The sequence below is a fragment of the Armigeres subalbatus genome, chromosome 2 (genome assembly GCF_024139115.2).
Source record: "Armigeres subalbatus isolate Guangzhou_Male chromosome 2, GZ_Asu_2, whole genome shotgun sequence".
NCBI classification, from domain to species: Eukaryota; Metazoa; Arthropoda; class Insecta; order Diptera; family Culicidae; genus Armigeres; species Armigeres subalbatus.
In genome coordinates this window covers 460,425,381-460,544,626 of record NC_085140.1, presented here as the reverse complement: position 1 = coordinate 460,544,626, position 119,246 = coordinate 460,425,381, and the positions used below count along the sequence as shown (strand labels likewise).

At 40.2% G+C, this 119,246-nt stretch overlaps 1 protein-coding gene across 5 annotated transcripts; it reads left to right on the top strand.

Annotated features, from left to right (window-relative positions):
- Positions 1-6,083: 6,083 nt before the first annotated feature.
- LOC134213865 (E3 ubiquitin-protein ligase Ufd4) lies at positions 6,084-111,530 on the top strand. 5 transcript variants are annotated; one of them, XM_062693284.1, is made up of 12 exons: positions 6,084-6,359; positions 38,135-38,869; positions 79,425-79,564; positions 79,629-81,175; positions 81,476-81,612; positions 81,829-82,191; positions 102,918-103,392; positions 103,697-103,732; positions 103,953-104,293; positions 104,392-108,852; positions 109,027-110,084; positions 110,301-111,530. In XM_062693284.1, exons 3-12 carry the CDS (start codon positions 79,425-79,427, stop codon positions 110,581-110,583), a joined length of 8,841 nt encoding a protein of 2,946 aa, XP_062549268.1. In that variant the 5' UTR covers positions 6,084-6,359; positions 38,135-38,869; the 3' UTR covers positions 110,584-111,530. The 5 variants fall into 5 exon arrangements, with proteins under 5 accessions (XP_062549268.1, XP_062549271.1, XP_062549270.1 ...); XM_062693287.1 differs by lacking the exon at positions 81,829-82,191; XM_062693286.1 differs by lacking the exon at positions 103,697-103,732.
- The last annotated feature ends 7,716 nt before the right edge of the window (positions 111,531-119,246 follow it).

Genomic DNA, 119,246 nt, shown 5'->3' with positions numbered 1-119,246 from the left:
AGAAAAAAATTCCTGCAACAGTTCTTATTACATCCCGTTGGTAAGATTGGCCAATGATAGCCGCTGAACAATCTTGAATCAGTGAAGGCAGCGAGCAGCAGTATTTCATCAAGCTTCATTTCTAAAAAGGAACAAGGATACATGTTACCAAAAATGTTCCGAATTGCTTCGACAATTGAGATTTAAGGACTTTAAAGATTCCCCCGCATCATTTGCGATGTTCAAGTTGAAATGCTTCTTCTTCTTCTTCTTCTTCTTCTTCTTCTTCTTCTTCTTCTTCTTCTTCTTCTTCTTCTTCTTCTTCTTCTTCTTCTTCTTCTTCTTCTTCTTCTTCTTCTTCTTCTTATTGGCATTACATCCCCACATTGGGACAGAGCCGCCTCGCAGCATAGTGTTCATTAAGCACTTCCACAGTTATTAACTGCGAGGTTTCTAAGCCAGGTTACCATTTTTGCATCCGTATATCATGGGGCCCTCCTTAGCCGTGCGGTAAGACGCGCGGCTACAAAGCAAGACCATGCTGAGGGTGGCTGGGTTCGATTCCCGGTGCCGGTCTAGACAATTTTCGGATTGGAAATTGTCTCGACTTCCCTGGGCATGAAAGTATCATCGTGCTAGCCTAGATTCTACTATCTATAGTTCCTACTGTTGAGAAAACCCGCGTTATACTAAAGACACACTGGTGGTACAAGTACCACGGTACGAATACCACCAGTGTGTCATTAGTATTAGATGTCTTTCGCCATACAAACTTCATTTGGTTAACTCATATAGAATTTAACCGTGGCCCTCATTCAAGAGCCATGGGTCAATAAATCCAGAATACAAGGTATTCCACAACACTCATGTAAGTTGGTATATGATGACAGCCAGCTTTCTCCTAGAGCGGCTATTTTATTACATAACAACTGTAAATACTTTCCTATTTCAGAATTCATAAAAAGGGACATCGTAGCGGTCAGGATGGAGGTACCTTCCGCCAGAGGGAGTAGAGAGATCTTGGTGGTCTCGGCATACTTCCCAGGTGACGTGGACGAAATCCTCCTCCAGAAATAGCTGCGCTCGTAGCCTACAGCCACCGACACAACATCCCTTCGTCATAGGATGCGACGCAAATGCACATCACACCGTATGGGGAAGTACCAATATAAACACCAGAGGTGAGTACCTGTTACAGTTTCTCTCTTCCAAGAACATTGACATTTGTAATGTTGGTGACAAGCCCACGTTTGAAAACTCCATTCGTCAGGAAGTTTTGGACTTGACTCTATGTAGTCGGTCTATCTCTGATAAAATAAAAAACTGGCATGTTTCTGAAGAAATATCAATGTCAGACCATAAACACATCATCTTCGAATGGGAAGGGGGTCTAACGATGGAAAAAACGTTTAAAGTACAGTGACTATAATAACAGTGTCGTCAAGTGTCAGAATTGGAACAGAATCGTCTGTCAGTTCCATACAAATGCGCGTTCCAAACGAGCAGGAGACCTGTCAAACGTGGCACATGACGTTACTCTTCTTGTAGGACTCTAGTTTAAAGATCCTAAGAAAACTGATTGGGAATCCTACTCAGCTATCCTACACTCAAAAATATTCCAACGTTAAATGTACGTGAATCTGCACTTAGATTGGAAAATTATTTGTTTTCCTCTAGTTCATGTGCGTCAGATCTAAATCGTAGCACACCATATACCATCTATGTAATATTTTAATGCATTCTACCTAAATGTCATATTAATACTACGTGAACATGCACGCATCACAGCAGTTGTCAAAAGTACGTGATTTTCCTGTGTGAAAACGTATAGTGAAACGGCAACATGGCTGAACTAATTCTCTTTGGATTCTTCAACCATTCTCGATTTTTTTTAAGGTTTTCAAGCGTAAGATACAATCTACCAACTTGTTGAACTTTATTAAATGTGATTTTTGTTATTTCGTAATAGGTATGTTTGCCGTGCTAATACAGCAGCTGAAATCCAATCACCAGAAGTCGATAACGCAGCAGGCTTACCATTTTGCGTGACAACAGGCAATTACAGAAAGCGACAGAAGACATGTTACATTTGGGAGCGACCTCCATCGCAAAGTAGGAAACAGATCCTGGGAGTAACGAATCAAATCAGTCACAGCTATATTCATTCCTTCCAAATCCACCTCAACCACAGCCACGGTAGCGACCCCTAACAAGTCATTCTAAGCCCTGTCTTATCCGCATCAATACAATCAGCGGAGTACAATCTTTGCCACTCAGATCAGATCAGGTCGACCCGTACCACCCACAGCCATGCATACTCTGCCAATCCGTTGTAAAACAATTTTTCAATAAATATGTTTGTAAATTCTTTTGTATATTTTCTTTTGAACAAACATTATCGTGAATTTTCTGTATTTGGCACATATAAATCTACCATGTATCCTAAAGTATTTTACATCATATAGTGAAATAAAATACAATGAATTACATAATGATATCTATGCAAAAATCCATTATCCTTTACTTGGAAATATAGTCGATTGAAGGGGACTTTCACGTAAAATGTATGTAATCATACCATGTACCATGAAATGAGTTGACGTTTGACATATTTTGCTTTATGTTAACATCCTGTAGCATTTACGTGAAAACTGGTGTGGAAAAAATCCATGCATGTTTTCACGTAAACCTTACGATGATTATTTTTTGGGTGTACGATCCGAAGAGTACATCATAGAAAGTCACATCAAGTCCATAACACAATTGGAAGATGCGTCCAAATCCATTAAAAATAAAATCCTTAACGCCTGAAAATGGCCGATTTTTGCGTTACGTAATTAATGGATCTTCCCTTATTGTCATAAAATGAAGAGCAAAACCACTCAACAAGGACATTAAAGTGTGGGAACCCAACGTTGAGTAGCCTCATGTTTTCAAAAATTGAGTGAAAGTTACCTAACTTTTGGTTAGTTTCTATTATAGATAGTAGAATCTATAGACGAGCGAAAGCAAGGCTGAGTCGATTTTTTTGCCCGTGCACACGCGCATATGACGTCACAGCCCTTAACGTTTCCATTGAAATCGTGACGCCATGCTCGTTTGGAGACACGTTTGACAGTTCGTTTGGAGACAGAGGATTTATCTCCGCTCATCTATATATTCCACTATCTATAGTTTCTATTTAAAATTAAGTGTATTTTATGTTGAAACAATTTGACCCCGGGAGAAGTTGCTCGGTCCCAGAAGGGAACCCGCCTAAGCCCCAAGCAGCTGGTCTTGAGCCAACGGCCGCTTCAGGGTGGGCACCAAAGACCTTCTTTTTCTCCCGGGTCCCAGGGCGGTATAAGTAGGGAGAGTTTCGGATGTGGGGTCCCAACACAAATAATATTGAATTTTCACTTACTGTTTTATTTATCGATTTTCGGGTGGCAGGGGGTAGGATGGGTCCCTGGACGGATCGTCACTGGATTTGAGCCGTGGCGAGGTTGCGGAAAAAACGCTGGATGGATTCCTTGTGGGCGACCGCCGACAGTACTGGCCGAAAGTCGTTGAGCCGGCGGGGCGACCACGAATGGGATTCTGGTGGCCCGGAAACTCCGGACGTGATGATATTGGGTGGTATTCACCGCGACGTCGATGCTTTTTCTTTAGACGGCCCCACCGACAGGGTGGGCAACCAAGGATGGTGATAATTTCCGATGTGACCCGCAAGGTGGGCTTAACGCCACGGTTGAAAGGGTGGCGGTATTGGTGGAGGATTTGACAATTTTACCGTCGAAGGCGGCCTGGAACGGGTTTTTGGTGGCGTGGTCACCCCGGACAAGATGGCGGTTCCACACGATGACAGCAATTCGGGAAGGTCGTTTTACTGGCCGAATGGGCTACTCACTGAGGGCTTTAGCCGGAAATGTGGCGATAGTCGCCACAATATCGATGGGTTTACTGGCGAAGGCGGCACAGAGACGTTTTTCCGGCGGCACGGATACCCGGACGGAAAGATGGCGGTTTTATCTAACAAAACTTTACAAAACTTGCGCCACGCACATCTTGTTCACTCAAGCATCCAACTTCTTATCCCCTCTTCCCAAGCTCCAAGCCCTTTTTTTTATTCCGCTTTACTCATCCTCGGCGCGTTATCTGGTCAGGTGTATTTACACCGGCCCCAACGCTGTTAAATGCGTTTGATGCGTTAGCCCCCCCAGCCGCCCTCAGTTTTCAAATTGATCGTTAACTATCTATTACAATATAATTCACCCTACCGTTCCACATCGAAATAGTAAGCAATGTTACCGTACGGTAACAATGTAATATTTAGTGAGTTTTACTCATTGGCGTAACTAATGAAAAATTCTAGGGGGGCTAACTTTTTTTAAACTTTTTTCTATTTTAACACTCATAACACAGAAAGTTTACCATTTTCGCTCGATTCAACTACCAGATACCAATGCAATGGACGACTTGAATATTTCAAATGATGTTCATCGACGCTCAGCCCTGTTACAAAAATCTTGAAATCTCGTAGGATTCCTAAGATCCTTGATAGGTTCAGAAAACCATACACTACTAAAAATCCACACATATTTATTGGCAAAAATCCATAGATTTAACTTATGATGTATATCAGTGCACACATAAACATTCTCCACGCGAACTACTTATAAAATATATATCCAAATAAACCTTATGTGTGGTCTCAAATTAGCAATTATTTAATTTATGTGTGGTTCTATATCGATTGTATTAGGGTGGAGCTATTGCAAAAATCTATAACGGCGACACATATATCTTATACAGATATTTTTGGCAGTGTAGGTGTTGGGCTCGCCGTAAATAGAATGTGAAGCACGATCCTGATTTTTAAAGGATTTTTTGATTTGCTTCGAACCTAGAATACATTATTAATTAAATATTGAATAAATTAGTTAGTTAAACTCTTTTCGTCAGCTTTCCATTCAGTGACCTGACAATTCCTACGAGCTTTCAAACGGCGATCTGACCACAACAAACTAACCTTCTTTTCTGTTAGAATAACTTCTAGGACGATTTAAAAAAAAAATCAGTTTTACATCCCAATACAACTTATTGGTCGTTAATTTTCAATTTAGTTAAAAAATTGCAACAAATTAACAAGTTAACACATCTTTTCTCTCAGTAGGTCTGTTTCACGCCTACTGAGACAATTTCACTGGTTTCATTGCTGCAGCGACAATAGGTAGGAGTTTAGAGAATTAAATAGTATGCGGAGTTTTTAAAATCCATCCGAAAGAATACAAAGTTCTTTCTTATTCAACTTTTTGTTACTTCTACTTGAAATCTAAGAGTTTTACCGAGCCTTTCTCAAGAAGCCTACAGTGATAATTAAAATGCGCTGCAGCTTTTAGGATTGGTATTAGTTAGGAAGGGTAAGATCATATGCTCGATTTAGATAACAATTACTCACAAAACCCTGGAAAAACTTGAAAATCTCAAGGAATTGTCCATTTAGTACTTGTAATACTTATAAATAATATATTTTTTAATTTACTTGTTGATGAGGTATTTCCTTTGATATTTCATAAGTTATAACATGTTTTGAGAGGTCCAGATTGTGTCGTGAGCAAGCCTTATAACAATTGCTCGAAGTTCAAAAATTTGAGCGAATAGATTCAACTTGCTGTAGTGTTTCGAAGAGAGGGATTTGATAATGAAGACAATCCTTTCTCTGCATTTACCCCCGTATATAATCAGTGGACTAGATATGCGCAATACTTATACAAAGTAACAAATTTTCTAGGGGGGGCTAGCCAAATCCTAGGTGGGGCTATAGCCCCCCCTAGCCCCCCTGTAGTTACGCCAATGGTTTTACTTATTGAATTTTTTTAATTTTTTGTTTAATCCCCCGATTTGAGTGAAAAGTACCTAATATTAGGTACTTTTTTCTAACCATGTAGGTACTTTTTTCTAACCGTGTAATCAGAAACGAATCAGCTGAGCGTGTACACAACTGTCAATTGACACTCAAATGACAATCCATTTGGCGGATTTGCGGTGTCAAAATAAATCCTTCTGATTGGTCGACAATCTTCTCACTTTGTGTCTCCGTCGCGTGTGTTTTCGCATCGAACGGTTCAGTTTGTGAGTGGATTTCGTTCGGTTCGGTCGTGTTCTGTCTGTGCGGTGCGTCGTATCCAAACAGCTAGTGTGGTGTTGTCTCTTTCTGGCTAACGGGCGACAGTGCAGTGCAGGGGGCAGGAAAATATTTTCAAATCAGTGACTGGGCGAAAAAGAAGAAAATCTTGCATAAGTTTCTACGGCTCTGGAAAGCCCGTTCTCCGGGTGGATTTCATATCGATTGCAAAGGATTGTGTGCGAAGAGTCAGCGAACATCAAAATTGTTGACGGTAGGTTGTGCTGCGTTGTGGGAAATGTCGAACAAAAAAAATGAAATTTTCATGATTGGCAGAAAAAAGTTGCACCACCGAAAAGAAAAAGCAAGTAAAAAGGTTATGAATGAGTCGTGAGAAAAGTTAATCAGGATGGGTTGGTGAGAAGTGATGCGTCAAAATGGTTGTCGAGTGCACAGTGAGGAGGGAGGCAGTCCACTTCGACAACAAACTTTGTTTTTCTCAGGTTTGTTTTTCGTCGACGAGCTGGTTGCTTCTCAACATCCGTCTCAGGAAAAAAAAACTATCATGGACTCATTGGGACCCCTCCCTCAATTTCAGTATGGAAGATTATTTTAAATGCTACCAATTTCAACCATTGGAAAATTTTGTTGAATCAATAAAATTTAAGCGCAGTGCGTCACTGACCCATTACAAAAACAATATTCATGCCGTTATAATGGACTTTAGCACATTCGATTCTATTAGAAGAACCAACCCAGGGCTGAAAGTCATAATAAAGATGTTTATGATTTTGTGATGTGTAGTTTAGAAAAAAAAATTGAAAAGGTCATTCAATTCTCTTATTTCTTAGTACTAAAATATTTCATCCTATAGTAGCTGACACCACTTCTTACTCTCTTGAGCAGTTGTCACTTCCAATGAAGTTACTACTTACTAGGCATTTTGTCGAATTTAATCAATAGATTAGAAACTTTGTCTAGCCTACGTTAGTTCGTTCTTCAATGGTAACCATTTTTATGGAATCAAAATCCTTGGTCAAGAAAATGGTAATTGAAGGAGTGTATGCTATTTTTTAGTTATTCTAGGTATTTGGAATGTTTATTTTGTGTTCACTTAAAAGGTAATTGGCACAGTTTTTAATTTGCCAAACGAGGGTTCTTTACAATCAAGCACAGGCGGAAATGGTCACTCGTGCACCAGTTCTAACTTTAGAAAGTTTCAAACCTTTTTTTCTCACTTCAACTCATACTAGTTATGCACCTTGAATAATAGCAAATTTGCACAGCTTAATACTAATATGAAATAATTGAATAATAAATAATTAATATGAAAATTGATATCAAAAGTGTATTTTTTTACATATTGTAATATGTAACGTGTTCTTTTAGAAAGTTTGTCTAAAAGTAATGTCATATTAGAGATAAAGTTCTCCCTGTTAGACTTCTAATATAGGGATTTGTTTGGCATAATTGGCGAAGATTGATATCTATTTTATGTTCATAATTCTAATGTCGGCAACAATAAATACAATTCGTAACCAGTAGAAATTAGAATATGGTTGCTTGGAGTACAATGATTTAAGGTGCTAAACCATAATAAAATAAATTTGGCAAAGGGTGTTTGGCATAAAAATTCAAGGAATTCTATGAGCTTTTTTCAAATGGGTGTAATTGATGTTTACCTTGAGTTTTGCATCCCCACTTGTGCGCTTCATTCAAACTACTTTGGTCAACTAATGTACTTAAGATTAAAAATAGACATTATAGCTGTTTCAAGTACGCGGATGACGAAATTAGCTTTTTTACGGATATGTACCCAATAAATTGTATTCTAAAATCTAGAGAACATTTTTTCACCAAGAACTGCGTAAAAAACTCATCTAGAAAATTTTCAGGAACTCGTCCTAGAATTCCTCATGAGAGGGGGCTTGGTTGACTTGTGCCACTACTTCTGCCTCATAAGCAGGAGATCAAGGGTTCCATCCCTGGTCATTGCATATTACATAATGTTGTTGTATTAGACTGGTTTAAGAATCCAATAGCATTCGAAATATAATTGTAAAAAAATAATCCCATTAGAATCCATTGTAATACTTACCCATCTGATAGACCACATCACTTACCAAAGTGAATCCAGATAATATATGCCTTCTTATCAACACAACATCCTATCCTGAGACGATCGTGGAGATACAGAGGTATACTCGGTCTCTAGTGACATCGAGAGTCGAACTAATAATCACTCCTTTCCTTGATGACCGTAAGGACCAAAATCCTCCTGGATTTATTAAGAAAAAAATTCGGAGAATCCTCAAAACTCCTCCTGAAAATCTTTCATAAATGTATCTTGGAAATCCTTCAACAGATCTGAAATTTCTGTGGAAACCCTCCAAGAGTACAAAAAGAAAAAATTAAAAAAGTTTCACCTAAAAATATATTAGGAGTTCCTCTCGAATATACTTCAATTTTTTTCCTGGAAATCCTTCAGAAGTTCCCCATACATGATAAGAAAATTATTTTGAGCTTTTTAGTGGAATGTTTTCACCTGTCATAAGACGAGTTTATACAATCCCATTGAATTCCACCACTTAATTGTATCTTGACAGACACGTATTTCGACCTCAAAAGCAAGGCCGTCTTCAGTGTCTCGTACTTGACTCGACCTCGAGTCGAGTCAAGTACGAGACACTGAAGACGGCCTTACTTTTGAGGTCGAAATACGTATCTGTCAAGATACAATTAAGTGGTGGAATTCAATGGGATTGTATAAACTCGTCTTATGACAGTTTCCCCATACAGTTACTTCAGTTCTGCATAAAAACTCCTACATAAATGCCTTCGAATAATTCTTTATAATTAAAACCAGCCAACTCTTCCAAAGTTCTTCTAGTATTTTTTGCGATTTTTCCAGGATTTTCTCCTCCAAATCCTCGGATATTCCATCAGAAACTCTTCCGGTTTTACCTTGAAAATTCTTGCTGGATTTCTTTTAGAAATTCCTCAAAGAAATCACCTGGACATTTTTACAGTAGTCTCCTTACAAGGAAGGAAATTTAGGGTAGGGTTAGGCGGGGCAAGATGGGTCACGGGGTAAGATGGGTCAGGGTCGTTTTTGAGCATCGTGTACATTTTAATGTGGATATTATGACTTTGTAGGAGGAATAATTTGGTTCTACTTCATTGTCACTCGATTTGATGATAAAAATTTATTTTGGTAGGGTATGGCAAGGTAAAATATTTTTCAGCATTGTTTCTTATGCGAAACACACTTTCTATAAAACGTGTAATCTCGTCGAGCAATGTAAAATTTAAACTTTTTTAGTAACTTAGTGAAAGTATTATAAGTAATGTAGGTGATGTTGTACTAACTGCGTTGAAATAAATAAATTTGATTGAAAATTAGACATTCTAACATGAACTTAAAAATGGGGCAAGATGGGTCAGCACACACTGAAGGACATAGTTCGTATTCAAGACACATCTTAAATGGCTGGTTTAATTATTTTAAGGCTATTTTTGACATAATGATGTTAATTTGTTTATTGAAAATGTCTATTTTTGTCTTTAAGAAAGCAATACCCAGACGGTTTGTTTTCATAAGAATTTGCAGACATTTTTTAATGTAGAGCCATTTCTTCATCCAAGGCTTAAACATTCCTTTCTATTCAATAAAATCATTGGCAATAAAGCCATCTATCTGTGTGTAATTCAATATTGGGAATAAAAACAATATTAATTGCAAAATATAAAGGTGACCCATCTTGCCCCGCTGTTTGACCCATCTTACCCCGTCATTTTTAAATTGACAAAAAATTAGACTTCTACTTTAATGACTCAAAATGAAATAAAAAGTGGATTTTTTGTTATTTCATACCCCTGGCTTACAGATTATGAGCTATTTTTATAGATCCATGTTGAAAAGTTGAATTGAAATGTTTCTGTTTTGAGACATTCAGGGTTCGCCTTAGGCGACCCATCTTGCCCCATCCTACCCTATGCTTCCATTCTTGTATAATCTTGCGGAAAAATTCTTGGAGAAGCTGTCGAAGGAATTCCTGAAGGAACTTCGGGAAACATTCCTGGAGGAACTTCCAGATGGAATTCATAAGAATCCAAAATTCCTGTAGGAACTGCCTGAGGAATTTCTGGAGGAACTTCAGAAAGAATTCCAGAGGAATTCCTTGATAAAATCTTGGAAGTGTGCCTGGCAAATGTGTACACAAATTCAACAAAGAATTCCCGGAAGAATTACTGAAGACGAAGGAATTTCTGGCAGAATTAGCGAAGGAAATGCTGGATAAATTCACGGAGGATTTATTTGAATATGATATTTTGAAAGATTTTTCTTATGAATTTTCGGACGAATAAATTACATTGGGCGTCATAGTAGTGCTGTCCAATGAGCAGCTCGAAGTAGCCCGAAGTTGCTCCCTTCCTGATCGTTAGAAGTAGTAAAATTCTTCTTTATTTAAAACATTTTTTGTTCTACAATTATTTTTAACATGTACAGTGATCGGCCGGCTTGGCCCTCCAACTTCAATTTCAATTATTATTATTATTATTATTCTGTTTTTACTTAATTTTTAAAATATAATGTATCATGACGGCCTTCAGGAGGCGCTAGTGTGCTCCTGATCGTTATTTTTTGTCAACAAATGGGCATGAGAAGGATTGGAATAACTTCGAGTTACTTCGAGCTGCTCATTGGACAGCATTAGTCATACGGTTAGTGGCATCTGTTATCTAAGTGTATTTGTGAACCATGGTGTGTGGATTGGATTCCCGCCCTGGTAAGGAGCGTGAAGCGCAAAATAATCCACTGCTCCACTGGGTGTTGCGTTGCGAGCGAGCAGTTAGATCAGCCAACAAGTTCTGTGTTGTCTATAAGCCAACGCTTCTTGGCCCGGCTGATTCCAATGGCCGAGAATTTATCATGGATTCGGCTTCGTACAAAATGGTTTCAAGAGTCTCCTCGCCATTCGGCTGCCAATATCATCTCTGAAAGTGGAATCATCGCCGATGGTCTTTGGATGGCTTTCATTACGCGTCAACAAGTACAGCTTTTTGAGACATTCTTCACCGGAGGTTGACAAGTTCGTAAACAATGGTTCGCAATACTTCATTTTTGACGATATTTGTTTTGTAGCTGAAAGTGGATTTGTTAATCTCGACTGGGAATGACTTATCGGCCTCATTCGTAACAGTGCACCTTTGACTCGTTGTAATCATCCTGATTAAGTTCGCCGAGTTCCAACTGCTAGACGTTGCTTCTGTATCGATGTAGAATGCAAATGTAGGCTGTTTCACGATGTAATCTCGTCCGCGAAACGATGAACCTTATGAAATCGATGTTCGGAGCGTAATGACCCAAATGAAATAGTAGAGCTGAATTTATTATTTGGTTTTCAGGTCTACGGGCCTTAAGCGACTGCTAAACCTTTGTTCTTGAAACCACAAACTACTCATTGAGAGTTACGGCCCCAACTTACATTTCATTACTTCATCCGCCAGGTGTAGTTTGGACGAGACGCGTCCTCAGTCACTTAACTCTGTAGGAACTCTCTAACTCATACTGCGACGAGTTGATGATATCGTCGATAGTATTTCGATTTTATCCACGCTAGACTCACCATCGGATCAGTCCACATGAACTGTCTAATGAACTAGAATGAGTAATGCTCATTGATCTTCTCCAGCTTCCGGCCTAATTTGCCATGAATGCCACCCGAAACTAGTTTCTGTTTCAGTACACCTCTTGCAGTATCTGATTTGCTCGTTTGCAGTCATCTACTTGCAGCTTCGCATTCGAAGCAAAAATGACAGCATCCTCGTAAGGGGCCTTTCACAAGGCCGAGTGAAAACGATCTATAGAAAAAAATAAACCTTTCATACTAAAAGTGTTACGAGGGAGAGGGTGGGGGTCCAAAATCGTCAAATTTAGCGTTACGTCATTCGTGAAAGAATCCTAACTGCTGGTTCATTTCTCGATACACATCGGTTGAATCATAGGGACGTAACTGTATTGATCGATTTCTTTTCGTCGATTTTATATTTCGTTAATAACTCACTGTTTCAAAAGCTACAACCGTGATTAGGGCTTCTGATGCAAGATGCAATCATTCTTTATCACACCAAACCATTAAATCTTCGGCAAACTATCGCCAATGACTACGTCGATAAAAAGAAAACCTCGACGAAGAGATATCGGTCAATGCAGTTACGCCCCTATGATTATCTATCTCGCACTATATATAACTATCTCGCACAGCATAACTATTTGCATCTTGCATTTGATTTACAGAATGCGAAGATGGACTTTTGACTTTGAAGTGTTGAAAAGACAGGAGAACCGTCATCGCCCAGAAGGCCCAGAAGACTTAATACTTAACACCTAGCAGGACACAACAGAAAGAACAGATAATACCCAGTGGATCAGTGGAGAATTTTTCGATCACGAAAGATTTCCTCTTACCGTAACGCAGGCCTGGTAGCGAGTCACTTTTTAGTGACTTGGTCACTTTTTTCGGGCTGGTCACTAAAAAGTCTCTTTTTTCGACCTCAAGTCACTAAAGTCACTTTTTCTCGCAAAAAGTCACTATTTTCAACTATTTTGAAACTATTGAGCAAGTTTTATGTATCCTTCGGATGATGCTTTGTTCATGGCGGAAATGAAATTACGGATCTTGGAAAAATGATCGCTCTAAAACTTCGCCAGCCATTTAACTCGCTGCTCTTATTGGCATTTCACCAGTAGCTAATTGAAGGTGTTTTACGTCACAATTTATAAATTGGTATACAATCATGCAAGCAGGAGACCGTCGATTTCAAGTTTTTTTTTTAAACTCAATCTTTATACAGTAGGGGAAGGTGGGGAGACTTGACCCCTTGGGAGACATGATTGGTTTTATAATAGATCCTCTAGACAAATGATCGTTATGTGGCGAGTTATTTTTTTTTTTATTGACAGCCTTTCCAAGTAACCAAAAGTTCCTTTAAGAGTACGTTTTTCGCTTAAGCAGCTCAGTGAAGCTGATTGAGCGAAACACGTATTCTTAAAGAAACTTTTGGTTACTTGGGTTATTTACTCTATTATTTACTGTGTTTTGTTCCTCCTCTTCCAATGCTTCTCCAAGTGCTATATTTTTTTCACAGCACAAATCCATAAAATTTAATATTTCATATGCTTAATGATCTTCATTGATAAAAATGCCAACATTCTACCTCAATTTCAGGATTTTTGGATTTTGAGTTGTTGCCTCAATTTGAGGAGGCTTGATTCCTCATTAGTCATTCAAATAAAAATTTGACTAGAAAATTCAAGAAAATATAATTTGTTCTCAATTTTTTGTAGTTGGACAGATGTAATGGTTTGCTCTGAAAAAATATTTAATGAGTAGATATCATAGAAAGGAGAACAAGTCTCTCCAATTTTGAAGATTTACATGCGCTGTCGAATTCCATAGCAAAAATCGTTCATTAATACGCACAGCAAGTCGGAAAATCTGCGTATTTTGGAGGAAAAATATTTAAAAGTTCAGAGAGCATCGATCCTCGGCTCGTTGTACATGAATCTTCATATTTTTTCGAGCGCTCAATCCTCGGCTCGTTGTACATGAATCTTCATAATTTTTGTTTTGTTTTCTACCAAAACGATCCGTACTGTTGTTTCTGGCGCACTAAAAATACCAAAACCTTCCGTGGCACCAGTGACAAATCGTATAATTCTCTGCATCTTTTTAAAGTAGGTAGTATTCACGCAGATCACCCAAAATTTACCCAAAAACGCTTGATTTCGTCTCATCGAACTTGCATGGAATTGGAAGTCACTATTTGGTCACTTTTTCTGCAACTGAAAGTCACTATTTGGTCCCTTTTTTCGTCAGCTTTGGTCACTAAAGTCACTATTTTGAGTGGCTTCGGTCGCTACCAGCCCTGCTCTTACCGTGGCGCGGGAATCGAACTCACGCTGTGTGACTCTCTATAAAAATTTGATTTGAACGGAAATAAAGGAGTTCTTCCAAACAATCTTTCTAGTATTCTTCCAAAAAAATCGTTTGTGAGTTCTTTCAGGATTTCCTTCGGGAATCCTGCCAAAAAATCCTTCCGTAATTCTTCCAGGAATTCTTTCTTGAATTCTTGTATGCATTCCTTGGCGATATCTTCCAGGAATTCCTTATTGAAATCTTCCAGATTTTTCTCCATTAACTCTTTCAAGGAATTCCTTCGGGATGAATTTCTATTATATTATATCCAAATCCATGGTACTTATGAGAGTGTCGCTGAGTCGGGGACCTCTCGTTAAGTAAGTTATACATCAACACTTCCTTCCTCTCCCAAGTTACGGTGAAGATGGACATGGCCAGGAGTAGTAATCCTTATGCTTTTGTGATTTTTATCCTAGATTTTATTTAATTCATTTGGTTATGGCTCCAGGAGTTCCTCTGGCCCCAGGAGTTCCTTCAAAAATTTATCCCAGTATTCCACTAGAGATTCAATCAGGAGTTCCTTCTAAGTTTCTCCGTAAGTTTCTCCAAGAGTTCTCCCGGAAGTTCTTCCAGAAGCTGCTCCGGAAGTTCCTCCAAGAATTCCTCCGGAAGTTCCACCGCATGTTCCTCCAGAAATTCCTCTACAAGTTCCTTCAAGAATTCTTCCATAAGTTCCCCCAGCAATTCCTACGTAAGTTCCTCCAGGAATTCCGCCGGAAATTCCTCTAGGAGTACCTCCGGAAGTTCCTCGAGGTGTTCCTCCGGAAGTTCTTCCAGGAATTCCTCCGTTAGTTCCTCCAGGAATTTCTCCGGAAGTTCCTCCAGGAATTCCGCCGGATATTCCTGTAGGAGTACCTCCGGAAGTTCCTCCATGAGAATACCTTCGGAAGTTCCTCCGGAAGTTTCTCCTCTGGAAGCTCTTCCTGAAAATCTCCCGAAAATTCTTCCAGAAATTCCTCCGGTAATTCTTCCAAGAAATTCTCCGAAAGTTTCTCCAAAAATTCCTCCAGAAGTTCCACCAGGAATTCCTTCGGAAGTTGCTTCAGAAATTCTCCCGGAAGTTCCCCCAGAAATTCCTCTGGAAGTTCTTCCTAAATTTTTACAATGACTTATAGGAGTGCGCTAGTAAAATTTCACCAGTCTTCCCAAACGAACATCAAACACGCTGAGTATCGGATTATCTGTCAAACAGAGTTTGTTATCACAAACTACATCGCAATGCATAACGAATAAATTCGCATAAAAATCGTGCACATCGTATATACTAGCGTGCAACGTCGGATAAGAAATACACATATATCGCCTCCACTTTTGTACGTAAAAAGCGTTTTCGCGACAGGTAAGCGATGAAATTTGTGCGCATTTTCATCGCATAAGAGAAAAACAATTCTATTATGCATGCATTCTGGTTGTCCGGGTAAGTACGGTATTTATTGCGAACTTATCAAATTGCGATTATTTGTATACACTGGATTTTGTTTTTACACGATTTATATTTTCTCAATTTTGCACTCATCCTAAATGTTTAACGCATATTAATAACCATATGATTTTTCTTTGAATTATTTAGGATTTTTTGAAACATGTTGCAAAGACTTTGGTGGCAAATTGAAGTCACACGATCAAAATTGCGATCGGAAAAAAATCCTGTGTATTTCAAAAGCAAAACAGATGGCGACAACACCGTCAAAAGCCAATCACTTCACTAGATGCGCGGAAAACAATCATGTTTGCAATCATGAAAACAATCTATTTTGTTGCATTTTCTACATTCGGGGCCGTACACTAATTACGTAAGTAATTTTTCCGGGTTTTTGAATACCCCCTCCCCCCATGTAAGATTTTTCCCATACAAATATTTTTGACAATACAATGCGGTCATGCGGTGCATCCATGAGGGGTGTTTACGATTTACGTGACGCTATAGGGGGATGAAGGTGATAGCGTCAAGCGTTATGATCCAGACAAAAGATTTAAATTGTCCATACACAATGTGCTATAAAGGAGGGTCTGCATTCACCCAACTTTATGTTACGTCATTTGTGAGCGGCTCCATAGCGCAACGCGAAATGCTTTCTCCCGATGGACAATGCACAATTTGGTTTCATTACGAAAACATTAACGGAGAGTCGAGAAATTGTTCCGCTGTTCTATAAGTATGATTAGTATTTATAATTATGCGCTTTCTATTCCTTCTCTGTGGAGTGTACACGCTCAACTAAAGTTGTATAATGGCATGTGAATCGAAGTCAAATTTATCAACATCTTCTGTTCTCTCAATTATTCTTACGTGATGTTGAAAACCCATATCAGTTGGTCATTAACGTCAGGAACAAGTTCTGCATCATTAGAAAATTATTCGCAAAAAAACCTTTCAGATCCACCCATCACTGCACATCTTCATTTCAACGTGTATAGTTTCCGAATTCCATTTTGTTCTTTCTCTTTGTATCGACTCTCGGACCGCTCAGAACTGAAAGCAAGTTTGTACATGTGTTTTGTACTCGAGTACAAGTTTGTTTAGGCAGGTACTGGGTATCCCGTTGTACTCGAGTACGTCAATAATTTACGTTCTGTGTTCAACACGAGTTGATGAAAATGTACTTGTGTTGAACATCACACATGTTCGTGGGAAGACTGAATTTCACCAGATTTTTTTCCGTGAATTCTTTCAAAAATTCCAAGTATTTGTTCGTAAATTCTTTCAAATATACCCAACAATTTCCCTACTAACTTGGTGACTTCTTCAACAATCACTTAGGAATTCCCTTAAAATTATTTACGTCTCCTCTCCCAGAACTTCCCCCAGAAAATCATTCAGAAATTCCACCAAGCTTTCTTCATTAATTACTTTACTTTGAATTTCTTCAGTGGCTAACGGAAAGCTTTCGATGGGTGCCTCCTACTCACGCTCCGGAAACTTTTTCGAAAAATTCTCCTAGAACTCTCCCGGAAAATTGTTCAGGGATTTTTTCTTCGCGAATTCTTCCGGAAATTTCTTGAGAAATTCGTCTGCAAATTCATCTGTCTATTTCTCCAGATATTCTTCCTGAAATTTTGTCAAAACTCTTACGGAGTTACCTCCAAAAATTCCCCTTGAAATTTCTCTGGAAATTATTTAAGGAATTCTCCCCGAAGATCCTGCGGAAATTCTCAAGGTTTCTGCGGATACTTCGCCTAAATTTCTAAATTTCCTAAATCATCTAAAAAGCCCTTCAAGATTTCCCGAGAATTACTTCCAGGAATTTGCAGCAATATCTTAAAACAATAACCCTGGAAATTCTTCTAGAAATTCTCCCTCTTTTTCTTCCAGTTATTCCTGCATGGATTCCCCCAAAAATTCCGTCAAGAATTTCTCGGGAAATTATGTCAAGAACTCCTCCAGAAACCCATTCATAAGTTCCCCCGAAAGTTTCTTCAAGAATTTTCCGGTAATTTGTTTCAAAATTCCCACAGAAATTTCTCAAGATATTCTGCAGAAAATTCCTTAAAGAATTACTTCGGGAAGTTCCTTTTTCAGGAAGAACTTCGGAACGAATTTTCGGAGGATTATTCGAAGGAGTTCCCAAAGAATTTCCTAAAGTAATTCTTAAATAAAATTTCGATGGAATTCCTGGTTTGAGTACCAGGAGGATTTTTTGGATAAATTCTTGATAGGTTTTCCGATGAATTTCCTGGAGAAATGCTCAGAGGGACTATTAGAAGAGTATCTGAAACAAATCTACGAGAAATTCTAAAATGAGAAGTTTTTTTCAAAGAAAATATTTTTGAATTTCCAAACAAATTTCAAATAAAGTTATAAAATAATTTCAGACTGAAATACGAAAGAAAATGTAGTATCAATTTCAAGGGCCGTTCTTGAAGCTTTTCTTTAGTTTCCTGAAGAACAATTTCCATCTTTAGAAAAAAAGCCATGTTGCCAAAGATATTTTTCCACGTCGCACGTTTTGGTCAGAGATCAGCTCCAGCTAGTTGCAGTTGTGATTAGATTGCCATCCAATGATTCAGATTTAAAGACTTTATCGACAGACATTGCATCAATTCGTCTAGCTAAGGTGTATATGAAAGTTAGCCCTCCGAGCCTCCGAGTGCTTAAAGCCTTTTCGGACATAGGGGTAACGGCTCAAACCTTGGCCCATTATGCTACGGTTGAGCACATTTATCGCTATAAATCTTCATATATTGCATTTCCAATCCAAATTATTCCACCAGCCGGCTTGCTTACATTTGGTTTTTATGCCAAATAGCAAAAAACGACGATGAATGTCCGCAATATCTCGTTTAAACCAGCGAAAGTCTCGAGAGAAATGGACAAAATGTCGGCATCCTTGTCCCTATCATGTGGATAATTTTTCAGTCCACATGGGACGAGTGATTGTTGATTTCGAACATACGAAAGATAAAGATGGGTTGCTGTTTATAGTACCAGTCATTTTGCTTGCGTTGAATAAAGGCAGCATGCAAACAAATAGAGAAAATCGAATCATCTTATTGAGCGTGCATTCTAATTGGTTGCATGTAAATACTACCACACTGATTGTGAGAGTGCGTTTCAGATTCCCCCAATAGCACCAAGGACCAAGGACATGCTAACGAAAATACTATTATATGTATCATTTATTTCCCAAATATTTACCATATTTGCAAGTGAAGAAGTTTAGAAAAATGAAAACTGTATTAAAAACTGCAATTGCAAAAAGGCTACATGTTCTAGTCCTCATGTTGTGCCTTCAAACAAATTACATACGTTAATTATTGGCTGCCGCATAATTTTGAGATTTACTGCTAGTTGAAACCATGGCAGTTGTGTTGCTCTCGCTCTCGCGATACTCTCAAAGAAACTTTTTTCCAAAACGTAAACAATGCTTTAGGTGGGAATGATGCATAACGCACTACTGAAGAAAGTAAATTGTAAAACTTATTCTAGGCAATTCCTTGCTTTGTACTGTGCATAAACAGTTATAACTGTGCCAACTACCTGATATTATTACATATCTATCTTCTATCTTCTTCTTCTTCTATCTATATATATAAAAACCAATCTATGTATGTATGTTCGCTAACTACTTCTGAACCACTTGGCCGATTTCAACCAAATTTGGTACAGACATTCTCTATCCTCAGAGGAAGTTAACAAAGGGGTGGGATGGTCGTGTAGAAAAGGGGGAGGGGTGGTGGGAGGGGTTTTGTTCAGAAAACGAACAATTCTGTGTAACTTTCAACTCCCAGGACCGATTTCAACCAAATTTTGTACACATATTCACTACGAGGAGGTAATCATATGGGAGGGGATTTGGGAAAGGGGGAGGGGGCTGGAGGGAGGGGTTTTGTTTAGAAAACGGGCAATTCAAAGTAAATCATGAACCCCTGTACCGATTTCAACCAAATTTGGTACACACATTCTACATCATAAGGAAACGATAACAAAGGGGATGGGATGGTCTTTGGAAAAAGGGGAGGGTATAGGGGAGGTGTTGTCTTTGGAAAACGAGCAACTCAGTGTAACTCCCAACCCCAGGACCGATTTCAATCAAATTTTGTACACATATTCACTATGAGGAGCCGATCGTACGGGAGGAAATTTGGATAAGGGGTAGGGGTCTGAAGGGAGGGTATTGTTCAGAAAACGGGCAATTTAGTGTAACTTCTGAACCCCTGTACCGATTTCAACCAAATTTGGTACACACATTTTCTATCCCTAGGAGAAGATAACAAAGGGGTGAAATGGCCGTTGAGAAAAGAGGAAGGGTAAAGGGAAAGCGGTTGTCTTTAGAAAACGGGCAATTCAGTGTAACTCCTGACCCCCAGGACCAATTCTAAGCAGATTAAATGATTAAATCATTCAACTCTATGATTAAAGATTATGATTAATGAATTATAATTTTTGAAAATGATGACTGATAATGATTAATGATTAAATTCATTTGTGACAATAATTAACGATTATGAATAATGAAAAAAACCGTTGGATTATGATTAACGATTACCGATCGTGATTAAATGTTGACACACTATGTGTATGGTTAATGATTAACGATCGATATGATTAATGATTGATGATTATGAATGATCAAATTGCATAGTGATCCATAATCGAGTAACCTTTATTCCAAATTTTAAAAGGTATGATAATTATATGATAATGATTCAAGATTAATAAATAAAAGCAAGGTATGCAATGATCCAATGTTCCAGCATAACTTCTGTACCCCTTGCCCGATTTCAACCAAATTTGGAACAAACATTCTTTTCTTAAGAAGGCGAAGATGACAGGGATCGATCAACTCAACACTTCATCGAAATCATGGTTTGCCCAGAGAAAAGCAATGATTAAAGTGTTTCCTTCTGGACGGTAAATGTGATCATTTCTTTAAAAATAGACGTTTTTCCGGAATAAGGCATCGGTGTATGTTTTTCCTTCTTTAGAAATAGACGTTTGCCCGGAATAAAGCGATTTTGGGTTTGATCCCATTTTCAAAATCAGTCAATGTTTTCAAATGTAATCTACCTTCTTTTAATCAAATGATGAAATATCAATAAGAAAACACAATTATCCTTTTGACCTATTCCAATTCCGATGGTGAAAAAAACTGCGAATTAAACTGGCAACTCCGAGCAAGGCCGGGTACATAAAGCTAGTTATTCATAAATACAATTATTGGATGCTTGTTTTTAACTCTGCCTGCATTGAAGTTTCATGATTGGTACGTGCGTTTGATTCCACTCCTCTCTATATCGATCAGCTGTTGTGAATCCTCTCAAAACTCTCACGTGTTTCAACTTCCCGAGTTGAAAGAATACTTTTTCGGTATCATTTTACAGATCAAAATACTTTTTGCAAGCAATAATAGATCTAAATTATGATGAAGGTATTTGTCAAGTAATTTGACTTGAAATTATTCACATGAAATTGTTGAACGTTGACAGTTTATCTAATGAAACATACGATCCATTGTATCTTTCTATTATTAAGTGAGAAAATGTTTGTAGGATTCGTGCGAAAGATGATAAAACTAAATATTCATACACTAATTTAATTATTTATTTGCGAAATTATGAAGAAAATGGTGTTTTGAACCTCGAAAGGTTGATGCTTGAATCGTGTTTGGAAGCCGTAAGGTAGGCAATTATTTTTGGTATGTTCTGCGAATGAAAGCGATTATATCGTGATTCGAGAAAAGCATCATGAGGGCCCAATCACAAACTACATGACGTTTTAGGTTGTGGGAGGGTACTTGTCTGAGCGTTAAGGACTTTATAAATTTTAGAACTCTATCATACATAAAGCGTTACTAGGGGCTGGGTGTGGGTTGACAATAATTTAGCGTTATGTAATTTGCGAAAGAAACTTAACCGTTGAGTGGATTAACCTGTTTTTACAAAAAATCTCAGCAACCTTATCGCAAGCATCGGATATTCTATCTGCAGCTTTCGGTTATTTTCTCCAGTACGGGTTATTGATGAGAATGTTTTGATTTTAGTTTCACCTATACTAACGTAGTGCTACAAAACGAAAGCGCATGCCACCATTTGGCTACGGGTGCCCCCAGTATTGTCCAAAAAAGTTTTGGTTAATTATGTCGCTATACTAATGGAAATTGTGAAATAAAAATGATAGCTGACATAGTGTGGTTGTTATCCATTCATCTGATGTGCGAAAGCAGGTATGTTCATTCAGTAAACTTTTTTATTTGGCAAATGAAAAACTCTAGCACAGCCAGCCTGCATAAGTCATCGAAACATGGCTGCTAAAAAACCGAATCAAAGTGATTTTTCACGCAAGATAATTGCTTTCAATAGTTTAAGAAGTGTATAAATCTAGAGTTATAAAGCAGATATATGTTTGATACACTTTTCTAAAGAAGAAGTGATTAATATCTCCCTACAAATCGACGTATTATCGCTGAAATATTAATTTATTTGCGTGATGAGCCAATGTTACATCCAGGGCCAACATTACCGCCGGTTACCCTATACGAGAAAGGTAGAAACGGTTCTAAAGACGAGAGAAAAAAACTTACAAAAATCCTTTTTCACATCTTCTAAATCAGTTTTATTGTTATCTTTATACTCGTTTTAGAGTTATGTATTCATATAACTACGAATCAACGCGACGGAACAGTTGCTATAGATGACAGTTTGTCACTTTCGTAAGGAAGAGCCAATAGAGTCACAACGCCAGTGAAACTTCAGGGCTACCTTGAAGCTTTTCATTCCCATAAAATCTATAGGGGAAATCCATGAAATATGTTTCGTAAAATGTAGTGAACTATCAACCATCCCCAATCGTCGCGTTATGTAGGTACATGCATAATTATGTTACTCATTAAAATGTTACTCCTAAAAATGTCACGTAGTTTATGGATGTTCCGAAGCATTAAAATACTATATTTCGAAAAAAGGGCCTCTCATTAACAAAGACGATGATTTTGTTCAATTCTATTTCTATATGTAGGCACCATTTCAAGAAAAATCTGGGTCATGTTGGTCCGTTGTGTACTACATCAAATACAAATATGCCTAGAGTACAAAGCCTTCTATCGAAATTTTGGCTTCCGGGTGGTTTTATAAACATTCTTCTACTCTTAAGTGAACAAAAAAGGCAAAGAAAAATGTTTTGTTCGGATTTTTTTTTGCTTCGATAGTACGTACACTAAAATAACGCAGGTGTACGTACTATCGAGGTATGCCTGTACCTTTATCTATCAGATTTAACTTGCTATAAGAAAGTGCTTTGGAATATATCAGAATCCGATTTTTATTTATATGCCTTTTTCTAAAGTGAAGCGAAAAATGAAAAACCGATGTGCATACCCCATGCTTAAAAATCGTTTCTCAATCGACCTTTCTTTCACTATGAATAGAACACCGAACCACTCGACATATTGAAGTAGTACCCCTTTGAAAACTAAAACGGTACTGGTGCATCGCAGTGCTGCTTCATTTCGATGTAATAATTTAATTTATGGCCGAACACGCAATGCTTTGGACATCAGTCTCGGAATAACACGCAGTTACGTATGGACTTCACTTTTAGATTGCCATTCCGGTTTGCACGGTTCGGACCGAAATCCAACCCAAGAAACAGAAGAAAATCACTGAAAACCTCCGAAAGTTCAATGAGTTCAAAAATCGAATTTATTACGCTACTTGCTGCCACGGCATGGCCGCCCGTTCATCATTACCACCGGGCCGTAAAGAATCGCTGAATTACCACACAAAAGTCGCATTTCATTAAGACCATTGCGCAGCACCAAGGAAATTGGACAGAGAAAAAAAATGAGCAATGCAAGCAAAAGCTATTGGCTTGATGAATCCGATACAACAGTGATAGTAGGGCTGGTAAAGGATTACTTCTTGAGCTTAATTTATTTGTATTAGCTGTTAAGGTATTTATGAGAATGAGGAATGCACATATTGATTTTGATAAACGGGTTTCAAACTACTTGTTATCTCAAATTTAAAACAATAATAGATTAAATTTGAAACGCAATCAATAACATTTGTTATAAATGAACATTAATTAGTTTCGATAAATGATCCTTTCTGAAGTTAGAAATGTGCAAAATCGTAGTTCTTCCCTACAATTACACAATTTCGGATATCTTATCTAATTGATATTCAAAGTTTTCTGTTATTATTAAATTATACTTTAAAACAACCCTGCGGCAGATAATTTCATTCGCCTGCAAATGATTCACCCGATCGCTGAAACTAAAAGCGAAAGGAAGCAACCGTCTTTACCGGACACGGGCGGATCTGTGTGCCCCTGCGAATGACCATCGGCAGCCGGGGCCTCGATTGTGCGGTGCGCTCTCTTCCGGAACATGGAGAAATCATGGCACTCTCCTCGCACACATGGCCGCGGCCACAAAGCCAGTACTCCATTCGGAATCACTTTACCTACTTATTAGCTTCTTCGTTCATTCTATTATAGCCACTCCAGTAGTGGAGGCTTACCAAAGAAGAAGATGGATAGTTGGATGGTTGGTGGTGCATCGGTTTTTTTTTGCTCGCTGGTTTTTCTTTGGAATTGGTCTGATGGATGGAACAGCTGAACGGTTGCGCAACAACTGCTGCTAGCTACCAACGTGCGGCCAGATGAGTTGCAGCATGTGCAATAATTCATTACCCACATATCACCTATATGGCGGTTACGGTCGACGAAGGAAACCGGCCTCTCCAGCAGACGGCATATTTTTGTTTCATTGTACAAGCCGGACTTAGCCTTAGCTTTAGTCGTTGTTAAACAATATGAACGTAAATAGAGGTAACATTGGCTGAGCAATTTGTTAATTGGCTTGAGATTTTAACAGTTTTGATTAGTATTGAATAATATTAGCAGTTGCTTTTTAGATAACACTTCCGTTGATGGTTCAATAATAGTCGTCTTCATGAACAGACATATAAATTAAGAAAATTATTTTGAGCTTTGAAACTTATTGCAATAAATTTTAGGATTTCTTCTGGATGAATCGACTTTTGTTCTGAGACTTACAACGATTATCGTCATGATTTGCTTATCATAATTTAACATAATATAATGAAAGCCATATTTGAAACAAATTATCGAATTCTATGTTCAGTGAATGCTTCAAAAGATTTTATATCACGCTCCAAAAACCAAGGTCATTACTTTACCAATCTCAATAGAATGGCTATGCATTTTTTGATTCTCAGATTCCATTTCTCCATCGACAAGTCTGCTGCGTTTATCAATTAGACATTCCTTATAAACTACTATTTCCTGTACTCGTCGAAAAGTGATGCCGGTATGTTATGCGAACAGGGTCAGCAGAAGTTTTCCAATAACAATAATAACCATACGCCACCTTTCGTTTCCCTTTCCAACCAACAGCAAGGACTTGACGTCATCGATTAATAATACGAGACATACGCAAACAAGCAATTCAAATGAGTATTACCCGTCCTACATATGTCCCGACTTTTATTCAATATGGTCAAAGTTCTCAGGTCAAAGTACCGAAAGATCCTTGACCGATATTGGACCGAAAGCAGTGGATTTTCCGTTATTGTCAATTTTCTGTCTTTCTTGTAGAACATAAATAACAAAGTTACCCACAACAACGGTAACTCAGGGTTATCAGCGCTGCACTGTGCTCTAAAGAAAAGGAAAACGCGAAGGAAATTGATCAATTTTCGGTGGATGTTGTGAATAGTTGCCACTGGTGGTTGCCATTGGCAACAAAAGCCCTCTCATTTGTCAGTGGTGGTGGTGCCATGGCACACTTTTTTGTGGAGTAGAAGAACGTATGATTGCTGACGATGGCATAGACCAGACAGCAGATTTATTGACTCCACAACTCGGCGGACACGCACTTGAGAGCGAATGTTGCCGCTTCAAGTCTCGTAGAGCAATTGACCCCTTTCAATGCTGTTCGATGCCTTTCTGGCCAATTATACGATTCGTCCGAAAAACTTACCGAGCGTCAGCGAGAAGAAGCCTTTCAATGAGATTGATTTTTCGTGATTGGCCATCGGATCCCTGTTGACTGTTTGTGTAATTGCAATACTCATGAATGGATGCATGAGAGTGCACAAAAAAAACATTAGCTGATTGCTCTTTCGCAGTATATGCGACTGCCAAACGAATCAAATGCGCAACATTAACATCGGCAAGCTCATTGTTGACTGAAAACTTCCATTGTCTGCGGTTTTGCGGCGTTAAAATAACCTCAGATAAGACGTATTTCCAAATTACCAACAACGCATAAACAAGGGGCAATTCGCAACGAATATACTTACCGCAAGCTTTTGTTTTGCGTGATTGGTTGACACAAATTTCACCTCTGAGGAGGTGGCATCCACTCCGCAGAGCATATGAAAAATGAAGAATGCTCTGCTCGGTTTCGCGACGAGACGACACCGACGAGCAGTTTGCTTAAGTAGATTCTAAAAATACCGATTGCCATCTGTTCTCATCATTGTACTCGGCTGATGGTGGCGATAGACGACGCAGATTATCTAACATACGACCGGCTGGTACTAGTTGCATGCGACAGGTACATACTTATCTACAATAAATACGATGTAATGCGAGTCGAACATTTGTGAATGTTGACAATTCTCAGTTATCATATTTGATGTTGCAAATGACGAGAGAAAAAAACTCAATCAATTCAATCAGTGGCAATCTAGTTCAATATGCTTCTCGGTTGAATACTGACTTTTTCTATCAGCACTGCCAAACTACCTCAAAATATATTTTAACTCGAGTTTATTCGTCTTAATGTATAAGGTTGGCGTGTGCCTTGGAGTACGGAACCGGCATCCCGATGGCAGTTAGAGGTTTTTTTTACAAAAAATATCTCAAATATTTATTTTATCGATCGAATTCAGGATGTTCGTAGCTTTTGTACCGAGCGAACAAATTTGTTTGTAATTCATGAAAAAATAAAACTAACTTTTCTACTATTTATGAAGCACTCAAACCCCATTTTAAATAAATAACAATAAAAACACGTGAATTCATGTACAAAATAGAACTAAATCGTCAAAAATGTATTCAAAAATTTGAATTTCTGCTTGAAAATCCAAGTACAACTTAGAATTTTAAATACTAAAACATGCTTGCTCTGCCCTATTTCGTTTCGTTAAAAATGCTTTGCTCTTTGGGATATAGACTCGAACAGGCTGTTAAAAGGTAACCATTTCATCACCGATAAGTTTTCATCCCGACCTAACTGTCTTTCTATTTTTTTAGCGGTATGTTGCGGCTGGAAATTCTGTCTTAATGAAATGTTCCTTTAAATTATATTTCAGTATTTGGGTTCACATGTGTCGCAGTTATTATGTATATCAATTATTTCCATCGGATCTATTTGAACAGATGTTATTTCTACAGTGTGTTCTAATAAATCTACCCAACATAGACTTTGAAATTTCCTCTTATATTCTGAAGATTCTTCCACCGGCCACTGAACTGGAAGAACCGGAAGAACCGGAATCTAATCGAGAATTCAAAGAAACCGGTGAATTCGATTGAAACTAAATATTTTTACGTTTTATGTTTTAATTTTTTCTTTCTTATCAGGTCTTTATTTTCCCCCAACTTATCTTGTCTATCCAAAGCTGAAACATGGTATTCAAGCACACTAAGGGGCTGTCCATTTACCACGTGGACAGCTTAGAGGGAGGGAAGAGTATGACGAATGTCCACGACTTATACAAATTTTCGAAATTTTATATGAGCAATTGTCCACGCTGGGGAAAAGGGGTATCTAAAACTGATCAAAACATGTTCACGTGGTATTTGGACAGCCCCTAAGAGTCATTTATTGAACGCCCATTTCTTACTTTATAAAAATCCAAATCCATTTTACTTCTGAAGGTTCTACCTCAAAGTCAGTTAAATATTATGAAAAGTCATTCTAGAAATGATTGCCCAAACATTCTTCGTGAATCCGAAAATTCTCGTTTCGATTCTTAACTAAGTAATAAGGCTTGTTAAAAATCTGATAAAATATTCTTTAAACCAAACGAAGCATTTAAAGGTTTTAAGCATTCCTGGAAAATGCATGAGAAGTTTTAGATTTTGGTATAAATAAGTAATTACTGGGTATGGGAAAAATATCAGTGATGAGCTCGGTGGTCTTGTGGCTACCCCTTCTGCCTAATAACCTGGAGGTCGAGGGTTTAATTCTAGGTTCTTCCCTTTTCTATTTTGTATTTTTCTATCTCACAGAGATAAAAATATGTTGTGATTTTAAATGTCATGAATTGTCATAAATTGAGAGTCAAACGCAAGACTGTTAAAAACAATTTCTTTTGCCAAATTCTTCGACAGAATTAAAAACAAAGCGATTCCTAGTGTTATTCCTTTCATATTAATTCCATGATGAACCTAATATTACTATTGAAAAATCACGTCAATTTGGTCTCAAACAAACAACAAAACTTCCATATTAATAATTCTGAAACCTCCCATGGTACCTATGAAATGTCGTACAGTTCACTGCATCTTTCATAAGTAGTTGTCCAACTACCCATCCTTCATCTTCATCAGCAAGGACATGGTTAGTACAGATGGGAGAGTGCTTTGCCTTCATCTAAGACAGCGGTTCTCAACCTGGGGTACATGTACCCCTAGGGGTACCTTCGCTGGCCCCAAATGCCAAAAATGCGTAATGGCGGATGTATTACAATTCCAATGAAAACTTATAAAAAAAATCTTATTCCAAAACTTTGTATTATACATAATATGCATAGCGGTCAGTAGTTCAAAGACTGTTGAATCCTGTCTTCCCCAAGCAGTGGCTGTGGGACAAAAAATCGTAAGGACAAAACGTCAAATGAACAAATTTTTAAAAATCTTCAATATAATCTACCTGATCGAGACAAAATATTGAATAATATGCTTCCGAACTAAAATCAAAAATCTAAAGGTTCTAAGGTAGCTTCGTTGCAAAAAGCTTGGAAGCCTCCTTTCAAAAGGCTTCTTCCGAAGCAACTCGTAAGCATTCTTTCTAAAAAGCTCCTAAGGCTACTGCCAATAAGCTGCTCGGAAGCCTCATTTCAATAATACTTTGGAATACATCTTTCCAGGGGCTTGGAAGCTTCTTTTTAAGAGGCTCAGAAGGCTAGTTTAAAATAAGCTCGGAAACCTCCTTTCAAGAGACTCGAAAGCCTCCTTTTATGAAGCTCGGTAGCTTCCTTGCAAGAGTCGCGGAAGCTTCCTTGCAAGAGTCTCGGAAGCCTCCTTGCAAGAGTCTCGGAAGCCTCCTTGCAAGAGGCTCGGGAGCCTCCTTGCAAGCGGCTCGGTAGCCTACTTGCAAGAGACTCGGAAGCCTCCTTGCAAGAGGCTCGGAAGCCTCCTGGCAAGAGGCTCGGAAGCCTCCTGGCAAGAGGCACGGAAGCCTCCTTCCAAGAAGCTCGGAAACCTCCTTCCAAGAGGCTCAGAAGCATCCTTCCAAGAGGCTCAGAAGCCTCCTTCCAAGAGGCTCGGAAGCCTCCTTCCAAGAGGCTCGGAAGCCTCCTTCCAAGAGGCTCGGAAGCCTCCTTCCAAGAGGCTCGGAAGCCTCCTTCCAAGAGGCTCGGAAACCTCCTTTCAAGATGCTCGGAAGCCTCCTTCCAAGAGACTCGGAAGCCTCCTTCCAAGAGGCTCGGAAGCTTTCTTCCAAAAGGCTCGGAAGCCTCCTTCCAAGAGGCTCGGAAGCCTCCTTCCAAGAGGTTCGGAAGCCTCCTTCCAAAAGGCTCGGAGGCCTCCTTCCAAGAGGCTCGGAGGCCTCCTTCCAAGAGGTTCGGAAGCCTCCTTCCAAGAGGCTCTGAAGCCTTATTTCAAGATGCTCGGAAGCCTCCTTTCAAGATGCTCGGAAGCCTCCTTCCAAGAGGCTCGGAAGCCTCCTTCCAAGAGGCTCGGAAGCCTTCTTCCAAAAGGCTCGGAAGCCTCCTTCCAAGAGGCTCGGAAGCCTCCTTCCAAGAGGCTCGGAAGCCTCCTTCCAAGAGGCTCGGAAGCCTCCTTCCAAGAGGCTCGGAAGCCTCCTTCCTAGAGGTTTGGAAGCCTCTTTCTTAGAGGCTCGGAAGCCTCCTTCCAAGAGGCTCGGAAGCCTCCTTCCAAGAGGCTCGGAAGCCTCCTTCCAAGAGGCTCGGAAGCCTCCTTCCAAGAGGCTCGGAAGCCTCCTTTCAAGAGGCTCGGAAGCCTCCTTCCAAGAGGTTCGGAAGCCTCCTTCCAAGAGGCTCGGAAGCCTCCTTCCAAGAGGCTCAGAAGCATCCTTCCAAGAGGCTCGGAAGCCTCCTTCCAAGAGGCTCGGAAGCTTCCTTCCAAGAGGGTCGGAAGCCTTCTTCCAAGAGCAGGGTGTCTACTACCTGGAAAACCTGGAATTATCAGGGAATTTCTCCCCACCTGGAAAAAACCTGGAATTATCAGGGAATTCCTGACATAATCAGGGAAATACCCGGTGATCAATTCTCTCAAAAGATGAAAAAAATCCTTTCCAATATTTGAATTAATATAATAATCAAATCTATTAAAAATGTATTGAACATCAATAGATCGTTGTTCCGCAAAAAACGTTTTGCCATCTTCAAAAGAAAACCTTGAGAATTTCCGAAGCTATTCTTGGTGAAATCAAGGAATTTATTCGGGAAATCAATTAGGGATTGCTTTTGAGTATTCCCTCGGAGATTATTTAGGAATACACCCAGGTTTTTTTTTACATGGTTTGGTTTTCGTCGTTTAAGACCTTCAGCGTCACTGAAACATGGAGTTAACCACACGAAAAAAAATCACAGAAAATCAAAGAAAATTCAGGTGGTATTTAAAAAGTTGTGAAAGTTTGGGTTAACCGAGAAATTAATGAATTCCAACCGCGCAAAAAAACCTGTGTGTATATTAAAAAAATACTGAATTAGTTATGATTTTTCAAAGCAATTCCTGTAGGAACTTCCGAAGGAATTTCGGGATCAGTTTTTCAAGGAATATCCGGAGGATTTTTCAAAGAAATCACTTGAAGGGATTTTTGAAAAAAAAAGTGTAAGTGATTTGTGAAGAATTTTTGCTAAAAAATCTTTTAAAGAATAGCCAAAGGAATCCCGAATGGATTTTTCAAAGGAGTTTCTGCTGGTATTCTAGCCGAATTTCCAAAGAATTCTTAAAAGCAAAATATCCGGAAAACTCCTCCAGGTGTTTTCTAAAATTTTCCTCAAGATACTTCTGCATGAGTTCCCAAAAAATTTCAAAAGAATAGCCGAAGCATTTTTCGAGGGTTTTTACAGTAAAGTCATAAGTAATGTAACCAATAAAATTATTCTGCCAAAATATACTTCAATAAGCTAAATAACCTACTCAGATTACGAGTAGATTATTTATCGTAATAAACATCGTGTTAAAGTGGAAAAAGAGAATTGAATGTGTGAGGATAGCATCAGGTTGTTGTATATCATGATATTTTTGATCATAAATGGTGTTATCTGAATAGGCTATTGACCGCTTGACACGTATAGTACCGGTACCTTGGCTGCTATGTCTATACAAACTAGATGTTGGTCACGCGAACAAGAGCAACAATAGTAATCTCGGGTATACCCTATGTCAGATATAAGGACGTTAGGCATGAGTACGTTATGCATAAAGCATGTTAAGCATAAATGCCCAAAAAAAAGCCCACGACATAAAAGGTAGTATTACCACCACCACTTTTATATGGGGCTCTCACAGGTGGATCTCGCAAACAGTTGAAAAGCGTCAATTCGACAGTGTCCTGCAAGATAAAATCGTTCAAGGAGAGACCAAGTGGTGAGCTTTCAGCAAACGGAAATCGAAGACAACTGAGACCGTAAACGCAAGGAAGGTGAGGGATTACTTCAAGAATCCATTCGAATCGCATCTTGGCAAAAAAGGTCGTTTCTTCCGTCTGGTTCGTCCAGTAGACAATAAAGCGGGCCGGATTTCTTCAAGGTACGAAAAGTGCAGTCCAAATGCACCGTAATGGACGTCGAAACATATGTACATTGAAGCGGATGTCAAGTAATGAAGTTTCTTCGGCATACCCCTCGATGTATCGGAGAAGAATAAAGTAAACAAATTTGTCAAGAAGTGGCAGGCGATTTGCGGGTGCGGAAAATTCAGCAAGTCGGACATAACGGATAAATATATAGAGAAAACTTCCTCCAGAAGCGCCTGCTGCCCTTCTATCGGCTAACGAAGGTGATACTCTGTTTTGACCTGGTGAGGCCATACCATGCCACTTCGATAAACCAGTTCGTGATGGAGTTTCGTACTACAATGATGTTATTTTTATGAAGAAGGAGGCAAATCTGCCAAACTCGCTAGATCTTCGCCCGATAAAGCTTGAGTCATTTAAAAAATGTTAGGTACTGAAAATGAAGGTTATTTATTGATCTGTAAAGGAAAAATGGCGAAAAAATTATTCCGATTTTGTTTTTATGAAATCTCGAACTTTTCTTCTAACACTACTCATCATATTTTGGGCACTCGTTGGATTACCTGGGCAGCCATTTTGTTCCACCATCTCTTCATCTCTGTCGCATCCTTAGTCACCTTCTTCAACTTCTTTAAGGGCAGTTGGGTGGATTGACGTCCTTTTCGAAGAAATCCACCCCGTTATCTCGATATCACTGCAGCACTTCTCTGCTGGAATGACAGCTTGCCAAATCATGCCAAAACTTTACAGGGCTTGAGTGGGCTTTAATGTACGGAAGACTGTGCGTTTTTAGACACCCGTGCTTGTATAGTTGGGAACTCATAGTCTTGTTTGTCACGAAAACCTAGGTTTTTTTTGTCCGCAGCAGCAAATACTTTGCCAGATCATTAGTTTTCTTGCGAGTTTATCGACAAATACTTGCTCGGGACGTCAGCTCGTCCAGTAGCTTTATAAAACTTTTGTCCGGGAAGCTGCCCAAAATCCAATTTCACCGATTTTGCGATTTTTTAACCTGAAAACGTCGGATATCCAAAGTGGGTGTCCAAAATTAGCTTTCGATTCTGACCCATAGTGGTATATCATGTTGTCAAGACATTCCAGTTACGACCACTAGGAGCGCTACAGTAAAATAAACAGTGCGTCCCAATATTAAATGACTCAAGCTTTAGATAAATTCCAGGCGATTATGCAGAAATAGTGGATAAAAGTAGTATGAAATAGTGGATGAAAGTGTGGCGAGTACAATCTTTACTGCAAGATTTTGTGATGACCCATAAAAAACATGACAAAGTTGTACCGAAAGGCTGAATGAACTTTTCATAGAAGGCCCGGAGACCCATAGTGGTATATACCGATCGACTCAGCTCGACGAACTGAAGTGTTCGAATGTTCGTATATGTACAAATTTTGTAGACACACTTTTTGGAACTTAGCTTTACTTGATTTACCAGCAACAAGTTTCATTCGATGGGGAAAGCGGTCCCATTGTTTTCTATTGAAAATTTGCCCCATCGGACATTGCATTTTGGAATTATTGAGAAATCATCGGAAAAAAATCGAAAAATCGATCGCTTCGCTATGTGATAGCATTTGAATTTGAAATCGCAGTAGGCGACGACTTTCATTGAACGCCTGAAACACGTGTTGAGAAGAACAAAATCTTTAGTATTAAGGCTTTGGCTCGATTCGCGAATTAAAATCAAATTAAACTTAAAAATGATAAGAAAATTATTTTGAGCTTTTTAGTGGAATGTTTTCACCTGTCATAAGACGAGTTTATACAATCCCATTGAATTCCACCACTTAATTGTATCTTGACAGATACGTATTTCGACCTCAAAAGTAAGGCCGTCTTCAGTGTCTCGTACTTGACTCGACTTGAAGAAAATGATCGCAGCTTACATTATTTATACTATGCGTAGGTATAATAATTTATCTAGGTACTTATCTTACTACGGTGCTCATTTCTAATCGCTCGAGGAAGTCACGCCGATGAGAAGCCATTTTGTGGTGTTCGACGAGCTGGCGCGGTTGTCTGCTTGCTCGAGTCTGCGGTTGCAAAGCTGGAGGAAAACGGTTTGGTTTCCCAATTGTCCTTAACGCTACCAGACAGTTTCGATCCCCTTGTAAGTGCTCTGGAGAATATCGACGATGATGAGCTCGGCAGTTAGCATGGACATCGTTAAACAAAAATATAGTTAGATGAGAAGTCGGAACGTGCAGATCAAGCGGACTACTCGATGGAAGAAAAATCAGCAGCTTTTGTTGGCGGTAGTGGCAAGAAGTAGAAATAGTTCAACGGAAAATGTCACCGTTGAGGAAAAACTGGTCATATGAAGAAGGATTGTCGGGTCAAGAAAGTGGAAGCCGACGCAAACACTGTTGTGGGAGGTAAAGCCGTTACCTTCATGGTCAATCAAGTTTTCATGATCGATTCCGGGTGTAGCGATGACCTAGTGAATAAGAAGAGCTTTTTGCAGGAAGTACGCAAGCTGAAACAGCCATTTGTTGTCGACGTTGCCAAAGACAGAATTTCACTTATCGGTGAGTACGAAGGCGTCGTGATGGGTACCACTAAAGAATGTATGCTGTTTGGAATGAAAAATCTGGTGGAAAAGCTGGCATCGATATGCTCTTCACGCGACAAAGTGGTACGGAGATGGCGATGTGATTGCCGTTGCCCAATCACGACGAAATCTCTATGAGTTGGAGCTAGAGCTAGAAACGGTTGGAAACTTAGCACATTTGTGCAAATCCGAGGTGGGTACATTGTGGCACCGTCGTCTGGGACATGCCAGTCAACAAGCTTTGGATACGTTGGTTAGACATGGTATGGTAACAACAGGTCTCGAGCCATAGCCAAACAGCGGTGATTTCTACGACATGCGACGGCTCCAGATATTTTGTGACGTTTATCGACGACTTGACGCTCTTCGCCGTTATTTATCCGATCAAGAAAATGTCAGACGTAATAGATCGCTTCAAGAGTATGAGGCGATGGCGACGACCCATTTCGGGAGTAAAATCAGCAATCTAGGTGTGGACCAAGTCGGGTGTACTGTTCAAACCTATGCCTATTCTCCGCAACAAAACGGTGTCGCGGAACATGTAAATGCATTAAATAAGTAGATTCTGATTAGCTTTATCGAATCTGACAATTTTGTTTCCTTTCTGGACTGTCGAAATATTGAAATGTTCCATTTTTGTATCGTTGAACAGGTAAAAAGTGAGGTTACGCGAGTGGATTCTAACCACTTTGCTGTATGTGTGTGTTTAGCCTACCCTCAAAATATCTTGATCGTCGAATAAATCTTTAGTCTGTAGTTAAACGTCAAAGCAGCTACTCGTCAACAAATCATCCTTGATCACCTCGATTGCTGCTAATTTGTGTAAGTAGAACAATCACTTGATGAATATACTACTCGGACCATGTGAACCACCGACAGGGGGTTTATCGACTTGTGTTGAACAGCTTAGTAGAACTTAAATTGAAGAACCATTCATGTCATGCGCCTTTAAAATCCGTCGAATGATTCTTGTTATTCCTATGCTATGGTAAGCTTTCCGTTTTTGGTTTATGTTTATTTTACAGTTCCTGACCCGTGGACATTTGTTAATACTTCTCACGTAACCCAGCCAAGCATTATACGGAATGAACTAAATAATGTTTGTTTACAAAATGAACTCAAATCGCAAAGTAGGCCCTTCCTCAGATATAGAGAATGTGCATTTGTGTGTTGATATTTGTTTGTCTCCACTATTATGGGAGCATTCGGCTATTTCCACTTCTTTTGATTAATCTCACGTCGCAACTCGTAGAATCGGCCTCAGTGGTGGAATGTAGTATTACACTTGTCTCTGTCACCTATGTTTTTTTTAAGTGATCGCGTGATAATCCCATAAGAAAAACAAGTTTCCTGGAAACGCTATTTTGATATTTTAAATATATTCAACACGTGGTGTGTCGATGCGGTGCGATGTGATGGGATGATCTATGTTATTTGTTCTGCGTGGAAATTTTGCACAGTTATAAAAAACGAGAAAAAATTAAACTTGTATTGCATTGCAATTATCTACTGGGCTTCATTCTAGCGTTAGAAAAAGTTACCTTGCAGATTTTGTTACCGCTCCTGTGAAGACCGATCGCTTAAGCCTCAATCCAGAATTTCTGTCGGTATTCGTAATTGACTCGATGACGGTACCATCGATCACTCATGTAAATAGAATAAAACATGATTCCATTATGAAATTCCGAATATATAGCGGATGACTATCTTAGCATCAATTTTGTGCACTTCGCAAAATATCACTAAAGTGGAAGTGAAATCTTGTCCTAGTAATAAGTACATATTAAGGTGTTCATAATAAATGATACCTGAATTTCTTCTCTCTATTTTCGTGATAAGGTACAGCTAAACGACTTTTTACAATTAATGAACAAGAAATATAGGAACTCATGGAATTCATTTATTTGCAACAATTCGGACTAGTATCAACTGAAACTAAATCCAGTTTGCTGTCACAAAAACATTTTCCGTACTATCGCATTTTCAATATATGTAATAAATGTTTCGCTAAGTAAAACCTGAAAATATGCCTAAACAAACCGTAGCAATGCGCACAAACAGCGTATACTAAACTAGCAATGTGTTCACGTGATTCTAATTTACGACATCGCCATTCCACGTCTGTAAGCGAAGTGCATTGTAATTTGGGGAAACTGTAGTTACTATCACAATTAATCATCTGATATCACGCCGTAAAGTTTGTGATCTTTCAAGAGGTACTGCGAGCGAGCGCTGTGTGCAACAGCGGCGCCAACAGAAACCGCAATCCCTCGTTCCGTTCATACCGCGTCTCGAGAGCTAAAAATCATATTATTATGTCTGCATGCGCCGCACAAAGACATAAGCCTGGCTTTGTTTTCAATAACGTGTTTAAGTATCTGGCACATGCATACACAACATCATTCATCCACAAGGCCTTTGCAGCGGTTTTGAGACCTGAGCTGGTTTGCAACGTGAGCCAGCCAGCAGCAGCGTGGCTGATCCAACACCATCATATTTTGATTGTACGGTATAATAAAGTGTTTCTCAAACTGTGGATTGCGATCCATTGAACAATTTTAATTTGTATGAAAGTGATTGATTGTGTTTCTTAATTCCGTGCTTCTAAAGCGTGAGACGATTATTTTTGTCTCATATGACAGTTCCTGTATGGAAATGACCGATTCATTTTTTCAAGTTCCAAAGTTGTAAATACATGCAGCAAAAGCGCAATATCGTAATTGCTCAAGGTTTGAAAACCCCTTCTATAATGGGCTTTGCCTAACGATGGTGATGGCTACCTCTCTGGTTTTGTTTTTCGTAACAATCGCGTTTTCGAATCGCATGCGTGCGTTTCTTATGATCGGAATAGGTAGGTACTATTCATCCACATCATCGTTGTTGCCGCCGGCCGTATGGTGTTTCTATGGAAATTCGTAAGGTTTTAGCAATAGCCACCTAGCCTAGCCCGTAATAGTGGCAGCGCAGCTACTGGTCTTCGCGGTGCCTACCCTACGTACGTACATCAAAGGTACGGTGGGTTGCGTGGTGCGGTCCGATTGTTTTCATCTAACAGCGTGAACGAAACGAATTGCACTTTTGGCACGTCAAAACCGATTAGCCTGATAGGCATCAACAATTTTCCGATGTGGTAATATTTGAAACTAACGAAAAGCTTTTAAATGTGATGTAAGTGTATCATTAGGAACAAATACTGGGATTTATTGATGATTTTTTTCCGACAATGTATACATTAATAAAGTAATTTGGTTCAGCAAGTCACAAAAGGTTATTGATTGTGTTTACTTCAGTTTATTCATTAGAGGAGCAAGTCTCAATTGTTCGCGAGTACATTGAGCCCTAATTACGTATGCTGAACAAAATGATTATCAGAACGTAAATTATCAGCACAAAAGCTGCTTGACTAAAATATGCATTTTTAAATATTCATTGAAGTGAATCGACTGGTCTCTCCTCAAGCCCATCATTGAATAATAATTCGTTCTTTCTTGGTAGTCGTGTCTTAGAATGCACTATTTAGTAAAACAAGAAAACCTCACGTCACTTGATGGAGGCCATTGAATGACTATCAATAGGAAACCTATATTGTAAATTTATTTGTTACTACCATTGCATTAGTATAACGTACACACATTTGTTACGTTTTACTCATCCTAGCAATAAACTGCGACAGCAAAGCAATCAAGTACAGTGTGGCTCATCTGGGTGTGGACTGAAGTCACCGAAATGGATGGATAACGTAACCAACTGGCGTTGCAAGAGCACTAATCTCAGCCTAATGCAAGGTTACGCTCGTTTCTGTGTCCATGCTCGTTTGCCAAGTCAGTCCGAGCGCCAAAAGGGAAAGGGATCTAGGTCGAGTGTAGACAAAATTAGGTGAATGAACAGCAATCTCCAACAGACCCCCAGTCGTTGGCATGCAATTGCTGTGTCGGAACAAACAGCGAAATGTACAATATTTTGATGTATGAACGAAGTAAACATTAAATTGAAAAATCAAAATCTGTTAAAGAAGAAAAATTAATGTAAAAATGCTAAATTCACACATTTGAACACTTGAATAACGTATTTCTTTTCTTGTATTTTTTTCCACAGATTGAGAAATCGCTTCAAATTAGTGAGTTGAGATTCATCCAGTTTTGATTCCAGAAATCGACCGCAAGTTGAATCATTCTACCATTCTGGATTAAGTGTAGTGTGGGAGGAGGCAGCGCGGGAGATATAATGAAGTAAGCCCGTGAGTAATTGCTACCACCTTCGAAACAAGTTTTTCGACGAAAAGTGAAGAGAAGAATAGTCGATTCGTGCGAATCGGAGTCAGTGCAGATGCTTAGTGAATATTGTACGTGCTCTCATTCATGTTTCGAACTTTCTCCTCGTTAATCGACGAAGTAAGAAACAGCGAATATAGGCCTAGAGGAAGTGAGCGAGCAGAAATAATAATAAATCGTTTCACTCTTACGGGAAACAATTATCCTATCAAGCAACGGTTGTCTTGTGCGCGCGTGAGTTGGGTGTCTGTCGTGTACCCGCCTCATTCGACAGAGGTCACTGAAAGCCGAAGATAGTGGACAACCGAGTGAAAAGTGAAGTAAAAAAATAAACCCCCTATTCAGTTACATGCAGGCAATTTCATGATTTTTAATCTGCAAGTGAGGAAACTTCAGCTACTGTACCGTCACCGTCGTCCGTGAGCACCCAAATAGACAGGCGGGCTTTCCACGGTTTCTCGCAGATCGAGACAAGCTGGAAGCTGTACAGCCGAACGAACACCACAAAAACGGCACATCACAGCGGAGCAAGCGTACTCCGCACCCAGCCTAAGGCAAGGTAAGATGTTTGGGAATTTTTGGCTCTGAAAACATAAACAGCGGTTGCGTATTGCACTTTATATGGGTGCAGGCCTCAATCCAGAGGTTTCATGTTTGTTATTGGTTTCAAGCAGGCATCGGGCGATTATTAGCTTCACGTATTTGCAAATATCTCATTTTGAAGCTAAAATTTAAAATGTTTACTAATATTAATTCACAAATAGGACTTTCCAGAAATTGAAATTAGGTGAACTTCGAAGTCCATTTTCAACAGCGTAAAAGCGCTAGTAACAGTTATTATACTAAATGAGTGTTTTGTTAAGAAAATTATTTTGAGCTTTTTAGTGGAATGTCTTCACTTGTCATAAGACGAGTTTGAACAATCCCATTAAAATTCCACCACTTAATTGTATCTTGACAGATGCGTATTACGACCTCAACAGTAAGGCCGTCTTCAGTGTCTTGTACTTGACTCGACTAAGTCGACTAAGCCTTACAGTTGAGGTCGAAATACGTATCTGTAAGGATTACAACGTGGTGGAATTAAATGGAAAAGTACCAAACTCGTCTTATGACTGGTGTAGATAACAGTTAGACACCCCTTAAACTAAATTTATAATCTTCATGCAACGTGTTCCTGGTAGTTCTTATGATTATCTGCTTCGCCTCACTCGAGTAAATCCTTACCTCTACTTCCGCAATTGTAACAACGCTTATAATATCCCACCTCGGAGGGTTTTGCGAGGCGCAACACTTTCTTATATCTTTTCCCGTTATAATACATATAACAGTGACAAACGTTTCTAGCATTGAAGTACACCGGCAAATGTGATTGCCTCCGTGTGACGTGCATTGAATAAAATATTACCTTTCTTCGCCTATAAGAGACCGCTTGTTGCGCAGCGCGACGACGGTTGGCAATAATTCCTCCGCTTTACGCTCTTAAAATCGAGCACAAAAGAACAACACTGTTTACTACGAAGTAAACAACGTGCATCGCTCTTCAGGCGAAAGACGCAAGTCAAATTCAACGAACGGTAAACGAACCACAAAAACAAGACGCGCGCTCACAAACCATCACATCACATCAACATCAATCTAATGAAAGGAGAAAAAGCGGGCGCGAACAGAGCTGCTGCTGTTGTCGCATTATATCAGGTTCCAACGGTCGATTTTCTCGGAGGGCATACGCTTACGATAACAAAAGCCATGATCACCTTGGGCTACCCAGTAATATGTGTTGTAAATTATTAGTTCGAATACTGTTGTAAAAAGTTCACTGGAGATGTGTTACAAATAGAAACAAGTTGATTCGTCGACATTTCCATGTGGTACTGAAAACACGTCACGCAACTTCAATGGGAACGAAATCCGTGTCCTTCATGATAAGTTGTTAAATTTAAATTTATTTCGGTAAACAAATACTCCTATAATATTGAAGAATTCAACACGTATGTCCCCAACCTCTTTTTCAAATATCAAGATTATGCTAGTGTGTCAATTTCTGACGAATGTTGAAGAAGTTTTTCGGAAGAAGTGACTTCTTGTTGATCGGCTTCAAAGCTCATCCTGCCACATGATGAACTTCATGAATGCAGAGGCGACTCGTCCATATGTTCTACCTGTTCATGGAACAGGTAACCATTTTTAGTTCAGAAGTAGGAAACTTAATGTCCTTACAATTAATTTCTTTGCAATTATTCATTAGGGCAAATATTTACTCAGTGAAATTTTTAAACAAAGTTTCACGTAATTTTTCCAATGATGGTTTAATATCTAACGAAACAAAATATTGCGTAGACAGATCAACTCAGACAAGATCAGCTAAATATGTGTTTCTCCGACGAATAACAGCATACCACATCACCTAGAAAGCTTTTGCTAGTCGTACGATTCATAAAGAACAAGTCTGCGCCATGACGAAAGTTTTGAAATAATTTCCTCCTTGGTATGCTCACTCGTTCTCCGCGCGCGTAGAACCAGCGTGAGCGTTGCCAGCTTTCTTCGTTTCCTCACATCATCCTCTTTCGCATGCAACGCAGGCACGTTTAGGATGAATGTTGTGCGTGCTATGTGCGCAGGAGTCCAACCCGTTCGACGCGCTGCGAGAACAATCTACGACGCGATGTATCTTCGGTTAGACTCGGTCGGAGTGTCGTGCTGTGCTTTGCCGAAAGGCGCACCGCGACCGCATTACGCTTTCGTTCATACTTCGATGATTGGGAACGGTTTGTTTTTTTTTCTCCTGATGATTATTCAGCATCAAGAATAATATTAAATTAATGTTTGAGTTTTTAAAAAGAGACATCAAAATTTGATTATTATAAAATATAATAAAATTGAATTATTTAATAATGCTTTTGTATCCAAATAATCAAAATTAATCAACATAGAAAAAAAGGCATATGTCGAAAAAGTTCAGGGTGAATTTTGGGTAGAACCGGTTTCGAGAGCTTTATTATGAGCTTCAACTAGAATATGAATTAACAGGTAAGTACAAAGATTTGTTGAAGTATTTATCACTTACAATTCGGTGGACCACTATTCACTAGTTCACCCTAAGGTACTGTTCTGGTTTTCGCGCTGTGGATCTAGGGTAATTATGTAAGTATTTTGATATCATCACTTTTATATATATTCTTCTTACTGTTTCTTTTCAGGATTCTCTTTACTTTCAGATGGATAGACGAACTCGAAATGCGGAATTCACGGACCCTATACTACATAGTAATTACGGAATTACAAGCAAGAATTCAATGGACACGAGTTTAACTAACCTCAATATTGTAGTGATACTTGAACACCGATGATTTGTCGAAACCTCACTTTATCGCTAAATATATAGCTCACTTCAGAGAAACAAACTAGAAATTATCTTATAATAACTGAAGATTATTTATTTCGCACGGAACGCACGATAATGATTCCTCACTCTATTACGACTGTCGCTAAGGTAATGTACGACCGGAAGTATTACATGACACATTGCCATGACATCTGGAGTATGTTGACGCGACGCCTTGACAGCTATCAGGCAGCGCTTCAGGGATGTCGGTGGATAGGGTTGCCTGCTTGCCATCTATTGCGCCAACAGCATAGTTTTCACTAAATTTGAAAAACTAAATAGGGTAATTCGCCAAATGTTGAACGGCTAATTTCTTCGCCTATTGTTGAACGCACGTGCATTTCTTATGGGCGTTCAACAATAGGCAAGAATTTTAGCCGTTCAACATTTAACAATTTCCTAACGCTAAAACATTTCAGTGGTCTCAATCTGGGGTCGCATCAAATGATGATACTAATAATGGTTAGTTACATTTCCTTCATAACAACAAAATATGTGAGAGTTTTTAAATACTAGGGGCGATGGGTCCTGCGCACCCCAATGGTGGAAAGAGCCGATTTGAAAGATCTCTATTCTGAGCAATATCCAGTTATCGTCAACAGTTACCAAGTTAGATTTCGGACGACTTTAGAACAAAAGAGATTAATTGAGTAGGGAGATTAAGAAGCTGTTTATTGTTTTATAAATCCTTTCGGTTTAAATTGTTTTTTTTTAATGTTTGGTTACGTTGTACAAGAAAAGGTTACAATATTAGATCAAATACACAACTCTGATTCGAAACCTCAGCTTGATGTATATTTTTTTAGCAGGCCGGTAGAACAGGTGTACCAAAAGTTCACGAGACGCCCCTGCATGAATGTACAAAATAAGTGTACATTGATGATCATTTCGACGATTTAGAGATCACTCTCTGTGTATTCCCACGACCCAGAACATGGTTCCCCTGAGAAAGTGGCCACTTTTCAGCTCAGCTCTGAATTATCACATTCAGCAAAGCCTCCAGTAGCTTTGCGAGCAAAGGCGATGGATTGCCAATTCGAAGATGGTGAGTTCGATTCTCAGTCCAGTCTAAGATGTTTTCGGGTGGGAAACATTCTCGACATCCTGGGCATAGTACATCCATTATATTTGCCACACAAGATACGTGCTCATGCAATGGCGTGCATAGGAAAGCTTTCAATCAATAACTGAGGAAATGCTAGTACACCCAATATTTTTTTTACACGGTTGGTATTCTTTAATTTCCCGGTTAACCTGATTTTTCACATCTTTTCAAATACCACTTGAATTTTCTTTGATTTTTTGTGAATTTTTTCATGGGGTTAACTCATAGTTTCATCAACGTTAACGGTCGTAATCAACTAAAACCCACCCGTGTAAAAAAAGAATCAGGTGTAGAATACTATGTTGGAAAGCATGATCCGTGTTGTCCGGAGCAAAACCGAATGTAATGGAATATTCTAGGTTCCCTGCTAAACATCACTTTTGCTGGTCACTATTCCGACATACGCACTATATGTCCAGCCCACTGAAGTCTGTCGTATTTTATAAGTCTGACAATGTCTGAAGTATTGAACGCAGCAGTGTTGGTAAAAATTTAATTTCTCAAATCTCATCCACGTTTTAAATCAAGCGCGATGCAAACCCCACCCGACTCATGGCCCAGCAGAGAATCGTCCATGATTCGACTCACGATTTGCATCATTGCATGATTTTTGCGTGTTCCTCGTTAAATAACCGAAGCCATGTTCTAACTAACATTACATGCCACAGTTCGTTCCATTTTACTGAGTTGTACGCTTGCTTGAAGTCCACTAACAGATGATGAGTACCCAAGTTGTATTCCCGGAATGTATCGAGCATTTGTCGCAGAGTAAACATCTGTTCCGTTGTTGTCCAATTTTATATTCGCCGACTAAGCGCAGTCTGCTAAAACAAAATTTGAAAGAGTACTTTGTAGGTGGTACAGACACCATTCGATTTTCAATGCTTTTACAACAGTCGCGGATTTAGCGATATTTGCGTTTTTCGCGGACCTACTCTTCCAGTCGCGAAAATCGCGGTTTCTTTAAATTATGTCCCAAAAATCGCGGATTTATATTTAAACTCTATTGAAAATAACAATTTTTGAATTTTCTGAAATTGATTGGTTAATGACATACTAAAGATTATCTTGATGTCAAAGTTCACATTGCTTATTTTCATTTCATTTCTTTTTAATATTTATAACGTCAAATATCTCGTAAATGCTCGTAATCTGAATAGGCTATTAGGGATCCCAACACGTTACATCCTAATCATATTACAATTATCGTATGATTGTTGGTTGTAATCCACACGATATTTGAAAGACCGCCTGTTGACCTGACAAATTGATCATATTGTAACCCTAATTGTCGGGACCCCGAATTGTGTTAGAAGTTAGTCTTTTTTGACAGTGGTTCCCATGAATGTTGTTGCAAAAATTGCGGACTATTATTACCTGTTGGGGAACGATACTGTCTATTTTGCTCTCCAATGTTGCTGGGACTGCCGGAACTTAAATTGAAATAAATTCAAACATTGCAAGCTGTAATTCAATTTAATTTAATATTGAATGTATATTCGTTTGTTGAGAATAGCTGCGTTGTTTCGGTTCGTCGGTTCAAAACTTTTCTGCTGTTTCGTGGTCCAAAATGTATCGTTTCTTTGTTTGATCGTGCTTGGACACATAACAGAAATTGAGACTTCATGGGAAATCATGGTTGGTGGCGATTGCGACGATTCTCTTCCCGGTGGTACTTGTTTGTTCAAAGGGAGTAGAATCGCACAACTTCTGTATTCCCCTCTGTTACAATATCTTCGTGGACATCGCACTATATCGACAAATTTGTTAAGCAGACTCTTTTTTGTGTAGGATTTCAGGACCTCTCTAGAGAATCAGTCAAGAAAAATTGAGTTCTTAAGGAATTTAGTCCTCTGGGTTTCTAAATAGCCAACAAATGTTATGTTATTGCTCTTCAAGATTATCGTTAACCAATTTGTGATTTACGTGTGACTCAACGCCATCTTAACAACCGAAGACATCGCATCGATTTCAGCTTGAGGGTACAGAAATCAATCGAGAGACTTCCCACTTTGATTCCACCATTAGTGCGGAGTCGGAGAAACTGTTGAATACAAACTAATTTAATTGTAGGCCTTAAAAACCTTCAATTAACAGTGCAATATCCGTCAATAACTTTGGCTAAAACGAAACTCAATTATGTTTGATAATTGCGTACCATGGACATTTCAGGACTTTTCAGACTACGAGTCTTTTTCTTCAAGCTTGTTTATTTGGTAGACTCAGGCGTGTATAACACTTCATGGAGCCATGGTTCTTTGTGATATATACAATCAATGACTACGGGTCTTATCATTTAAAATAATGCATAACGCATCTTGATATAAAACGTTATTCAATTTACTCCCAGTGAAATTTAAATCTGTGAACTTTGGCATTAAAACACTTTATAGAGTGATGAAGCCTGTATTTTGACTGACAACATTCATTGTACGGCATAAATTTATTATTTTTTTCTTCTACCCAATGTATCGATAGATCAAAAATAAATTAAATGGAATTTTGCATTGGAATTTTTTTCTAAGATTATTTTTGTATGTCATGCTCAGCATGTCCTGGATTTTGGCAACATTCAATTTTGACAACGAAGCCATTTGATTTAGCATAGCATTAGCATTGTTACGGTGTAATTCGTAGATTGGACACTAGTGTCCCTGATTTTTGTCCCTCAAATGTTTTATTTTATTTTTTAGATTGCTTATAAACCGCGTAAACCTCATAATCCGCGTAAGACTTGAGAAAACTCAAAGTTGCAGCCCAATCGGGTTGTACGCAAAGGTGACGTAGGACTACGTAGCTATACGAAATAAATGGTATTTGCTATAATAATTTGTGCCTCTTTATTAACATTGAGCAAACTACTCGGAGGTCAACTAAATCAAGAAGGCGAATAGTTGCTCCCAGTTGGATGGACTTTGAGTCTCTAGCCATGGAATTAACATCACTCATCGGCCGCATCGCCGCTGAAGCCATTCGACTGGCTGTCAGTGGAGGATATCACAATCCTAGAAGACACCATCCTCAAAAATGTCCGAAATAATGAAACCATGAGACCAAACGCAAATATATTTATTTGCAACGTTTGGTTTTCGACCGCGATGGGAACGTACGTGGCAAAGTGAGGAGAACTTCAAGAATTAATTACACATAGTTCTTTTCAGGACTTAAACTATTTAGGGAGCGTCCACAAATAACGTAACGCTTAGATGAGGGAGGGGGGTTGAGCGAATTGTGACGATCCATACAAAATTTTCAGTTGTTTCATACAAAAAATGTGACATAGGGGGGAGGAAAATTAAAAATGATCAATTTTTGCATTACGTAAATTATAGATCTTCCCATATCCAAGAAGAGGTATTGACGTCTTCATCGATTTGGCTGTCATCGGGAAATTTTCTGGCAAGATTTTTTGGTTTTGTTTCTGTTAGTCATTGAAATTGAAATAAGTTTTTTTTCGAGCCATCATTTTATACAAATGTTGGTCCTGAGAAGAACCAATTTTCTTTTCCCAATGCGCCTTTCCAACTAACTGACACCACCATTTGTAATAAATTTTCAGCATCGGCAGTGGCGGTGCGGGATCGCAACAGTGCTATTTTTATAGTCAACCTTTTCTTCATATGAAATGCTGGTTCGTTGAGGTTGAATGATCTGCAGAAACACACCGATCACCACCACCAATGCGATGGATTTCCGTTAAAAATGTTACCAGCGCCTCCGTGATGCTGTGTCCGCTCCGCTGTGATCGCTTTAATGCATCCGCTCTGCGTGAAATCTTGTTCAAACTGAGGATTAGATCCAAGCCCGCAAGTGATAGATTTTTGATGTCTGTGCTAGTGATGCATGTACGTGATTGGTTAGTTTACCTATTTCTAAACTTTTTATCAATTATCGATAATAAATAGGGGGAATGACGGCTTTGGCAGGTTTTGTTCTATTATTGTCAGGGGTTTTTTTTAATGACTGATTATGCTCAAATTTGGCCTAAAAATTCTTTGCATATCAAAGTATATTGTGGCCAAACGTTTAGATTTCAAAACCAAAAATCCCCTTCTCGCCACCACTGTTGTAGTTGTGATACTTGAATGAGGTACCTGCAATTTGGTCCACTGCACAGAATTCCCGTTATCTCGTTCCTCGCCCTCTTGAAGCGCTACAACCTCCACCTTCACCTTTTGAACCTCTGAGTCTCGAGCAAGGAGGATAACAACACTTTAGGACACTGGCTCAGGGATCGTCAAGCCCTTGCTCATATTACCTGCTACCCCCAAAATCCGACCGGGGACAAGAAAGCGAGGTGCGCAGCGAGCAAAGTGGATCGATCAGATGGAAGACGATTTGCGAATCCTCCGCAGACTGCGGGGCTGGCGACGTGCAGCCATAGACCGAGTTGAATGAAGACGACTTTTATTTACTGTACAGGCTACTCCGGCCTTAGCCTGAGAAATAAATAAATAATTAAATTATTTATGGTGGCTGAAGTGGAGTGCCAGCTCTTTGCTTGTATGATCCGGTCTCCTCTAATAAAGAAAGGATCTCCGGACGTTTATTCGGCGTAAGAGGTGGCTTTGCGCCATATGGCCGCCAGCATAAGATGGCAGAATGTCAGGATGTCTATTTCGGGACAGGCTGGCTCTGCTGGTGTGGATGAGAACAACTTTGATGTATTGGTTGAAGGTTGGTGATAAAGTATCGATAATGTTGGGATGGACCAGACCCGCGGGCCGCACTGTAATTTTACTTTGATCATGTCGTACGGAGTGATTTTAACACCAATATTCGTTTTAATATACCAAGTACTAACTTGTAAGGTAAAAGCTCATTTTTATTGTGTGACAAGCGAATCAAGGAAAAAACGCCCAAAATGCTGAGCACCACTGGACTAGGGGCCATTTTAGGACCTATACTAATGCTCGATCGTCAATTTTCCGAAATAAGGTTGATAACGTTCAAAAGAAATTCCCTTTTTAAATTTAGTTAACTGAATTGAAAAAGTAAAAAAATAAAATGGAATATCTTCAACAGTATCCACCTGAAAGAAACAAAACAAAAATTTTAAGGCTCCCACGCAAAATTAATGGAACCTGTCACTTTATTTTCTGAAAAATGGTCTGCTCGATTATCCAGCAAGTAAAAGTGACATTTCGTTCCATACAGATCAGTTGTCAAAACTTCGCTTGGTAATAGTGAACAAAATTCCGTGACCTTTCTAGAATTTGAAAACAGTTTGCTTCATTTATGATATCAGACTTTGCTCGGGTAGGCCGTGTTTTCCAACACTTCTAACAGGGTAACACCTCGGGGTTTTGACCTTGAACCTCTCAAAGCCGGTTGGCATGAGGAAAGGGTAAAATAACACACGATCAAGTATTCGTTCCAATTATTGATTACAATAGTAAATGACAAATGAGTATAATAAGGGGGGTCCCGTAGCGTAGTTGGCTACACGTTCGCCTCATAAGCGAATGGTCATGGGTTCGATTCCCAGCCCCTCCACCAAACCTTCGTTAGTCGCCAGAAGCGCAACCCGTACGGTGGCAGACTGACAAAACTGTTCTTCTCGGAGGCACTCCTCCAACGTATTTCGATTAATGGCAACCGAACAAAGCAACGATCACTGGATTCACCACATGGACAAATGAACACAATGGACACACGATGATATGGACTGGCAACGACAATAATGACGAATTATGGACATCTAAAAATAGATTCTGTAGAGCAGAGTACCACAGTAGATCACGGCACAGTAGCGGTTAAGAACACAGAGTGCCTACCAAATAAATATACGAATAAAAAACCCAGATTAATCCACCTAGCGGTGATGGTGCCTTTCTCGACCTTCGTAAAATGTGTGTGCTTGAAAAAAGATGAGCTAGTGGCTAGGAGTAAAAAAGACAAATTTCTTTGTCCGTTCTATGAAAATCAGATTATTTATGGCAAAGATATTGTAGATCCAGTTGAAAACCGAAAATCATATTTTGTCCCATTTCCGGATGTCGCAACTGCATCGCGAGTGGTGCCCGACTATGGCACAGTTGCGCACTACTCGCGATGCAGTTGCAACATCCGGAAATGCGAGAAAATGCGATTTCGCGGGACCTCGGTTCGGTTTTCAGCTTGATCTACAATATGCTAATAAGAATTTCGACATTTTTGGTTCCTTTTCCAATCTTTTTGACGTACATAACCCTGTTTTATTTCACCCAGTCATATATTTTAAGGATATCACTTGTGGATGTTAGTTGAACTGAAGCTCCGACTACACAAAAAGAAAACGAAAATGTCATTCCCATCACGCGAGCGGAGGGCAATATTTGTTATGATATAAATCTCATGACCGTCTTTCTGCCAAACTCCCGTAAGAAGTGGGAGACAGAGACATCATCTCAGTTCGTCGAGCTGAATCGATTGGTATATAACTCTCCAGGCCTTCTGTAAAAGTTTGGGTTTTGGAGCGAACATACAGCCTTTTCGTATAAAAAGGCTAAAATGGTGTTTCGGCCATAACTTCCGATCCCATAGTCCGATCTAGCCAATTTTCAATAGGAAACAATGGGACAGGATTCTGCGTCGAATGCAACTTGTTGCGTGTGAATCGATTAAGGTTAGGTGTCCGAAAAATAGGTGACATTTTTTGTGATTTTTATGAAAAAAGGTATTTTGGTCATAACTTCCGATCCCATAGTCCGACCTGTCCAATTTTCAATAGGAAACAATGAGAAAGGATTCTGCGTCGAATGCAATTTGTTGCGAGCAAATCGGTTGAGAATAAGTGCCTGAAAAATGAGTGACATTTCAGACGCAATATTTTCGTATGAATTTGTATTTTGGCCATAACTTTCGATCCCATAGTCCGATATGGCCAATTTTCAATAGGAAACAACGGGACAGGATTCTACGTCGAATGCAACATGTTTTGAGCAAATCGGTTGAGGATAAGTGCCCGAAAAATGAGTGACATTTTTTACGCGATTTTTTCGTAGGATTTTGTATTTTGGCCATAACTTTCGATCCCATAGTTCGATCTGGCCAATTTAAAAAAGGAGACAGTGGGACAGGATTTTGCGTCGAATGCAACTTGAGGCGAGCAAATCGGTTGAGGATAAGTGCCCGAAAAATGAGTGACATTTTTTACACGATTTTTTCGTATGATTTTGTGTTTTGGCCATAACTTTTGATCCCATAGTCCGATCTGGCCAATTTCAAATAGGAAATAATAAGACAGGATTCTGCGTCGAATGCAACTTGATGCGAGCAAATCGGTTTAGGATAAGTGCCCGAAAAATGAGTGACATTTTTTACGCGATTTTTTTGTATGATTTTGTATTTTGGCCATAACTTTCGATCCCATAGTTCGATCTGGCCAATTTCAAATAGGAATCAATGGGACAAGATTCTGCGTCGAATGCAACTTGTTGCGAGCAAATCGGTTGAGGATAAGTGTCCGAAAAATGAGTGACATTTTTTACGCGATTTTTTCGTATGAATTTGTATTTTGGCTATAACTCTCGATCCCATAGTCCGATCTGGCCAATTTCAAATAGGAAACAATGGGACAGGATTCTGCGTCGAATGCAACTTGTTGCGAGCAAATCGATTGAGGATAAGTGCCCGAAAAATGAGTGACATTTTGTTGAGTAGTTTTGCGCACACACACACACACACACACACACACACACACAGACATCACCTCAATTCGTCGAACTGAGTCGATTGGTATATAACACTATGGGTCTCCGGGCCTTCTATAAAAAGTTTGTTTTTGGAGCGATCATATAGCCTTTACCGTATACTTAGTATACGAGAAAGGCAAAAAATGAGTATAATGACAATAAACATGATTCATATTCATGAAACCACTGAAAACCAAATCAACCCATAGTCGTTCTATGAAGCATTATCACACAGTTTACTAAAGCAGTCCACTTGTTCATCCATCATGGCGGAAAGTAGACGAGCCCAACACCCGATAGTGATATCAGCGAGCACCTGCTCCGTCTTTAATTTCATAGTCGATGTATGAGCCATCGCATGCATTTGGGATGATTTAGATATGTTATGGCATAATACGTATATGCGACACTTGTGATAATCATGTTTCGGGGCCCTCTTTACTCTAGCGGCAAGACGCGCTGCTACCAAGCAAGACGATGCTGAGGGTGGCTGGGTTCGATTCCCAGTGCCGGTCTAGGAAATTTTCGGTTTGGAAGTTGTCTCGATTTCCCTAGGCATAAAAGTATTATCGTTTTAGCCTCATGATATACGAATGCAAAAATGGTAATTTGGCTGAGAAACCTCGCAGTTAATAACTATGGAAGTGCTAAATGAACACTAAGCTGCGAGGCGGCCATGTCCATTAGACTGGCCCAGGAAACAAAAAGTTGTCAAACTCCACAAGCACCCCCCAGGATTGTGTCTTTTGGTGAGAAAATCAATCTCTCAAAATTTCAGCTCAATCTTGTTGCATACACTGGCGCATTTGATTTGAAGTTTGTTTGGGGATTTCAGCCAAAATATATGGAAAACCCTGATTTATCCTGAAAAGTTCATTTAACCATCGAACAATGTTCTGTGAAATTGTTCTGTAACATGCCAACTGCCCTTTTCGCAATTCTGAGCTCAATCGAGCAATCAGAACAAATTTCCAGATCGAATGAGTGACGGAGGTGTATTTTTCCATATACATATATACGAGGGAATTCCCCATGTATTTTTATGATTGTGGTTTATATGGAAAGTATTCACTCGGTTGTATATATGATAAATATACTGTTTTGAATTGAAATTCCTGTTAAAGGAACATTTATTTACCACATACACTCTTTAGAATCCCGGTCTTTGTTGATTCCCGGTCTGGACTAGCAAATTTTCGTGTTGGAAATTTTCTCGAGTTCCCTGGTCACAAAAGTATCATTGTGTTAGCCTCATGATATACGAATGCAAAAATGGTAACTTAGCTTGGAAACCCCGCAGTTATATTTTTTATTGAAAAATATCGACCTTAACTAAAATTTAGTTTATTTTCAAGGACATTTGGAAAATAGGTGGTGCAGTGGCCTCCCTTGTAAAGTAAAAAAAATAGAATTACGTCGGCTTTACTGTCATTTTAAAGAGCATGGTAGAATTACTGTTATTAATTTTTAATTGGGCACATTCCTTTCGTAGCAACAACAGCGTTTCATTCGCACTGTGAATTCCAGATGAACACACAGCCAGCGACTAAAAATGGTTTGTTATCTAACAACGGTTTTCTGAAACCTCAACATTGGTATACGTTTTTTTTTATGTTTTACCCAATAGAGAGTACATTGTCACCGTGCCACAACCTCGAATAACGCTGCATAACGACGAAATGACATCGCCGCTACACAGCAGACGGAGCAATATTATTGATGTTTACAGCTGGCCTTGAACGATGGTCGACCGCAATCAAAGTTCATCGCTGCAGCAGGCAAGGCATCGGTGCCTACCCTCTAGTAGTAGCGAATGTAGCAGCAGCAGCAGCGGCTCGAATTCGAGAACACAACGCAGTGCCTCTATTCGCAGAGCGTTGGCGACGGTTTTCTACTCCGTTGCTTCGCATTTTTGAGGCCACATCAAGTTTGATCAATAGACCAAATACCTTCGCGAGCGTCGAAATTCAGTACACATAAGACTATTAGCACGCGACATGCGAAACCCAGTACCAAACCAACTCATCCGTGACATTCGACGATGCGATCGGTTTTGTTGAGGTTCAATTTTGCCAGTAACGGGTGACGATTCAGTAGCCAATCGGCAATGGAACTAAATCACTGTGATTTGCTGCTATACTAGGGAAAAGGAATTCAAAATCAACAAACCAGTGCAACGGCTGACTTTGAGTTATCAAACATCTCTTCATTTGTGAGGCCTCGAAAAACGGAGCATGGCGTGTGGCTGAAGTGAAATTCAAGGTTTCTTCATGATCCAATTAGCACCCGACTGTTTCAGACGCTTGTTGCACAATCTTATCTCTTGCATCGGTTGGCTTTGATGTGTGTGTTTAGATTAAGTATGTTGTTTGTGCTCGCGTGTAATCAGTCTAGTGCAAGAATTTTGCCTGGATAATGGATCTTTACAGTCAAACGGGTTGAAAATGTGCTGATTGCAAGGTAGGACTGAGAAATCGAAAAAGCGACTGTCGTGCATGCGAGAACGAAGTATCGTTTAAAATTATTTGATAAATTGAAGATAGTACATACGGCATTTCAAAAACGATTCAATATTTCATAACTAATTTGGTTTAATCTAGAAGATAAAAATTGGTTATTTGGAAAGACTTCTTCAAATATCATAGTTGGTACAGATAAAATCAAAACCATTATTTTCTATCAAGAATCATGTTTCCTTTGTAACAGGAGCGTTTGAAAAAGTTAGCATTTTGGGCTTGTTAAATTCAATGGTAAGAACCTGTCGCAAAGGAGCGCGAGGCTGGTAGGTCAATGAGCTTACGTTGAAATGAGCGCCAGTAATATTATGGTGATTGGCTGTCATAGTAAACAGTGATCTCTCTCATCTAGTAGAGTCCGATCGATTAAGATGCTGAGCAGCTACAATTCATATAGACTCTGCATGTAAAGCCTTACATTGTTAATATCGATAGTTTATTCACGGACTCTCTTGCGCCATGAGACGCTTCACCAGTTCTCGTGATTGGCTCGATCTATTTTTTTGACGAAGCGATGTTTAGAAATCATACGTTTCAACATTCTTGATAATATTGATTTGTATTGTGTTACATATCCGGAGCTGCAAAGATATATCATTCCTCGTTATTTATCATATACCGAAAGATCACCACATAGAAGATAATACGACTCGATACAATCGGCAACGACCTAGGCGACGAATAAAGGATCACGATTGGAAGCTTGGAACATGGAACTGCAAGTCGCTTGGCTTCGCAGGTTGCGACAGGATAATCTACGATGAATTACATCCCCGCAACTTCGATGTCGTAGCGCTGCAGGAAATCTGCTGGACAGGACAGAAAGTGTGGAAAAGCGGGCATCGAGCGGCTACCTTCTACCAAAGCTGTGGCACCACCAACGAGCTGGGAACCGGCTTCATAGTGCTGGGAAAGATGCGCCAACGCGTGATTGGGTGGCAGCCAATCAACGCAAGGATGTGCAAGCTGAGGATAAAAGGCCGTTTCTTCAACTATAGCATCATCAACGTGCACTGCCCACACGAAGGGAGATCCGACGACGAGAAAGAAGCGTTCTATGCGCAGCTGGAGCAGACATACGATGGATGCCCACTGCGGGACGTCAAAATCGTTATCGGTGACATGAACGCTCAGGTAGGAAGGAGGAAATGTATAGACCGGTCATCGGACCGGATAGTCTGCATACCGTATCGAACGACAACGGCCAACGATGCATAAACTTTGCAGCCTCCCGCGGAATGGTAGTCCGAAGCACTTTCTTCCCCGTAAGAATATCCACAAGGCCACATGGAAATCACCTAACCAAGGAACGGAAAACCAAATCGACCACGTTCTAATCGACGGTAAATTTTTCTCCGACATCACGAACGTACGCACTTACCGCAGTGCGAATATTGAATCCGACCACTACCTCGTTGCAGTATGTCTGCGCTCAAAACTCTCGACGGTGATCAACACGCGTCGGAGGCGTCCGTTGGGCTAAACATTGGGCGGCTACAAGACGGTAGACTAGCCCAAGACTACGCGCAGCAGCTGGTAGTGGCACTCCCAACGGAAGAGCAGCTAGGCGCAGCATCTCTTGAAGATGGCTGGAGAGATATTCGATCCGCCATTGGAAGCACCGCAACCGCTGCACTAGGCACGGTGGCTCCGGATCAGAGAAACGACTGGTATGACGGCGAATGTGAGCAGTTAGTTGAGGAGAAGAATGCAGCATGGGCGAGATTGCTGCAACACCGCACGAGGGCGAACGAGGCACGATACAAACGGGCGCGGAACAGACAAAACTCGATTTTCCGGAGGAAAAGCGCCAGCAGGAAGATCGAGACCGTGAAGAGACGGAGGAACTGTACCGCGCTAATAACGCACGAAAGTTTTATGAGAAGTTGAACCGTTCACGTAAGGGCCAAGTGTCACAGCCCGATATGTGTAAGGACATAAACGGGAACTTTCTTACAAACGAGCGTGAGGTGATCTAAAGGTGGCGGCAGCAATGCGAAGAGCACCTGAATGGCAATATGGTAGATACCGGTGGCAGTATGGTAATGAACCTAGGAGCACGCGCGCAGGGCTCACGACTCCCAGCTCAGAATCTCCAGAAAATCCAGGAGGAGATCGGCGGTCTGAAAACAAAAAAGCCTCTGAGTTGACCAACTACCAGGAGAGCTGTTTAAACACGATGGTGGTGAGGCACTGGCTAGAGCGCTTCACTGGGTAATTACCAAGGTTTGGAAGAATGAGGTTCTGCCGCAAGAGTGGATGGAAGGTGTCGTGTATCCCATCTACAAAAGGGCGATAAGCTGGATTGTAGCAACTACCGCGCAATCACATTGCTGAACGCCGCCTACAAGGTACTCTCCCAAATTTTATGCCGTCGACTAACACCAATTGCAAGAAAGTTCGTGGGGCAGTACCAGGCGGGATTTATGGGTGAACGCTCTACCACAGACCAGGTGTTCGCCATACGTCAGGTATTGCAGAAATGCCGCGAATACAACGTGCCCACACATCATCTATTTATCGACTTCAAAGCCGCATATGATACAATCGATCAGGCCCAGCTATGGAAACTAATGAACAAACATGGATTTCCGGATAAAGTGATACGGTTGATTAGGGCGACGATGGATCGGGTGATGTGCGTAGTTCGAGTTCCTTTGAAACGCGTAGAGAGTTGCGGCAAGGTAATGGTCTTTCGTGCCTGCTCTTCAACAACGCTTTAGAGGGAGTAATACGAAGGGCAGGGATTGACACGAGTGGTACGATTTTCACGAAGTCCGTCCAGTTATTTGGCTTCGCCGACGACATTGATATCATGGCACGTACGAGGATGGAGGAAGCCTACATCAGACTGAAAAGCGAAGCTAAACGGATTGGACTAGTCATCAACACGTCGAAGACGAAGTACATGATAGGAAGAGGCTCAAGAGAGGTCAATGTGAGCCACCCACCACGAGTTTCTATCGGTGGTGACGAAATCGAGGTGGTTGAAGAATTCGTGTACTTGGGCTCACTGGTAACCGCCGATAACGATACCAGCAGAGAAATTCGGAGACGCATAGTGGCTGGAAATCGTACGTACTTTGGACTCCGCAAGACGCTCCGATCGAATAGAGTTCGCCGCCGTACCAAACTGACTATCTACAAAACGCTTATAAGACCGGTAGTTCTCTACGGACACGAGACCTGGACGATGCTCGTGGAGGACCAACGCGCACTGGGAGTTTTCGAAAGGAAAGTGTTGCGTACCATCTATGGTGGGGTGCAGATGGTGGACGGTATGTGGAGGAGGCGAATGAACCACGAGTTGCATCAGCTGTTGGGAGAACCATCCATCGTTCACACCGCAAAAATCGGAAGACTGCGGTGGGCCGGGCACGTAGCCAGAATGTCGGACAGTAATCCGGTGAAAATGGTTCTCGACAACGATCCGACGGGAACAAGAAGGCGAGGTGCACAGCGGGCAAGGTGGATCGATCAGGTGGAGGACGACTTGCGGACCCTCCGCAGACTGCGTGGTTGGCGAAGTGCAGCCTTGAACCGAGCCGAATGGAGAAGTCTTTTATGTGCAGCACAGGCCACTCCGGCCTTAGTCTGATGATAAAAAATAAAAAAGATCACCACAGCTTCACCAAAAACCACCGAAAGCAATAGTTGATCAGAAGTCATGCACTCGTATGTGAACAGGTCACTTTTTTTCAGCGCATTGCGTTGTTACGAATAGATTGCATACGGATAGCTGTCTTGTATATTCTTCATTTTTTTTACTCCAACTGATTATGGATTACTATTTGGGATTAAATAGCACCCAACTGGAGATCCAAAATGATAATCCATGTAAGCTACCATTGCCGGCCACGCCCATCTTCTCCGTTACTAGGGATGGGAAGAAAATGACGATATGACATCTACTTAACGAGAGGCGAGCGACTCATTAACGCCCTCATAGATGTCAAGGAGTTGGAAGGTTGGTAGGGAATATAGTTCAGGAATATCATCATAAGCATATAATATTGACATAATTTTAACTACCTGGACGTTTGGAGAGACCATGCTAAGCATTTTTGCCACTCTTGCTTCTGGGATGGCGCAAAGCTATTAAACTTGCCCTGGCTAATAAGTCTAGGTTTAACCGCCATTACTCGCTCTCTAAAACGAGAAGGAATGAAAAAAACCTCCCCCATATTATGATGATCAAACCAAACTAACCACGTTAAAATGCTAGCCTGTAATATTTAGCTGAAAATTGAATTCGCTTCAAAAAGCGTACAAAATTTATCTTACACAAGCATTATTTAATGAGAAAAGCGTAAATTCTCTGATTTAACAATGTATAGTTGGAATCATGCATAACGTCAACTGACGTTGCAATTATCTTAAGAAAATCCAAATAAAACCGGTGAAACACACACCTGAAAAAAATGCACCGTAAATTCAATTACAACAACACAACTAGTTTGAATCCAATCCAAATTAAATCCAAAACCATTCACTGATTCACACATTCTTTTCACCACAACTCACCAAACTAAAACATATCGAATCCAAATTGTTTTCCTTTATTGTTGAACTAAAAGAATAGTATCAAACTGCGATTTTCTTTCGCCCTTGTAAGATTATTCAGCATTGAAGGGAACAATCCCACCACGTGGTTGCAACACCACAGATGAGTATGTCGATCCCAATAACCAGGACATCTTCAGAGTCTCGTACTTGATTCGTACTGAATCGAGTCAAGTACGAGATACTGTACGAGCAGTTTTGATCGTGATGAGGTCGTGATCGTCATAGAGAGCAAAGCGCCTTTTTCTGTCTTGGGCGACCAATCCGAGCAGCACAAGTCAGGCAAATCTGGTTGCAGCAACTTAATTGCGACTAAATCTGGTCACATATGAGATGCAGTAACCTATGTGGAGTATGGCGCTACTAGGGAAGTAAAAGTATCGTGGGTTCTTTGATCAATTTCACAGTCATGAAAGGATGTTGTGCTTTGTTTTAAAATTAAAATTTCTAAATTATTTTATTAGATTGGGTAAAGATACCAATTGTGGAGGTATTAGTAGATCCACAAAAGAAAATATTTTTTTTAAAATCGATGATTATGGAAAATTTTCAAAAAAAAATTCTAGTTCAAAAGATGAAAAATATCGTTTACTATTTTAAATGCATAGGCTTTTCACGGTGTCAGGCCATTTGGCTGAAAGTCATTAGGCCGAATGGCCATTAGGCCGAATTAGCAGAAAGAAACATGAAGTGCAAAATTCTTTCTTCTTTCTTCTTGCCTCTTTCTTCTCCCTTCTTCTTTCTTCCGTTTCCTTCCTTCTTTCTCCCGTTTTCCTTCTTCTTTCTTCCGTTTTCTACCTTCTTTCTCTCGTCGTCCTTCTTTCTCCTTTCTGCTTCTTTCTTCCGTTTTCTTCCTTCTTTCTTCTTCCTCCTGCCCTCTACATTATTTCTTCTTCTTTCTTCTTTATTCCGTTTGCTTCCTTCTTTATTCTTCTTTTTTTCTTCTTCCTTCTTCTTTCTTTCTTCTTCCTTCTACCTTCTTCCTTCCTTCATCTTCTTTCTTACTTCTTCCTCCTTTTTCCTTTTTTCTTCTTCCTCACATTCGCACTACTCACTTCTCATTCCCCAGTTCTCATTTGGCCTAATGGCCATTCGGCTTAATGACCGTTCGACCTAATGACCATTCAGACTAATGGACTTCGACCTAATGACCCAGCATCGCTTTTCACGTAACGTTTGAAAACAGCTAATTTTGTCAAGCAACATTTTGTTGAAGGCGTACGAAGGTTTTGACGCTCAAGCAATGCAAATATTATCTACAATTTTTCATACATCGAGTTTTTTTCAAGCAACTGGTTTCAAAAGTATAATAAAAAGTATGTCAAAAATATTATTAAAATGGTGTTAACACCAGAATTCCTTAATGTCGTGTCTAGAGCTTTTCTCTGTAGTGATGATGAAATGCAACATACCACCTACGCTTCGAATGGTTTCTGAGACCAATCTCCGAAAAAAATTGCATAAACATTTCGTTTGCTAATAACATTTTTCAGAAGTTATTTACAACACGGATTTTTTGACTAACATGTAATGTCTAAAGAATGCTAGAACTTTGTCAAACGGATCATTGTTCTAAATACAAAGTGTGAGTCATGAGAGCGAAATTAAAAAAATGTCACGGAATGTCATAACATTAACACTAATTCGGCTCTCACGTCGCAAATATCAAATTTTAATTTAGAGAAATGACCTATTAGAAAAAGTCATAGGGTCATTTAAGGGCTACATTTTTATATTACAAACACAATTGTAAACAACTTGTGAAAAAAGTTATTGGCATAATAGTCTCATGACATCGAAATGACATTTCCCATCACTGGTCAAGGTACAATAAGTCTCAAAAATAGAAAACAGATTAAGAAAAAAATTAAGGATCAGGTGAAAAGAAATCAAGGACATAAAGATGTTGGAGAAGTCGGAAGCCAACATACTATTTAAATCCAATCAATGACTCATACTCCTACACAGCAAGACCATGCTGAGGGTGGCTGGGTTCGATTCCCGGTGCCGGTCTAGGCAATTTTCGGATTGGAAATTGTCTCGACTTCTCCGGGCATAAAAGTATCATCGTGTTAGCCTCATGATATACAAATGCAAAAATGGTAACTTGGCTTAGAAACCTCGCTGTTAATAACTGTGGAAGTGTTTAATGAACACTAAGCTTCGAAGCGGCTCTTTTCCAGTGTGGGATGTAATGCCAATAAGAAGAAGAAGCACAATGACTCAGACAATAAAATGAGATATTTTTAGGGAAACGTCAATTAAAAGCACTTTTAAGTCTTGAAAAATGCGGGATTTTTATAAAGGAAGTTGTGTGGTCATCCTGTGTTCTAGATGCAGAATCTACAATTTGTACTGCGTAGTTTACTTGAAACGACTTTGTTCCCCTTTTTATTTCCAACACTGTTGTATATGCAAAGAATAATGACTAGTCGATAAAATAATCATAATCCCAGACGTTTCATGCTCCTAATTGTGCAAGATACAAAAGCCATTTGTGGACTTCTTTGTTCTTAACCCTCTCTTTCCCACGACTTTTTTCAAAGATTTTATTAGGAAGGAATCACCTATAAGAAAAATGCTAGAACAAAAGTTATTCGGCATAGCTAAAATTAGTGAAAACAAAAAAAAATGATTGTAAATCAATAGTTACTTGATTGTTTTCAATAGTTTCACTATTTTTACGCAAAATTGATTTGGCCGATACAAATATTAAATTTATTTTATGTCCGACGGCTCTTGGAAGGTACGAGGGGGGGGGGGGGTTATAAAAAAATAACAAGGAAACCCAAAAAAAGTCCAAAATGCAATTATTCCGTGCAAAATTTGAAATATTAATGAAAACAAAGAATATGAATATTTGTAACATATTTTTATCCAGTAGTGAATTTAACACAAAATTTTATATAAATAAAAAAAAATCTGAAACTTATTTCTGAAGAAAATTTGGTTTTTCTGCAAGTTCTTGCATAGGTTCGGAATGGATTAATTCTCGAGCTATGACGAAATTGGTGTTCCATTTGTATGGGAGCCCCCCTTCTATACTGGCGAGGGGTATCGAATCATCTTAAGAACCTTTCCCGGCCCTGCATACAAATTTTCACCTTGATCTGTTCAGTAGTTTCCCTGTCTATAAGGTGCAGACAAACAGAAATTCATTTTTATGTATATAGATAGATAAAACATTCTTCCAAACAAGTTCAAAAATAAACTCTATTACTCTGTAAACATAGCGATGGGTATTGTTACATTGTTACATACGGCACTGGGATTGGGTTCCTTCTCTCTCCATCCTTGACTTGGGCCCAAATCTGATTCTTAACGACTTCGTTTATTTCTCTCTGAGTCTGATATCATCAGATGGAAAAATTGAAATCGATATGGAAGCACGAGTCAGAATGGCTACCTTCGCGAGTTTTCGAAATATTTGGAGACCCAATCGGATTAGATTTATACACGCACCAAAATTCGAATGTTTTACTCTATCGTGAAACGCACATGATATCTAAAATTTATAATTTCGACGATAACAGTTGGATATCCATGGTGACCAGCGAACCGGGAAAACCGGGAAAAAACCGGGAATTGAAAATCACCGGGAAAATGTCGGGAAATACGCGGGAAATTTAATAACCACCGGAAAAATTATCAAATCTGAATTTGTTTCTTTGTAGAAAATAGTGCAGTTATCTCAAACATCATGAGAGAATTAGTAGATTTTTTAAATACTTTATTAGAGTGATTTTAAGCTTTTTTTTACAAAGTTCATCACTAGAATTGGTAGACTCATTCGCTCATTCCATTCTATTTCGGAGTTTACAAATTTCTAAAGTAGGTCATGTATTTATGAAGACCCTAGATACCCCATTCAATCAAGGATCAATCCTCACCAAAGTTGAGTTTCAGACATAATAATTAACTACAACATTAGCATTGAGGAATCAACTTTGATTGCACCGATTTGAACTTTCCTTAATTTTTAATTATCTTAATCGATTCCTTTTAGGTTCTCCAATTTGTCTAAATAAATATATTTGGTATTCCTCCTCTTTTATTTCAAATATTGAAACATTTCCAAAGCCATTCAAAATAACTGAAAAAAGAAACCTTCGTTTTCAACAATAATCTTGTATTCAACAAAAAAAAATCAAATTTGTCTTTCACGATCCTCATGATGCATCAAAAAGTTGTGACGATGGAAATTTGATTCACAGTTACACATTATATTAATTCGTTACATCATATGAGGTTTAGGTTCGGTATTCTTATTTACGGACGAACTATACTTTCAAACGCTAACAAGAATATGGACTTTCGATTAATAGAACATTGTACACATGTTCTTAGAAAATTAGGTTTGCTATCAAATTGTTGAACGATTTGAATAAATGATGTTTAATGAGATGTTCAAAAAAATTATTTTTTTTATGTTTTTATTTTTATTTTATTTATATTTTATATTTTTTTATATTTTTCTGTAGAATCGTAATGTCTAAATAATTTTTCATGAGTTCATACTTACTAGAATAAAAAAATAAAACTAATTAAGTAAAAAAAATAGTATTATTAAGCCAGCAAAAATCACTCTTCTACATTTAATTTTGCAGTTGCAGTACAATTATTTATATGTAAGTTATTTTCTATTTTTTTATATTTAGAATTCGTGATTTTTTTTTTATTTTTTCTAATACTTATATATTTTTTTGTATCGGGAAATTTTCCATAATACCGGGAAATAACCGGGAATTTGAAATTCAAAATTCACTAGCCACCCTGGATATCGTGTGCCGAGCAACCGATAAATACTAAATACCGATAACAATAGATGTTCGAAAGCGTGGATGGAAATGGGTCGGTCACATATTGCAAGGAATCTTAGACGAATATAGAATATTTATGCCGATAGAAATATATGCTCGTTATTTCACTTTAAATACTCTTGGTGACAAATGTATGGACTATAAATGATATATTTCGTGCCAAAATAAAAACAAACATAATGCTCAAAATTAAAAAAAAAAACAAAATCCATAAAAAAAATTTTTTTTTTCGCCCCCTTAATATTTTTGGATAAATGAAGGGGACATAAAATAAATTTATTATTTGTATCGGCTTTGTTGTTGAAACAATTCAATGAATGTTGGAAGGTGCAAAATTTGATGGAGCTCTACAGTAGACCTCTTCATGTTTTCAAAAAGTATCAAAAATTCAACCGGTCAGCCCAGAATCACAATTCTTATGCTAAAATAAGTCTCCTGTCAAATTTTCAGCTAAATCGGATAAAATTTCGAGGTGGCTCAAGTAGGGATGAAACGATACCATTGAGGTATCGATACTTTTACTTTAAGGTGAGTTACGGCGGCATCCAAAAATGGCAGCCACAATGGCCGTGCTATCCATCACCTCGCGTTTTTGCTCGCACAAATGTGAATATTTCGGCGGTTAGCACATCTGGAAACCATTTTTTCTTGTATGCTGCAAGTGAGCAAAGGTGAAAAACTACTTTTTACTTTTGTCTGTCGCTTACTTTTCGAGTTATGTGCCCTTAAAAGTGCTATGTAGATTTTAAATTGGACTCCAACGCGATTCACCTTAAAGTAGTATCGTATAAGAGTATCGATACCACTAAAAATCGAATTAAAAGTATCGATACCTACTCGTATCATATGAGTACTCATATATTTGAAGTAAAACTCAAAAACGATTGTTTTGTCATTGTCAAGTAGATATCCGTTATTTATGTTAACTAAAGAATTAAGCACATTTTATTACTATTTGTTCTTCGATACTTTAATTCACTTATCTCGAGAGTGTTTTAAAAGCTGTTAAACTTTATTTCACGTCAATCATTTAATATGTAAACCAATTGCATCTTTTGATCATCAAATATATTTTTCGGTATTTTTAATTTATGTTCCTAAAGATGCGAATCTCCCTGATGCTTCTTTAATGGGATGGGACTTTTGCAACACAGTTGCAAATATTACTATCTAGTTTGAGGAAATTTAAACCAATTTAGGATTGAGTAAAGTGACATTCGCATTATTTATTTTGAAAGCTTATTATGTTGTGAGTAATTATTTTAGTCTTAATAATAATTTATAAAAAACTATTTAAATCTCTCTAACACCCAGTATGATGCCAACTACTCAATTTCTTAGAAACGATTACTTTGAATTTTCTTAATATTTTTGAAAGAAATGTTTTACAATCTTGATCTTGTGGCCGTGCGGTTTGTAGCTCCGGTTATTTGAGCATATGTGTACTGTATATGATCGCATATCACTATCTGTACTTTATCTTATGTAACTGTCCAGTCTGGAAAACAATTGGATGAAGACGGTGAAGTTGTTTTTTTTTCATCCTTTTTTATCCAGAAATCTTTAAAATAAAGATTAGTTCACTTTTATGAATTTCACTAACAATATACCGCAATTAGCACAAATAAGTGTTGAGCAGCAGATAATTAATACTTGGTATTTTTTATTCGATTTAAATACTAAAACTTAGAAGATTATTTCGATGAAAATACGAATGTTTCCATTAAGGCTTATTAGATTTAATAAAGTTTAAATCGGGTACTCGATTAATTCAAGTACTTCAATACGATACTTACTTGGTATCGGACATCAAAGTATCGATTCCAAAAGTACTTGGAATCGAATCAAAAGTATCGAGTATTTACTCGTATTTACTAGTATCGATTCATCCCTAGGCTCAAGTCGATTTAGTGTTTTTGGGCTATTTTCAATTTTGGAAAAAATCTAACAAGAGATACAAACGTCGAAAACTATCGCAACAACCTCTATACGGAAGCTTTGGGTGTACTCTATAAGTCTTGTGAACATTGCGATTCGTTCCGTTCACGTTTTGTCCATGTTAAAGTGATTATCAAGCTTTTAAGTACATAAAAATAATGTTTCCCCCAAAAGTCGTTATTCTACAAAATTCTTGAATTTATGACAAATGATTGTCAATTTATTATATTAATATTCCTCTTTTTTCCCTGAAAATTTGAGTAATATAATTGTCAATGTGCGATTTATCGTTAAATTCTTAAAAATCGGAAGCTAAACATTTGTCATAAATTTGCACGCTGAGATTTCTTTAAACAAGTTGTTCAAACAAAGAAGCTTCGATTTCACTTGTTACTACGATGCACTCAATGTTAAAAGCATGCAGACATATGGTGAAATTAACAAAATTTGGTAGTCGTTTGTTTGTAAGCATCAAATATCATATGATTTGGTTTATGTTTTGTTCGAACAACTTGTTTGAAGAAATCCTAACGTGCAAATTTATGACAAATGTTCAGCTTCTGATTTTTAAGAATTTAACGATAAATCGCACAGTGACAATTTCATTACAATAATATAATAAATTAGCAATCATTTGTCGTAAATTCAAGAATTTTGTAGAATAACGACTTTTGGGGAAAACATTGTTTTTATGCACTTAAAAGCTTGAAAATCACTTTAACATAGATAAAACGTGAACGGAACGAATCACAATGTTCACAAGACTTGTAGAGCACACCCAAAGCTTCCGTATGAAGGTTGTTGCGATAGTTTTCGACGTTTATATCTCTTGTTAGATTTTTTCCAAAATTTAAAATAGCCCAAAAACACTAAATTGACTTGAGCCACCTCAAAATTTTATCCGAATTAGCTGAAAATTTGACAGGAGACTTATTTTAGCATAAGAATTGGGATTCTGGGCTGACCGGTTGAATTTTTGATACTTTTTGATAACATGAAGAGGTCTACTCTACAGCTACTATGGGAAGGAATGGGTTAACCATCGTTTTGCTAATCGATCATTAACGGAGTTGTTCAAACATTAAAACGCTCTGCCGCCAAATGTGGCACACCGATTCACCTCAAATTTGGCACAGCTTGAACAACATCCAAAATATTATTCATTACTTGTTTCGCATTCAAAACCGTTACCCAAACACTCGTAATTTATTGATTCAGTGACCAACACTCACCCCTACTCCGTCACCCCCGATGACGGTATCGAATATTGTTGATATATTACACCCATCATCGTATTCAATGCGAACATCTATAAAAACCGCAAAAGATCATATTCTGCATGTTTCGTTTATGACGATAGTACAAGAAAGAGCCGCTTGGGCAATCAAAATTGCAAACTGGTATGGTAGCAGAACCAGCGACCTTCGAACTGCCAAAGAAGTATCGCCTCGCAGTACTCCATAGGTCGATCCCAGCAAATATATTGCCGGAACGTGCTACACAGCCTGATCCGGCTGCCTTCTTGCGGCACTATTGTATAAACGTCTACCTACCTTGATGTATAAACAAACTTTGAATACAACAAGCCGATGGCTGAGGAAATTCCGCAATTGTGCCTCTCCGCCTTCCGTCTTCGAATCGTCATGTTGTCTTTTTTTTGCTTACAGTCTACGACTTTTTGACATTGAATTCTTGAGAGCATTCCTCTGCTGTACCTATAAGCTTGTTGGCAATCGATACTACCGTTGGTTGGCTCGTGCTCGCCGTAGTTCTTTTAGTAGTGATGAAGCAAACTTTATTTAGTGCATGTTTGCGCTATTTAGTCCATTATTCTAACGCTGATTGCAGCGAATAAATTTGGGAATTATTCATATACAGCCTTTTGTATCCCACGCGAATATAATGCGAAAGCGATTAGAAGAATAGCTTTATTGCGAGTCAGGTTACATCGGTACTTTATTTCCCGCCTAATCGAGGAAAAATTTACGTTGCTTAAATAATGGTGGCCATATCTGTGTCTGTGCCCTTTGTTTCTCTACACGCGGAAATAGAAGCCAGACGCAGAATAACTTCGCAAAAAGCGCGCACAGAAGTTTAAGCATCGCTTAGCTCGTGTCATTGGGATAACGTGAGATGCTGACACCGGTTGGTTCCGCTCCTCTTGCCTCGCCCATTCCATGGATCTAACAACAATAATTCCACCCACGTATTATTTTTTCAAGTGGCAACAACGGTCGCGCACCCAGCAAGACGTGCGGCAAACAGCGCACAGTGGGAATAAAAGGGCCCGTAACAGTACTTATTTAGATGCCGCTATTTTAGAGGTCCGGAAAAGACCCATTCTTATGTAAAAAAATCCGAGGAATCGATTGGTGATATTTTTACTGCAGACAAACCATAGGAAAGGGCCCATTTTGCCCGATTTTCCCCAAAATACACCATAAAAACAAATTATTGAACGGAAAATCTTATTTGTCGCTCTCAGAGAGGACTCAAATATTACTCAAATGTTGATAGAATATTGGTAAAATGGATTGCATTGAATTCTGTGCGTGACATAACTCAAAATTAGCCTATTTTGCCCGATTCTCCCCTAAACTCATGATTTAGGAAATTAAAGCTTCTGGAAAGTAATTTCTCGCGTTTAAAATGATCTTTGCTGGTGCAAATCTATTCAAAATACATACAGACGGATATATTCTAATCGTTTCGTGACTAAAGATTTACGAAATAGTCTATTTTGCCCGATTTTCCCCAAAATACACCATAAAAACGAATTATTCAACGGAAAATCTTATTTGCCGCTCTCGGAGAGGACTCAAATATTACTCAAATGTTGAAAGAATATTGGTGAAATGGATTGCATTGAATTCTGAGCGAGACATAACTCAAAATTAGCCTATTTTGCCCGATTCTCCCCTAAACTAATGATTTAGGAAATAAAAGCTTCTGGAAAGTAATTTCTCGCGTTTAAAATGATCTTTGCTGGTGAAAATCTATTCAAAATACATGCAGACGGACATATTCTAATCGTTTCGTGATTAAAGATTTACGAAATAGTCTATTTTGCCCGATTTTCCCTAAAATACACCATAGAAACGAATTATTCAACGGAAAATCTTATTTGACGCTCCCGGAGAGGACTCAAATATTACTCAAATGTTGAAAGAATATTGGTGAAATGGATTGCATTGAATTCTGAGCGAGACATAACTCAAAATTAGCCTATTTTGCCCGATTCTCCCCTAAACTAATGATTTAGGAAATAAAAGCTTCTGGAAAGTAATTTCTCGCGTTTAAAATGATCTTTGCTGGTGAAAATCTATTCAAAATACATGCAGACGGACATATTCTAATCGTTTCGTGATTAAAGATTTACGAAATAGTCTATTTTGCCCGATTTTCCCTAAAATACACCATAAAAACGAATTATTCAACGGAAAATCTTATTTGCCGCTCTCGGAGAGGACTCAAATATTACTCAAATGTTGAAAGAATATTGGTGAAATGGATTGCATTGAATTCTGAGCGAGACATAACTCAAAATTAGCCTATTTTGCCCGATTCTCCCCTAAACTAATGATTTAGGAAATAAAAGCTTCTGGAAAGTAATTTCTCGCGTTTAAAATGATCTTTGCTGGTGAAAATCTATTCAAAATACATGCAGACGGACATATTCTAATCGTTTCGTGATTAAAGATTTATGAAATAGTCTATTTTGCCCGATTTTCCCCAAAATACACCATAAAAACGAATTATTCAACGGAAAATCTTATTTGCCGCTCTCGGAGAGGACTCAAATATTACTCAAATGTTGATAGAATATTGGTGAAATGGATTGCATTGAATTCTGAGCGAGACATAACTCAAAATTAGCCTATTTTGCCCGATTCTCCCCTAAACTCATGATTTAGGAAATATGAAAGTAATTTCTGGAACGTAATTTCTCGCGTTTAAAATGATCTTTGCTGGTGCAAATCTATTCAAAATACATGCAGACAGACATATACTAATCGTTTCGTGATTAAAGATTTACGAAATAGTCAATCAATTTTTGCAGGGTGAGAAATCGTTGGCGTTATTGTACTCCGGTGCTCCATGATCTTGGGCCAAGTAGATAGGATCTTCTCACCATAGATCTGCCTCGTGAATTTCGCCACTGCCACATATTTACGTTTGCTCAGCCCAACACGCGTTTTCAGTAACAAGGATGCTTCAACGCAATCCCGTTTCGTCCTACCGGTGTTTTTCAAACATTTTTTGGCGAATGCTTCACCAGAAGCTCGGAGGCTTAGGAGTAACGAAAGAAAACAATAAGAACTTGCATTCTGAGGTGATAAACCGCTAAGAAATTCACTGCTTGTCATTATATTTAAAAAAGGGGAAATGGACGAAGAGAATCCTCTCTTGCGACATTCGCCCTTTTACCAGATAGAGCTTGAAATACGATTTTCTTTAATACTGATATGGGAACAGGCATGTTAATGAATGGCATGAATGACATATCCAACTTTTACACAACAGATAATGCTTTGTTTCACACTCGGTTTCAGATAAAAAATATGAAATGATTGACATCTTTAGATGTGTAAAAAATGAAAGATTTTCGTATTATTGCCTTTATAATATAACAAAGTTGTTCCGAAAGGCTAGAGGATCACTTCAAAAAACGAGCTTTTATAGGAGTTCCGGATTCCCATAGTGTTATCCGATAAAATCAGCTAGAAAAAAAAACGGGCAAAATGATCCATTTCGTAAATCTTCAATCACGAAACGTTTAGATTATTCTGTTTGCATGTATCTTGAATAGATTTGTATCAGCAAAGATAATTTTAAACGCGAGAAATTACTTTCCAGAAGCTTTTATTTCCTAAATCATGAGTTTGGGAGAATCGGGCAAAATAGGCTAATTATGAGTTATGTCACGCAATATATCTGTCTGCATGTATTTTGAATGGATTTGCACCAGCAAAGATCATTTTAAACGCGAGAAATTACTTTCCAGAAGCTTTTATTTCCTAAATCATGAGTTTAGGGGAGAATCGGGCAAAATAGGCTAATTATGAGTTATGTCACGCACAGAATTCAATGCAATCCATTTCACCAATATTCTATCAACATTTGAGTAATATTTGAGTACTTTTCGGGAGCGGCAAATAAGATTTTCCGTTGAATAATTCGTTTCTATGGTGTATTTTGGGGAAAATCGGGCAAAACAGACTATTTCGTAAATCTTTAATCACGAAACGATTAGAATATATCTGTCTGCATGTATTTTGAATGGATTTGCACCAGCAACGATCATTTTAAACGCGAGAAATTACTTTCCAGAAGCTTTTATTTCCTAAATCATGAGTTTAGAGGAGAATCGGGCAAAATAGGCTAATTTTGAGTTATGTCACGCACAGAATTCAATGTAATCCATTTCACCAATATTCTATCAACATTTGAGTAATATTTGAGTCCTCTCCGGGAGCGGCAAATAAGATTTTCCGTTGAATAATTCGTTTTTATGGTGTATTTTGGGGAAAATCGGGCAAAATAGACTATTTCGTAAATCTTTAATCACGAAACGATTAGAATATATCTGTCTGCATGTATTTTAAATGGATTTTCACCAGCAAAGATCGTTTTAAACGCTAGAAATTACTTTCCAGAAGCTTTTATTTCCTAAATCATGAGTTTAGAGGAGAATCGGGCAAAATAGGCTAATTTTGAGTTATGTCACGCACAGAATTCAATGCAATCCATTTCACCAATATTCTATCAACATTTGAGTAATATTTGAGTCCTCTCCGAGAGCGGCAAATAAGATTTTCCGTTCAATAATTCGTTTTTATGGTGTATTTTGGGGAAAATCGGGCAAAATGGCCCTTTCCTATGGTTTGTCTGCAGTGAAAATATCACCAATCGATTCCTCGGATTTTTTTACATAAGAATGGGTCTTTTCCGGACCTCTAAAATAGCGGCATCTAAATAAGTACTGTTACGGGCCCTTTTATTCCCACTGTGCAGCGCCAGGGTATCGCACATAGGACGCAAACAGAGCGAAATAAAGACGCCACAACACGCAAAACTGTGGACGCCGAGCAAGTAATAATAGTAAACAGTGATTCACACATAACTTATACGGGTTGGTAGCGGTGTAGACAAAGATCGTCGACCATTCACTGTGCACGATGCTGACACTGCAGTTTTATGGGTATTTGGGGAATACGGCACACATGGGTCGAAAAAATATTTTAAACTTTTATGTACCTTCATGAAGAATATTTATCCAATCATCAGGTCAAAATTATTATCACCTTTTGGTGCAGTGAATCGTCTTCCACTTGATCGATCCACCTTGCTCGCGGCGCACCTCGCCCGTCGGATCGCTGTCGAGAACCATTTTCATCGGATTACTGTCCGACTGCGTGCCCGGCCCTCCGTAGTCGTCCGATTTAGATTAGATTAGTCGAATTATTTTTTGACTAGATCAATTAAACTGTTTCTCGTTCGGTGTCGTTCATGGTTTGTAAAATATAAAGAAATTGTTTTTAATTTCATCAAATAGATAAATTATTTTTTCATGTTTCAAAATATCATAATTAAATTGCACATTAAAAAAAATAACATGGATCAGAAAATCCCTCAACATATCCTCCGAAAATTCCGCAAGGTGCCCCTACGAAAATTCAGCAAGCATTTCCTCCGGAAAATCATCGAGGAAATCCTACGACCATTACCTCTGGAGTTCCTCCAGATGTTGATCCAGATAGATTTTTCTCCGAAAATTCCTCCAAAAGTTCCTACGGAAAGCTGCCCTGTTCTCTTTCAAAAATTCCTCCAGGAGTTTCTCCGAAAATTACTACAAAAACCCAAATTAATCCACCTAGCGGTGACGATGCCTTTCTCGATTAAATCAAGATATACTGAGGGTGGGTTAATCGTGTCGTTATCGAGTGCAATTTCTGTTGCCAACGATGAAACTTACAACTGTGTTGGTGCGAATGCTCCGATAAAGTATAATGGCAATAAACATCATCGAGTCGGCTCTACACTTAAAAGCGCGTACGTTGTTCGTCGATTAGTTTTCGTGTTCAACACGTTCCACATAGAGCTTGCTGACGTTTGATCATCTTTCTCTTGTACGCGCACGGGAAGGATAGGATTTGTTTTCATACGGAAACGCTTCGGAAGCGTTTCCGTATGAAAACAAACCGTATCCCGTCTGTGCGCGTGCAAGAGAAAGATGATAAACGTCAGATAGCCTTATTGCAAGCTTTGAAAAGCTTTGCTCGTTGCGTTAGCGTTATCGATATTGCCGTAGCAAGGTTTCTAACCCATCGAGCAAACGTAATATATATTACAGCATGGTAGCTGCTCAATGCTCGTAGTCCCGATTATATGGGAAAAAATGGAAAACTGCCTAAACCATTTTCCTTGTCAGCTGCGAACGCATTAATCAATCTTGATCAAATTAAATAGCATGTAATTAGAAGAATGGCTCTGCGGAATGCAACTTGTTGCGATAAAATCAGTTAAGTCTAAGTACATGAAAATCGTGTGAGTTTTTGAAGTTGAAAAAGTGACCATACAGACACACAAACATACACACACACATACATACACACACAGACATCACCTCGATTCATCAAACTGAGTCGAATGGTATAAGAAACTTTACTATCAGATGTTCCTGTAAAAAGTTCGTTTTCAGAGTGAAATGATAGCCTTTCGGTACAACTTTGTTGTACGAGAAAGGCAAAACGTACCTCCAGTAGATTCTTCGTGAATTTCTCCAGAAGTTCTTCTAGAAATTTCTCCTGGATTTCCTCCAGGAGTTCCTCCAGAAATTCCTTTACGAGTTCTTTTGGAAATTCATCAAGGAGTTCCTTCGAAAGTTCACCCATGACTTCCCCTGGAAATTTCTTCAAGTTTCTCTCTTCGAGTTTCTCTCAAAATTTCTCCAGGAGTTTTTTTTTCCGGAATTTACTCAATTTCAAAAACAAATTACTCAGTTCCAACAAAATCCTCTAGAAATTCCTTCCTTAATTTTACAGGAATTTTACCGGAAATCCCTACGAGAGTTCATACGGAAAGTTTGCCAAGAGCTCCTACAGAAATTCCGCCCGAAATTCCTCCAGAAACTATTCCAAATTATTCTTCGAAAATACTTCTGCAAATTCTTCTAGGAGTTTTTTTTCCAAAATTCCCACCAAAATTATTCCAAAAGTTCTTCCGGAAATTCTTCCAGAAGTTCTTTTTTAAAATTGCTCCGGAAATCCTTCAAGAGTTCTTTCGGTAATTCTCTCAGGTGTTCCTACGGAAATTCCTTCAATTCCTTCCTCTCCAAGAGTTCGTATGGAAAGTCCGCCATGAGTTGTTTCTGGAATTTATCCCGAAATTCCTCCAGGAGCTCTTCTGCAAATTAATCGAATAATTTCTCCGCCAATTCCTCCAAGAGTTCCTAAGGAGAGTTCACCAGCAGCTCCTTAAAAAATTATATAAAAAATATGAGTAAGTGTTTTAGCGTGTTTTGTGCATAAAAAATTGTATTTTGGCAAAACTTCTGATCCCATTGTCCAAACTGGTCAATTTTCAATAGCAAATAATGGGACAGGATTCCCCGTCAAATGGAACTTGATGTTATTTGGCCAAGGCTAAGCTCCAAACAGTGTGGCTACAAAATTTTGTACACATACACACATAACATACATATTACCTTATTTCGATTGGTATATACCACTACTATGGGTCTCCGAGCCTTCTATCAAAAGTTTGGTTTTGGAGTGATCATATAGCCTTTCCGTATACTTAGTATACTGCCCATGATCCCATACATTTGCACATTTTTTAAATCGTTAGTTAATCCTCCCCACAAACTCAGTCATTTCCAGCTTACCACAGACAGCTTAATGCTAAATTGTAAAGCCTATTTTACTGTTGTGAGATTAGTTGCAGAAAATTGAGCTTTCCGGACGATTCACAGGCTTTTAACAAAATGAACAAAAATGCGAGAGTTACAAATATGCGATCATGGGCAGTATACGAGAAAGGCAAAAAATTACTACAAAAACTGCTTCAAAAATATTTCATCAAATTGCTCCAGAAATTTTTGTCCGAAAAATACAACAAGTTCCTTCACAAATTCCTCAGAAATAAAACCTACAGGAGTTCCCCCGGAAATTCTTCCAAAAATTCCATCAAAAGTTCTCCAGGAGTTCCACCGGAGATTTCTCCCAAACAACCTTCAAAATAATTCGGTGGAACTTCTGGAGGAATTTCGAGAGGAACATCTGGAGGAAATCCTGGCGGATTTTTCATAGCAACTCTTGAGAGAAATTCTTGAAGTCTAACATAAACTTTGCCAAACGCGCGATTATTTTTTAACATTTCCTGTCTTTGTTTATAGTGTCTTTAGTATTATACAATTATATCATACTATCTTATAACGACTTCATTGATTAAACTTTTTTTTACAAATTGAACAGGGCCGTAAAAAATTAGTAGGTTCTACCGAAAAGTAACAACCAAAAAGCAACTTGTACAATTAGACGACTTGAAGTTTCATATCAGACAAACAAAATGAACGCAGCAAAATGACAAAACACAGAACTAATAAACTTAGAGGACAAAAAAAAGATTCTAAACCAAAAAAAAAAAACAATGCAACTATTTCGGTTTTAAAGGCATTAGTAAAGTGAGGGTTTTCTAATAGAGCCTTGAACATTCACTGTATTTACGACCCTTGGTAGCCTGAGAGAGACACTCATGGCAGGTTCTCAACCCTATCACGGGCTAGAAGTAGGAAATAATTCTACTCAAGATAAGTAACTCACAACAAGTTTTCGCTGAGTGCAATTAATGTACTTTACTATAAATAAATTACTTTAACCCTCTACAATCAAAATTTTTAATTTCGCTCAAAATCACTATTTCTCTTTCTCGATATCGATATAAAAAACACGGTTTAGACATTAAAAAAAATTAATTCGCTTTTTTTTATCAATTTCATTCTTAATTTTTTTTTTTTGAATTTTGTTTTTCAAGCTTTTTTGTCCAATAAAATATTTTTTTGAATATATTAATCTTTTTTGATTTTTCAACATGTTTAGAGTTTAAAAAACCTTTACAATGCTGACTTATTGCAATTTTTTATATTTACAGAGCTAATTTTTTTATTTTCCGTGTGTAACGAGTTGCATATATATAAATATAAGGTTATAATAACGTTATTTATAGAAAAATACTAAACTACAAATATTTCATTCAAAGGTATACGAGCAAAAAATACGGAGGAACAAAATATTACTCAAGTTTCAATATTTTTTTATAAATGTGTAGAAGTTTGAAAATTGATTTTAAACCACATTTAAACATGCATTTATATTGTTGATTAACATCAAAAACTTTTCAAAATCTGATCTATTAAAAATTACAAATAAAAATTAATACCCCGTCTAAAGGCGGTCATGGGCATTAGAGGGTTAACCATTCCAGGACGGATGGGTCATATACATATACCCAGCGTTTTAGACTGGCTGTGAAAAATCACAGAAGCGAGCTCGGTTCCCATTTTCTTCAGCAAAAATGTTCATCAGAATGTCAGCTTTACAGGAAAAATATCAGAGATCAAGTTTGACTATACCATGAAGACCCAGGTATCCAAAACCTTGGAAAGATTTCGCTTCTGAGAGCAAGTAGATGAATCTGAAATGTTTGGATCCTATACCACATTGTTTGATGATTATATACACTCAATCAAGTTAAGTCATCCTGATCGTTGAGACAGTTATCAATTTTCAGGAATACGAAATGCTCAAGGTACTCCAAAACGTTCCTAAGTTCATACCAAAGTATCTACCAGATCAACCAAGGCTTACGCAAAGTTCTTATCATCAGCATATATCCAATCTGGTTCGACAGGCATATACGCATCATGTGAACCCAATTTTCTTGAATTCGAGATGTTCAAGGTACTCCAAAACGTTCCTAAGTTCAGATCAACCAAGGCTTTTTGCAATGTCCTCAACATCGATATGTACCTAGTCTTGTTCAATAAGCATATGTGCACTATGCAAACCCACTATTTTGAATACGTGATGTTCAAGGTACTCCAAAGCGTTCTCAAGTTCAACCCAAAGTATCTACACGATCAACCAAAGCTTTTGCAATGTCCTCCTCATTGGCATATACCCAATCCGGTCCAATAGGCATATGCGCAAAATGTAAACACACTTTCCATTAAAACGAGGTGTTCATGATACTCCAAAACGTTCTCGAGTTCAGTTCATAGTATCTACTAGATCAATCATGACTTTTGCAATGTTATCATCGTTAGCATGTACCCAATCCAGTTCAAAACGCATATGATCCTAATTTCTTTTGAAAATCAGATGTCCGAGGTCCTCCAAAATGATCTTGAGTTAAGATATCTACCAGATGCGCAATAACTAAGGCGATGCAATGTCTGTGTCTAGCAATGACCATTCGGGCGTTCACGGTTCGGGCGTTTGAAGAACCAAGAAGGGTCGGCAATACAGTCGACCCTCGAGATGTAATACAGTCGATATCGTGATGTGACAACTTGCACGCGCTCAAAAAAAGTATGAGGTTGAGCAAAGATTGCTACGCTACTTCCAAAATGGAAAATGGATATATTGAAGCCGATTGAATGCCCAAATGTCTGGAATTAACTCATAAAAGCAAAAGGAGCTCATGTCGTATACTTTTAAGTGTGTTTGATCACCTTCAGGTGGTTAACCTGGAGCCGGTTCCGGTGGGAGCCCAATGAGGACATTTACAGAATTCTCGCTTAACTTTTCAAAAGGACCTAAGTAACATTTTTTTCATGAATTAATTTGAATAGCGCAATCAACAGAACAACATGAAACCTTTTGATTGCAGTACTCAAATTAATTCATGAAAAAAATGTTACTTAGGACCTTTTGAAAAGTTAAGCGAGAATTGAACATATTGGTGCCGTTCGATAGCTTAAAGAAGGTTATAATATCAAAATTCCAAGTGAGTTTGGTCACCTTCAGGTAGCCAACCTGGAGGCGGTTCTGGTGGGAACCCAAAAAGGACATACGGAATAGATCATATTGGTGCCGTTCGACGGCTTATAATTCATGTTTTTCAACGAATAAGCTAATGGAGCTCATGCTGAGTACTTCAAATGAGTTTGGTCACCCTCAAGTGGCCAACTTGGAGCCGGTTCCGTTGGGAACCCAATAAGGACATTTACGGAATTGAACATATTGGTGCCGTTCGACGGCATAAAATTCGGGATTTTTCACGAACAAGCGACTGGAACTCATGCCAAGTAATTCCAAGTGAGTTTGGACAACTTTAGGTGACCGGTGGCCTGGGGCCGGTTTCGGTGGAAACCTAAAGAGGACATTTACGGAATTGAACATATTGGTGCCGTTCGACGGCATAAAATTCGGGATTTTTCACGAATAAGGGATTGAAACTCATTCAGTGGGTTTGTTCTTCATGACCTGGAACCTTGAATCGTTCCAGGACCCAACGAGGACATTTTTCTAGACATATTTCCTAATACATTCAAGGATATGTACTTGAGATTGTTTTGGACGGCCTAGGACATCGGAAAAAATATTTTAACGCTTATTTAGTTATATCTATTATATATTTGGCAGAATCCAGTGGAAAATCCTAAATTCGTATGTGAAATCTCCGTGAAAAAAATTCTTTTTGAAATGGTTAACCAGGATTTGCATAAATCGCTCTCAATGGATAACAAACAACGATAAAAGAGAGGTAAAAACTGTCCCGAATCATATCAAGCCATGATAAGAAATTTATCAAACTTGTATACAATATATACAATATAGGTCTTGAAGTACATATACCCACGTTACCGAAGAGCTGTTATCTCTTTTTAAAAATGGTTCATGCTCTATATGATCTATTAAACCAAACTCAATAAGCCTTAAGCTGCCGTTCCTTTCCAGGACCTGTATTTGAGACGTGAGTGAAAGACTAATACTTAGAAGACAAAATTGGGTTGACACCGCGGCTGGGACATCGTGGAAGCCTTGGTTGATTCGGTAGACCATTTGATTTAAACTCCAGGACAATTTGGAGATCTTAAAACATCTGATATACCTAGACTTGAGACGCAAGTGAAAGACAAATACTCGGAGGGCATGATTGGGATGATACCACGGCTGAGGGCATCATGCAAGCCTCAGTAAATTCGGTAGACTATTTGATTCAAACTCCAGGACAATTTGGAGATCTTTCATCTTCATACATGCAAGAATTCAAGACGCAAGTGAACAAAATTGGATTGACACCGAGGCTGGAGACACCATGGAAGCCTTGGTTGATTCGAAAGACCATTTGATTCCAACTCCAGGACAATTCGGAGGTCTTACTACACCTCATATGTCTTGTATTGAAACGCAAGTGAAAGACAAATCCTCGGAGGACATAATTGACCCGAGCAGGATAGTTCTGACTGATTTGGTTGCAGCAACTCCAATTTGCCTTGATTTGCTCACAAATAAGTCACAGAAACTTGTGTATGACAAGTGTGCTGTTCGGGGAGTTGATACCATGGCTTGGGACATCATGAAGGCTTTGGTTGATTCGATAGATCATTTGATTCAAACTCCAAGACAATTTAGAGATCTTCCAACATCTCTTATGATTGGATTTGGAGAGATCTTAGAATACCTCATTTAAGACGCAAGTGAATGTATTTGAAACGATCAATTAATTAAGTGAAATACTAGACATTTTAGCAAAAATTCTTTTTACGTCATATTCGGTTTATGTCCCCCCTATAAGTGACGTTTTAGACATTTTAGCAAAAATTCTTTTTACGTCATATTCGGTTTACGTCCCCCCTATAAGTGACGTAAAAAGAGGGTTGAGTGTATACCAAATGCCTAAACCAGATATCATGAGAGCATTTGTTGTTACCTTTGTATTAGTTTGTTATTCACCTATTAATTAACAACGATCCATTGAAGCCTCTTAAGTAATACTCATTTTTGTATGGGACTAGCACACGGCCATCAGGACGCGTACCAAGTCAGACAAATTACTTAAGTAGGTCAGTTCACTTCGCGGCCATACATGCTAGATGGGTATGTAGAAAATACCACCAGCATCAATCACGAACGCAAAATTAAACTCGATCATAATTTGATAGGCACTGCATGAAAGCGGTTCTGGCCGAACGTACGTACAACAAATAAATTCCCATTAACGTGAAAATTATGTGCCCCAGTATTCATATTCGTGCTCGTTACAGCTGCATGCATCCAAAAGTAGCATCAGCTGTTTGGAAGGTGGCATGCGGCACCCTCTGCTCTTTCCCATGCATTCGCGCAGATCCGAGAGATCCATCTCTCGCGCAGCATCTTGCCTATGCCATACGATATTGCAATGTCTCTACGCTTCGGCCGTGACGATGATGCTGTACGGCGGCGGAGAGAAGACCGCCCTGAAGCGCTGGTTGAAGCGGACCGTACCTCTCTCGAATATATTCCTACAGCTAGTCAGTCAGTGTAGCTGAACTTACAAAGAGCGTGGCTGTGTGTGAAACAGATACAATTTACATAACCCCATTAAAAACGAAGCCAAGCCAAGGCAGGGTAGAGTCTCACACCGCTTCGATAGATCGCCCTTCTTGAACCAGTGCTCCACATCAACAAATCAAGTCGGATCGAGCTAGTAGATTCAACTTCATCCGTGAGGTGATGTTGTTAGCTCTCTTCTTTACTTTACGATTTTGTGATTTTTTTTAGCCACATGACATATGAAACAAGAGCAGCTTTAACAAACGAATCAGAGTTGTTTGTGTCAGTCGTATGTTCGAGTAGGTTTTCCGTTCCGTGAATTACTAATCAATGATGAATATTGCGAATGTTGCGAAATAAGTCGCCACCCGGATGAATGTTTTCGATAACAAACATTCTTGTACCAATATATTGTAGTTAAAATGAGTTATTTGAAAATGGTCAATAAAGATCAATAATAATAAATATGAAGAATTCATTACGTGCTATCTGCTCGGCCAGGTTTTATTTATTATACCATTTCATATTTTTGCGTGTGATTAACGAAATCATTTTTTCCTTTGTCTTGCAGATGGGTGACGTTGATCCAGAAACGCTACTAGAATGGCTCTCGATGGGTCAGGGAGACGAACGGGACATGCAGCTGATTGCCCTGGAGCAGTTATGTATGCTTCTGCTGATGTCCGACAACGTCGATCGTTGCTTCGAAAGGTAATCACTCCAATAAGTGCGGCTCCTAGTCCGATTCAAGAACTTGTTCATGTTTACATTTCAGTTGTCCCCCACGAACGTTCCTACCAGCGCTATGTAAAATATTTTTAGACGAGCTGGCACCAGAGAACGTACTGGAAGTGACAGCACGTGCCATCACCTACTATCTGGATGTTTCATCCGAGTGCACACGTCGCATCGTGGCGATTGATGGTGCTATCAAAGCCATCTGCAACCGTTTGGTGGTGGCAGACCTCGAAAGCAGAACTAGTCGTGATCTAGCGGAACAGTGTATCAAAGTGCTCGAACTGATTTGCACTCGAGAAGCTGGGGCAGTGTTTGAGGGAGGTGGACTGAATTGCGTGCTCTCATTTATCCGGGACAATGGATCCCAAATCCACAAAGACACACTTCATTCGGCAATGGCCGTCGTGTCCAGGCTGTGTACCAAGGTCGAACCACAAGGTGCTAACGTACAAACATGCGTAGAAAGTCTCAGCACGTTGCTTCAGCACGAAGATCCACTCGTTGCCGATGGGGCACTCAAATGTTTCGCTTCTGTAGCGGATCGGTTTACCAGAAAAGGTGTTGATCCAGCACCTCTTGCGGAGTATGGTCTAGTGAATGAACTGCTCAACCGGCTGAGTAATGCAGCGGGACCACAAACGGCAGCCTTGGCAGCCGCTACTTCCAATGCAGCTCCAACAACGCAGCCAAATAGTCAAGAGGCTGGTGCCACAGTGCAGTTGTCATCCTCGGCACCCAAAACGCAAGGGGCAGCCGAAGCAGGGCGATCAAGTCAATCGATCGCCACGACCATATCACTGTTATCTACTTTGTGCCGAGGGTCACCATCGATCACGCATGATCTTCTCCGCTCAAACTTACCAGACGCTATGGAACGAGCCTTCAAAGGTGACGAACGATGTGTTCTCGACTGTATGAGGCTTGCCGATCTCATCCTGCTGCTGTTATTTGAAGGTCGGCAGGCTCTTGGCAGGGTAGGCGGAACTAGTGGTCAACTAGCTCCCCGAGTGCGAAGAGCCGATTCTAGTACTGAGCGAACACATCGACAGTTGATCGATTGCATACGCAGTAAGGACACCGAAGCCCTTATCGAAGCTATCGAATCGGGTGGAATCGATGTCAACTGTATGGACGATGTCGGTCAAACGTTACTTAATTGGGCTTCGGCCTTCGGTACATTAGAAATGGTAGAGTTTTTATGTGATAAAGGTGCTGACGTCAACAAAGGTCAGCGAAGTTCCTCTCTGCATTATGCGGCTTGCTTCGGCCGACCGGGCATTGCAAAAGTGCTGCTCAAGCACGGTGCTAATCCGGACCTACGGGACGAGGACGGCAAAACTCCTCTGGATAAGGCTCGCGAAAGGCCGGATGAGGGTCACCGTGAAGTGGCCTCCATCCTTCAGTCGCCCGGAGAATGGATGACGGCAGCGACAAGATCCGACCTGAAAACCGATCCGGAGGATGGCGATAGTGAACCCCGAGGGGATCCGGAAATGGCACCCGTCTATCTTAAGTTCTTTCTACCGATTTTCTGTAAGACGTTCCAAAGCACAATGCTGACCAGTGTCCGACGGTCTAGCTTAGGTGGGTAGATGGTTTGCAAAATAATATTTCGCTTTTATTTTTTGTATTATTTGCCACCACCTCTTTCAGCTTTATTTTGAATTGGTACTGCTTTTCATTTTTTCGCATTTTCTATTTATGCTATTTTGATTAATCATTAATACTTTTTTATAAACATTTTTTTTCTTTTACACTTTTCCTTTTTTATACATCTATCTTTATAAGAAATATAATCAATTGATCTATGCAAACAACTGCAAACTTGCTCTGTAGACTATCAATCTAATCTATTTGTATGACTTGCTTATTTCTACATTGTAGGTCTGATAAAGAAAATGATTCAATACGTTCAACCAGAAATGCTGTCAAGGCTGTGTTCTTCGGAAGGACTTCTAAGCCATGAGCAAAGCCTTGGTACATTGCTAGTCGAAGTCGTCGCCAGTGTGCTGGATAATGAGGTGAGTCATGATCTCAAAAAACAGTTTAAGCCTTTCCACGATCTTTAATTACCACCCCCTAACAGCGCGCTTTCTCTAGTGTGAATTGGCTGTGTCATGCTGAATTAGCAACAAAATTGAGCCAACGCCGAGTTATCATTCAAGCATCAGCTTCCAATTGAGTCGTCCTAAAAGTACACATACTAAAAGTGATTTTTTAACTATACGGCTTTGCAGATAAGCTACAGCTGGCCGTCACAACAAACAACACCGTCTCAACTGCCCTTAACCGTTTCCTCCTCTTCTGCCAATACTACCAGTAGCAATAGTATCTTAGTCAAATATAGTTGCGCTGACCGAGTGAGCAAGTATGTCCAGAATTTAAGACTGCAGCAGCAGTTGCCATCGCGGCAGCGTCGTAACTCTAGTTCTTACATAATTCCACCGCCGCCACCAATGCTTCCGTTGACCTCATCCCCGTTACCGGCAGGGTTCGGCGAGAATCTGCATCCTCCAGACGGCAACGACAAAAGCAATAACAACAGCAACAACAACAACAAACGCTGTTGTCGAAGCAATTGGTCCGATCTTAGCATTGCGGTAATGAAGCTTGGAAAAACTGTTGGAAGTTTCTTTCTTTTTTTCTTTTTGGTGCGACATTCAGTTGCTCCATATCTTGTTTCCCGTTAGCTTTCATATTATGTGACGCATCTTTTATAACAATCGATCATTCATCAGCATTAGCAGTTAGCTATTTTGATTTATTGCAAGTTTTTTTGTTTGTGTTGTTAGATAATTTGACTATTTGACACCGAAAACTAAACTAATGTTGCCATAAAATGGAATTTTGAATGATTGGCATTGACAGCGCTTCATTTTTTTATTTCGGTCTTTATCAACAAATATGCTAATACTACATTCGTTTTCTTTACTTTGTGGTCGATTTCTATAGTACATACTTACATTCATTAAAAAAATCAACATTTGGTGGGACAAGTAACAATTTTATGGTGTACGCGTATGTGATATGTTGCCTTCTTTAACTGCTCATATTTGCCCGGTATAAGGTAAAACGTAAAGGTTAAAATATCTTCTTCAAATGCTCGCATTTGCCCTGTATAAGGTCAAATGTGTTATTTTGCCTTCTTTGAATACTCGCATTTTCTCGGGTGTTGGCCGCGAAACCAAAATGGCATTATGCCAAACGGGGTACCGCCTATAATGCGTATAATCGCATATCAATCCCTTATTTAATAAACGTTAATACCTTCAGTACCTCGCTTGAGCAGCTCTGGGTGAAGATAAAAGCAAAGTATCGATCATTGAGCCTAGGTGTTCTATATCTTCCACCTGGTGGAAAGTGTGATTTACATTGCATGACTGATTGATGCTATCGCTAAGCTGACGGATTCAGAAGCATTTTCTCGGACGCATCTGCCTCTGACAATCAGGTCAAATCAGTCTTGCAAAATGTTCCCAATTGTGTATTCATACACTTAAATCATTTCACAGATTTCGGTGAATTTTGTTTCAATTCACCGAAATCTCAACAGCAGATTTGTTCGGTAATTATTTCACCAAATTTTCTGCGATTCTTCCTTTGTTCAAATGTCAAAACCACCGAAAATCTGTAAAATTATTCACCGAAGTTCTGCTATTGAGATTTCGGTGAAATTTCACAGAAATCTGCGATTTATTTTAGGTGTGCAACTTTGACGCTATCACAATATCAAATTAGACTTGCCATTGAGCAGTGCGGCGGCAGTTTCCCAGAGGGGGTTGTAATGCCAACAACAATCAGAAGAACAAAAGTTCCCCCAACTATGGCATACATGATCCGATCCGATCCTATGGCATACATGTCCGCACGTTTCAACGAATTTTACTCACTCTACGACTTCAACGGCATCACATCATCTAGATTCAGAAATCGAGTTCAACATGAAATACTGGATCGAGAACAATGATTTTGAATGTCACTGGCCACCTCTTTAATGTTATATGTCGTAAGATTCACTTTTAAAATTTCGCCACAAAAAATATATAGATTTTCATACGATTCTCTCAAGGAATGCATTTCATACGACAATATTATGAAATATGTTCAATTTGTTTTAAAAAAAAAACCCAGATTAATCCACCTACAGTGAAATTTTGACCCTTCCTTAAGCCCCAAACGCAATACAACGGAACGGCGACGGAAACGGCAAATTTGACAGAAAATTTATGGGCTAACTGTCAAATTTTCCGTTTCCGTCGCCGTTCCGTTGTATTGCGTTTGAGGCTTTAGTTATAAGGATTTTTTTCCAGACTCCAGTATTTAAACCGAGATAAAACTACTCAGCTTCCCACGGTGATTTACCGTGAAGCTGACAAAATAATTGCCTACCCAAAGGCGGATGTCATGGGTTGAATGACAACTTAACGAATGATAACGTACTGTGCTTCATGCTGCCTATCTATAAGGCGCTCGTCAGATTGAATAACTATTGTGACATGGTTAGTAACTATCGTAACGGTGGTTTAATATATTGTACTCGTAATTTCCAGAGACCTCGATATTAATTAATCCAGAACTAACTAAATCAGTCATTGATCTGAGCGAAATTCAATAGCGTTCAATAATAACATATATTTCGCCTTATGGATGCCTAATTTGGTAAAACTAAACTTGTTCAATACCTTAAAAATGAGCGAGATTTTTATGGTAGTAAATTTCAGAATTTGCACACATACGCACACATACATGCATACAAGTGATCTATTAGTGTCTCAAAACATGCTCACATTTGCTATCTAGCTTCCACTGAAGACATTTTTGAAATCCCTTTCAATTTTTACGTTTTTTGCTTTTCTGAGAAGATTTTCTTGTACATGCTTCCATATGTTCCTAAATTAAAATCATTTGTTTCTTTGAAACAAATCAGAAAAATAGGCATATTTCCATGTCCATATTATTTGTTATAATTATATTTTCAATGTAAAAGTGTATTTGTTTAAAATACCATATATTTTATTTAATAATTCATGAGATTTCTTGATAGATCAATACGTAACACACCTGCGTAACGCATACAAAGTGAAATTATAGACACTTCCGAAGGAAGGGTCAAAAATCTTTATCCGGTTTCAAACCATGGGCGTCATGATTAGAAGGCGTGTATCCACACCGCACGCCCAAGATAGATTTGCACGAAACAAGATCTTACAATTTTCATAGTTCAATTCTTATGAAACATTCTCATAAGTTTGATCGTATGAATATCTTACGACCACTATTCTCAATGTATGCTATCCTGCTTGACCAACTGATTATATGGCTGTACTCAAAAGGCTGAAAGTAGAAGGCTGAAATGTATCGAAAGGCTGAAATTGATGGGATGAAATGAATCCCAATCAAACGGTTTGTTGTACAAACCAAGTGGTTGAATTATAAATTTAGAATCAAGAATAAAAAATAAAGAATAGTGTAGTGCAACAGAGAATAAAGAAAACATTTTTCACTGAGAAGAAGAAAGGAAGGAGCAAAAAAGGACAAAAGTAACAAGGAGAGAGATGGAAAATGAAGAAGGTAGTAAGAAAAAGGAACAGGAATAAGGGGAAAAAACAAGAAGGAAAAGAGGAAAAAGAAGGAAAGTGAAGGATGAAAGAACAAGGGACAAGTAAGAAGAATAAACAAAGGAAGAAATAAAGAAGAATGGAAGAGAAGCGACTACCAGCCGACAACCAGCTCCACGACCAAATCCGAACCAGCTACCAGGCCGCCAGAAACGACTGCCGACAAACGCTGCGCGAAACCATGGACAAAGCTTGGACTGACTTCCTGGATGGCATAAACCCAGAACAATCCTCGACCGAGCTCTGTAGGCGGATAAATTGTTTCCAGGGAAAACGACAAGTCAACGAAATCGCTCTCTCTGTCGACGGCGTCACACATCGTGATCCCACGATTATTGCCGACACCCTAGCCGACCACTTTCACCGGCAATCGTCGTACGCCGAATACCCGGAAGCATTCCGAAAAAGCATCCACCTCCCACCGGACAACAGCAACGCCATGAACCAGCCCTTCTCCATGGCCGAACTGTGCTACAGAAAGGTAAGGGTAAGTCCGCTGGCCCGGACTCTGCCGGGTACCCAATGTTCAAGAACCTACCCCAAGCGGTAAAACTCCCTTTCTGGAGGCGATCAACAAAGAGTGGTTGAGTGGCACTCTCCCTGCGGAATGGAAGTCCAGTCTTTTTTTTTTTTTTTTTAATTGTATTTAAAGGATTTAACTTTACAGTTATTCATCCTTACTAACTATTGAAATTATTATATTTTGGATCGTAATTTTGATGCTCTGAGGTACTTAATTAGTTTGTCTTCTTCATTTTTTTCAAAACTTAGTATCTCATTTAGATTGTTCTTTAGTTTACATTCCCTTCTGTGTTCTTCAAATTTTCGGCATTCCAAAAGAATGTGAGGTACAGTTATCTGAACATTGCACGTTTCACACATATTCGAATCCCTGCAGAAAAGGTGTCTGTGAGTTACATTTGTATGGCCTATCCTTAGTCTACTTAATGCTCTTTGTTCTATTGCTACATTACGATCAATCCACGGAAGGGTAGAATCTTTTATGGTTCTAAGAAATCTTAAACTGTTATACCATTCATTTTCCCATTGAAGACGGATGGCTTTTTTGCAGTATCTCAATGCATCTTCTCCGGGAATAGGGACCTCCAATTTTTGCGCCGTCGTTCCTTCTTTTGCCAGTTTATCTGCCTTAACATTACCTTCTATACCGGCATGCCCTGGAATCCAGCACAATACCACTAGCTTTGGCCTCAGTTCATTTTCTAGTTGCTGGATCCATGGGTGTTTAGAGTTGCCCTTCTGTAGCGCCTCCAATGCACTTGCTGAGTCCGAGAAAATCACGGTTTGTTCATTTCCTTCGACGAGATGTTCAACCGCGTATAGGACAGCCATTGCTTCTGCGGAAAATATTGAGCACTCTTTCGGTAATCCAATTGAAAGGTTGTTATCCTCGTTTGCTATGCCAAATCCTACGTTTTCCGCGTCGACGGAGCCGTCCGTGAAGATTTTTTTGAACTGTGCGTAAGTGGTGTGAATCAACTGTTGATAGATCTGCTTAGCTTTGGCAGTCGGTTGCCCAACCCTGTACTTTCTCCGTACTGACCAATCAATGCTGGGCTTTTGTCACACCAAGATCTTCCTCCAACGCAAGGTAATTGAGCAATGTTAGGGAGTTGTTTCGGTGAGTTTTCGTAGTCAAATTTAGCCCTTCGAACGGACGGGTAACTTCCGATAGTGTTAATTGCTTCATCATCTTCTTGCTGTTGGTTAGATTCCTGTCTACCACATAGAAGATGTTCCCTCTCCAATAAACGTATAGCTCTGGATATATTTTGCTGAACTACTAAATGGGAGAAAGGTAGTTGACCTGATTCTGCCATAATCGACTCGACAGGGCTTGACCGAAATGCGCCACTTGCTTCACGTACTCCGGCATTGTACAGGGGCTGTAGCATTTTCATATTAGTCATACTTCCTCCGTTTACCATTGCTATTCCGAATAATAGTTTGGGAACTAGGACTCCGTTGGTGATTTGCAGTAATGTTTTTCTTGCTCCTCCTCCCATGCGATTTCCAACTGCTTTTATGAAGTTTATTGTTGTCTGGCACTTATTTCGTATTTCTGCTACGTGTTTTTTGCAATTCATGCGGCCGACCAAAACACCTAAAATTCTCGAATATTGAACTTCGGGAATATTTCGATTTTTGATGAGCAAAGCGGGTGTTTCGGGATGTTTTCGTTTTTTGCAAAGGTGCATGAAATTTGTTTTTTCGTTCGATATAGTTAGCCCAATCCGATCGCTCCACTTGTCAATAGCATTTGCAGCTTTCTGTAGTCTTCTCCTCAGCACCTTTGGGCTACGACCAGAAGCCACAATGATGATGTCGTCGGCGTACACGAAAATTTCGATTCCTTCTGATATGCTTTCGAAAATCGTCTCCATTAGTACGAGGAACAGGGTGACAGATAGTGTTGAACCTTGAGGGACTCCGTTTTGTTGAACTCGTTTCGCTGATAACGTGTTTCCAACCGCTACACGAAAGGTTCGGTTGGTCAAAAAGCTTTGTACAAATTGAAGCATTCTTCCTCGAATTCCCCATATGTTTAGGATTGATATAATTTTATTCCTGTCGGCCGTGTCGTATGCTTTTGTTATGTCTACCATAAGGATTTCGCAGTGAGTGGACAGCAACTGTTTTCCGTATCGACTTTTCTAGAGCTGCTAGATATAGATCGATTCCGCGTCCTTTGCGAAAACCAAACTGGTGTTTATTTAGTCGTTGTTGATTTTCGAGTTCTTCGTAAAGTCGCCTATTAACCATTCGCTCAACTGTTTTGCCTAAGCAACTGAGCAGCGTTATAGGTCGTTGGTTTCCAAGGATTTTGTGATCTTTGCCCATTTTGGGGATCGGAATGACTATTCCTTCTTTCCAACTCGGTGGTATTTCACCCGTTCTCCAAATACCGTTGATCGTGTTCAATAGCTGCATTTTGACCCGTATAGGAAGGTGACTTAGCATAGGGTAGCTGATCTCGTCAACACCTATGGATTTGCTCCCAGCTTTATCCAACGCCCATAATAACTCTTCGATTGTAAAGTCTTCGTTGAAACTTTCAGATCCTATTGATTCAGAGTGATTCGGAAGAATGTCAATTGTTGGTTGGGACGATTGAGAAACATGCTGAAAGAAATCGGCCAAGTGTTCAGCTATACTCTCACGTTCCGTAACTATTTTGTTGTCGATTTTCAAAACGTGGTTGGGATTTGGTCGTTTTCCACAAAAAGCATTGAATCTTAGCCACATTTCACTGCTGGTTGTTTGGGGTTGAAACTTGTCGTAAACGCTTCCCAGGATGCTTTTTTGCTTCTTCAACTATTTTTCGGGAATAGTTTCGTGCCTCTTTGAATTCTGTTAAGGCTTGCTCCTTACGTGGGTCGTCATCTTTCAAGCGTCTTAGTCTTCGTAGTTTTCTTCGTCGTGCCTTAACTGCTGCTTCTACTTCGTTGTTCCACCAGGGAACTGATTTCCGGCCTGGTTTACCGGATGATCTAGGTATACTGGCTTCCGCTGCCTCACTTATTCTTTGGCTGAACTCTTCTACGGTTAACGTACTATTCCTTGGTATACGCTCTAGAATTATATCCTCGAAATCGGTCTAGTTGGCGTTTTTGTGTTGCCATTTTTTACGTTGATGTAATGTTTGTGTTGACAGATTTGTGTTGATGAGTATGGGAAAATGATCACTTGTCCAGGTGTCATCGTCTACCTTCCATTTGAGTTTGTTTGCAATTTCCGGGGAAGCTATTGACAAGTCCAGAGCTGATGTTCCACCATTACGGGGATCTAGTCTAGTGTGTTATCCGGTATTCAGCAACACTAACCCATTGTTTGTGATAAAATTTTCCAAGACATCCCCGTTAGAGTCTCTTTTTGAACTTCCCACATTGGACTATGGCTATTGAAATCGCCCTAGCAGCAATATTGGTTGTGGCATTTCACTTATAAGCTTATCTAGCTCTTTTTTAAGGGTATGGGATGGAATGTGACAGGGTATATACACGCTGGCGTATGTAGCAATTATGGGATGCATAACCTGCGCTGCTACAACTTGCAGTGATGTTTTCAGTTTTAAAAACTTATAGGAAGTATTTCTGCGCACAGCGAGTCCGACTCCATTTTGCGAGGCAGAATACGGACCGGGTAGAATGGTCCAATCATATTCTCCATGGTGAAATTTCTGTAAAATATTTGTCCTGGACAAACGAGTTTCTTGTAGCGCTATTACGGTTGGCTGATGTTTGGTCGCAATCAACTGAAGTTCATTGTACCGTTCCTGTAATCCGTTAACGTTCCATTGCAGGGCAACGGACACGTTGTCTTCTTGTCTTTGTCGTCTACCGTCGTTATTTTGTCTCGATGAGTGGGTTGGTGGAGGGATTTCTGAAACGTGGTGTGCATCAGTTGTCTGTTGCGTATTGGTAGGTAATCTTGTACTTGCCTGAGTATGGTACAGGCGCCCGTCGCCGACTGCCGCCGGAGGAACAACAGGCGAACCTGGATCATCTCCGGACAGGGTCGGCGTCGAGCTAGGCCTGGTTGATGATTTTGATCCGTGCTCAATGTGTGGGTATGTCGTTCGGTGTTGGCAGACCGCGCTGGGGGATTCACCGTCAACGGGCTGTGGTATGACGTCCCGGATAGATCCTCCTCCCAGCTGCGCTCTCTTATGTGAGAGTGAGGTGGGTACTGCACTTTCCCCTCCCTCAAGTCTACAGTTGTTTAGTTTGGTATTGTTGTCAAAGTTTGTTGATGTTGCGTCGAAATTGGTTGTGTTGCTGATGATGTTTTTAAAGTTATTATTTTCCATGCAGGCCGAGATGAGCCGGGGAATTACATCGGGCAGCTTCATCGGTGTCGGATTCATACATTGGGGTCGGTTGGTTACATAATATCGAACGTTTAGGTGGAGGACTTTTGTGTTCTGGGTGCATCTGTTCCGTTCTTTGATTTTCTGGAGCTGTATCTTGTTTGTTGTTCTTATTACGTCGTTTCGAATTAACTGTATTTCGTCCTGAAGATCGCTGGTCCTGTTCCTCGTTTTCCATTGGGTCTGCTTGTTGTTGTGGAACCGATTTCTGTGCGAAACTTCTGTTCTGTTCATTGAACTTCGCTATGTACGTTTTCATTCTGTTCATCTGTTGCATCAACTTTTCGATCTCCTGCGACTTTTCATTCACGGTTGCGACTAATTGAGCTATTTGTTGATCTTTCTTCTTGTTGGCTTCCATAAGTGCGTTGAATCTGGCTCTATCCAATCGAGCTTGTGCTGCGGCATCAGCGTAGCTGTCGCCGTTCAGGATTCTGTTGCGGGCTTCTGGATATGACAGGTTGTGATCGACTTTTACCTTAACTACTTTCTTTTCTGTTACTGGACATTTTCTGTTGGTGGGACGATGCTCAGCTTCACAGCTTACACAGTGGGCTGGTTCAGTGCATTCCCTGACATCGTGCGCTCCTGAGCAGTTGTAGCATCTTCTTGGTCCGGGACATCTTACGCTTAAGTGTCCAAAAAGAAAACATCCATAGCATTGTAGTGGATTGGGATAGAACGGTCTTGTAGCGACGCGTAACAGTCCAACCTTCACGTGTTCGGGGTACGTTGTATTATTGAACGATAGTATAATCGCTGTAGTGTTCTCTTTCTTCTTTTCGACCATTCTTGTTATTCTTTGAACCTTGACGACACCCTGTGACGTTAGCGCAGTTAGGATATCATTCTCTTCCATATGCAGAATATCGTATGATGAAATGACGCACTTCGACATATTCAACTTAGGGTGATACGTGATTGACACTTGTGTCCCATCAAAGCTCAGTAAGGTTAATTAATTTTTCAGCGTGGGCCGGGTTACGTATACTGATCGAGTAGCTTGTTCCTTTTGCTTCACTACGTGCTGATTGCACTGTCCCTCCAATAGCAGATTCAATGCTGTGTCCAATTATGAATGGATTTGGAAGAGAATGTTTATCCTTCGCAGTCATTTGAAGGACGATCAGTTTACCGAATTCATTTCGTAAATCAGAGAGCACTGGGCGTGATCCAGAAGGGTTTCTGGGGTCACCTCCAGAGGAGGCCATGCCGTAAGTTGGACCTCAGAATCCTATGTGATGATCATGTCCTCTTTCCGAAAACAGAGACAGTTGTTGATTGGTAACAGTCACCTGTTACCTACCCCAGATTTGTTCTGTTTCGGTATGTAAATATGGTGTTTACTTCCCGCAAGTTGCGAGATGCAAGACGATATGTTCTTTTATCGTTTTATAGACGTCTCTTGTCAGTTGCGGACGTCGGTCGTTGTGCACTTGCAAGAGTAAACAAGTGGGAACGACAAACACCGCAGAAATTGTACAATTTACGACGATATAGTGGATTTCACGGTATACTTTTATCCGAGGCTTATAGAGACGGATAAAAGCAAACTATTGACTTGAAAAATAACGTTTTTTTACGCAGAACGTTAGCGAGAATTGTAAATAAATAGCTGGCGTATTCGCGCACGAGGTTAACACAACAGTGTTTCCAGCTGTACTGGAAAGTCCAGTCTGGTGGTACCGATAACGAAAAGTCAAAGTCCAGCTAACGAGGCGGGGAGCTGTCACCCAATAGCTCTCACTAACGTCGGCTCCAAAATCATGGAGCGAATGGTGAACCGGCGGTTGACCCACCACCTCGAAACAACAGGCAGGCTTGACGACAGACAACACGCCTTCAGACCCGGACGCGGCACAGGGACCTACCTTGCCTCCCTGGGGCAAATACTTGAGGACGACAAACCCCAAGGTAAGCACGCTGAGCTGGTGTCCCTGGACATCTCCCGCGCCTACAGCCGTGCGTGAACCGGTAACCTCCTTCAATTCATCAGACATTTTTTGCTGGACCGTTCTTTCCGGGTACTGCTCGAAAACCACGTATCCAAACCCATGGAGGAGGAAACCGGGGTGCCCCAAGGCTCGGTCAACACCCGCGAACATCGCTTGCGCCGAGGCTGGCGTAATACCCTTTGTTGGGTTTGAAAAAAAAACAAAACCACCCGTAACACCTGTCACCTTTTCGATAGGACCAACATCAACTTCTGTAGCAAGACCCAACAACAGCTACCAACAATCACTGGACTCCACCGCCTCGGTCCCAGAAGCTGGGCATCAGTACCCCCGAAGTTTGACACGACGCTAAAGGCTCAGCTACGAAGGGTACCCAACAGGCAGCAGGCACAATCCCTCTTCAGCCAACGGATCGATGACCGCTACCAGTAATTTAAGGTTTGGTACACCGACGGCTCCAAAGCCGCGGGCAAAGTGGGAATAGGCATCGATTCATGTGACAAACCGCCCACCTCCCATCAACTACCGGACATGTGCTTCGTATTCTCGACGGAAGCGGCAGCTGTTTTTCAGGCGGCGTCCCAGCCAAGTAGCGGTCCGGTTCTTATCGTGACCGACTCGGCAAGCGTGCTCGCGGCTCCGGCATCTGCATCCAACCGTACCCATCAACCACATCCTCAACACCTGCCCTTTATACGAGGAGGCCAGAAGAGCAAACAACATCGACAACGCAACCACATCTCTAAAGAACGACACTATCAGCGAGAGATTGCTGTTCAACTTTTTAAGTCTCAAATTACCGTCATCCAGTCATTGACGAGAAAGACAACCACGTGCTCGTACTACTCCCCAGTAATAAAACCACCCACCGAGGAGAAAAAGCAGTCTCCAGCTGGATGACGATTTACTCTCACGCTCTTATATATGATAGAGCGTGATTAGAAGATTGCAATATTTTTGACGCAATTTAACCACCCACCCTCTCGGAACCCAGAACGACCCCCCGCAAAACTTAACGGACAACGATCAATGGAATACGCACCAAACATAAAATTCAATATTTTCTTGTTTTCAGCACCTAAATGGGCCACCCCCTCCTAAATAGAATAACAAATTTTACGACGGAACCCATCCAGTCGGATTCCAACCATAGAATAATAAATTAAAATGTAAAGGAAGAAGCAAGTAAGAATGAAGAAAGAAGAAAAACAAAGAAAATGTAGAAGAAAGAATTAAGAAGGCTTAAAGTAAGAATGAAGAAGGTAGAAAAAGATCAGAGAAAAATGAAGGTAGAAGAAAGCAAAAAAAAGTGAGAAGAAGGAATTAGGAAGGAAGAAGCAGATAGAAAGAGGACAGAGGAAAGAAGAACCAAATAGGAACAAGGAAGAATGAAAAAAGAGGTAAGGAGAACTACAGGGTGTCGACTACCTGGAAAAACCTGGAAAGTCAGGGAATTTCATTTTGGACCTGGAATGTCAGGGAAAGTCAGGGAATTTTGATTGAGGTCAGGGAAAACAAAATCACAAACCCAATATTGAAAATTTATGAAAAGGGACCAATAAACGTATTGAAACGTCGGATCAGAATTAATATTGCGCTTTAACTGGTCATCAGACTGCATAGCCGATAAACAATACTCCAAGGCAATTATATTCGACTACCACCTCCACTATCAAGCTATAAAGCTTTTTTGTGGCTGTTGGCAGTCTCTAGACTAAAAGTCTACTACGAGGCCTTTTCATGTTCCCCATGGTAATCGAGTTTGTTTCTATTAATCTCTAAGCAATAACGAGAGATACGACAAAAAATGACGAAATGGCAATGATTTGATTTTTTTCCTTCACTCAGGCCGATACGGGTTAATGTTCTGTTTCAGGCTTCCAGTAGCTCAGGAACTCATATGGACTTCAATGACTCAGACATGCAGAGGTTTTCATACGTTTCTAGGAATTTAAAAAAACATTTTTCATATCTGGAATTTTTTGAGGAAGGGTCTGGAAAGTCAGGGAATTGTATTCTCAAATTTAATTCGACACCCTGAACTAGGAAGAAAGAAAGAAGAAAGTAAAAGAAAGAAGGAAAGGTTGAAGAAGAAAGCGAGGACACAATCAATCGAGTCCATATTTTGCACAGTTGATTGGGGTCCCAAAACGATTCAGAAAAACCTTGATCTCACTTGATTGGATGTAGTTTGCGTTTTTCCATACATCTGCATCCCACTCTAGTATCCATTCTGTTCAGCTCTTTATAATTCATTAAGGGCCGATTTCTTCACCTCCGCTTAGGCCTTAAACCAGGTTTAAACGTATGGGTAAGCACCGCTTAAGAGTTAAGCGAAGGTGAAGAAATTGGCCCTAAGACTACAAGCGCTTTGTCATTTGAGATGGAGTATTGTGAAGTCAAAGTTTACACATCTAATTTTTACTGGCAAATAATATTTTCAATTGTTAAAACTTGTAGTCTGAATAGAATAGACTGTAAATCGCTATTACCGAGCGTAAATAAAACATAAGGGCTCGTTTGAACCATGTTTAAATTGAATTCTTACCGTTTGTACTGGAAGCGTCGGATTGAAGGCTCAGATGCATCTAGGTTTTGTTGAGAAATGTGATAACACAACTCCTCGTAGTTGACGTTCCTGTCATACAAGCGACCTTTTGCTTGTTTGTTAATGCACATCCTCCTTCCCGAGCTGTCTGTCACGAATGTTGGTTGATACTTTTGATACCATGTTTTCGGCAAACACATTGTTATTTAGCAAAGCAGAAAAGAAATCCAAATTAAAAAAAATATTACCTGTGGCTCACCCGGAAAAAAATGTTGCAGTTCCTTAGCTCTTTTGATCAACAGCGTGTTTTTTTTTTTTATCGAACCGGGAAAGAAATGGAACTTTATTTATAGTTCTCTATAATCGATCGACGTTTCGATGAATTGTTCAGCAAAAAGCGGCTGTGCACGAATCACGGGTGATCAATTTTTCCCCGGATGACTTTGCTATAGCACATCCACTGGTGATTTGTATAGCGAATGATACGCTTTTTGTTGACAGTTCGGTAACTTTTGGTAGTCTCTGTAAAAAAAAATTATTTACCGCCATCGGGTCTGGGGGGTGAGAATGGGTCATCGCTCTCACCGGCAGCCTGGAGGTCGGATAGCAAAATTGTTCAAAAAGGTCTCTTATATTTTAGTCTTCTTGCCCTTAGATACATTCAATCTATCCTACAAGCATTCTAAGTACTTGAAACAGTGACCCATTCTCATCGATCCATTTGATATATTGTCACCCCTGACGACGTTACCTGTCAATGTGAAGCAGAAAATATTCCAGAAGTACCTGAGCTACTCTCCAGACTTCCAAATGGTGTATGAAGTTATTTTTTTCTGCGAGGGACGGAGAAAGAATCAATTCTTGAATCTCTTTCCGCTGAATTATTTTAAGCGTTTCAATAGTGTAGGCATCGACTATTAGAATGAAATATGATCAATGCAAAACATATGTACAGGCTAAGATCATAAAAAAAACTTACCAAGAAAACATTCAATAATGGACTCAGATAGTCCGAAGCTCAGTACATTCAAAGTTAATTGCCTATGTTTCGGGTATTAAGCCACCATGAGTGAAAATTAATTGCTATGTCTGAAACTTATGCATATGCATAACATGTAACAGATTAAGTTCACATGGAGCACAATAAAAGTGAATCAAATTCACGAATTAGTAAATTCATTTTCATAGGGATTTTATACCGGGAACAAAACACACGTTTATTAGAGCACCTCCACGGGAGTCCTCATCGCTATTCTCATTATAGCTCTCCCTCTCGAGTGCTATTTTAGGATAGCGCCCCATCTTTCCACCGGTGGTTTCTATTTTAAGTATAGCGACTTCATAAACATATTAAGTTTTCACCGGGCGTTGCTGAAAGTAGCCTTCTTATCCTTCAATGGCGCTACATTATAACTGGAACTTGACCTGCTTTTCGACTTGGTATTTTTTTAGCATTTTTTATGTCTTTTTCCTCGTGATTTTTTTTTATAAAATTCAAGATCATCACTGAGACCTTTCCTCAGAAAATAATTTCAAGGTTTTCTATGCCAGTGTTAGGCAAGCACGATAGATACAATATGCCCAAGGAGTCGATAATGTTTTCCAAACGAAAGCAGCCTTGACTGGATCGAGAAAAGAACTAGCCATCTCCGGATTGGCAATCTACGCTTTTGCCCGCAAGGTTAACTGGATACCCAACATAGTACTTAAATATATTACAAAACTCTTTTTTAAACCTTTCTTTGCTTTCTGGATTTTTTTTTCCTTCCAGATATTTCCCTTGACAATCGAATAAATTTCTCCTGAAGTTTCCACCAGCTTACCTACCAGCAATTACTCTTCACAAAATCCTGCAGGAACGCTTTAACATCTCTCGGATGTTTTATGGAAGATTTTTTTTATAATGCTGAGGGAATTGTTGGAAGAACTCCTACAGAATCTTACGGCAGTACTCTCGAGGGATCTTCTGCAAAGGTTTTCAAAAAGCTCAAAAATTTCAGGGAGATTTCCCGGGGAATTTTTCCAGGGATTCACAGATGAATTTAAAAAAATCAGTCTGTATGAATAAACGAAAGAGAAGATAAACTTGCGGAACATTTTCTAGAGGAACTCTCGGGAGAATATACTGAAAATTGTTATAGAATCTCTCTGAGTCACTTCTGGAAGACCTCCTCCTGTGGGAATAACTTGCAAAAGAAAAACAATAGGATTTTTTTTCACAAAAATCCTTTGCGAGCGCTGGTGCACATCGCGCCTCGTTGTAGCTGGTTCATTGCTGTATAATTACTTTTACGCAAAACAAACATACCAACACTGGCAGAGTTTAACTGGGCCACGAGACCCACCGAATTTAATATATTCTTTTCTATTTATTTACATACGCCAAAATTGTTCTGAAAACAAATTTTTCGCATATGTTTATCAATACAAAAGTGACGTTTCACAAAATAATAACCCTGTATAGAAATTTAGCAACCCAGTATGGGGCGCTAAATTTGGAAACTCACGGCTAATTTTTAATTGCGTTCTTATTTTACATTCCCGTTTAGATACTACCGGTGTAGAAGTGGGTCCCTATATAGGGCCCGGAAATAGCGATAGGGACCCAGATGGGGACTCCCGTGGAGGTGCTCTAACTGATTATTAATAAGCTAAACGAATGATTTGGAATACTCGTTAAAGTGAACAAGTCTTCTTAAAACAAAAATCATGCGGTATATTTTATTTGGGACACCAATACTTTCACACAAAACGCTGCTGGCTGCACCTGACAGTTCGTGACAGCAATTGACTGGAAGCTGAAGCTACATTTTTTCCTTTTTGCAAGTCCCGTCCCAACCAGTCAAAACCATTCAACTATATGTCGAAACGATTGTATCGCAACACGAGAACAAAGTATGAATTTGAATTTGACGGGAAAACCTTTAAACTTCGTATTCCATACCAATGAGGGCGGAGCCGTGGAGGTTCGGCTATTCGATTTTTTAAACGACGTCTTTACCGACCATCAAACCAATCGCTTGATCCTGAGCGACTACTGTCAGCTGCTTTTCAGATTACAAAGCTCTTACGGTGAGGATTTCCCATTCCCGACAGAGCTCCCGGCCGAGTATTCTGTGCTTCGTCCCCACGTTCTCTCACTGACGAGTCTCAATGAAAAGTGATTCCTGTGAACCACCGTGCGTCGGCAGCAGTGTAGCTTTGCTGCGTGCTTCATCGTAAGTTTTCCGATTTTCTTTTTTTTTTATTTGCTTCTTGTGTGCACAATAGTGTATGGACGGCACGTGGACTTTGATGAACATTTCCTTGCTGTGTTGGAAGAGCGCGAACAGTTGAAGCATAGTTTTGCTATTTGTGCCAGTTCACTGCGCTCCGACGCTTTAATTTCGTTGAATCGGTCACGGTGATAAATCGGATGATCCTTCGAGCATTTGACGCACCCTGACGGTGAAGTAATTGGCATTTAATGATTGACCACTTTCACCAATGTATGCCTTTGCGTTGTGAAAACTGTGCACGTTTCAAGGGAACCTCAAGGCTTAAGGCTGAATCTCATATAGCTGAAAAATTGTAAGAAACAGATTTGATGCTAGAAGTCTGTCTGATGAATTATTTATTGTACAGCACAAGACATTTGGTGGCAACATAAAACGAAATTCCTTATTCTTTTCTTATTATCCTCTATCCTTTATTCTTCATTCGTCCTTCCTTACTCCTTAATCCTTCAATCTTCCTTTTTCCTTCATTTTTCCTTTTTTCTTTTTGCCTTTCTAGTACAACAAAGTTGTACCGAAAGGCTATCATTTCATTCCGAAAACGAACTTTTTATAGAAGCTTCGTGACCCATAGTGTTATATACCATTCGACTCAGCTCGACGAGCTGAACAAATGTCTGTCTGTCCGTGTGTATGTATGTGTTTTTTTTCTTCCTAAGCAATGGAGGGGGAATCTGCTCAACAGACATCCTTGGTTGTCCAGGAAGTGCGGGGTTAGGGATCACCTCCATCAGCAAACGAGGGAGGCAGGACTACATTCCCGATCCGCTAAACCGTTTCCATTGCCGCCAAGCCCCGCCAGCCCTTCGGTACAACCAGAAAGTAATGCTTCAAAGGGGGTCCGTGCACAACGCACCCTCGAGGTTAGCTGCGTGTCCTTGCAGTATCGAACATCGTGACTTGCTTTTTTAGAAGAACACCATGGTATCGTGCCAGCGCATTGCCGGCTTTCCAGGTGGCCTTACCACGCCCTATGTCCTCGGAAGGTGGGAAGGGTCAACTTCGCGCCTGCTTCCCTCTGCACGACTGGTATCAAGAATGATGATGCCTCGTGCACCCCAAATTGACCTCTTTGCGACAGGGCCTATTCGCCAACACACAGAGAGACTTGCCGACGCGGTGCCTACGCCTACCCCAGCTTTGACGAGGACCCCTTTCCGTCCTCGGGCTCGGAACCCGCCCGTTTGACCGACACCGCGAAAGCGACGATACCATGTTGTTCTTCGCGCGGCCACTTGTTCGATAAAGGGATCGAGTTCGACCACAGAGCATGACCACCGGTTTGACCCATGAAGCCAACTCCGATCCCTTGGACCACCTCTTATTTGCGCCTGAACTAGCCATCCTTGGGTCCACGCGCCACCTTCTGTGTAGCATCGAGACGATTTGGACGATAGTCGATAAAACGGCGTTCCAGCCAACTTCATCTTTGCACATCCTCCGAACTAGGTTGTCCGGGGCAGTGTCCAGACCACATGTGGCAAGCATGTGGTCACGCATTGCGTGAAAACGTGGGCACACGAACAACACGTGTTCCGCCGTTTCCTCTAAACCTGCGCACACCAAACACTCGGGCGAGGCCGAGCAAGCCAGCTGCGTTACCTGCACTGTGATTTTGCAGCACGCTTAAACGCTGGGCACATCGAACCCCCCATGGGGTGCTTGCTGTTCACAGCTTTGCTGGAACAAATCAAACAATTGGGAGGGTTCGTGCAGCATTGTGCCTTATGTCCCTTAATCCGCAGCGTCGGCTTCTGTCCGGGCCTTTGCAGTCCCATTGCTTGTGCCCCGGTTCCAGGCACTTGAAGCAAACTTCGGGTTGCTCGTATATGCCCACAGGGCACACCGACCATCCCACCTTGACGCTCCCTAACTTGACTACCTTGGAGGCGTCCACTGCAGATAGCCGAACCAATGCTACCTGCGTCGACTTCAGTGATCTCGTCCAGGTCTTTAACCCTTAGATTCACCTCCGTCGTGAGTGCCCTCACCTTGACCGTCTCGCCCAGGACCTCCTCCGCCAACTTCTTGTAGGCGGCGCCCTTTTGCGAAACGCCCTGCTTCAGCTCGAGGATCATCTCGCCCATCCGGGTACGTCTTATTCCACGACGTCGGTGCCGAGTTCACCGAGCTTGACGTCACTCCTCATCGCCTTCAAGACGTCCGAGTACCTAGCCTCGTTCGTCTTGATGACTAGGGCATCGCCCCTGGAGCGATTCGCGCCTACCCTAGACTTCTTGCTACCCTCATTCGCCTGGGCCTTCTTTTCGGCCCTTGACGTCTTCGGTTTCATCTTGTTCTTGACCAGGGTCCAGGAGGCGTCATCCATATATATTTCCCTGGTCTGGGGCGGCTGAGAGTTCTCAGCCTGCCGTAACCCCTTACCACCGTCTTTCCTGGGCGGACTGACCTTTCCAGGTCCTTCCTCTCCCGGTTTGGGAGGCACCTGGCCGAGGTTCAGCTTCCCAGCCCCACTACCCTTGTTCGGAGTAGTAACCCTCCGCGTTTTGGAGCGGCCCCCAAGGAGCTCATCCCCTGGAGACTGTCTCCCCCGTTTTTGTGTCTGCTCCGTTGGAGCAGTCACCCCCGACGTGCCCGCGAATATTTGAGCCTCAGTCTGGGTAGACTTTGGCACCACCGTCTTCGCTGGCACGCCCTCGGTCGATTCGACCTTGCCCGAGTCCGCGAATCCTTGGGCCTCAGTCTGGGTAGACCTCGACTCCACGGATTTCACGGGTTTAGACCTGGCCGTCCCGACCGCCCTCTCCAGATTGACGTTCAACATCGACTTTCGAAGTTTCAGCAAGCTCCTCTTGAGGTCCTTACTGATATTTTGCTTCGATGACGCAAAGTCGATGATAGCGTCCAGCTGTTCCGTCGCCACCTCGAAGGCCGAAAGCCCATCGCGTTTGCGGTTCATCGCCTCCACAAGCCATGGGCCGTCAATAACCCCTACCGGCGTTTTTTCTCGCCGAGAGAAAGGTTGAGTGACCCACGCTGGCGCTGCGCACTGAGCTGCCGACTATTGCCTCTGGCCTCCTAGGCGGAGACCTGAACAACCCACCTCTTGCGAAGGAGTTGTCGCCTACACTACTACCACTAGTTGAAGAATTGCCTTGGTTTTCCATTTTAGTCCCACGAGTTGCTCGGGAAAAGAGGTCCACCACGCCAGAGCCCAGCATGACGCGGTAAGGGACAATTACTGTGGAGGGTGCCCAGGTACCCCACAGGCTCCGTTAAAGGCCTAGCTTATTATTTCACCCCCCTGGCCATGCATCCCCTCGGCACGGGTCGCATAACGCCTTGGGGTTAGGGGTTAGGGACGATGGTCCCGGTCTAACTCGCAGTGGCCATGGGGAGGGGTATGTGTGTGTGTATGTATGTGTGTATGTATGTGCACAAAAGCTAAGAAAAACATTAGACAACCTTTCTTATTGTAATCCTTAACAGATTTCCTCGCAACTAGTTTCATTCGACAGGGGGCAAAGGCTAGTTGGTCACTATTGATTTTAAAACAATCGACCGTTGCGGTTAAAAGTTATAAATAAAATGGTATATCGAACCATATTCACTATATAAGGTTGGTGTCTTGGCTAAATGCGAGAAAGGCAGTATCACTACTCGGTGAATTAAGTTGGGTTTTTCTCTATTCTTTCTCTTTTATTTCTTCTTCATTCTTCCTTTTGATTTTCCTTCTTTTTTGCCTTTCTCGTATACAAAGTACACATATGTTCGCTCCAAAAACGAACTTTTTATAGAAGGCCCGGAGACCCATAGTGTTATATACCGATCGAGTCAGCTGGACGAATTGAGGTGATGTCTGTGTGTCTGTGTATATGTGTGCGCAAAATTTCTCACTCATTTTCAGGCACTTACCCTTAATCGATTTGCTCGCAACAAGTTGCATTCGACGCAGAATACTGTTGCAACAACAAAATGGGCCTTATTGGACTATGGGATCCAAAGTTATGGCCAAAATACTATTTTTATAACTCACGAGAAAGGCTCGATCATTCTTTTTTGTTTCTTCTTTATTCCTTATTTTTCATTCTTTATTCTTCTTTTTCCTTTTTCTTATTTCCTTTATTCATTCTTCATTCCTCCTTTTATTTCTCCCTTCGTCGTTCGTCCTTCTTTCGTCTTCTTTTCTTCTCTCTTCTTTCTTCCTTTTTTTCTTTTTTTCCTTATTTCTTCCTGCTTTATTCTTCATTGACTATTTATCATTCATCACTCCACGTACTATTGATGATTTACTGCCTTCCGCCTTATGAGTATTTAGCATTATCTGTTTCAGCCTTTCGTAGGACGTCCCGTTTCAAGTGCGCCTCAGCGCTTTTGTACAACGAAACCTCTGAAAAATCTGCGAACATGGGGTTATCTGGGGTTATCTGATTATGAATTATCGGACATTATGAATCATCAGATTTGATCACTAACTTCTTCAGTCTGCCCAGACCTTGACGTTGATGTTTGATCGATGAATTATCGGATCAGCGCAATCACCGTATACTTTTTTTATCATAGTGTTTCTAGCGTGTTGCAGACCACAGTTTAAACAGAAACGCAATAGCCTGCCGATTTACCAACTAAGTCCTATGTGTAGACACATTTGTTTCTATTGCAAGCGAATTCAATTTAATTTTATTATCATGGTAATACAACGGCATACTTCATTCACAATTTGTTGTTCGTTAGTTCCAAACATTCCGAAGTTATGTGGTTTATTTAATATGATTAATCAAAAACAGTAATTAGCCGTCATTCTATCGTTGACTACAGAAATGCGTTTGATCGACCAGTTGTTTCTGATTGGATATATGAGTGGTGAAAAAACAAATCGAGGTTGTTATTGCTCTATTGTTTATCGACTAAATTGTGTATTGTGTGGAGTGTTACAGTTACTATCATCACTCACGAATGCACGGGATGTTTTTTTCCTAACCGTTCATTTTATAACCGTTTCGTGATTAACTGCATAGTTTGAAGCCTGCATTCGAAATCTAATGCATTTGATTTGTTTTCTTTTTTTTTGTAAACAGGACGACGAAGATGGCCATCTTGTGGTGCTCACAATTATCGAAGAACTCATGTCCAAAACACAAAACGATTTCCTCGACCACTTTGCACGGCTCGGAGTGTTCTCCAAGGTGCAGTCTCTGATGGGAGAGAATGGTTTCAGTGTCGACGGAGACAACAACGACGTGATCAAATCACAGGATGAGTCGAAAACATCCACTCAAGAAACTGCTGCCGCCGGTTCTACCACGGCAAGTTCCACCACTGGAACAGCCGCGCCGAATGCAGTGGAAGACGCCAAAGAAATTCTCCCCGGGAAGGCGTATCACTGGAGGGACTGGAGTATTTGCCGAGGTCGGGATTGTCTGTACGTTTGGTCAGATTCGGCAGCACTGGAGCTATCGAATGGATCCAATGGATGGTTCCGTTTCATCCTGGACGGAAAATTAGCAACCATGTACTCCAGTGGTAGCCCTGAGAATGGCAGCGATAGTTCAGGTGGGTGCGATTCTGTGTTCTCAATTGCGTAATTTGTGACATTTGACTTGACCTAAAAAAACCCGAATCAACATCCTCAATGCATGTCGATTGACTTCCAAACATAACATGGCTTCGCTCTGGTATAAAGTTATTGTTGCATCACTCACGTGTAATCCTGTCCATGTCGTAGAAATCCCCTTCACCATAATTAGACCATAGAAATTTCGTTCAGTGTATACACGATTGTGTCCTTTGTTAATCAGTTCAGTGTTCTTTATTTGAATTTCCTATTGTTCTCAACCCCAATGTTTCCCATTTCTAGGCAAGGGAAGGACAGCGGATTCCTTAGCCGGCGAAGGTGAGATTACGTGAATAGTCATAGGAAACGCGAGCCAAGATTAGAAATTTGTCGCTTAATCCCATGTTTAAACACCTCTACCTATTAGAGCTAGCATTTACTTTGGAACCAGTAGTTAACTATTCAGACCCAAGACGTAATACATTTTGATTGGCGATGTGACGGCATCGGTGGTTTCGTTGTGTCATGTCCCGAGTTGAACTTCCGTTTTTGCTTACAGAAAATCGCGGGGAGTTTCTGGAAAAATTGCAACGAGCCCGCGGAGCGGTGCGGCAGGGAACACCATCCCAGCCGATCCTGTCGTCGCCAAGTCTGTCGCGAATAGTGGTCGGTAACTGGGTACTGCAGAGCCAGAAGGAACATCAGCTACATATCAACAACTCCGAGGGCCACCAGGTGACGATTCTGCAGGACGAGCTGCCGGGATTCATTTTCGAGAGCAACCGTGGCACCAAGCATACCTTTACGGCGGAGACCCCACTCGGACCAGACTTTGCCGCCGGGTGGATCAACACCAAGAAGAAGAAAATGCGTTCAAAGGCGGAGGCGCAGAAATATCAGGTAACATGTTTTGTCCGTGTGAACGTTTGTTAGGTTAATATATTGTTTACGTATGGTAACTGTTACTGTTTCCTTCTGACGCTACATTTTTTCTCCAGGTCAAAAACATCGCCCGAGATCTCTACAATCGGTACTTCAAAGCAGCGCAAGCCGTTCCTCGAGGTGCCGTTGCCAAGCTGTGCAACATCGTTCGACAGATTGAGTGCGCACTGGAGGAACAATGTGCGCCGAAAGTTATCAGTCAGCTGCAGGTGCGAAATCAACCATCGCATCCGGAAGGCGGCGGTTTCAAAGGAAATGGTACATGGCAAGATAAGTTGTACAACGCCCTGAACGATCTGGTGCAGTTGTTGAACGATGATGGTGTCATTAGCGCTTTCGAGATGCACAGTTCCGGACTTGTGCAGGCTTTGGTGGCTGTGCTGTCGAGGAACTTTTGGGAACTCGAGATGAACAGAAGCAAGGCGAATAAATATCAGAAACAGCGGATATCAATATTCAAAAAATGTATGTACGGCGATACCAAAAATGGGAAGAACACCGCCAGTATCTTGGTGCAGAAGTTGGTGTCCGTGCTGGAGAGCATCGAGAAGCTGCCTGTGCACATGTACGACTCGCCAGGTGGCAGCTATGGGCTACAGATTCTCACGAAACGGTTAAGCTTCCGTCTTGAGCGGGCTGCTTGTGAGCAAACTCTTTTCGATAGAACCGGTAGGAATTTGAAAATGGAGCCGTTGGCAACGGTTGGTCAGTTGAACAAATATCTACTGAAGATGGTGGCCAAGCAGTGGTACGATATGGATCGATCATCTTTCCTGTATTTGAAGAAACTGAAAGATGCAAAGCCAGGAAGTGTGCAGTTCAAACACCAGCATGATTTCGATGAGAACGGAATTGTTTACTACATCGGAACCAACGGGAAGTCCACAGAGTGGGTTAATCCCGCTCAATACGGATTGGTCACCGTGACAAGCAGCGAAGGTAAGCAACTTCCTTACGGAAAACTGGAAGATATCCTCTCCAGGGACAGTGTCAGCGTAAATTGCCACACTAAAGATAACAAGAAATCATGGTTCGCGATCGATCTGGGAATGTACGTCATTCCAACTGCTTACACTTTGCGACACGCCCGAGGTTATGGACGCTCAGCACTGAGAAATTGGATGTTCCAAATGTCCAAAGATGGCGTAAGCTGGGTTACAATGATGACCCATTCGGACGACAAAAGTTTAGCAGAGCCCGGAAGTACATGTACTTGGCCGATCGAATGTTCCGCAGAGGAACAACAAGGGTGGCGTCATGTGAGAATTCATCAGAATGGAAGGAATGCTTCCGGACAAACTCACTATTTGAGCTTGAGTGGATTCGAGATTTACGGTAAGGTGACCTCCGTTTGTGACGATATGGGAAAAGCTGCTGCTAAGGAGAATGAAGCGCGTCTTAGGAGAGAACGCCGGCAAATTCGAGCACAGTTGAAATGCATAACACAAGGGGCTCGTGTTGTTCGGGGCGTTGATTGGCATTGGGATGATCAAGATGGAAGTCCGCCCGGTGAAGGAACTGTCACCGGTGAGATTCACAACGGCTGGATTGATGTAAAATGGGACCATGGATTGCGAAATTCTTATCGCATGGGCGCCGAAGGCAAGTACGATCTGAAGTTGTCCAACAGTGACAATCTCACTGCACCGTATGATATGAATAATTCCGGCGCAGGACTTGTTTCAATTAGCACTGCAAATGCTAATTCCGCAAAGAAAGTTTACGACAAATCATTGAATGTTCTCACTAGTCGCAAGTCGAGTTCCACTCCTAGCCTTCCGGAGGCAACCGAAAATAAGTCATCAGTCGCCTCGACTGAACAAGCTACTTCCGTGGATAATCTCGCTTGGAAGCAGGCAGTTGAAGTAATTGCCGAAAATGTGATGTCCTGCGCACGATCTGATTTGGCTAACACAAGTGGTGGAAGCAGCAGCAATGACTTGTCCGCTCCTGGCACCAATAACAATAATTTAAACAACCATGAGGTTTCTGTAATTGTTCACTCACTTGGTGAACGTGGAAATATCCCAGATTTATCTCAAATCAATACGAGCACTTCGACTCTAGTCTCAGATCTGGCCACAATTACCGAGAACCTTACCCTCTCAGATAATATTAAAAACAATATCAGTACCGGTGGTGGAACTCAGTTCGTAAGCAACTTTGGTACTCAACTACCAGCCAGCTCATCGTCATCTTCGTCCGAAGAGAACAACAAAACAAACAACATCAACGAAACCAATAACAAGATCAATCTGAACAACAGCAGTAGTAGCAGCTCTGGTAAAACGGCCTACCTGCCTACTAAACTTGATGTCCTGGATAAAATGAGAGAAGGCGTTGATATGCTTCGCAACAATACCAACAATCTGCTCTCCTCAGAACTGCTCGCCCAATCCAACTTGCTTTCGTCCGTTAAAATAGCCCTCCCGGCGCCTCAACAGCCGCAGCAAACAGGAGGAGCACCCACGGGAACATTCTTCGTGGCCAGTACCAGTACTAGCAGCACCAGCACTCTTCCATCCAGCGATAAAATCGTAGGAGATGTTAAATTTAACAACACCATCAACAACAACAGCGCGTCAGGCGGTGTTACGAAAAAGGTACTAAATGAAGTCAAACAACAGGAATCGGACGATCGCGACATTGCCAACAACCTGAAAAACAACATTGTCCTCGAGTCGGACAGCACAGCTGGCAGTTCGAAAGAGCTATCCGTTCCCAATCCTGAGTCTCCGTCGGCGGCAATCACCGTCAATCCAATGAGCGTAAGCGTTCCGAATCTTACCAGCAATGAAAACAATGCTCCCCAAGAAGTGCAAACTCCTCCAGGATTGCTGGAAACGTTCGCGGCCATAGCCCGACGACGGACCTCCGGCAGCTCTGCTGGCTCTCATCATTTGCAGTCTAACTCAAACGCATCGACCACATCATCCGGCACCAGTGGAACGAACAACGCTCAGCCCAACAACCAGCTCAGCAGTCTCGGATCAAACATCCAAGCTGCCAACTCGAGCTTCTTCCCGAGGGGACAAAATTCCGTCACTAGTCTAGTCAAATTGGCCCTATCGAGTAACTTCCATAGTGGATTGTTAAGCACCGCACAAAGTTATCCTAGTCTGTCGAGTTCTTCGAACAATACAAATTCCTCTAACGGAGGAACGAATAATAACACCGTTGGTGGAATCGGATCCAACAGTGGATCCGGTCAAGGGGGAAATGTCCAAGCCGTGCTGAATCCAGCCCTGACGATGAGTCTCACCTCAACCAGCAGTGATAGCGAACAGGTTTCCTTGGAGGATTTCCTGGAACAGTGCCGTGCTCCTACACTACTAGGAGATCTGGATGACGATGAAGACATGGAAGATGAGAACGATGACGATGAAAACGAGGACGAATACGAAGAAGTCGGAAATACCCTTCTTCAAGTGATGGTGTCTCGCAATTTGCTATCGTTCATGGATGAGGAAACTTTGGAAAATCGGTTGGCAGCTGCTGGCAAACGTAAATCGTGGGATGACGAATTCGTTCTTAAACGCCAATTTTCTGCACTCATTCCGGCATTTGATCCACGCCCTGGTAGAACCAATGTCAACCAAACCAGTGACCTGGAAATCCCTGCTCCTGGTAATTCTACTGATAGTGGCCATTCCAGCGGTAATCATTCGGAACACGCTCCTTTGCCCCAGCCGTCTCTTGCTCTTCTTCTGCGTGGTCCCAACATCAATGGAGTAAGCGATGTTGAAATTCCATTGTCACAGCCTGATTGGACCATATTCCGAGCAGTTCAGGAACTGATCCTCCAAACCAATATGACGAAGCAGGACAAGTTCCGTAAAATTTGGCAACCAACGTACACCATTGTCTACAGGGAAGCCACTTCATCGTCCGGAGTAGGATCCTGCCGAGGAGAGGACTTCAGCAGCGGAGAAGAAGGACGAGCCACTCCTGTGGTTTCCATGTTTTCTCAGCGCAGCGGAGGCTCTACTCTTTCGCCTAGTTCTCCCATTCCCGGAACACCATCCAATCCGGCAGCCTCAGCTCATTGCACTGTCGACGACGTCCTTCAGCTTCTCGGTCAACTGAATGCGATCAACCGTACCTTGGCATCATCTCCATCCAACAACGACAAGAACCTCATTCCGGACATGGAATCTAACAATCTCAATCCGGATATATTCTTGAGCAAAAAAATTACCAACAAACTGCAGCAGCAAATACAAGACCCACTGGTACTAGCGAGTGGCAGTCTACCGAAATGGTGCGAAGACTTCAACCAAAACTGCCCATTCCTGTTCCCGTTCGAAACCAGACAGCTGTACTTCAGCTGCACCGCGTTCGGCGCCTCCAGGAGCATTGTCTGGCTACAGTCGCAGCGCGATGTGAACCTTGAACGCCAACGAGCGCCGGGATTGAGTCCCCGGCATGCCGATCAGCACGAGTTCCGCGTGGGAAGGTTGAAGCACGAGCGCGTCAAAGTTCCCCGCGGGGAAAATTTACTCGAATGGGCACAACAGGTGAGTTTTTTTTTTATATTTCGTAATATTTTTTCTCGGTTGTCAATACTAAAGAAAGTCAAAATTCCTGGAGATTTGCCTTTATTTAAAACAGCATGAAATAGAAACGTAAAATGCCCAATTAGGTAAACGATTATACACATATTAAATTTTATTTTTTTCAATTCTTTGCAGGTCATGAAGGTTCATTGTAATCGAAAGTCGGTTCTTGAGGTGGAGTTCGTTGGAGAAGAAGGCACCGGACTTGGACCGACGCTTGAATTCTACGCTCTGGTAGCGGCCGAACTGCAAAGAAGTGATCTGGGTATGTGGCTGTGCGACGATGAACCCAAGCTGATCGAGGATGAAATCGATCTAGGAGAGGGCAGCAAACCTATCGGCTACTACGTTCGGCGCTCAACCGGGCTATTCCCGGCCCCATTGCCTCAGGAATCGGAAATTTGCGACTTTGTGTCGAACTACTTCTGGTTCTTGGGAGTATTCTTGGCGAAAGTGCTGCAGGATGGTCGTCTAGTAGATTTGCCATTATCGAATAGCTTCTTGCAATTGCTGTGCAACAACAAATCTCTTGCCAGGGATTCGCTAAGTGAGCTTTCTTCCAAGTCTGCCTTGCATGATGATGTGATGATTTCCTCGTTGATGTCTGAGGAAAGTGATCGGGATCTGGTGGATTCCTATCAGTCCAAGCTGATGAACGATGGCTGCTGGTACGATGGAATTCTATCCCAGGAGAACCTTCAGGAAATCGATCCAATTCGGTATGAATTTTTGAAGGAGCTGCAAGAGTTGGTGCAGCAGAAGCAAAACATCGAACAGAATGATGATCTCACCTCCGAGGAGAAACTACTGCAGATAAGCGAGCTTAAGTTCAACACCAAAACTGGCAGCGTTACTTTGGAGGACCTCGCTCTCACGTTCACCTATCTACCGAGTTCGAAGAATTACGGCTACCAGTCGGCAGATCTGATCCCGAACGGTGCAAACATCGACGTGACGATCAACAATGTCGAGGAGTACTGCAATTTGACCATTAACTTCTGTCTACAAGAAGGCATTGCGAAGCAACTTACTGCGTTCCATCGCGGGTTCTGTGAAGTATTCCCACTGAACAAACTGGCCGCATTCACTTCGGAAGAAATTCGCAAGATGTTGTGCGGTGAGCAGAATCCAGAATGGACTCGAGAGGACATTATGACATATACCGAACCGAAACTTGGATATTCCAAAGAAAGGTAAATGTTACTAACGACGATATATCAGCTTCCACACTTCCCTTCATACGGGAATTTGGCAGAAGGAAGGTCGTGAGATCCATCACAAATATTGCCCTCCGCTCGCTTTCAAATCGACTTCATTATTGAAATATTTGTGATTTTTTCACTTACCCCACTGTATCTTAATGTAATTCTTTTCAACGATTTTCACTCATCTCTCATTTTGCATTTCAGCCCTGGATTCTTGCGCTTCGTCAACGTGTTGATGGGAATGAATGCCAGTGAAAGGAAAGCATTTTTGCAGTTCACTACTGGCTGCAGCAGTTTGCCACCAGGTGGGCTGGCCAATCTGCATCCACGATTGACAGTGGTACGAAAGGTGGACGCCGGCGAGGGATCCTACCCTTCGGTCAACACCTGCGTTCACTATCTCAAACTACCGGATTACCCGAACGAGGAAATTCTGCGGGAGCGGCTGCTCACGGCCACTAAAGAGAAGGGATTCCATCTTAATTAGAATGGTTGCAGTTTGACAGTAACAAATAAATCCACACAATTTGAGTTAATGATATCCTACTTCACAAACCCCCTAAATGGATTATGATTAGTAAAAAAAAACATATTTTCTAGATAATGAGCTCATCTATAAAGTAAAAATAAAATATGTTTCAAGCAAGGGATACAAGAGAGTAAAAACGATAAATATATATAAATAAATGACAGCTTTCCGATTACTTAAAGTTATCGATCTGATGTGGTTTTTTATGTTGTAAAACACTAAAATATTGAGATGCAATTACTGAAGAAAAAAAAACTTACAATAGATAAGATTAATGCGATAAATAAAAATTAAATTGAAAACCAACACATTTTAAGTTTGCTGTGAGTAAAAGAAAGTTATATACCCGCTCCAATTAGAATTAGTTGAGGACACAATAGATTCATCAGTTATAATTCAAAATTGTTTATTGTACAAAGATAATTAAAATATGAAGGCCCAACAAATACGCTAAATTTTCAAGCTTGTGAACAAGTCATACAACTACCACACGAGCATTGCGTGATTAAAATCATAAATTTCACCTTATTTTCAGCACGTTAGCAGCCTAACAAAATTTGTAAATCAATATATTTTTAGGACAAATTTTGAACTAACATGATCGATCAAAAATAGAGAAAATGGATTCAAATATTATTCGATACTGGAAGTTTAAAAAACGTTGAACTTCTTAAACACACAACAGCTTAAGAATCGAAAACTAAATAAACGTATATAAATAAAAGAGGGTATGTTTACACTGTATCAAGATCAAATCAAAATTAACTATGGCAACAAATATACAGCGGCTGAAAACAGGTTCTGATATTTATCGAGAAAAAAAAACAATTAAAAGTGCAGTCATATGAAAATCACATCAATAACGAATTTTAAATTCACAAATTAAACAGCATGTTGACACAAAACGGCTCCCTGCATTAATTTGTTATGTCTGAAAGAAATCTGCCCTTCGTTCCCACATTTCCGAAATGAAGTCACTTGTGACCGTTCGTTCTTTGATCGATGTGAACCGGTATATGAAAGGTTCGTTACGACTAACTTCCTACTTCTTATTAAAGTGTAAGGTAAGCTGCCTATAAGAAAACTGTAAGAGTACTGTTAGGTGAACAAGCCTAATTTTCCCGTAACACGGTAGATCACTTTGAAGTAGTGTGTTGCGGTGTAAGATCTACCAAACAGAGCCCTAGCCTAATCCATTTTTCTAGCTAGGGCAATAAGTTGTGGTAATTAAGGATTCATCGTATTTAGTCCTCACTACCAACAGCAGTCTCAGAAATAAAACATAATTAATGTTACCTTGCAGACAGTTGAAAGACTCGAATTCCTCTTGTTTAAACTGAATGCAGCGGAAACAACTTTTCAAGCAATTAGTTAAAAAACCTCGGTACCCGGTCCTAGGCAGAACTGACTGCTGGAAAAATCAAGTTAGGGGTTTGAATACGTACTAACTCTTCTTGAACTGGTGAACAATGGTAGTGAGAGGAACACACGGAAGTTCTTATTACTGAACAAATTCTCTTGCTTGACTCTCTTGTAGACAGAGGGGGCCCTCTTTAGCCGTGCGGTAAGACGCGCTGCTACAAAGCAAGACCATGCTGAGGGTGGCTGGGTTCGATTCCCGGTGCCGGTCTAGGCAATTTTCGGATTGGAAATTGTCTCGACTTCCCTGGGCATAAAAGTATTATTGTGCTAGCCTCATGATATACGAATGCAAAAATGGTAACCTGGCTTAGAAACCTCGCAGTTAATAACTGTGGAAGTGCTTAATGAACACTAAGCTGCGAGGCGGCTCTGTTCCAGTGTGGGGATGTAATGCCAAGAAGAAGAAGAAGACAGAGCTAAATCCTGGGTTTTCATTAGTGCTGTCCAATGAGAGCTTGAAGTAGCTCGAAGTTTCTCCCTGTCCTGCTCATGCCCATTTGTTGACAAAAAAGTACGAGCAGGACGGGAACAACTTCGAGCTGCTCATTGGACAGCATTATTGTTTCACTGGTGATATTCTAGAAGCAAGACAAGGATGTGGCTAGGGCTCCGATGTATGGCCAAAAACAGTATTACTGTTCTGTTTTCTCAAGAAAGGATTGATTTCCTATTGATAAGGGGCGCGCCTTCAATGGGATTGCTCTCTATGAAGGGTCTAAATAGCGGGACCTTGTCATGGTGGTCTTGAGAAAACAAAACAACAACTGTATCGAAACTGATACTGCATTGCTTCTCAATAGCACTGGAGTAATTCGACATGCACTTAAACACTAAGGATACGGGTAACGCTACAATAGATCTAATAATTGGTCGCAGTGGCACACCCGAACAGGAAAAAAAAGCCTAATTTTGGTCTAATTTAATCATAATCAATTCGAACCGTTGAACGCAACTTGTTGCGATAAAATGGGATGAGTACACCCGATTCTGTTTTAACACGGATTTTTTTTACACGGTCGTGTAAAAAAAAATCCATGCAATTTTTTTGTAAAGTTGCTCCAATTTGCATGATTCGTCGAGAAAACAAAACTTTTTTTACACGGATTTTCAAATTTTGAACTGAAAACTTTTTTTACACGGAACGCATCCCCCGTGTAAAAAAAAGAATCGGGTGTATTATGATGAAAGCTAATAATGTATTTTTGCTATTATACACATTTTAACCCCTCTCGGGACGGATGGGTCATATATGCCCAGCGCGCTGGGCAAATATGACTCATCCGTCCTGAAAGGGTTAAGATTAGTATTTTAGACATCCGACATCCGATCCGAAGCAAATCGATTAACCCTTAAATTCGCAATGTTGTTTTAAAACAACAAACCGAAAATACGTTTAATGTTAATTATTTCAATGTTCATTTACGTTGAAAATATTTTCGACGATTTCTAAAAAAAATCGCCTTGCGCCTTTAAGGGTTAAGAGCAAGTGCATAAAAAATTAACGAGTATAATCATTTTGAAAGATTATTGAAATTCGACAAATTAACAGTAACCAAATAACTTTTTTTCTAGCAATTTTCCGTCCGTGGGAAGGAAAGGGTTGATACTCCTAATACAATATTTTTCACCTTCGAAACAACATGCGACAAAAGCAGCCTTTTCTACATCACACCCATCAAATTTAGTACAGATTCTTTATAAACATTTGGAAGTGGAATCTCTATTGGCGCTTTGATGTTGCATGAAGAAGAAGAAGCAGAAAGATGATAATCGAAAAAATCTCCACGGGAAACTATACGAAGAAGTTTTTAAAACTCTTCTCAAAAATTTTAAAAGCAATAGGGGAAACCGCCAAATGTTGAACAGCTAATTTTGTCGCCTATTGTTGAACTCCCATAAGAAATGCACGTGCGTTCAACAATAGGCGAAGAAATTAGCCGTTCATCATTTAGCGAATTACCCTACTATATAATTAACACAATATTTCTATTCGAAATTTTATTTTGTAATATAACCCTTAATACACAGTATAAGAAAAGTCCAACCCCGTACTGCTTACCGTTTTTAATTAAAATGCCTTCAGAATTTTTGAGAAGAGTTTTAAAAACTTCTTCGTATGGTTTCCCGTGGAGATTTTTTCGATTATCATCTTTCTGCTTCTTCTTCTTCATGCAACATCAAAGTGCCAATCAAAGTTACATCGGTTTTTTCTAACAATCGTGAGAATCTAAGAAAAGACATGAACGACAATAATTCGGGAATCCGCGCCAGCCCTGTATTTTTTCGCACACTAGTGTGTTCATTACACGCTCTTGATGGACTGCATACATTCAAAATACAACGGCAACGGATAAGGTTATGCCAAGGAGCAGGACTCAGGAGGAAGGCAGCTACGTCCCCCTTTGCTTTTAAGTGGGTGGTAATAAAATAACCCCTTTCAGTGACCGCTTTAAAAAAAGCAGCGCTCCTTCCACTGAGCTTTCCCACCGTCCATGGGTCAGGGCCTTAAAACTAATCTTAACCTAACCACAGTGAGAAATTACATCTCACCGCAAACCTACCACTCTGTCAAATTAGTGACAATTTTCCAAGAGACTATGTGCCTCTTACTGCATACTGGAGAAACGAGAGTCAAGCAGAATCGCCATACATATCGGAGACGGGTTTTCCTAGTGATTCATAAGCAATGACGCTAATATCGGGTGCGTCAGTGTTGTCAGCTGTGTCAATGATTCCGTGCAATTTACTGCACGCTCAATCCAAATTAATCAGAAATTTATCCCACATGCACGGAAACCCAAATCAACTCAGTGGATGTGCCTTTTCTACTCATTTTTGCCAGATGTTAGGCCCGCAGTTCACTGTTTGTCATAATAGGGCACTGTACACAGCAAAAAAGATTGTAATATGCGTCGACGTAATCTTACAGATGTAACTGAAAATCTGATGTAAGAGCGATATTCGAATGCATATTTGTATATTTTTGAATGTAATATTACACCGCTCCGAAATTACACAGGTTCAAATTTAACAGTTTGCATTACGTTACTTCTGTGTTCTATTTATATGTCAAAATATTGAATATTACATTAAAACAGATGCAACCCATTCAGTCATAACCAAACGTGTACAATTACACAGTTTGAATGCTATATCACATTGAATAAAAATGCAATATTGAGTCTCGGCAACACTGCTCAGATTCTGATTTTTTGATCGATCGCCATTTTTTTTAGTCGTGCTCACAACAGTGCGTGATGTTGTCATGCACATTTTTCCGGGATTCCGGATTTGCACACTGTCGAAAAGTAGAGGCTTCATCGCGTCTGCTCCAGTACGTCTGGAAAGTACTTCGCTGTTGCTGGTAAGTATTTGTTCTCGTACGCCTTTATACCATGCATTTAACGTCTTTATATTTATTTACTGTTTCAGCTAAGGAACATTTTGTTCCGATCATCGTTCTTGCTGCGGGTCCTGCTCATTATTTATGGTTGATTTTCGACAGTCGTCGCAGCGTATCGACTGATCCGTGTGAGACTTCCCGAATCTAGGATTCTGTGAATATGACCATGTTTGCTACCTCGTCGCCGTCATCATTTCCGGATTTTCATCAAGCAGCATCAAACGTCAATCGAAGTAACAATCAACCGGCAGTTCTTTGCAATGGCCGCGGCTTCCGGATCATACTCGAGCAATATAGATGTATACAATTTTGGATGGCCTATTCGATTGGCTGCCGGGAAATCTGTCAGTTGCAGTGCAACCTGCTCAGACGGTCGATTTCACCCACTAGAGTTCCAAGGTCGACACCTTTGCCTTCCTCAACTACTTCAGCAAAGCAAGTATTAAATTTATCTTTTAACCCTACTACCTAGTTGAACTTTTTCACAATTAAAAATATTAAGAATCCTGGCTATGATCAGCAGGTTTGATGTTATTGATGCTAGTTAGAGTTACATGAACATATTCATATGTGAATAATATCACAATGTAACACGTCAATATACCTCTATGACCCGGCCAGCTTGGCTGGCTGAGCACCTGATTTCATGATTCGGCATATATTTGTTAGGTACTGCTCTTCAAATATTGATATACTTCCAGGGTTCAGCAGATAGTTTTCCGGAGGACATAGACTTACCTGTGTTATCTCGTTGGGTTCCGAATCCTACTGGTACTCTGAACGCAATTCAAAAACTGATCCCTTCTGAAAAATCTGAAGGAGTCCTTCTAGAATTTTCAACAAAATCCATCTGGGATTCTGAACATAGTATTAGGATTGCGACTGGAATCTGGCAGGGACTCCGATTTTTTCTACAATGCTGATGTCTAAATGTTTTACATGAAAACTTTTTAGGATTTTAAACAGAATCTGTGTGGGACACTATATTACAGCGCTGCATTGATGATGGAAATGAAGACTGAAACCGATCCTGCGATCCTGCCAGGTATAATATCATCGATGATATTATATAAAAAAAAAACAAGTTCGGAGGTGTGTAAGCGAGAATCACTCAACTGGATGTTAAACAGTTGGACGACATTTCGTGATATTGTGAAAACGAAACCGCTTTTCGCTAGTTTGTGGGACGCAAGTTAGCAGAAACTGTACGGGTTGGTAATTCGGGACGAAAACTACCGCACAACTACCACTAGCGGGAAGCTTGATGGAATAAAACCGCCGGAAAAGGCGGTTCTTCTGTTAATTTGTGGGACACAAATTAAAGGAGAAAAATATGTGCTTTAGTGTTTTCGGGACGAAAACAAACGCACAATCATCGTCGGCAGGATGCGCGATGAGGAAAAGTGTCGGAACAAAGTTCTTTTGTTAATTTGTGGGACACAAATTGAAAAAGAAAATGTGTTCCTTTATGTTTTCGGGACGAAAACTAGCGTACGATCATCGTCAGCTGGATACGCAATGAGAAGAAATGCCGGAACGGCAATACTTCTGTTAATTTGTGGGACGCAAATTGAAGAAGACATTAGTGTGATGAGAAGAAAGTGTCGATGGACAATTCTTTTATTAATTTGTGGGACGCAAATCGAAAAAGAAAATGTGCGCAGAATTGTTTTCGGGACGAAAACTAGCGCACAATTATCGTCAGCGACATTCTCAAAGAGAGGTAAACGCTGAAAAGCCAAATGTTTGTTACTTTCGTTAATTTGCGGGACGCTCATTAAAAAGCGAAAATTTGTGCATCAATCAGGGATTGAATCCTAAAAAGAAAGAGCAAGTCTCTCACTTATCATCTCTGTATACATATATGATATGTAGCATACCGCGAGAAACTTTTTTCGCAAGCTGTCTTGATAGAGAACTGATTCGGGATGCTATACCCCATGATGAATTTCTTTTAGAAAGCTCCAAATGCGGGGAGCACTGGATCTGATGATGCATTTCAACTTGTTCTACACATCTGTGCAGTAACCAACACGAAAGGAGCGAAAACAAAGCGAGAATGACCATTTTTCTGTGAGGGCTGCCTATCCGATTCTGTTTTATCGCACATGTATACAAGTTTGATAAAGCAGAAGAAATAAAAGCAATAAATTTTGCTTGCTTTGCTATTGTATAAAAAAATAAGTGGAAAACGAATAGTCTAAGCACGTTTATAAGATAATATTGAGTAGAAGCATAAGTACTAGAATAGTAGTGGTGCTGTAGTCATTTTTATTATTTTATCATATTTGACTTTAATAAGCTGAATTCAAATGTTAAAAATGCACCATGTTGTAAGGAATGTTTCGTATTATCAACAATATCGGTTTGACATTTACAGTACCAATATTTCGACGCAAACGTATCCATTGTGTTTGTCCCATAAAGGTCGCTATTTGCCATGGTAGTTTCCGCTGGTCCGATTTCAAGGATTTCGGGATGATGCGCTGCTTAGCTAGCCTATGTGTGCTCGCGATGACGATCGTACGGGAAAAGGGGTTGAGGATTGCTCTCGACGAATTCACGGCGATGCGAAGCAAGAGAAAAGTTAGAGTAGTCTCCCGCATTCGTGCTCAAAAGGCAGAATGGTGCTCGGGTTATACTGTACGGCTTACATGTCCTCTCCAGGGGCATATCATAACCGCATACAAACGATTACGTTCCACGTTGAACCATAATGGTAATGGTACTGGACCATAATCGTACTGTAGTCTGATAACGTATCGACCATAGTGGCTGCGGTTTTCGTAGACCGGACTGTATAAGCAACGGGTTGTTAAGAATGTTGATCGTAAGAAAAAAAATGATTTTCTTCATACATTTTTTGAGGAAAGATTTTTATCAGTAATATATTGATTATGGTTCATAGACCACATTGATTAAGGTTGAGGTAATTGTTTTACCATAGATATGTACTGTTCGAAAACGATATCAACTATGTCCATGTTATATTTGTAACTGTACGGAGAACGGTAAGTGATTTTGCGGGTTGTTGGGTATTTTAATAACTGCGATCATTCTTTAGATCTATTGTGATAAGCGAGGAGCGACTTTAGTAATATTTTACTTTGGCATCAACTCGTTAATAAAATTGATGACGAATACGACATCATAACCGAATCCTTGGTCGAACATAGACACCAGTAAAAACAACAGTAGCTGAAAGATATGTCAGGATGCCGTTAAATCGATAGTCGAATGAAATGATGGGAACGGCAATTCATCGGTGTCTGAATTAGAAACTCCGATACCAGTGACCAGGCTTGTAAAATGTCATTTGCATGTCATTTGACTAATTCGTTCATAACTTTCTTTAGAAGCCAAATTTATTCCATAATTTTAGATGTACTCATAACTCTTGAGTAGGGCTACATTTTTGTCCAAGGGTACATTGCTCTAAATATAATATCTGAGGCTGGAGAGTGAAAACTCTCCAAAATGTCACGTGTCATTTGACATAATGTCATTTGAATGACATTTTGCCTCCCACGCCCAAGATTACATATTTACAGCAATGCTTCGTTAGACAAAGTTGTAGGCACATTTAAGCGCTATATTTTCGTCATACATCATGAATTGATAGCTACCGTCTGGAAAAAGTTCTGGGAAAATTCTACAAACGAATGCAAATGACATTTTACAACACTGCCAGTGACTGAGTATTCTCACTAGAAAAAGGACTTGCGGAGCTATCGCGCCTCCTACTCAAATAACACGCTAGTGAAAAACCTGTTCGTAATCCTGTTGTAATCGATCA

What these genes read in the sequence shown, in the direction of transcription:
- LOC134213865 (XM_062693284.1), top strand. Translation starts at nt 79,425, where the DNA reads ATGGGTGACGTTGATCCAGAAACGCTACTAGAATGGCTCTCGATGGGT. An exon ending in CCAGTGTGCTGGATAATGAG is followed by an intron (nt 81,613 to 81,828) that starts GTGAGTCATGAT and finishes ACGGCTTTGCAG; the next exon opens with ATAAGCTACAGCTGGCCGTC. An exon ending in TACTCGAATGGGCACAACAG is followed by an intron (nt 108,853 to 109,026) that starts GTGAGTTTTTTT and finishes AATTCTTTGCAG; the next exon opens with GTCATGAAGGTTCATTGTAA.